A 144,179-nucleotide genomic window follows, 5' to 3' on the forward strand; every position below is an offset into this window, starting at 1 on the left:
TCTTTATGTTGTAATCAGAATGGCCTCAGCTTTATCATCATTCATCTGCAGTTTGTTACATGTCATCTATGATTTCACATCAGTAAAGCACCTCTCTACACCTTGGATGGTAGCATCAACTTCAGTTGGGTGGCTAGATTTGTATATTTGGGTGTCATCAGCATGCAGTTGGTGAGACATTGGATGATGATCTATGACACTTGACAGCGGCTGAGTGTATAGAATGAAGAGAACAGGTCCAAGAACAGACCCCTGTGGAACACCGCAACATAGATCAACTGGGCTGGAGTGTATTCCATTTGCAAACACAACTTGTGTCCTGTTGACCAAGTAGAACTTGAACCACAGTTAGGCTGTATCATGAATGCCAAATACATGCTGGAGGACGGTGAAGTAATATATCATGGTCTATTGTGTCAAATGCTGCAGACATATCAAGGAGGGTGAGGATTGTAATCTTTCCGCTATCCAAAGCAGAGAGAATGTCATTAACCACTTTTAGAAGAGTAGTTTCAGTACTGTGGCAAGGGCGATATGCAGATTGTACATTACTAAAAAGACTATTTGAATTTAGATGAGATACAAGCTGGGATAGAACAACCTTTTCTAAGATTTTTGATATGAATGGGAGATTAGAAACTGGGCAGTAGTTCTTTAAATCGTGTTGGTCTAGTGTTGGTTTCTTCAGGAGAGGCTTTACAATGACAGTTTTGAAAACTGATAGGAATTCCACTGATGAGAGAGAGGTATTAATCACATCAGTTAGTGAAGGCAATACTGGATCTAATAATGCTAATATTATTCAACCTGCTGTATAAAGAAAGTACTATATATATATATATATATATATATATATATATATATATATATATATACTCAAAGGTTGAGTCCATTACTGCTACATACATACATATATATATATATATATATATATATATATATATATATATATATATATATATATATATATATATACTCAAAGGTTGAGTCCATTACTGCTACAACATATACCCTAATTAGCTGTTACATAATGCGCTGGTAGAACTAGGCCTATGTTGTTTGTTCTAAAGATTCCTCCTAACAAACTGCATAGACCAAGATCTGCTGGCACATCAAGCAATAGCACATCTGGGTCCATGGAGTTTGCCATTGGACTGAACATGCACATGTATATATGGTATTATGCAGCTGTTTCGAAGGGGCATGACTGTGTGTGGTGGTGTTTAAACAAATCTGTCTGTGTGATTTTGATTTTTAATGTAGCCTTAACAATTTTGCAGTCATATCGCTACGACGTCTGCAGTGTGGCAGTTTATAGTGATGTCTAGCACTGGGACATCATGACACAGACGTGTAGCATGATGTCCCACCCAGTCACATTATCCTGACACCAGGCCGACTAGTCCTAACACTAAACTCTTAATGCTGAGCACCAAGCGAGGCAGCTGTTAGTACCATTTTTATAAATCTTTGGTATAACTCAGTCAAACCCGTGACCTCCCACATTCAAGGCGGACACTCATGAACAAATCTGAAATGGAGCCAATAAAGGAGAGTAGAACATATTTTTATGTACAGTTTATTGCAGGCATTTACAATGTCTATATAAAGATGACTGCTTTTTTTGCAGGAAATGAAAGGAATAAAATCAAATAATAAAATCCATATATGAAAAGTACCATCTATACAAAATCAAACTTTGTATTCAAACTATCAGGGTATGTGAGAATGGTTTAACAATGAAAGAAGTGGCTGGTAATACATTTCACAAAATATTCCATTATACTTTGTGAAAAATATTCTGTCAATTAATTAATCTTTTTCTCATGTGGGTCAATTTTCAATGATTTGTCTAAATATATTTTTGTATATGTACTTAACTCTTGAATTAGGGGTGGTTACATTTTGAATTAGGAGCAGTATCCTTTTGTTTAATGAGATCGATCAATGCTTATTGACTTCTTATATTCGTGATTTTGTCGGCAACCAGTATAACCAAAAATATTGGTACCGGTATTCCATAAAATACAGTGCATCCACATTATTAGAATAGCAAACATGTCCTGTCTATGCTCACATATATATATATATATATACACACACACACACACTAGAAGATAAAAGTCTAAAATGTTAATTCTTAGTATCGCAGTGTTATAAGATGGTTCGTTCCCATTACATTATGTAATGTTAATACTACATACCATGCATCCCAATATAAGATGACTCATTATAACACAGTTCCATTTATAAGGCAGTAATGGTCATTATCCCATTACATTATGTAATATTAATACTACATATCATGCATCCCAATATAAGATGACTCATTATAACACAGATCCATTTATAATTCAGTGATGGTCATTATCCCATTACATTATGTAACATTAATACTACATATCATGCATCCCAATATAAGATGACTCATTATAACACAGTTCCATTTATAAGGCAGTGATGGTCATTATCTCATTACATTATGTAATATTAATACTACATACCAAGTATCCCAGTATATGGTGACTCATTATAACACAGTTTCATTTATAGGGCAGTGATGGTCATTATCTTATTACATTATGTTGTTGTTGTTGTTGTTGTAGGGTTTAATGCCATTTTTCAGCACAAGATAGGTTATACATGGCAGCCAGTATTAATGGTGGAGGAAGAAATCTGGAAAACCATGGAAATAACCATCAACTCACGAGAAGCTACTGGCAAGCTTTCTCACATACCCACATTAGCCAAATCCGAGACTTGAACCCATGCAGACAGGTGATAATGGCAGTGATCCATAACAGAGAGCGCTTTAGACCACTTGGACACTTGGGGCCCCTCATTACATTATGTAATATTAATACTACATAATAATAATAATAATAATGAGGACTTTGTATAGCGCCTAATCTTTAGAAGCTCTAAGAGCTTTACAACATTAGACAACACTTATAAGATAATAAACATATATAATAACATGATTACAAAATCAAACACCATGAAATTAGAAACCATAAAAAACATGCTGAGAATATTTAAGGTAGGAAACTTTATTAGGTCTTTAAGTTTGTTCTTGCAGTCGAAATAAGTGAGTTTTGAGAGCACTCTTGAATGGGATCACTGTGTCTTTGTGTCTTAGTTCAGTGGGCAATTCATTCCATATTGCTAGGCCCTGGTATGCAAAAGAACGCTGTCCATATGACTTTGTTTTCATAGAGGGAATAATGAGTATACGATTGTCAGAAGAGGAGCATAAGTATCTTGCTGGTGTGTACACATGGGTGAGGTCAGATAGGTATGTTGGACTAGAGTCTGTCAGTGAAACGTAGCACAGAGAGAAAAAATTGTGTTTGATTCTGGATCAAATGGATAGCCAGTGTAGGGTACAGAGAAGCGGGGAGGTGTGCTGATTGTGGTACTCTAAGTATGATGATCCGAGCAGCTGTGTCTTGAACTTTTTGAAGTTTCTGGAGTAGATATTGAGATGAACCAGACAGAATTGAGTTACAATAGTCCAGTCTTGAAAGTACTAACGAACACACAAGTTCATAACATATACATAATATGTATCTGAGTATATGGTGACTCATTAGAATACAGTTCCATTTATAAGGCAGTGATGGTCATTATCTCATTACATTATGTAATATTAATACTACATACCATGTATCCGAGTATATAGTGACTCATTAGAACACAGTTCCATTTATAAGGCAGTGATGGTCATTATCTCATTACATTATGTAATATTAATACTACATACCATGTATCCCAGTATATAGTGACCCATTATAACACAGATCCATTTATAAGTCAGTGATGGTCATTATCTCATTACATTATGTAATACTAATACTACATACCATAGATCCCATGTACTGATAGCAGCAATACTATGTATGATGTACCTCAGTTAAAAGCGATATCAGAAAAAACATGGTACACGTTTATAGCTCTCTTAAGCATGTGTTACAGTAAGGGGCCATTATATGTGTTCCACCATAAGGTGACATCATATATAACACAGTAGACTTTTATAACTCCTGTGAACAATGTTATATTAAGGGGTCAATTAACAATGTACTCCAGTGTAAAACAAACTCGCATATATTGGTTCACTTTTATGGCTCCAGTGTTGTCATTTTTTTTTTTGTTTAACATCATTTCTCAGTGCAGTGGCCAGTATAACGTTTGGAGTAAGAACTTCTCCAGTGTTGTAGTGACGAGTCAATGTATTAATGCACTCCATAATAAAGAGCTGTTACATAACAAGGTACACATTAATGGCTCTTGAGTAACATTATAAAAAGGGAACACTGTATAATGTACTGCAGAATAAGACTATATTATGTACAACAAAGTACACTTTGATGGCTCTCCTTATCAGTGTTACTGTATAATGTACTCCAGTATATGGCAATCTTGCATACAACACAGTACATTGTACACTTCGATGGCTCCACTTATTAGTATTATTGTACAATGTACCCTAGTATATGGCAATCTTGCATACAACACATTACATGGTACACTTCAATGGCTCTCCTTATCAGTGTTACTGTATAATGTACCCCAGTATATGGCAATCTAGCATATAATATGGTACACTTCAATGGCTCTTCTTATCAGTGCTACTGTATAATGTACCCCAATACGTGGAAATCCAGCACACACTATGGTACACTTCAATGGCTCTCCTTATCAGTGTTACTGTATAATGTACCCCAGTATATGGCAATATTGCATACAACACAGTACACTTATACACTAATTCGCTCTCCTTATCAGTGTTACTGTATAATGTACCCCAGTTTATAGCAATCTAGCATATTATTGGTACACTTCAATTGCTGTCCTTATCAGTGTTATGGTATAATGTACCCCAGAATATGGCAATCTAGCATATAATATGGTAGACTTCAATGGCTCTCCTTATCAGTGCTACTGTATAATGTACCCCAATATCTGGCAATCTAGCATATAATATGGTACACTTCAATGGCTCTCCTTATCAGTGTTACTGTATAATGTACTCCAGTATATGACAATTCATACAAAACAGTACACTTCAATGGCTCCCCTTATCAGTGTTACTGTATAATGTACCTCAGTATATGGCAATCTTGCATACAACACAGTACACTTGTACACTTCAATGGCTCTCCTTTGTGTTGCTGTATAAATGTTCCACAGTATTTATAGGTTACTGCATTTGTATAGGAAAATATGAACAAGCTTATGGATGGAATACTGCACAACCTTGGGAGTGCAGTATATCCTTCTGAAAAAACGAGTTCATATTTTCCCATACAAATGCAGTAACCTTTTTATTATATGCTAATTTTTTTATTCTACCTAAGGTTTAATTATATAAACAAAATACACAACAACAAACAACGTAAATGAATGTATGCCACATTCCAAACTAAATACACAAGCGCATATTCATCATTACACAAAACAACATTATTACTGCGGACATAACTCCGCCCAGATAAATTTAAACTTAGTCGCGCACTCAACATAAGTTTTGAAAGAAAATGGTGTGTCTAGTTAAAATTGAAATTTGGAGTCATATTGTGAATGAATGTGCATTGCAACAACTTTTCCATTTGATCTGGAATGAATAGATTTTGGTATTTTTCTCGATTCTTTAGAAAATTTTGTGATTATGGACTGGATTTGTATGTGACATTTCCACATGAAATACATAAGACTGAAGAAGTGTGTTGACATCTGCAAATGTATTTCTGTTTCTGTCATTGAATGTTTGAAATCACGATGTGGGAAAAATATGAAGTCTTTCAATTGCAATTATCAAAAAGACGCTATGGAATTTAATGCTTATTTCATTTTGAGTGCGGTAAGGAGGATGCAGTTGCACTTATCATTGAAATTACAGCACAATTTCGAAATGTGTAATCCAGATTGAAAACCTGTGACATGGCTCATGTAATTCGGATTTGCAGAATTAAGAAAATACATTTTGAGGAAATTCAGGATGTAAAACTGTAATTATATTTTATTTTGCCATTCTTATCACCAGCTAAAAAAGAGTATATGACTTGTCACTTATATGTTATTTGTAAGGACCTTATCTTGCGTCTGTTATATACTGTAGCTAGCCTAAATCGGTAACATTGTATCAACGTGGAATGTGCCAAAGCAGCTGGTATGTGGCAGTTATTGTACAATATATCCCAGTATGTGGCAATCTCGATTACAGCACAGTACACTTCAATGGCTACATTTATCAGTGTTACTATATGATGTACCCCAGTATATGACAACATCCCAAACAACACAGTACACTTTTTGCATTCAACTAAAATGAATTTTAACGTGAGATTAATGTTTCATTTCATGTGAACAGTGGTTGAATTTTACTGTAAGGAGGATATGGAAGTGGTTGAATTTTACTGTAAGGAGGATATGGAAGTGGTTCAAAGTTGTGTGTTCATTAAAAAAAGCAAACTGCAAACAAAGCTTGCAAATGACCTACTGGATCCAAGGAAAATGCTCCATGAAATAATTTGCATAAATTACCTTTTTACTTCAAATGTAAATTATTTCTCCCTTACAAAGATGAAGCCCACTGAATGGATACATGAAAGTTGGGAAAATTTCATAGAATTTAATGGAAAAGCTTCATGTTTTTTAAATAATTAAACTGATTATTTTACACAGGTCAAGCAACTTAAATAGAACTTTGATGCGACTATTCATATGATATGTATCCGACATTCAATCTTTGATATGATGTGTAATCAATTTTAAATCCTTGATGTGGCTGTTCATACGATGTGTAATCAATTTTCAATCTTTGATATGGATGTTCATATGTGTAATTGATTTTCAATCTTTGATGTGGCTGTTCATATGTGTAATTGATTTTCAATCTTTGATATGGCTGTTCATATAATGTGTAATTGATTTTTAATCTTTGATGTGACTGCTCATATGTGTAATCGATTTTCAAATCTTTCATGTGGCTGTTCATGTGATGTGAAATCAATTTTCAATCTTTGAAATGGCTGTTCATATGTGTAATTGATTTTCAATCTTTGATATGGCTAATCATGTGTAATTGATTTTCAATATTTGATATGGCTGTTCATATAATGTGTAATCGATTTTCAATCTTTGATATGGCTGTTCATCTGTGTAATTGATTTTCAATATTTGATATGGCTGTTCATATAATGTGTAATTGATTTTCAATCTTTGATATGGCTGTTCATATGTGTAATTGATTTTCAATCTTTGATATGGCTGTTCATATAATGTGTAATTGATTTTCAATCTTTGATGTGACTGTTCATATGATGTGTAATCGATTTTCAATCTTTGATGTGGCTGTTCATATGTGTAATTGATTTTCAATCTTTGATATATAATTGCTGTTCATATGATGTGTAATTAATTTTCAATATTTGATATGGTTGTTCACGTCTAATTGATTTTCAATCTTTGATATGGCTGTTCATATGTGTAATTGATTTTCAATCTTTGATATGGCTGTTCATATAATCTGTAATTGATTTTCAATCTTTAATGTGACTGTTCATATAATGTGTAATCGATTTTCAATCTTTGATGTGGCTGTTCATATGTGTAATCGATTTTCAATCTTTGATATGGCTGTTCATATGATGTGTAATCGATTTTCAATATTTGATGTGGCTGTTCATATGATGTGTAATTCATTTTCAATCTTTGATATGGCTGTTCATATGATGTGTAATCAATTTTCAATCTTTGATATGGCTGTTCACATGATGTGTAATCGATTTTCAATCTTTGATGTCGCTGTTCATGCGATGTGTAATCGATTTTCAGTCTTTGATGCGGCTGTTCATATGATGTGTAATCGATTTTCAGTCTTTGATATGGCTGTTCATAAGATGTGTAATTGATTTTCATTTTTTTATGTGGCTGTTCATATGATGTGTAATTGATTTTCAGTCTCTGATGTGGCTGTTCATATGATGTGTAACCGACATTCAATATTTGATGTGGCGGTTCATATGATGTGCAATTAATTTTTAATCTTTCATGTGGCTGTTCATGTGATGTGTAATCAATTTTCAAATGTAATGACTTCATTATTAATGCAACCTGTAAAATATCAACTTCAATTCTTACAGTTCAATGCTCATAAAAATAATAATGAATCTCAGTAAGAAGACAGAACAATATTTTAACCACACTTTACAAATGTGAGGTAAATTATCCCTATTCCACCACTCCTAGTGATGTACCTCCAGGGTATATAAACTTCCTCCTATCCCATCACTCCAACCTCTCCCAATGCCACTCCCCCAGGGTATATAAAATTACTCCTATCCCATCATTCCAACCCCTCCCAATGCCATGCCTCCAAAGTACATACAAATTCTAAGACTGTTGTGTAGCACTATATATATAATCCCAAAATCATGTCACAAGGTTTTCTGTGTTTATCCAGAATGGTGTGGAAATGAATGTGCAAAATTACACGTGTATGGCTGTACAAACCAATGAAATAATTCACTAAACATTAATATTTACATCGAGAAGACATGGGAGAGTCAATATAACAATTTTTGGAGAAATAAAAGATAAGAAAGATTACAGACAGAAGAAACATGGACATGACCTGTTTGCTTACATGTAAATATTTTAATCAAACATTTATATTTCCTTCAAGAAGCCATGGAACATTCAGTGTAACAATTCTGGAAGAAATTTTTTAAAATTATTAACAAAAGTATTAGAGACGTGACCTGATTGTTTAAAGAAAATATTTAACTAATTAACATTGGGCTTGAAGAATATTTTACTCAATCATTAAAATGAAAAATTGTCTTTTCATGACTGCAGTAAACAATGGAATAGGCCACTGTTCTAATATTTTCTTTAAGAAACCCAAGGTCAATGTAAAAAATGGTGAGAAATAAAGGAAAAAATATTATACTCAAACGTAATGTATATACTTGCTTATAACTCGTGTCCAACCTCAAACTGCAAAGACCCAGATCTGCTGGTACATTATACATTCAGCAGAATAAACACCCCAATCTGCATGTGCACTGTGTGACAGCAAAACAGGGTCTTTGCTGTTTGCAGATGAATCTGCAAGTACATACAGTAATATGAACATGATCTGCCCATTTATATGTTAACTCAATAAAATAACATTAAGTTGAAAAAATATTTTACATAACTGCAATACTGTACATGCACTAGAACTTTCACATGACAAAAGAAACCAGTAAATATTTATCTAACTTGGCAAATTTTCCATCTGTCATAATGGACAAGAGTCCCATGAAGAACTGATGCTCTAGTAGCCAAAAAGAATTTACAGAAATCCAAAATAAGGGCCATTTCATTTTAACTGCTGAGTGTTCAAACTATCTGATATTCTTGAGCAATATCAATACTTTTAAGACGGCCACCACAGTTCATAATTGATGAAAGATGGTACCATTTTCATTTAGAACCAACTAGGCATCATAAGAAGTCTTATGGTGAAAATGCCATGTTGAGATCACATTCCATACAGGAGTAACAGTACAAAGATTATCAAGATCGTTGTTATGGAGGCAATACTGACTGCTAGACTGACACCATTTTCATTTCAGACCAATTAGATATAATAAGAAGTCTTTTCTTGAAAACCCCATTTTGGTTATGATTGTCATTTCAGAAGGAGGCGGTAAGATAAGATTTTCAAGATGGTCACTGTGGTGGCCAAATAGAATGTCCATGTGACACCATTTCCATTCAGGACCATCTATATGAATGTATATGTCAAGTTTCATGACAATCCTCCAAATAGCTTTTTTAAGTAGCGATAACAAAAGTGTGTTAACGGATGGCAGACGATGGACAACTGACCACCCCATAAACTTTCCTTGTCTGTGACCAGTAATGCTTTACAATGAATATGAATAATGAATAAAAATGGTACAATCCAAACCAAACAAACAAGGATTTGTATGCCCCACCATGACAACGGTAAGACGTGAAGCATTACCAGTGTCCTCAGTGTGTGTGTCTGTCCACCATTCACCTTACATTTTGGTTCATTTCCCCGTTCCATCAATGCATTTCTAATTACATTAGCAAGAGTATTAAAATTTTTTTTTTACTTCATTGAATATTAAATATCACCAGAGCAACTGAAGAAATGGAGAAAAGATATTTTTTATCAAACTGTAAAAGCTTTTAAAAAAAAACTTGATCAAAACCAAGACTGATTGATTAGTGCTTTATATGGCAAATCAACACATGAAAAATAATATTACATCCTCATGGTCACAAGACTGGCATGCTCTTTACTGTGTAACTGTTGCAACTGACAAGAATTAATTTTGTGGAGTTTAGCGACATTTTTCAACAAATGATGTGCTATGCATGACCAGCTGTTTTTGGTGGAGAAGAACCCCATGATGAACCATGACTCATGGGTAGCTATTGGCTAGCTTTCTCATATATCCATGTTAATCGAGCCGAGACCTGAACTCGCATGGACAGTGGAGAGATGTGCAAGTGAAATGTAAAGTCGATCACCTTAGACCACTCTGCCATCCAAGTCTTTATCAACAAGAAACTTAAAAGAGAAAAACAGAGTAATGTAAACAAAAACACGCAAATGGAATGATTGATAATGAAAGCTCTACACAAATATCAATTCCCATAACACCATTTCATGAAACATAGCAATAAGTCTGTATTATGCATATATAAACAGCACAAGAAGGTACTAATAGTACGCAATATTTACCACATATCTTACTAAGTGTCCTTATTTAATTTCATACAGCAAAAACACAGAGTAAGAAAAATACTACCCCACAACACAATCCTAAGATTAGTACGGTGTGACTCAAAGTATTCAAACATTATAAATGCTACGACAATAATGCTGTTAACAAAAATGTCCATTTAATTACACTCTAAACATTGCAAAAAAAGTTGGCATAGTAAATGATGCAACAGTTAATTTAATAATAAACAGCCAAAATATTCTTGCTGTCTATTATACAACAGACCAGCAAACAACTACAAACAACATGAGACATATTTATCTTTTTTTCTTTTCAATATGAGATATTTTTCTTCTTCTGCCTGTCTAGGAGAGAGCTTGTTACTGGAAAGTACTGTCCTAGACACAACTAAAGAAAAAAGGTAAATCTTCAAAAAAAAAAAAAGGTTGGTCAAGAGAAATAGCTGTATACCCTAAAGCATAACATAATTTTAAATAGGGATATATATATATATATATATATATATATATATATATATATATATATATATATATATATTAAATAGGTTATACAAATATGGGAAATGATTATATGGTAACCACAGCTTTTTAAAAGATAAGAAAAATGTAACGATTTTCAAGGAGTGCAACTTGTCCCATATATACTCGCTAGTAAATTTAATCAAACTGAACAGTGCAGAGACCCAGAACTACCACTATGTAATGCACTGGCAGATTAGGGTCTCTCCAGACTGTTAGGTGTAATCAATAGAACAAACAAGATAGACCCTGATCTACAAATGCAATATGCAATGGCTGAGCATGGTCTATGTTGTTTATCAGTTGGACTCCACTTAAGCATGAGTACATATGGCATATTACTATTCACTGAAAACATTCAGAGAAAATTTATGTCACTCTACTTTAATATTACAAGCACAGTATTTACAAACTGATTTTACAACAACTCAAAAAAACATGACGCATTTAACACAAGTGTCTAACAAAAGCCGTATAAGAACATACTGTATTTACAACAAAATGTACCTGCCATTAAACATTACTTGCAATTAAAAGTATTATATATATCTGGGTCTGACAAATTTCAAAATCAGTAATGTTAAAAGAATCAGAAACCCTATAAATTTAAGTAGCCCGGACAAAATACTTGTTAAATATGGATTTGTTAGCTTTGAGACTTCACTTCTTTACAAAAATACTTGACTTCAGTGGTGTATGTATGTATATATATATATATATATATATATATATATATATATATATATTGCTGTTTAATTATGTGTAGATAATGGAAAGTGGGCAGTGGTCTAATAAATTCAACAAATAGCATTCCAGTAGCCATAGGCTCTAAGCACAAAATTTGTCAGACCCTGTATATTAATGTTAATAAGAACTGATGACATCATCAATACTGACAGCATAGATAAATAATCTCATTGAAACTATGGTGATAGATGATTAAAAGAGCATAACTCCTGAATAAGGAGAAAACATTGCCTATATTAAAGAGTAAAAACCCTTCAATGTCCGTGATACCCCATTTTCAGTAACATTTCTCTGAAAGCATTATGGGCAAGGCTTAGAGATGTCTCAATTAAAACAGGACATAGTAACAAATTTATCATCAATTAAAACCATATGTAATTGCAAAGCACATTTTATGGCAGAAACTGATTATTCTTATGCACAAGTTAAGTGTAAAAACAAATAACTCCAAAAATGGCACCCTTAGAGCAAGTCCTCCAGTAGAATATCTGTCCAAACTTCATAGTTTATTTTGTTGCTCATTTTATTAATTAAAACTGTAGAGAAGCTTTCTGCTGAACTATTAATAAGCAAGCCTCTGGTCAACAAAGCTTCTGTGTGAAGCCTCATGCTCCATGAATGAAATCCACAGTGAAGCTTGTCTTAAAAACATCTCTTTTATTTTGCGCTTGAGTCTTGAATATATTTGCTAAAAACATTTTTTCAAACATTAAGCATTTGTATCTCCTTTCAACCAGACCAATTTTCATTATGTAACTTTGCTTAATCCTAGGAGATCATTAATGTTGATTTGACCTATTAAATCATCAGCCAGGTCCTCTGTGACATAGTCTGTTTGGATTCCATATATCGACCCGTCATCAAAATCTGATTCCATTGATTGCTCGTTTTGGCTGTAAAGAAAAAGAGTAAATTAGCTCTTGCTGTAAATTTATTAAATTTCCTGCATATCAGTTTTGCGCTTTGTGAAAGTATCTGTGCGTGATATTTGCATTGGTACTTAAATTTATGGATTTGGGAAAGAGTCCTTACATTTCCACAGAAGGGTCAGTTTATCGGGTCCTCCCACAAAATCCATCCCCACTAAGATGTAGAATTAAGAACTCTTTGTACATGACACACTGAAGGAGAAGTTAGTATGAATGTTTTTTGTGTTAAATACCTGAAAGACAAGTAACGTACATGCATTTCCATGTTCAGCTGTTCCTACTAAAAACTGTATGTGTGTGTGTGTGTGTGTGTAAATTGGGTTTTTAATGTAGCTTTAAAAAATGTTCAGTCATATCACTATAATGTCTGCAGCGTGGCAGTTTATATGATGTATAGCAGTGGGGCATCATGCCGCAGACATGTAGCATGATGTCCCACCCAGTCAGATTATCCTGACACCAGTCTGACCAGTCCTAACACTAATGCTGAGTGCCAAGCGAGGCAGCTGTTAGCACCATTTTAAATATCTTTGGTATGACATGGCTGGGGTTTGAACCGATGACCTTCCCACATCTGAGGCAGACACTCTAACCACTAGGCCACCGGAGCAGTCCTAAAAACTGTACGTAAATGTGCCTTTAGAAGGCATCCAAAATATGGTACAGCTTTATTAATTTCTACATTTTAAAAGCTTTAAAAGCATGTGTAACTTAGCAACTTTTAAATGGCATTTTTATTTGTTCTTGTTGGCTTTAATGGTCTGTTTAACTGGGAGTATCATGCTGAGGAAATGGGAGCTATGTGCCTTTCTGATGGAGACATGGAGGTAGCTGACCTGGACTGGTCTGGGTGGGTAATGGGCCAGCAACCATCAAAGTCTGACACTCAACCACTGCTTCAGTGGCATAGTGGTTAGAGCATCTGCCTCGGATGTGGGAGGTTGTGGATTCAAACCCGGCCAAGTCATACCAAAGATTTATGAAAAAGGTACTAACATCTGCCTCGCTGGATGCTCATCATTATGATATTAGTGTTAGGACTGTTCGGTCTGGTGTCAGAATAATGTGACTGGGTGGGACATCATGCTATATGTGTGCTGCATGATGCCCCAGTGGTAGACATTGCTATAAACTGCCGCAATGCAGACATCGTAGCGATATGACTGAAAAATTATTAAAGCTACTTTAACAATCCAAATCACACACACACACGCATACACAAATATGATGATAACTGTATGACTACATGTACACAAATATAACTGTATGACTACATGTATATAAATATGATAAGTATATGACTACATGTATACAAATATGATAACTGTATGACTACATGTATACAAATGATTACTGTATGACTACATGTATACAAATATGATGATAACTATATGACTACATGTATACAAATATGATGATAACTGTATGACTACATGTATACAAATATGATGATAACTATAGGACTATATAACTATATGACTACATGACTGTATACAAATTACTTCCTTCTTAATAGTATAGCAAATGAGCTAATGACCGATTCTTGGTAGTTCCTTTTTTAATCCCTCGGCCAATTCCTGTTTAGAATAATGAAAATGGCATCTACGTCTCCTGACATAATGCTAATGTGACAAAACGTACTGTACTAATGCTGAATAACACAGACAAAGGATTATCCCAGTGGACAAAGGATTATCCCAGTGGACAAAGGATTATCCCAGTGGACAAAGGATTATCCCAGTGGACAAAGGATTATCCCAGTGGACAAAGGATTATCTAAGCAAGCAGAGGCTCATCTCAGCTTTACTTATGAATACTAAGTTTGTCTTCGTTCTTCACTGAAGTGTCATGTGCTGCTACTATCAATCGCTACAAGGTCTTAATTTTCCACATAGAAAGTATCAAGTGAGATAAAAACAAATGTGACCATTTTTCAGGCAAGTCTAATTCGGAAATTCATTTTTAGAATACATTTTCTACTAAACCTCCTCTGAATTAAATACAGTGTTTTTTTTACTTAATGTTGGTGAAACAAACAGACCAGTTAAAAAAAATCTGCAAGTTTTATCAAACATCAAAAATAATGGTTGTGAAGAGCAAAATGTTTTGCCTTTACAAACATACTGTCTGGCAAGTTACGATATATCATTATTGTACAGTATAAATTTGTGAAGTCTTTAACACAGAATCTGAATATCAGGGTGGCCATACTTGCAGCTTTTTCCATGAATCATAAATTTGCAAATTTTTCTGCAGATTCAGCAATTTTGTAGATTTTTGTAGTTGTTATGGAATCATGAAATTTCTTTACACTTTACAATTTTCCAAATGCATCTGGTCAACAGTTGTGAAAAATTTCAGTTGGTGATTAGATATGAATCACATGTACATTTTTATATTAAAGTACATGTGGTTAATGTTAATTTGCTTGCAGTTTTGATAATAAAATGAACCTAGCCTGAAGTCCCATTTTTTGAAACAAAATGGATGTTACATAAGGCAAGGTTTATGATGTCTTATACTGTGGATTACACATTTTTGGGGATACTTTTTGGAAACATTTTGTGGTTCCCATGTAATGTTGATAACAATACTGTTACTACCAAAGAAATTGACACTCATGTCATGCCATTCTCTATTGTCTTGGCATGACAATGTAAAGAAAGGCTTGTTACAAAGATCAAGAAATTTTTCAAAACTATTATTGCATCCCTCCATGTAATAACAGTTCAGTTCTTGTGAACCCTTGTATCATCCAATTAAGCTTTCTTGACAGCAGAAATCCATGAGATGCATCTATTGCAGCACTGCAGTGACCCAGATCTTCCATCATAAAATGCATCAACAGATCTAGGTTTATGCAGATTATTAGGAGTAATCAGAAGAACAAACAACATGGACCTAATTTGTGAGTGCTTTATTAGATGGCTGATAACAACATGGACCTAATTTGTGAGTGCTTTATTAGATGGCTGATCAATGAACAACACAGACCTATTTTGTGAGTGCTTTATTAGATGGCTGATCAATGAACAACATAGACCTAATTTATGAGTGCTTTATTAGATGGCTGATCAATGAACAACACAGACCTAATTTGTGAGTGCTTTATTAGATGGCTGATCAATGAACAACATGGACCTAATTTATGAGTGCTTTATTAGATGGCTGATCTATGAGCAACATGGACCTAATTTGTGAGTGCTTTATTATATGGCTGATCAATGAACAACATGGACCTAATTTGTGAGTGCTTTATTAGATGGCTGATCAATGAACAACATAGAACTAATTTGTGAGTGCTTTATAAGATGGCTGATCAATGAACAACATGGACCTAATTTAAGAGTGCATCATTAGAATGCTGATCAGGGTATATTTTGTTTGCAGTTGGACCTGACGTGTGTGTGTGTGTTGACTGTGAACTCCAACATATTCCTTCCTTGCCTATCATTAAAAAAATAAAAATCAATATTTCTATTGCATTATAAAATTCATTTTGTTCTGCTTCTCTATCTCTCTCTTCTTCTCTCTCAACAAAAAAGTTGAAAAAGAAATGGACGAGAGGGAGATTCACTTCTTAATTTAACCTACTCTTACGACAGCAATGCGAAATGTATGTGACTTTGGAATCTAATAATCAAGACCTTCGTCCAATACCTGAACTTTTGACTCGGTATAATTTTTGTCCTTTTTTTCTTGTCAGTTTGGGGGCCCAGAGTGGCCGAGTGGTCTGAAGTGCTCTCTGTTACGGATCACTGCCATCTCACCTCTGCATAGGTTTGAGTCTCAGATTCGGCCAATGTGGGTATGTGAGAAAGCTTGCCAGTTTCACCTCTGCATAGGTTTGAGTCTCAGATTCGGCCAATGTGGGTATGTGAGAAAGCTTGCCAGTAGCTTCTCAAGGGTCGGTGGTTCTTTCCGTGGATTTCTTGGGTTCTTCCTCCACCATTAATACTGGCTGTCATGTATAGCCTATCGTGTGCTGAAAAATGGCGTTAAACTCTACAACAACAACAACAAAAATCTTGTCAGTTTGTTTTGTTTCATTTTAACAGAGCTAGTTTCCGAGGTATGCCTATAACATAAAAAGCTTGATCTCTTTTTATTTTCCTCAAATGTTGACAAAGTAGAAGTTATGATATGTTAAGATTGTTGCTGAGAAATTTTGATGGAGTGGATTGCCATGAATGGAAGTGACATGACAGGATGGAATGGATGGGCATTAAGTTATGCAAGATGATGTGATGGAATAGATGGCCATTAGGTGATGTGACATGACATGATGGAATGGTCAGCCATAAAATGAAGTGACATGAAATGATGGAATGGATGGGCATTAAGTGATGCAACATGATGTGATGAAATGGATGGACATTGGCAACATTATGCCACCTCCATAAACATGTCTGGAGGTGTAATAATTCTACATAAAAAATTATCAGAACAACACAATATTTATTTTAAACTTATGCTGTATGATGACAGATGATTTTGAAGTGATAGGTGAACCTGAGGGTTCAAGTAAGGGATGACATATAACTAAATTCAGCCTATTTAATGGGACTAATAATCGTACCTGCATAATATGCCAGGTCAAGACTTAAGAAGTCACTTACCTGTGCAACTGAACAAAGAACTGACACTAGCTATTATTACAAATCCACAGGAAGATCTTATGTTTGACATTAGCTATTTTTATAATCTTCAAGGAAAATCCTAATCTTGACACTAGCTATTATTATAAATCCTTCAAGGGAGATTGCAAGCTTGACATTAGCTATTATTATAATCTTCAAGGGAGATCTTAAGTTTGACACTAGTTATTGTTATAATCTTCAAGGAAAATTGTAAGCTTGACACTAGGTATTATTATAATCTTGAAGGGAAATCATAAGCTTGACACTAGCTATAAATCCTTCAAGGGAAATCTTAAGTTTGAAACAAGCTAATATTATAATCCTTCAAGGGAAATCAAAAGCTTGACTCTAGCTATTAATATAAATCTTCAAGGGAAATCTTAAGTCTGACATGAGCCATTATTATAATCTTCAAGGGAAATCATAAGCTTGACACAAGCTATTATTATAATCTCCAAGGGAGATTGTAGCTTACTTTTGAAAGAAGTCAGCTCATTAAAAGGTTGATTATTGTTAATCTTATATTGTTGAGTCCTGAAGAATAAAAGCCAGTAATTCTTTCTATTCTCTTCAATATGTTCTGTGTAAAATATTTGTTCAAAATATTTAAAAAAAATTCTCATCCAAATTTATAATCAAATGACTTCAGTAGCTGCTAATCATCAATGTTAATCTCAATACAAGAGATTGTTACAATAATGGGGCATACAAGAGGTTGTTACAATAATGGGGCAATAATATTTAAAATTTTAAAAAAACCTCAAAAAACATGAAAGCCACCAACATGTGCACATATTTTAATAGTCTGCATTTCCTAAAAAAATTACCTCATTGGTCATTTACAACTATTCTTGCTTTAGTTGTACAAACAAACAGGGGTCAAAGTGCATATTTACAATTGATAATGGGATACAGAAATTAGAAGCTTGAAGCCCTTTGTGGAATTAAGTCCAGAGTTAAGCAAATGCAATTAGCTTTGAGATTTAGTGTTCACAAGTCAAGCAAACAATGTGCTAGTCTAAAATCTTGTCCTAACATTATTTATTTACCTACCATTTTACAAGAAAACAATAGATTATCTATGCCTGCTCAATCATCTGTCATAAATACTCGATGAAACAAGTTTATGGACTGAATTGTCAGCAGTTTTTGTCACTGACACACACATATAGGACCTTTTGATTTTCTGGCTTCAAATCATTCACATGTACACAGTAGACTGTCCTTCCGATGTCAAAACTGGTTGGAACAAAACCATTTAAGTTATAAGTGTGGAGAGAATGGCTAATATAATCAAACATTCTACATTCTGTTGCTCTGCAGTGAAGCAAAGTCATAATTGTAAAACAAATGTGTCAGTTAATTCTGGGTTCATTTATTTCCCTCTGTACTTTAGAGAATGACTCACTATTTTTTGAAGGAACTTGCTCTGAACCCACACTGTTGAATGGTTTATTCTCAAACTGGTTTCAGTCAGTTTATATGTACATTTCTAGGTCAATACATTTAACCTTTTCAGCTTGAGCACATGTACTATTCATGTACAGGTACTATTAATTCCTAAATGCAAATTTCATTTTAGAAACTCTTTGCTCTGTGTCTGAACTACACATTTTATTGTCAGTATAAAATCAGACCCTTTGGACATGCCTAACAAATATGAATGTTACGAGAAAAATACCGCCACCATTTCATAAATTTGTGTGAATGTATTAGAAAGAAATTAAATGGATTTGAACAGACCTAGCAAATGTTTATTTTAGTATAGAAATATTGTTTCTTTATGTACACTTCTGATGGAATTACTATTATGGATAAAAACAGAATCAAATGGTGAGTACATGTACTCTACTATTTATGCTTATGTTGTATATTTCACATAAATAAAATTAAATATTAAACATGTAATAACTGTGTTAAATATTTAGTTAATATGAAACAAGTCTGACATTTACTATGCATTGATTTAAGATGATAAATGTGACAATAAAGCACTTATTTTTGCACCTGCTTTTGTTACCCACCCCCACCCCTGCCACAGTTTGGGTGCATGCATCATTTTCTTCAGCTAACTGGCTTGGTTGGTTATAGCGCAGTTTGGTATATAACATGCTCCAGTTTTATGGTCCCAAACCATTGGGTTATAGTGGGGTCACACTGAATTTAATTTTTTTTTCTGCTTTGATTGCCCTTATTGCCTGACATCATGACAGGTGTAACACTGCACAAGCTGTTTGCAGTACACAATTCAGCTAACTGGCTTGGTTGGTTATAGCACAGTTTGGTATATAACATGCTCTAGTTTTATGGACCCAAACCATTATATTATATTGGGGTTACACCATATTTCATTATCTTTTTGTCTACCTTGATTACGCTTATTGTCTGACATTTTCACAGGTGTATCACTGCACAAGCTGTTTGCAGTACACAATTCAGCTAACTGGCTTTGTTGGTTATAACACAGTTCAGTACATAACATGGTCTAGTTTTATGGCCCAAACCATTGTGCTATAGCAGGGTCACACTGTATTTCATTATTTTTTGTTTGCAGTACACAATTCAGATGCTGCGTATGAACATTACCATAGTATTCAACAACTGTACTTTGAAAGCTAAAATATGTTTCAACCTAATTTAAAGTTTACACTGAATTTTCAACCTAAACCTACTTTAGATGCTCTATTTTAGGGGAAGAAAAGTTTAAATGGATGTTGTGCCATTTAAAAGTTACAGCAGTATTCATGATAAGCCATCTTTACTTTTGTCCTTATTTTTTTGTTCTGAAACATGAGGAAACAAAACCATAATTATGCTTCAGCATAGGATAGGAAGCTTCCACCATTGGGATAAAAAATTTCACCATACACTCAGCACAGCCTCACGTCAGATGCCAAATTCTGACCCTCATGGAATTTTCCTATCCTACACCAATGTATACGATGCATTCTATTAGTCTAAGTCTAGGAGTGATTAAACATGAACATCTCCCATCTCCCGCTACGACACATGAAGAAAAAAATTATCTTTCACAACAGATACCTTTCTGAGGGCTTCTGGATCACCAGAGTAATGTTCTCTACAACATAACATTCCAACATCATTGCTGATGCTTTAGAAATTATTTAAAATAGCAACAATGACACAAGAATTAGTTTTCGATGCATCTCATTCAGTATGAAGCTGTGCAGCAGAGAAATATTGCGTGATTGCAGCAACATTAAGTTAATGAAGGAAAATAAAGTGAGTATATAATAAGGAGAAATACTGCATGATTCTAACAACGTTAAATTATCTGAGAAAAGAAAAAGTATGTGAAAGGGAATAAAATGAACTATGGAGAAATACTGCACAGTTCCGACAATGGTGAATTAATGGAGAAAAAAAATCAGCAAATAATAAATAATAATAGCGCCTCCTTGTAAACAGAGAAGTAGCAGAACCTCAACACAAAATGAATTCTTACCCTCAAAAGTTACGTGTAAAAATTGATAAAGCATATATAAAAAGATAGCATATACAAGAAATTTGCTTGTTTGCAATGACAGAACATTTTTGACTAATACAGTTGACTGTACATAAATGAAAATATTAAATAATTTGTTCTAATATAAGTAATCATAAGGCAATTAAAAAAAAGAATGTATTTCATAATTATACATATACAGTAGTCCCCCTCTTGAACGGCCCCCCCGACCAGTGGCCACCCGCTCCTTACGGCCAGAATCCGTTGGCACCGACGAGTTTGTGTTCAAAAGTACCCCTCGCGAAAGGCCACCTGCCTAACGCGACCAGCGGCCAGCATATTAGTGCAAAATCATAAAATTTACCCCTCACAAGCGGCCGCATTTTATTTGAATATGTATCCAGAACCAGTATTGTATTCATAACGTGTGTTAAGTAATCCGATTTCTGTTTCCCGATGTCAGGTTTTCGTTACTGAAAGAAGTGTTGAGTAAAGTACATTTACCACTAAAGTTAATATTATATCATTTACGCCTCACGAGAAGCCAAATTTATTCCATAAAAACCGAGAAAGACTCAAATTTTAATCCATACAAAAGGGTATGTACATGTAATCCAATTAGCCTTATTGCTGTGTTATCATAAGATGTCCGGTTTAGTCACTCTGATAATTGTTAAGAATACAGTAGTAACAGCTGAGAAGTGGCAGTATCGATGTACAATACCAAAGTCAGCAGGAAAATGGTTTAATAGCCTTTATGGCTTCCCTTAGTAAGATGTTGAGCTTGTTCACTTTGGTAATCAGTGGCTATTACTACTGACAATAATTGTCAAAATTACGAATCCTAGCGGCCGCGAGGTCAGATCTGCGTGATGTTAATGGTACATATCGAAGCCGTTTTGGCTTCTCACCTAGTTTCAAGAAATGTATAAAAACAATAGGGTACCAGACTGCGACTAACGAATCACGTGACAAGATCACTTCCTTTAAAAACACAGGGCAATTTGTTTAGATGCATACAAAATTGTTTTATCAGTATTGTAGTTGGCAACATGAATAACTTACTGCAAAAAGATCAACATGTCATGGAGGAAAATACAAATTCTCAGTTTAGAGGAGAACATGAAAGTAATTCAACTGACTGGGGGGGTGGGGGGTGGGGTGTGTGTCGTCGAGGATCCTTGCAGAAAACTAACGTCAGGAAGACTCAGATAAACAATATCGTGAAAAATAATGAAACAATTCTGCAGAAGTGGAAAGGTGAAATGGACGGAGAAAGGAAGATTGTTTGAGCCAGGAGACGTTTGTATCCTGATTTGAAAGACAAGAAAAAGCAAAAATTTTGTCAGTTGAACTGGGATATGACGACTTTACCGCGAGTAACGGATGGTTGCACATATTTCAAGTGAGACACAATATCAAGTGTTCTGTCATTAGCGGCGAATCAGCTGATGTTAATAATAAAGTTGTCGAAGATTGGAACAAAAGACTAAACGATATATGCAGGGGATATGACAGCAAGGATATTTTTAATGTGATGAGACTGGTTTGTTTTTTAGACTATTACCAACAAAGTGACGTGATGTGAACTGTAACATAATTATAAAGACAGTTTTAAAACTGTATCATTGGTTATTCATGCATTCTTTTGCAAATGATGACAAAGTTTGTTTTACATTTATTTCACATCATGCATGTGATTTTTTAATTAAAATATTAAATATTTAAAATTAAATGTACTTGTGACTTTTTTCATGTGTTTACTATTCGCATTTGTCATCCCCCTCTAGAAAGGCCACCCGCATTATAAGGCCACTTCCCTGCTGCATTAGGGGTGGCCTTATAAGAGGGGGACTACTGTACTTACAAGAAAATATTGAATTTTTTTCTTCAATAAAAGCATAAGCATAATAATACAGGAGTTTACATGTAGATGTACATACAAGAAAATATTGAATACTTACCCTGGAATATAAAAACACAAACACATCATGAGTACAATAAAAGAGACTTAAGAAAAATGGGATATACAGTCAACTAAAACTTACCTTTAAACTGCCATCCGAGTGAAGTGAGAAAACCAAAGTCAAAAGACAGGTGGTTGGTAAACAGATGCTTGTTTCATCAGTGATTTTGTTCACTGGATTCTAAAGTATTGGTTCTTTGTTTAATCCAGGTGCTTGCATAATACAGGTTCAACTTTAATAAGGACAGTTTCATCTCCGTACAGTTGTCTTAGATTTAGCAAGTTTTCCAATATCTCAGGTTCAAGTACTTATCTAATTTATTTATTTGTCACTACTCCTTTTAGATTTTAATTAACAAAGTTCATTTGCCTTTTGAAGTGTGTATTAAATGACATTCACTCTGACTCCAATTATTTAACTCACTCGCCCCTGAAGATTTTTTTCAACTTTTGCCAGAAATGGGGATAGGAAATGAATTTTTGGAGTTACTTCTGAATGCATCCAAATACATCTACTTCCAACAGATTTTCATTCAGTTGGATGCCTGGGTGCATAAAAGACATCATTTTCAAATGGCTAGTTGTTCATGCATGTGCAGATGGGTAAAAATTGGATTTATTTTTGTTTCTTTTTGCATACTGGATAAATGATTTTTGTGTCCTGGCAACCTTTTACTCCAAATCTCAAACTTATCCAACATTTTTCACCTGTCTGTGTGCAGTACAGACCAGTCTGCCTTCGACATCAGGCCCAAATGACTAAAATACAGACACTAACTGTTGTTCTGAAACTATTTAGGCCTATAAAAAAAATCAGGTCTCTGTAATGTGAATATAAAGTCTTTATTAATTGTTATTGTAGAACTATATTTGTCTATTCTGCTGTAATACCAGCCACTTTGGTGCAATGGTCAATAATGTTTATATTACAGAGCTCAGAAGTAGGGTACAAGTTCGTGATGCATAAACATGGCAAATGGGGTTAATGAGTTCTGATGAGCATAGATAACAACAGCTTGAAAGGGACTGGATAATATATGAATTACAAAGGATAACACCTAAAGGAGCCTAGTTTTCTTTGCACATAAGTAAAACATAATTTAATTTGAATTTAGTTTGCTTCCTTTTCAATGAATGCAAATTTTAAACTGCAAGTGTTTCAGAAAATTATGTACAATATGTGTGACCTTCCTCTTAAAAATACATGGTCTTTCAAGCACTTTTTAGTTAACATGTTAATTTTCAACCACACAAGCTCTTGATTTTGTCATCTTAAACTTCCAGGACTATTGAGGTTTTCATGGACCGGTATGAAATCTGTACAATAGACACATATCCATAATGGCCAATTTAAATTACAATTGAACCTGATATAAAGGTCACCTGTATTAAGCAATCAACTATCTTATTCAACAAAAAAAGCATCAGTTAGCCAACCACCTCCTCATCAGAGGCCACACTTGTCACTTCCCATGGATGTCTATTTAAGACAGGTTGACTAATGTATCATCCCTTTAGTGTCCTGTGTAAAAAGGTTTAACTGTATTTTTATACATACACAGAATCCTGATGAGATAAAAGGCTATTAGTTGGAGATATAGGTCCGGTGTATTGCTGGGGTGTCTGTGGGTTGTCAAAACTCATCAAAGCGGCAATCTGAGGCTGTGGACTGAAAAAAAAGAGACAACTAGCATAGACCAACATCCATGATCATATGATACACTGAAATATCAGGGTTCAAATGTAAACTGAACAGCACAGACCAAGGTCAGACATTACATGATTCACTGAAAGATCATGGTCCTCAGTAGAATGAACAGAATAGACCAAGGTCAGCCATTACATGATTCACTGAAAGATCAGGGTCCTCAGTAGAATGAATAGCATAAATCAATCTCAGCCATAACATGATTCACTGAAAGATCAGGGTTCTCAGTAGAATGAACAGCGTAGACCAAGGTCAGCCATTACATAATACAATGAAAAATCATCAGGGTCCTCAGTGGAAGGACCAACATAGACCAAGGTCAGCCATTACATGATACACTGAAAGATTAGGGTCCTCAGTAGAATGAACAGCATAGACCAAGGTCAGCCATTACATAATACAATGAAAAATCATCAGGGTCCTCAGTGGAAGGAGCAACATAGCCCAAGGTCAGCCATTACATGATACACTGAAAGATCAGGGTTGCAAGTAGAATGAATAACAAAGACCAAGCTCTGCCACAAACTTGAGTTAGAGTCTGCTCAAAACAGTTTTTGTGAATTTAAACTTGAGTATGTATCTGCTCAAAAGAGTTTTGTGACTTTGAACTTGAGTATGAATCTGTTCAAAAGAGTTTTGGACTTTTAAATCTGTTCAAAAGAGTTTTGGACTTTTAACTTGAACCCGTCTGGTCAAAAAAGTTTTGAGAATATTGGGACAGCAGCTTGGTTCAAACAACTTTCTCAGCTATAGTACTTGTCAACTCACAATTCTGCACATCTATAAAGTTTCTATAAATTCGAAATTTAATCAGTGTAACTATTCCAAGCCCCCAAAATTGAGCTTGTTTAAAAACACAGGTTCAATAAAATTATCCTATCAGGGTTTACAAATAACCAGCAAGCAAAATCAAGAGTTCACTAAATGTTGAGATGTTTTATGGAAATGGGACCAACCCCTGTGTAATGGTTACATGTTAAAACTGAAACTTAAAGTAAAAAAAGGAAACTTCTTTAACTTCGATTAAAATGAAGCTACAATCGTAAAATGCATACGATATTCTAAACTTTGGCTCCTCTTCTGGTGCAGTGAGTATCAAATATGTACACATGTTAAAAGTTTGATATCCACTTCTATACTCAAAATGTTTTATGAATATGGACTAACCATATTTCATTCTTTCAGATTGGAAAAAAAAACCTATTACAACCCTTTCACCATACTGATTCTTACATTATTACATTATTTTATATAATAGTGTATATATTTATGTTTATACATTTATTTGTAAATAATACCTTTCAAGTATATTCCACGTGCATAGTTTTCCAATCTATTTAAAGTACCATATATGAAATATAAGTAAACATTCTCAGGTTAAAAAAAGGATTTTTTAAATGCATCCCATCTGAGTTATGGTTACTCAGACACATAATATACATCCTGCTTGCCCAGTTATCCAGTACAGTGTGAGTGTTTTAGATTTTTAATGTAGCTTTAAAAGAGTTTCAGTCATATCGCTTCAATGTCTGCAGTGTGACAGTTTACAGTAATGTCTAGCACTGGGGCATCATGTGACAGACATGTAGCATCATGCCCCACCCAGTCACATTATTCTGACACCAGGCCAATCAGTCCTAACACTAACCTCCTAATGCTGAATGCCAAGCTAGGCAGCTGCTAGTACCAGTTTTACCCAAGTCTTTGGTATGACTTGGCCATGGTTCAAACCTGCAACCTCTAGCATCTGAGGCGGATGCTCTAACCAATTAGGTCACTGGAGCGGTCAAGGTATTTATACTGGACCTGATTTAGCTTCATTTGTATAAATAAGTGGGGATAATGAATTTCACAGAAACTGATATGCATGGGGAAAGACTGATCAGATACAATTTACACAACGACAAGAATGAATCAGATTTTTCACACCACTATGTCATGCTCTTAACTCTTTTGGCAGAAAATCCACAGAACATGAATTTGAGGATAACGGTGAGGGCCTCTTCTAAGAAGGCATGATACAGGTGGTAAATAACTGAACTGGCCAATGATAGAGTGAAATGAAAATGAAGAAAACAGTATTGGACCAACTGTTGGGAGAATTCATGCATTACACATTATGTGTATTAACAGCATTGAGAAAAATAGCCCTCAGGCTACAACACACCAAGACTTAGAATGTGCATTCGTCAAGTGTTTTTTATAAATGTGATAGTTCATAACCAACATGATCGAAAGATGTAGTATCACACCAATAATCATTTCAAACAACAGAAAAAACTGACAGTAGCCATGGTAACAATGCACACTGGAAATTTTGTTTTCATGAAGAATACTGTACCGACAGTGTAAAGGAAGCTGAAAGTTCAAATGACAAAAACAACTTTCTTGGCTGTTCTACATTTGGAAAGAAGAACCCGTTGGTGAAATGAATGGCAAATTGCTAAGTACTGTCAAAACATTTTGAAGCAATAATAAAACTGGAGAATGAAATGAATTTATAAATGTCTATTGGCAAAAAAGTTATACGCGAAATATTTCTGTGTGATACAATGTACATGGGCATCATTATTCTTTGAAAGACAACAGGAAATGGCATGGGACATTAGTAAGTGGTACAGTAAAGTGAACAAAATCCTCAACATCAAACTCATGGCAATAACAAATTTCCTATAACAACCAACACTGATAATACAATCACATAGAAACATATAAAATAAACATGTACTGTCCATATTCTATTTTCCTTGACATTTTCCGACATACCAATATAACTGTTATTAATAATTTTGAAATATAATGAAGACACATTTGAAATATTACAGTATGTCAGAATGAAATTTTTTTACTTTAATACATTTATTCTTTGTCACTGTTCTGGTGATCTAAGCGGTCAGATTGTCCACCTTGGATGAGGGAGGTCGTGGGTTTGAAGCTCAGCCCATGTCATACCAAAGACTTATAAAAAATACTACAAATAGCTGCCTCACTTGGTGCTCAGCATTAAGATGTTAGTGTTAGGACCGGTTGGTCGTGTGTCGGTATAATCTGACTGTGTGGGACATGATGCTGCATGTCTGCGGCATGAGGCCCCAGTGGCAGACATTACTATAAACCACCACATCACAAACATTGTAGCAATATGACAGAAAAATCATTAAAGCTATTTTAACAATCCAAATCACACACACACACACACACACACACACACTCTTTGGTTATTTCAAATTCATGCACACTTCTCACAGCCGTTTAAAAACTGATACATTGTTGCCAAAGAAAAGCATCGGGCAGAATTTGCACTCTTTAATATCAATCAAAAAGATCTTTAATTTTCAACCAATTTTGTCTACAAAGTATTTCACACATCATTCAGGAAGAAAGACCTAGATTAAATTCCAATTCACCTTTAAGCTAATCTTCTGATCACTGATCAAGGTTTCCAATCTATATATCTCGTATATACTCATGAACAAGTCCAACTGCAAACTGCACAGACCAAGGTCTGCCATCGCATAACGTGCAGCCAGATTTGGGTCTACAAAGTTTGTTAGGAGTAATCAGTAGAACAACAGAGACCCTAATCTATCTGTATATAATGTGATGGGACAACAGGGTCTATGGTGATTGCAGTTGGACTTGACTCATAAATGAACATATATACAGTAAATCTTGATGCCAATCACAACATAATACTATAAAGAAATGTATAGAAATGACATAGATATAAAAAGAAAACAGCATTTATAACATCAGTCATCATATCATAAAAATGATTAAAATCCATGCAACAAAATTGATATGCTTCATTGTTGATTGCATGCCATTGCCATCCAATAGTCTTCATTAAAAGTCTAATGGAATCAATACCAGACCTCCATCTAAAATCGGGTTGGTTTACAGGTGTCCTTGGGCAAGAATATAACTCCAGGGAACTCAATAAACTACACCAAATCAAATTTAATATACCTCCAGGGAACTCAATAAACTACACCAAATCAAACAAATTTAATATACCGCCAGGAAACTCAATAAACTACACCAAATCAAACAAATTTAATATACCTCCAGGGAACTCAATAAACTACACCCAATCAAACAAATTTAATATACATCCAGGAAACTCAATAAACTACACCAAATCAAACAAATTGAATACAACTCCAGGGAACCTGACTGGTATCCAACAGTAATTTGTATTTTGAGAAATTTGTATCATTTTATATCTATCCATTACACCTTTATTGGTATCCAACAGTAATTGTATTCTGAGAGTTTTTATTATTATTTTACATCTATCAATTATATCTTATGGCAAAACATATTAGTGCAAAACTAAGGAAAGAATTGGGGGTGGAGTGGTTTACTAATAGTATACAAATCAAACTCCAATTGACCATATCATATACAAGTGATTACCTCTGGCATTATAAATTCATGAACTTTGGTAGATCATAAATCTAACTTTATATAGATGTAACATGGACAACACCACTAACATCATATTCATCAACATCAGTAATATAAACTTACAACACCAACATCAATAATAATAATAATAATAATAATAATAATATGATGATGATGATGATTATTATAAAATTATTTCATGGAATCAAAAGTAGCCCCTCTCCCAATCCTTACAAAATTAGTTTAACAGAAAACAAAACAAAAATTGAATGAAAAAAAGAAAAAAAAGAGAACAGAAATAATAAAGAGAACAATAAACTTATTTACATCAGCTGTAAATGTTAACAAGAACAGAAAGGCGATAGTCTATAAGCATTCTTTACTTTAAATTTAAATAATATAAGTCAAAATTTACAATTACACTCCTACATATCTTTATTACCATAGTAAACTATGAATTTAAAATTTACAATAAAAATACTTAAAAATGGTTCAAGTTTGAATAAACGACATTCTGTCCACAAAAAGTGTTATAGCAACAACAAAAAATTTTACTTGTAGAAAAAATATATAACTTTTTGGTGATTCCTTGTTTGGCTTGCAGCCAAGGTCAATGTCTTGCTGGGATGAGCACAGACTGACTTTAGGCAGCTACCAATCAATGTGAGTCAATTAGCACTATTGAGTTTTTGAGTTAAATCTGTGGTAATATTTTCATATACATTATTAATGAAAAGCTGCATTATAATTAATCTCCAACTACAAAATTTAAAACTGGAAAAAGAGCAAAGGAATTTCAAATAGATCAGTGTTAGGGTATTCAGTCATAATTCACTTGAAATCAAGAACTTACTGGTTGGGTATCACGCTCATTAATGCAGATTTAATGTATCCTGTCTTATTTGGTTGCTCTTCTGAAAAAAGAAATAGAATTTAGGATGTAAAATATTAATAAGTTCAAAAATATGTGCAGTATCCATGCTAATTTTAAAGAGAAAAGTTGCAAAATGTTGTACAATTCATACATTTTGGCAAAGTCAGCAAAAAATTATGGTAATATCATTCCAAAACAGGGAATTTTAATTCATTCCAGTTATAGTTGTGCAAATGTGCATCTAGATAGGATATATTTAAGGCAGTAAAATTTTGACACAACGTATTTTCACAATCGCACTAACTAAAGACTTTTAAAATGCTAAAATATGTCCACTACTACAAATTCTTATAAGTGGGACAGTTTCAACAATATGGTATCCTGGTGTGTTGTCTAATGGAAATATACGTTTTTCCATTATTGCTTTGTTTATCACTACATGAATATGTATAATAAAGATTAAATGAACAAAACAGAACATGTGTCACGAGTCAGTATATCTACCCAGATTTATCCAATTTTATTCATTATGTTTGGAAGATACACACAGAACATTAATTCTGAATTCAGTTGTAAAAGTCTGTATTCCTTAAGGGCTGTTCCATTTAAACATACATGGTACTCAGAGAAGTCAGGATACTTTGATTTCACAGAGTTTATATTAAAATCACAAGAAATTTCTAAATTGTATCTATGGATGAAGTACCCCACTTTAAAAGTGCCTTCCCTGGGTCCCATGTATGTTTTAATGGAAAAGCCCTAAGATAAATTCAAGGAGAGTTGGGAACAATTTTTTAAAGGATTTTTCAAGGATAAAAATAATATTTTCAAAATTCAAGACATTTTCAAGGCAACCTCTTAAATTTAATGGTTCATGCTTTATGTATGTGCCATAGTAGGGCACAAACGTTTCACAGATCAAGTAGCCTGGAGAACAAAATACAACTGCTGGGCAAAACAAATATCAGGTAAGTAGCCCAACTGGAATTTTAAGACCATTTTCCCCAAATCCTCTTTTCTAGCCTATTAGGTCAACACTGGAAGTACTATTGTCTGCCAAGGTTTATCATTGTACATCTATGTAAGAGACACTGTACATTATTTCTCCCTTGTTAAAACCCAGAAGCCTACATAATTTGTCCAAAAATATGGAATTGGTTAATTTTCTGACATGGACATCATAAGTAAATATCTGACAAAAATGTAAAATTGTAAGTGTGTTTGTGCATGTGTGACTTATCATTAAGCATAGCTAAAATTTTATACAATCTGGCCTCAATTTCATTTAAATGAGTCTTAAAGTCAAGTTTATATTTAAGACATATGATTGGTCAATTTCAAGTCAGACTTCAATTTAAGTACAAAATGAAATCCAAACCATAATGGTAAATTTATAACTTAAACTTTCAATCAACACCAACCTAATTAAAAAGGTAGATGTTAGGGACAATGATATGAGGTCATTTTCTGTAAATCTTTCTACCAACTCGTAGCTGCCAACCTTCCAGGCTCACAATTAGTGAAAATAGGGATAAAAAGTTGTGAATCTGGACATGAATTAGTTAAAAATACCATGACAACAACTCCATCCACTCTGACCGTCAATACTACATTATATCAAGATCTCAAAATAGAACTAAAACACTATATATATGCAGAAATATATATGCATTTCTATTTATTACGGTATTCATAAAGTTCATTTGTTCTTGTGCTTATTTATCAAGACATGATACTGTGGCAGACTTGAACTTCCTTAACTGCTTGATCGTAAATTTGTTTTCTAAACAGTTCAGACTTCTTGCCTGCTGGTTGATCTTGGTGACTAAAATTGCTGACAAATTTTCTGCAGCTAAGGAGGCCCTAATGTCTGTCTTATGTTTCCTCACTAGAGAAAATACTCTTTCGCTGTCACTGCAGCTGTGAGGAATGCACAGGTGCTGCAGCACTTTTGGTTCTTCTACAGGAAAATTTGGAAGCAATTTTCGAGTCCAGGAACATTTGTCAGAACAAATGTTTTGCATGGTCTCCAGCTGATAAAGGTGGACTGTGTTCAACAAGAAAACTCACAAATAATGCTTCAGTGTTGGTAGCTTGCAGGACTTCCGCCGATGGCTTAAAATATTCCAGAGCTGAAATCTGCAAATTCTTAATTTTCCCGACTTCTACATGTTTTTTTTGCAACCAATGTGCTTCCTCACATCGTCTCTGCCACCATACCCAATACTACAATTTGTGGCACATTGTGTGCAAAAAGCATGATGTATATCAATGTTTAATGGCAGAAAGCACAGCCTATTTTTGATATATTCCAAATTAAACTTCACTTTTTGAGCAATACATTTCTATTTCCCTGGTGGTGAAGACATTTTCAAGATCTTACAAGCGATGCTGAATGGTAACTCAAATCAGTATTGGTGACGCATGTGCGGAGCAAATTTCCAGTTAGGCTTCAGTTTCTCTCAAAAGCATTTGTAAAACTACTCTTATACATATAGATTAAAATAGGTTAAAATGCTTGCTACTGGGCCAAATATACTAATCGGCTGTAGCTCTACTAATATTGCGACCAGCAGTACCGGACTGTTATGGCAACTGCGAATTGCTGAAAAAGTCGTGAAATTCACGCCAAATTTGTGAGGGTTGGCAGCTATGCCAACTAATCAAATTGGTGATTCTGATACTGCAGAAAGGAAAAAATCTTGCATTAAGATTATATTTTTACAAATGATAACTCTCCCTAACAAGAAATGTGATTCTATATGTTTATCTAGTAGACTACTAAAAATAAATGGATGGGGAATTTCCAAAGATCACCAGAATGTGAACTTGATCCATGCCTGTCAGGTCTCCATTATGTCTGAGATCTTAATCTTAATTTTAATCATACTGGGTCAAAAATTAAGTTCCCCCAGGACAGTGACAAATTCTGGATAAAAGTACATGTTTTAAAAAAATATTGGGATTGCTATATGTACTTGCATGTTGTTCTTGACGGTAAAATTTATCACAATGCAATTATTAATTTTTTATGAAGATGTCATACGGGCATTATATTAAATGAAATCATACTAGCAATAGTCTAAAGAAAGATAATATAAGTTGTTGTTGTTGTTGTTATACGGTTTAATGCCATTTTTCAGCACATGATAGGCTATACATGGCGGCCAGTATAAATGGTGGAGGAAGATTCAGGGAGAACCCCAGAAAGAACCACTGACCCATGAGAAGCTACCAGCATGCTTTCTCATTTACCAACACTGGCCAAGCCTGCAACTTGAACCCACGCTGACAGAGGTGAAATAGCAGTGATCTGTAATGGTGAGCCTTTTAGACCACCCAAGGCCCCTGCAAGGCAAGGTCAGATTGGTGGTAATTTGTTCAGCAGATACAGAACAAACCAGACAATGGACACAGCAAACTCTGTTTCTTTTAGACACAATAACCAACCAGACAATGGACACAGCAAACCTGGTTTCTTTTAGACACAATAAAATGTTACCTACCTTACATTTGACAACAAAATAAATGGAAGGACCATACATATTTTACTGTTGTTATAGGTTTATTCTCTCAAATTTGTTTTTATTATCCTGATTTTATCATACATAGCATAGCAGGAATGACATAGCTAAGTTAATTCAATCTCAATGCCAACAGGCAAGTACCTTTAAACAAAGTACCCTGCCTCAGGTCAGCTAATAAGGTCTTTTGATTGTGGTGAAAATAGCAGATAACAGCTAATGTTACAGTACAGTGAACATGATTTCTCCATTCCCCACACTTAATGCTGGGGGCTGAACAAAGAGCGGAGATGATTAAGAAAAAAAACTCTACCATCTCTATGCACATTATGTAAGAGTTACTGTGCCGTCTTGTGAAGAAAATCTTTGTATTCCACACTTTCTTGTGGAGCTGCATCCAATGACCACTGCGGAGCAAGTGTGTCTTGGTAAAATGGGTTCAGTTTACTGTTTATGACCCATGGAAGCATACACTAATGCATTTTAGATAGGCAATGATTTATATACATTGTAGTCTCTTTCATGAGTAATGTGGTTAATTTTTCTGTCTGAAAAATGCATTCATTTGGTTAATGAAAAACAATTGCTAGTTCTGATGAAGATAATGTATAATACATAATTTAAATCAAACTTTAAATTAACAGCATTAAAATGCCTTGCAAAACTATTAATATTACAGTTGGCGCAATGAATCTGATTATACTTTACTACCATGTTAAAGAATTTACAGATGCATTCACAACCTTATTTTTGTTGCAGTTCATCCAATATCTTTTTGTTAATGATCATATGAAAGTCAGCAATAGTGTACTCCCTGCAGTGAAAAGAACAATAAACAGTGAACATAATTGATAACAGAATGACATTCATACCTGACTGAAGTAAAACAAAATCGTACAAGTTTTGATGGTTACCCCATGCACAAGTTCTCATTAACAAAATGATACCCAATCACATGATTATAGTGGGCTTAATTAAAACTTGTGAAAGCATAGTTCTGGCAGTTGCTTCACGAACATACAAAAAACTAAAATTATTGCAAAAAGCTAACTGACCATGTGCTGTTTGGGAAATATAAAGACAATGACAATGTTAAGTTCATTCTCATGCTGAATTTCTACATATTATGAAGAAAAGATTAATTCCTGCACTTAATAAAAAATCGGTGGTGTGCAAGGACAGGAGTACTACATACATGTATATTAGTCTCAAATATGCATGTTACAGAGAGAGAGAAAAATGTAACCTTACATACCAGTCACTGCTGTATAGTACTTGGAAAATGCCTTGGCCTTGGGGATGTCTGGGTATAAAAACAGCAATGTGTTGAGGTCCTTGATCCGATCTGCCAGACTTCTAATGCTGAAATCCCTACTGGTGAATGGGGCAAGGTTCCACACCTGTCTCTCACCTGTTAGAAGATTATGGTCATAATTATCAACAGAATCATCATCTTCATTTTCACCATCAATAATAATAATAATAATAATAATAATAATAATAATAATACTGCTGATAACAAGAGACCCAAGTTGACCTGAGATCACTCACCTTTCCAACACCTGCCTAATGGCCAAATACAAGACCAGTTAACCGAGAAATCTGGGTCAGTAGTAGGGATGAAAAAATTAATTGATATGTTGATGTATCCATATTTTTTCCACATCAATACAAGAGGTGAAGAATCAATACAAAATGATACCCTATACAAGCCACTTTAATCTTCATCAGTCATGAGCAATTACTAGTCATTTACCTTTTATTTTTTAAATTGAGATGTCACCTGAAACTGCCATTGCAGGCACATGCATTTATTTAGATCAGTAACATAAAAAAAACTTTTGACAATGGCCACTTATCTTCTACAAATTAGCAAACACATGGGGATTAACTTGCATGGTTTGAAATCTCAACCCCCCTACCAATTCCGTGCTGATTTTTTTATCCCCTCAGTATGCTCAGACACTGATAACATATACCAAAGTAAAGAAAACATTATCAGATTTGTTCCCCATGTACGATTTAAATCCTTTACTGATCATTCATATCGCATCCTCTTATAAAGAATCATAGGGCTGTACTGCCAAACTCGTTTGAGCTGTCTGCGGCAGTTGTTTTGCATCTGCAACTGAATGCAGTACAATGTGAAGGATTTGGTTCTTAGTCATCTCAGCTCCCAGACTCAGACTTATTATAGATAATATTTTCCTTACACAAGGAAATTGCTGTTTTTTTTCTGTTTGAAAGACAACACCATAATGCCTTCCAAATTTAGGTGAAGACAGATTGGCAATGAAATATTTCCAAAAATATTCATGCAATAGAAAGCAAAGGGCGTGGTGACCAAGGTGATCTCTGCACCTGGATAATGTACTCTTTCTATCAGTATTAGAAGTGGCAATGACAAAAGAACTGCTCAGCCTGCAAAGAAACTCAACTTCAGTTTTCTTGTGGCTGGATTTATAAGGCTGTTGATGGCTTTCTAATACACATCCAATCTACCCCAAATCAAGAAGTTCCCGAGTTGGACTTCAGATGTATTTGGAATGTGCAGTAGATGGCCTTTAAAACTGCTTTGTTTTGTTCTACCGCTTATAGAATTACACATATATTTGACGAAGTACAGACACTAAAATGGGCAATTTTCCCAAACCTGCAATTAATTTACGCTACATCTTCATTTCATTCGAATGTTATTTCTGCATTTTATTTGAATACATTCCTGTTTGCATTGCAGCTATCATCCCAGCACTCTGTCAATATTAGATCTTTCAAAATAACACAAATTCCTCTTGTAAAATAAGTACAGCGACCTAGATCTCATTTAATTCAGTGGCAGGAAAATTATATGCAATATGTATTTTATTGTAAGGCAGTATATTTTATGGCTTTCATGGACAGCATTATAATGAGGTAGTACTTTATCATGTACTTCATTATAAGTCAGTCTCATTATAAGGCAGTATACTTTATGTCTCTCGTCGACAGTGTTATAATGAGGGAAGATCATGTACTTCATTATAAGTCAGTCTCACTACAAGGCAGCATACTTTATGTCTCTCTTGGACAGTGTTATAATGAGGGAAGATCATGTACTTCATTATAAGTCAGTCTCACTATAAGGCAGTATACTTTATGTCTCTCATGGACAGTGCTATAATGAGGGAGTATTATGTAATTCATTATAAGGCAGTATACTTTATGTCTCTCATCATAGTGCTGTGATGGAGTTCACTTTAAAACTTAAGCTTATCAGATGCTGGTAGAACACCTTGTCTTGATTGAGAGCCAACTTGCAATGTACATAACCAGTATATTAAGTCATTTGAAATCAATGCATGCAATTTGGTCTTATCAGACTTATGACTTAATGAACCAATAATTAGAAAAAGATGAAATCATGGCTTTAATCTTGCCAAATGAATAAACAATGGGAAAACAAAAATGAGCAAGAACAAACAAGACTTTCAAACATTTAGTTGGGTATATTATAATGATTTTTCACCAAAAAGTACTTTATGCTTAGGCTAGCCAATTATGAAATCTCATTATACACTGAATCTCAATGTTGATGCTTAAAAGAATTCTCCCATTGCTAAAGAGATACCTATTTCAGCTTAAAAATTCCTGCATATGTGTGATACAGTTGCCTATGTGAGACATGCCCATGTGAAACAGTCATGTGGAATATATGTATCTCACATAAGTGTACTCACTGACACTGTACATGGAATTATTATTATGATTATTACATCATTAATGTTGGGAATTTTCCAAGTGGTTTTATTCCTGAAAATTCTGTTGAATTTGATTTAGTAAAACTTGCTGTTAATGAATGCCTACCATCTGGATTATCTGCCACCCATGCAATTGTGATCCCACCTAGTTCAGAATCACTGTATCGCAGAAGGAATGTTCCATTTGGTTTTTTCAGCAGCTGATCCTGAGACTGTTGTTTGCCGACAAAACCTAATATCAACCTGGAAAATAACAAATTTTATTTTTGACCTTTTCTCCTTGTGTCAGTCTGCAATGTACACAAATGTCATATATTAAACCTTTCACCAATTACACATTCAAGAGGACCTGCAATCAGGTAGTCAAACCAATCACTCATTACTCAGTCAAGGTGACATCCTGTAATCGTCATTATTTAAACCTTTCACTGGTTACACAATCAAGGTGACATCCTGTAATTATCATTACTTAAACCTTTCACTGGTTACACAATCAAGGTGACATCCTGTAATTACACTGGTCAACAGTGAAATCATTACTGACTTGAAAAGGCCCTAATCTGTAGTATTTTGGTGTGCCGAACACGAATATAACCGTGAAAAATTTGTATTGGCTCTCGTTTTGAAGATATTCATATACCTCATTTTCTATGTTTCACTGTGTAAATTTCTCCAGTAGGACTGCAGCAACATCCGGAATAATGATGTAACATTGCATAATACCATCATGCTCACGTCATCCACAGCTGATTGCATCATTTTCTGATGCAATGCAATACTAATGCCATGCGGCTGCTGAAGTAAGTTGACGTCAGCAGTGTACTATACATGTGTAGGCCTATTATACTAATGCCAGGCGGCTGCTGAAGCTGACGTAAGCAGTGTACTATATAAAGCCCAATCAGATAGGTTCAGCATTTAAAATATTTTAGACGTTGTGTGAGACAGTTCAAGCTACTGTTACATAAAACTTATTATTTTATCCATTTACGTACAATAAAGAACAGTAATGCCTCGAAAGTGTGTTAATACCGCGGACAATTTTTGCTATATTTGTGGGGAAGTGACATTTGCCAACCAGAAGAAAAGTATCAATTCTCAAGTGAAGAAGGCATATCATCTTTACTTCGGATGCAAGGTTGGTGACCAAGACAAGCCTTGGGCTCCGCATATATGCTGTGCTACATGTACAACACAGCTTTCACAGTGGTTGAATTGCAAAAGGTCATCAATGCCGTTTGCAGTCCCAATGGTGTGGAGAGAGCCAAGCAACCACCTAAATGACTGTTACTTCTGCTTGGTTCCTCCTCTTTCCGGCGGAATAACGAAGCGAAAGAAGTCGAGAATAGTCTACCCAAACATTCCGTCTGCATTGAGACCAGTTCCACATGGTGAGGGACTTCCTATTCCAGAACCTCCAGCAGAATATTCTCTTGATTCATCTGACGAAGACAAAGGTGAGTCGACCTGTTCTTCTCCTGGTCCATCAGCATGCAGTGATCCAGATTTTCACTGTGGTGCATCATCAACCCCACACAGAATAACACAGGAAGAACTAAATGACCTGATTCATGATTTGGACTTATCAAAGAACAAGGCAGAATTGCTAGGATCAAGACTCCAACAATGGAATCTTCTAGAAGAAGATGTCACAATTACTGCATATCAAAAGCGCCACCAGCAATTGGAGCCTTTCTTCAGAAAGGAAAGTAATCTGATATTCTGTTCCGATATTGAGGGCCTCATGAATGCTTTAAAAATCACTCATGACCCACAAGAATGGAGACTATTTGTGGACTCTTCGAAACTGAGTCTCAAGGCTGTGCTTTTGCACAATGGAAACATTCTTCCATCTATTCCAGTAGCGTATGCTGTCCACATGAAAGAGACATACGATAACTTAAGGCAGCTACTGAATTCCATTGAGTATAACAAGTACAGCTGGCACCTCTGTGGTGATTTGAAGGTAGTTGCCCTTTTAATGGGACTGCAGCAAGGATATACAAAATACATGTGTTTCTTATGCGAGTGGGATAGCCGAGCAAGGGAAATGCACTACATGAGGAAGGAATGGACTCACAGGCAGAATGTAGCCATTGGAGAGAAGAATATCCAACAGCCAGCTCTGGTTGAGGCTCAGAAAATCTTGCTACCACCCCTTCACATCAAACTAGGTTTGATGAAGAACTTCGTGAAAGCCATTGACCGGACTTTGCCAGCATTCCGATACCTGCATGAAAAATTCCCTCGACTCAGCGAAGCAAAGATTAAAGAGGGAGTTTTTGTGGGTCCTCAGATTCGAGAGCTTTTCAAAGATGACCGGTTCAACAACTTGCTGGAAGGTGACGCGAAACAAGCATGGAATGCTTTTCGCCTAGTTTCTACAAACTTCCTCGGAAATGTTAGGGCAGAAAACTATAAGGAACTAGTAGAAGACATGTTGATGAAGTATAAGAAACTTGGCTGCAATATGTCTCTAAAGATTCACTTCCTTCATTCCCATTTGGATTTCTTTCCTAGCAACTGTGGTATTGTTAGTGATGAACACGGCGAACGTTTTCATCAAGATATCGCAACAATGGAACAAAGATACCAGGGAAAATGGTCCACTACAATGCTGGCTGACTACTGCTGGACACTCCTCAGAGATGCTCCCGAACAGCTGTACAAGAGACAGGCGAAGAAATCTAAGATGTAGTCAATGACTTGATTTTTTATAGCTAGGCTATTACAGTTGACCTTTTACTATTGGAATGCATTTCGTTATGTAAACATTAATTTCTTGCAGATTACAAAAAAACTAGAGCCAATTTTGCAATTTGACTGTCATATTCGTGTTCAGCACATAAAAATTGATAAGAATTGACTAATTTTATTTCAGTAACATGACTTTTGTAAAAATTTGTTGTCCAGTGTTATCATTACTTAAACCTTTCACTGGTTACACAATCAAGGTGACATCCTGTAATTATCATTACTTAAACCTTTCACTGGTTACACAATCAAGATGACATCCTGTAATTATCATTACTTAAACCTTTCAATGGTTACACAATCAAAATGACATCCTGCAATCGTCATTATTTACACCTTTCAATGGTTACACAATCAAGGTGACATCCTGTAATCGTCATTACTTAAACCTTTCAATGGTTACACAATCAAGATGACATCCTGTAATTATCATTACTTAAACCTTTCAATGGTTACACAATCAAGATAACATCCTGTAATCGTCATTATTTAAACCTTTCAATGGTTACACAATCAAGGTGACATCCTGTAATCGTCATTACTTAAACCTTTCAATGGTTACACAATCAAGATGACATCCTGTAATTATCATTACTTAAACCTTTCACTAGTTACACAATCAAGGTGACATCCTGTAATCGTCAATATTTAAACCTTTCAATGGTTACACAATCAAGGTGACATCCTATAATCGTCATTACTTAAACCTTTCAATGGTTACACAATCAAGGTGACATCCTGTACTTGTCATTACTTAAATCTTTCACCGATTACACATTCAAGAGGACATCCTGTAACTATCATTAATTGAACCTTCAGTGACTACTACACAATCAAGACAACACCCTGTAAAATTCATTTAAATTTTTTATTTCATGAGTACTGATTTTTGTGATTTCTGTTATCAATGTTCATTGTGTCTTCAATATTGTGGTTTGTTGTTGTTGTTTTGGGGTTTAATGCCACTTCTCAGCACAAAATAGGCTACATACAGTGGCCAGTATAACCTGTGGAGGAAGAATCTGGAAAAACTCCGGTAACAACCACTGACCCATGGGAAGCTACTGGCAGTTTTCTCACATACCCACATTGGCCAAGTCTGAGATATGAACCAACATGGTCAGAGATGAGATGGCAGTGATTTGTAAAGATGAGCACTTTAGACCATTCTGTTTTTTGGTTTGTAGAAACCATGAAATCTATACTTGTATCAAACAAAATTTAGTATATTCAGAGTCTTATTTTGTGCCAGAATACAGCAGTGCATATAAAATCAAAGTACTGGGAATACCGAGTGCCTGGAGGGTTGATATGATACTAAATCACGTAAGATCAGATGGAAGAACATCACTGAAGACACTGCTTCAAGGTCCTTGTTATTATTATTGTAAACAGACTACTCAAAATAATCTCTATACTACAATTCAAAATGTTCTTTTCTTTGTATGCGACTAGAGAATTTATATTAACATTTCAAACATTATTTGTAAAATTGTTGTGATAATTTTTTTTTTTTAAAACAGTCTCTACTACTGCTGCACTTATTATCATCAGTGGAACATCTCTAACAGGTAACTGCCATAAGGTGTGAGAAAGCTTGCCAGTAGCTTCTCATGGGTCGGTGGTTCTTCATTAATACTGGCCGCCATGCATAGCCTATCATGTGCTGAAAAATGGCGTTAAACCCCCACAGCAACAACAACAACAACTGCCCTAAGGTAAAATCATGTATCTAAAGTTTATTTGCCTCTATTGGCATATAACTGACCTAAATGCTAGTGGATCTATACCTTGTTGCTATTTTTAGTAACATCATATAATCTGTTACTTTAACTAGCAATATACACTCATTTTGATTTTTGCTATTCAAACTGGGGGGGAGGGGGGTCATTCAAGAATTCATCCAACATAACCTTTTGCACCAGTTAGTTGTGCTGTAGCAAAAAAGATGTCCCTTTTACAGGTTTTGTAGATTCAATATACAAGAGTGGCAATGGCCCTGAAAATGTTTTCTTCTTCAAATATGTTCTTTGAACCTTAGGAGAACTACTACTATCTAGTAAATCCAGCTCTTATAGATTAAAACTCCTAAAACTTGTTTTAAGGAAGAAAACTTTAAAAACTATAGTGCAACCCCGCCATAATGTGCCCTGTGATAATGTGAATTCATATATAATGCGGCCATGGTGTGGCTCCCAAAATTGCGTATATTCATATTTATGGTTAAAAGTAGGTAAAATATTGTATACAAAACTTATTATCATTTTGGGAAGAGACTGTGTGTGATTTCGAATATAATACGATCGTGGGGTGGTTCCTGAAATTTTAAATACTTGTACGTGTATTTCTCTCGTACCGCAAAAAAATAAGTTTTTTTTTTAGTACGAGAAATAGTGTGTAAAATGTTTATTATCATTTTGAAGAAGAGTTCACAAATGAATTTTAATATAATACGATCGTGGCATAGCTTCTGAAATTTAATAATTTCATCAGGTTCTTGAAGTGTTATACCAAAATAAACATTATCAAAAATGTTACTTATTACTGATCCATGAGTAAAGCCAGTAAGTCATCTATTTTTGATAACAATATTTTACTGTTATGGAAAAGCAAGTTCACAAACGCAAGTCATTCTCTGCATTTGCACAATGATTAGTATAGTAGATTTCAAACATTTCTTTTGATATTCACAAAATCTGAAGTAAAAGTTATAAGCATGCTGAAAGCATGTGTTGATTGTTAATTATTCTTGCTGTAGTCATTCAAAAGAATAGGCGTACAAACATTAATTATTGGAATTTACAATGGATAAATGTACACGGAAACACATATGAGAACATTTTAGCAGTATGAAATTTGTACAGACACCATTCATAGACGCTGGAACGTAATGAACCATACACATTCTTCGTCTTTCTTAACCTAATTTTGCTGTTAATTTTTCCCACTGAATTAAGACACATAATGATCTGTGGCAAAATTATTGAATAGTTTAAATATGTATGCAATTTTTGCAATGGAATTACATGTATTATGGATTAAGTGCAAGCTCCGACGGTACGATATCAGACGGCAAGTAAATGGTGTTAATACTCTGCTCATGCTATATATTTGATGTTGAATTCAGACACAATGATCTGGGACAAAATTATTGAATATAGCACAATAGTAAATGGTCTTGATACCCTATTCATCATATACATTAGACATAAATACATGTTTATGTGCCAATGAGTTGTTCTCTGAAAAAGTAAGATAGTGTAAAACCCCGCATTAATGCAACCCCGCTATTAACGCAATCCAATTCTCTGGACCACAATTATTGCATTATAGAGGGGTTTCACTGTACTTATAAGACTTTTCTATATAGAGAATGTTACTTGGCGCGAGTGGAAGTAGTAACTGAAGAATTCATGGGATTTAGCTCCAACCAGTTTCAAGGGGAGATCACTCCATCTAACTGCCACCTAGGTGGGGAGATAAATTTTAGATCTTTTAATCTGGTAGGGCTAGATTTTCAAGGTAGCAGTAGTTCTCCCAGGATACTATGATCAGGTAAGTATTATCAAAGAAACATACTTTACTAGAAAAAATTGGTTTCACTGGAAATATACTGAAGGTGGAAGAAGAGACAGAATACACTCAACAAGTTATATTTTCAAGATGTTAAAGACAGCATTTTACTTTAAATTATATGTCACTTAAAACTGTAGAACGCCACCTTAAAAGCCAAAGTTGTTTATAGTGGCTCTTACATAAGTTCTCATTTTATTTATTCTATGCATTGAATAACTTCTTTGATTTTGCCAGATAAAATTAAATTACTTCTGAAAACCTCAATAGATTTAAAAAGTAAAACATAAATTTAAAACTATTAATCAGAAGACAAATTGTCCTGATCAGGTTAAAGGAATTATGAATGAATCTAAATATTTTGATTGTGATTTCAGGAGGAAACCATTGATCTGAAACTATTACATCATGTGGCACCATGATGTGAAATCACACATGCATTATATAAAATACGAAACTGACAAATGAAATGTAATTTATGTGTTGTCAAATAATTAATAATTTATTGCTTCATCTTACCCATCACTCCATTGGTTCCTTAAGTGTTCTTTTGTCAGTTTCATGATTGCATAGAACCACTCCCAAAAGGTGAAGTTTCTGCCTGGCAAGGACTCCTGCATAAACAGAAAACTGGAATATGTTCAATAACCACAAAATCAGCATTCACAGCATGTCATATTTGGTGAGCCAACAAAAAGGCTGGAATAAATCATCATTATAACCTACAGAGAAGGCAAAATTTTCGTTGATTTTCATGACATGTTGCCAATTTGAATGCTGACAATTTTTAACAGATATCATTTAACAAATGTAACAAATTATGGTTCTGAAAGTCACTTATGGTTAAAAAAAATCCAAATCAATTGTCGTAAATTCTAAAACCTCAGATGTTCAATGCACCAATGATGACGTCCTCCAGGGTTCTATTTTGGGACCATTATTATTTTAAAAATGTCATCATTGATACATAATATTCTGATCTTATCTGGGGAAATCTTAAGCTCAGATATTGTAAAGAAACATGAATGGTCCAGGTGCTGGTTACATTGAATCTGGATAAGAAAAAATCAATGCTAAAATTGTGAAAACAGAACCATTACCAACATCCTATATTATATACAGCCAAAACAAACCTAAAATAGATTACTCTGCACAAACATCTGGACAATATCTTAACCAGTGATGAAACATGGCATGCAAATATTAAACATATTTCTTATAAGGACTTGGAGAAATTATACTGTTTAAAAGTACTAAATTCAAGCTGACTGTGTCTGGAAAAAATGCATGAATCTTAAAGTTTCCAATTTTTTTATTATGTTGACCACATTTGAGACAATCATACAATGCAGGAGAACAAAATCCTAGAAAAAAATTAATTTTGAGGAAATAAGAATAATAACTGGCATATCTTGCATAACTGTACTATGAAATTAACTGGGAAAGCCTAAATTCTTGCTGTTACAAGCATAAATTGATTCAGTGATTTAAAATTAATCAAGGATTACTGGTAGCTCCTACATATCTTCAAGATGTGATTCAACATCTATTTATGGAACATGAAATCTACTCCACAGATCAACTATGTCATCTGAATCCCAATGTGTAGAACAACATTACTCAATAATTTGTAATGATAAACTGTGATTCAAATGTGGAATTTCTTACCTTTAAAAGACAAAATCATTACAAAATTTGAAAGCCTAACTGAATTGAGAGAAAGAAATCACTCCTTGCAACAATTCTGTTTGTGAATATCACTGATCATGCATGATAGGCTGAGAACAAATGTAGTAGTTTAAATTAGGATTTATATTTAAATCATGTATCTAACAATAAGACTTTTTTCTGTTGATGGAAAAACACTTTCATTTAGATTGTCCAAACTATTCTGACACTCCTTTTGCTCTCACAACTGAAACTTTATTATCTGGCAACCCTATGCTGTCAACTGAAAATATCACAAATATTCCTGTCTGTGCAAAATTTTGATTAGGATAAATTAAAAGATTTAAGTAGTCGATACCATTCTTTTGCATCTTTCTTAAATTATTTATTCTCTGACCTTTTTAGTAACAGATGCTATTATCTTATCTTTCCTGTTTGTACTTTTCTTTGTAACCACTTCTACCAACATCCAAATTTATATTATATTTTGTATCACTATTGGGGGAGGGAGAGAGCTCTGACTAGCTAACAGTTTCTAATGAATCCCCCAAATCTTGTCTTTGAAAACAACTATTGAGCTATTGATAACTGGTGCAACAAGGAAGCCCCACTAAATACAACTTGTTCCATCAGTCTTTAACAGAGAAACTTGGTTTTGGAAGGAAAAGTTAGGAGAATCTGGGTATGAACGCCCATTAAGTAAAAATCAGGAATGCCTGACATCCAACTTTTTCAATGACTCATTAATACAAGCATATTCCTATGCAAAAAGTGTTGATTGACAAGGGCTATAACTCTGTCCTCAAAATGGTGTAGTCAAAAAAAAACCATAAAAGACACAACATAGATTTATAAAACAGTGTTCACATCAAACAGCAGCAAAATTTATCGACTGGTTCTTGAGCTATGCTGATGGTAAGCAACATTAAGTTTGTAAGCGAAGCCAAGAAATTGCTTGACAAGGGGCAGAATCCTATGTGAAATGGAGTTAGAGAGGAATAAATTCATTAATGGTACATATAAGTCTATGAGACATTGTTAATCCTAAATTGCATCCGAATATCAGAATGGTTCTTGAGCTATGCAGGTTATAAGCATCATTCCATGTAAAGATATGAAGATAACAGTCCATGTATGACCTTGCATCTAAAACTCTTATGATCAGGCAACGTGTCTGAAGAAGAAACATATTGCTATATATATTTAATATATAATGTGTACCTTCCTTTTGTCATGTTGAGGGTTGTGACTAGCCGATTTTTGTCATGTTTTTAAGATATTTACTAAAATTTTAAGGCTTAACCTTGATTATGAACTTTGAATGTTCCAGAAACTAACTTGTTTACAATGTGATGGTATCTTCCATTATTAATGAGCCACATCTAGGTTATTCCAGGGCACTCTACTGCATGATAGGTCAGGTAACGGTCTGTATATAAATAGAGGTTTTGTAAACGTCTTCATTCTTGTTGCAAGATCAGTCCATGGAATCATTTTCAGTTGTATTCAAACTGGAGAGGAATCATTTTAAATAATTCACTGGAATTACAAAGTGCTCACTGACATTTAAGCCTAAATGCACTACTTTGGGATTACTGAGGACTCATTCAAAGACACACTGGATTATATCACTGTGGTACATCAACACATTCAGGGCTATTAATACATCAACATATTCAAGATTATTGGTACCTAAACACAGTCAAGACTACTGGAATCCATTAGGAATGTTTTCTACTTTCTAAGTTGTGATAGGACATTTAGGATTGTTTGGGGTTTAATTCACAATACTGTACGTGGCTTTGAATTTTCATGTTAATATATTGTTGTTGAATTTCGCTTAAATTGTTCATTTTTTTCTGTTACTTAGTTTAAGACCTAGAGCTGTAGGAACATACATATCATTGCCCAGAGAGAAAAGGTAAAACACTCTTTTGAGGACATACTTCCTCTTATCCATTCTTCTGTTATGACACAACAACTGACATACTCCCTCTTATCCATTCATATGTTATGACACAACAACTGACATACTCCCTCTTATCCATTCATCTGTTATGACACATCAACTAACACACTAAAACATTTTCCATACAGTACTTACTCTGGATTCTACATATATTTATTTACATAAATTGTACAGTAATTTTGAACCAGAAATTTAATTTAGTACAAGCCAAACAAGAACAAAAGCGTGTGTTGTGTGTGTGTGTGTGTGTGTGCATGTGTGTAAAGGGGTTCAGATATCTATTTAATAAGACACTGATGCAACTTGTAAATTCTGCAGCAGTTCATTTTCCACTTACTGACACACTTTAAATGTAAATGAAAAAATTAACACCTTAAAAAAAATTAATGGCAATATAAAACTGTATTACTGAAACATCAAACAACAAAAATTTAAATTTGAAAATATTAAAAGAGTGCATTTCGGACATGCTCTAATATCTAAAATAACTGAGTACCTTGTTAAACTGTGACCACAAAATGGTTTTCGATGGGTCATCTGTACCTGAAGAAAATATAATCAAAATCATAATGAAATTACGCCTATAACATGAAAGACTTGAATAGAGGAATACTGTTCTATAGTACAAGTCACATGGGTCACGTAGGCATTCAACACTGACTATTTCAGTAATGGGTGTCATTTTTTAGAATTTGATTCTATTTACCTTTAAGTAGCAAGTATTTACTTCATTTCGATTCGGTTACATCCATATTCCTTTGGAAGGTCATTATTTAGACACCCCGAGAGGTGCAAATGGCAAAATCATTGTTAAAGTAAGTAGACATTTTTGGAAGAAATGAACCTAAATTTGTGATCCAATTCAATCCGGATTGAATGTCACGCTCTGTGATGTCACAATGAAAGCTATGCGTGATAATAAACAAGTTCATACTACACTCAATTGTGATGATTCCACTCAACACGATCTTATTTTATGCCAAGTTTAGCTACTATTGTTAAAGTCCATAGTGATAGATAATCTTCATCTTGAAGTTTCTTGGTGACTGTTAAGGTGCACATCATTCAATAATCAGGACTAAAAAGACTTTGGTTAAAGGAAATTAAGGTTAAAATTTAAAAGAACAATTTATATTTAATTTAAAATGAGCAAATGAGTACATGCGCACACATGACCCATGTGACTTGTACTACAAGCTAACACGTCATAAACAATTCATTTGCTTTTGTAAATTTGAGACAAGTATGAAATATCAAATAGAATTTACAATAATTAATATTTCAAAGCAAAAGCCAAGAGCTAAGAGTGACAACTGACACAGAAGTTTTAATGGTGTGCACATGAATAGAAATAATGAGATGATACATTTAAATGTATATCTGCAACACTTTGGACCCATCAGAGTCAAAACTCTATCTGAAATGTCACACTATAACAACAATGTGGACCCATCAGTAAAACTCTACCTAAAATGTCACACTATAACAACACTTTGGACCCATCAGAGTCAAAATTCTACCTAAAATGTCACACTATAACAATACTTTGGACCCATCAGAGTCAAATTTCTACCTAAAAAGTCACACTATAACAACACTTTGGACCCATCAGTCAAAACTCTACCTAAAATGTCACACTATAACAACACTTTGGACCCATCAGTCAAAATTCTACCTAAAATGTCACACTATAACAACACTTTGGACCCATCAGAGTCTCAACTCTACCTAAAATCTCACACTATAAAAACACTTTGGACCCATCAGAGTCAAAATTCTACCTAAAATGTCACACTATAAAAACACTTTGGACCCATCAGTCAAAACTCCACCTAAAATGTCACACTATAACAACACTTTGGTGCCATCAGAGTCAAAACACAAAACACAATACAGCATAAAGTGATGAAAAGAACTTCAAATGGTTAAACAAAATTGGTAAAACATTCATCTTCCTTTCATTTTATTATTTATTACCAACAAATTTATGTTCCAGATAACTTATACCATAATATTTCGAAAATAGAGTAATCCATTAAATTCATGGAAGTAAAATGAGAAAAAAACAAGTTACATACCATATATACACACTTATAAGTCAAGTCCAACTGCAAAGAATATAGACCCTGATCCACCTTCACATAATGCTCTGGCAGATCTTAGTCTTTGTTGTCTGTTCTATTAATTACTCCCAACAAACTGCACTGACCCAGATTTGCCAACACTTTATGCACTGGTAGATCTGCATATGTGCAGATTGCAGTTGGTCTCAATTTATGAGAAAGTATATATGGGAATTATTAAATCTGGTTGTGAAAACAATGTTTAAATTGTACTTGGATGGAATGAAAGTAATGGTTTTAATTGTAAATAAATAAATAAACAGAAGGTTTATTACTCTTACTGGCCCAAATATGATCAATATGCACATCTTAATGTATAATATACTAACTTTTGAAGAGAAAAAAGTTCTTACCAAACAATTTCTGTGTCAAGTAGCTGATGTTTTCATGGCTTAGAGGTCTTCCAGTCATGGAATTAAACTTTGTGTTCAACATTTCTGCTAAATCTGACCACTGCACTGTATCAGGAACATGGAATGGTGTCCTTCCCTTTAGTAGAAAAAATATATTGAATAATATATACATGTATGGTGAAATTATTTTGATCTTAAGTTTAGCTAACCTAATATTTTGGAACATTTGTACATGTAATGTTCATGATTCTGGCTCACAGTGACACTAACTGTTTAACATTCATGATTCTGGCATACAGTTGCACTAATTATTTAATGTTCTTGATTCTGGCACACAGTGACACTAATTGTTTAATATTCATGATTCCAGCAAACAGTGGCACTAATTATTTAATGTTCACGATTCTGGTACACAGTGACACTAATTGTTTAATGTTCACGATTCTGGTACACAGTGACACTAATTATTTAATGTTCATGATTCCAGCAGACAGTGACACTAATTGTTTAATGTTCATGATTCTGGCACATAGTGACATTAATTGTTTAATGTTCACGATTCTGGTACTCAGTGACACTAATTATTTAATGTTCATGATTCCAGCAGACAGTGACACTAATTGTTTAATGTTCATGATTCTGGCACACAGTAACACTAATTGTTTAATATTCATGATTCTGGTACACAGTGACACTGTTTGATGTTCATGATTCTGGCAAACAAAGACACTAATTGTTTAATGTTCAAGATCCTGGCACACAGTGACACTAATTGTTAATGTTCATGAATCTGGCATACAGTGGCACTAATTGTTTAATGTTTATGATTCTGGCACATAGTAACACTAATTGTTTAATATTCATGATTCTGGTACACAGTGACACTAACTGTTTTGATGTTCATGATTCCAGCATACAGTGACACTAACTGTTTAATGTTCAAGATTCTGGCACACAGTGACAATAATTATTTAATGTTTATGATTCCGGCAGACAGTGACACTAAATATTTAATGTTCATGATTCTGGTACAAAGTGACATTAATTCTTTAATGTTCATGATTCTGGTACACAGTGACAACACTGACTGTTTAATGTTCATGATTCTAGCACACTGTGACACTAATAGTTTAATATTCATGATTCTGGCAAACAATGACACTGATTGTTTAATGTTCATGATTCTGGTATACAGTGACACTAATTGTTTAATGTTCATGATTCTGGCATGTAGTAACACTAATTGTTTAATATTCATGATTCCGGTACACAGTGACACTAACTGTTTGATGTTCATGATTCCGGCATACAGTGGCACTAATTGTTTAATGTTCATGATTCCAGCATACAGTGACACTAATTGTTTAATGTTCATGATTTTGGCACACAGTGCTACTAATTGTTTAATGTTCATGATTCTGGCACACAGTGGCAATAATTGTTTAATGTTCATGATTCTGGCAAACAGTGACACTAATTGTTTAATGTCCATTATTCCAGCATGTAATGACACTAATTGTTTAATGTTCATGATTCTGGCACACAATAACAATAATTGTTTATTGTTCATGATTCTGGCATACAGGAACACTAATTGTTTAATGTTCATGATTCTGGCACACAGTGACACTAACTGTTTAATGTTCATGATTCTAGCACACAGTGACACTAATTGTTTAATGTTCATGATTATGACACACATTAACACTAACTGTTTAATATTCATGATTATGGCACACATTAACACTAATTGTTTAATGTTCATGATTATGGCACACAGTAACACCTATTGTTTAATGTTCATAATTCTGGCATATAATGACACTAACTGTTTAGTGTTCATGATTCTGGCACACAGTGACACTGATCGTTTAATGTTCATCATTATAGCATACAGCAACACTAATTGTTTAATGTTCATGATTCTGGCACACAGTGACGCTAACTGTTTTATTCTAATAAGGTAAATTTTTTATGATGAATGCCTAAAACTATGCTGAAATTTTTCTACATACTAAATGATGAGTACCAGTAGTCATCATTTCGTTCAAGAATTGATACATTTTTTCATCACTCTAACAAATTCCACCTAAAATTTGGTTAGTTCATTCAGTAAAAGTTATGGATTTTGTGCAGTATATGATCACAAATTGTGATCAATAACATAAGAAGGGCAATTTTTTAAAATTTTTTAAATAAGATACAAAATTATAGTTCAACTGGTCATACTGTTTCCAACCAGGAGGCAACCACTCCAGTGGCCTAGTGGTTAATGCGTCCATCTCAGGTGTGGAAGGTCATGGGTTTGAACCCCTGCCGAGTCATAACAAAAGCTTACAAAAATGGTACCAACAGCTGCCTTGGTAGGCGCTCAGCATTAAGAGAAGTTAGAGTTAGGACTGGTCGGCCTGGTGTCAAGATAATGTGATTAGATGGGACATGATACTAAAATGTCTGTGCTATGATGCCCCAGTGCTAGACATCACTATAAACTGCCACACAGCAGACATCGTAGCGATATGACTGAAAAACTGTTAAAGCTATGTTAAAAATCCAAATCACACACACACATACAAACCAGGAGGCAGTTTCTACAGTTTCCTGAGTAAGCCCTACTTCTCATTCTATCTTTTTTCAAGCATATTATACGCGATCAAATTATCACAAATCCTTCTAAACACTGAAAAAAGATTTAGACAGCACATTTCAGCAATCATCAGGGAAAAATGAGAGAATGTGCAAGTGAGAGGGAGAGAGAAAAGAAAAACATTTAAAAATAAGTTATCCACCTTCATATGGTACAGAAATATGCACTACAAAGATGCATCTTCATTAAACTTTACTTTAGAGATTTATGATCGAGAAAAAAAGAGCATCAAATATCTGGTTTAAAATGGCAATATTGTCTCAAGTAGGGAGACAAGGGGTTACATTTAAAAGGGGTGGAATCCCCCATGTACCATTTTAGAGAACTATATTTTCTAAAAGTTCTTGTAAATAATTTTAATTAAAAATAGGGATCTGATGTATTATTTTCTCAATATGGCTTACATAATATAAACATTAAAAATATATGGAGATTACGTTTTTTCTTTCCTATAACTGTCATCATTTGGTTCCATTTATCTCAATATATCTTTGACCATACTGGCCATATGATCAACATTTATTTTATAACATATGGCAAATTCCATAATCTTGATTTTAGCAGGATTTTTGTTCTAGTAATACAAGACATCAAAGTATTACAGGCAGATTATACCTGTGCCAACTTCTGTGAGGATCATGCTTTAAAATATACTTATTCACAGATAATAAAATAATAAATCATAGCAAGAACAAATTTCAGGTACGACAAATAAAAAAGCTTAAAAATAAACCTCAAAAATATTTTTAGATTCACTGGTGGATCATTGTTGAATGTTTTTTTTTAATTCTTGATTTGTAGAAGACACAAAATCTACAAAATTGGTCCTACCCTATGAATGCAACTAAATTTACAGTAATGTAGTTCAAAAACGCAAGGCTTTTTTTTTTAAGCGGTTATACCTGCCATACACACGGCAGATCCAACTTCAAACTACACAGACCCTGATCTACTGTTGCATATTACTCCAGCAGATCAAAGTCTATTGGTTCATCAGGACTAAATCTGTAGAACAAATAACATAGACCTTGGTCTGCCAATGCATTATACAACAGCAGATCTGATACATGTTATCTGCAGTTTGACCCAACTTACAAGTAAGCATGGATGGTATTTAGGTGAAAACACTACCAAGCTTATATGAAGAACTCAACGGCCTGAATTTTTTTAGAAGGCATCAAAGCTTATAAGCACAGGTAATGGATTTTGAACTTGCACTTAAATCCCAATTTTTGTTTTGTAAACCTCAAAAATGCCCAATTCCATTAACTGTTATTATTAGACCAACCATCAAAAATACTAAACTAATTTAAAATTAGCATAGTACTTTCCATAAAAGCAGAGTTTTTTCCCCAATATGACAAAAAAAGATGGGTAATTTTGGTCAAATAGGGATATTTGCTTACATTGACCCATGGGAGATGAGATATATAGTAAAAAAACCATTCTGACAGGACTTATCACACATCAACCATTCAGAATGCATTGCAAGTGCTTTGTAAACCTTGTATGATCCTGTCAATTCTAGCCACTGCCAGCTCCAAATCCAAGTCAAGCAGTCATAACTATGCAACATTCAATGCTTGAGTAAAGTCATTTTTCTAATGTTTTCTTAAACTGATTATAAAAATATAATTTTCCTTGGTTGTTTAGCAAACATTTTTTGTTGTTCTGTTTTTATATGCCTAATAAGTGAGTAGTGGTTAAACTGATTTATCGTCACGAGTGATTCTACCTTATGATGACAACAGTAACTCAAGTCATATCGGATAATCCGTTGCTTGGGGTTCATGATGAAATATATACACTACTCCCTCGATAACTTGCGCCCCGATAACTCCAGATCCCACTTATACTATAATGCAGGGTCAGTTGTGGATCCCAATTTTTTCACTAGAAAGCAGCAAAAAATTTACCCCGTTTTGTTGAAAATGAAGAAAATCCAGATAAAAATTGGTAACTGAAACCCTGATATATTGCTTATTTTATTCACCAAAAATGGTTGATATGACCTGTATATGTGAATCAATGTTATGAAATTACCAACTTTGAAAAAGAAGTAATGTATTTTGTTAAAATTTCTTCAAAGCAATATCTTTGGTACACGTAAATAACAGTATGCAATGAAATTTTGATCATTAAAAATGTCACTAACACCTACTTGAGGCAGCAAGTTTCTAAATAAATCCCAAATAAGTAAGTTTTTTATCAGATGAAATTTGAGTATTAGTTCCATCTTTTAGTTCAGTTTAAGTGTAATCATCTTAAATACAATGTGCCCAGTTGTATTGAAACATGAAATATATCAATCTACTGAAACAGCTATGTCTGCGAGCGTTTCTGACAGAACATTATTAAGTGCCGAAGGTGTTTTGATACCTGATCTGTGCAAGCATTTGTTGTATTGCTGCAACAAATTAAAAGCTGACCTTCTTGCATTACCACGTTAATTACATCTTTTGTATCAAATAAAGGGGGTGTAATAAATGAAAAGTTCAAAGGCATGCATATCCAACCTGTATAAGAGCTAGCAGCCCCGGTAGTGTCAGGTCAACTCATTTCAAGTGATCAATCGAACACTGTTATAATTCTTTTGTGAACATAATATAATCAAACTACCTTCATAGAGCATACTCATTCACAAATGTGATCAAAGAGAGACAGACAATCAAGCAAAAGGAATAACTGATGAAATAAAATTTTGGTTCACATTTACATTTTGTTAATGAGAAGCTAGTTTCAGAGTTTGTAGTTAACTTGTAATTCCCAAACTGGCACTCAGAGATTTCCTCATGGTTGAGAAGTTTCATTATTACTTGCAGTGAAATCATGGCATCAAAATTTGACTAATAGAACAATAAAAAAAGTACTTTTGATGTTGATGGATGTTTCACAAATTAAATTTTCCGTTCGTTTTTTAATAAAAGGAATCTTGTTTGTTTGTGAATTTGAATCAACAGTCTGGTTCCCTGCTTGTGATGATCCTTGTGTTGCATTCATAATAGTAGAGAAAAAAGCAAGGAAAATACAGATCAGGGAACCATACTCAACAACAACATAAAGCAGTGATGTAATACACAAAGTTTTCAAATACAACTGAAGGATTGTTAAAACAGTTGGAATAATGTTAAGTATCTCTCAGTGGTTGGGAATCTTGAAAATAAATGTCATTGTTACATAAAAATGAATAACTTATTCCCAACGTGATTTTAAAACCAGGATTCAGCCAGACCAGTTCAGCCCCCCCCCCAGTTTTCTTGCTGTCCAGCAAGGATGGCATCATTATATATTGTTATGAAAATCCCTTGATAACTCATGTTTTTGCTTATAGTGCGTTCTATATTTTTGGACCCAGCTGTGCACGAATTATCAAGGGAGAGGTGCATTTATTTGTAGAATTTGTGAATTGTATCATAAAATTAATTTATCCTTTAGAGACCAACACTGAATTTGACATAGTGAGGCGAAAGAATTTACCCTTTAGAGACCAACACTGCATTTTACATATTGAGGCGAATGGATTTACCCTTTAGAGACCAACACTGCATCTGACATAGTGAGGTGAAAGAATTTACCCTTTAGAGACCAATACTACATCTGACAATGTGAGGCAATTGAATTTACCCTTTAGAGACCGATACTACATCTGACATAGTGAGGCAATTGAATTTACCCTTTAGAGACCGATACTACATCTGACATAGTGAGGCGATTGAATTTACCCTTTAGAGACCGATACTACATCTGACAATGTGAGGCAATTGAATTTACCCTTTAGAGACCAATACTGCATTTGACATAGTGAGGACACCGAATTTACCCATTAGAGACCAACACTGCACTGGACATAGTGAGGACACTGAATTTACCCATTAGAGACCAACACTGCATTTGACATAGTGAGGCGAAAGAATTTACCTTTTAGAGACCGACACTGCGTTTGACATAGTGAGGCGACTGAATTTACCCTTTAGAGACCAACAATGCATTGGACATAGTGAGGACACTGAATTTACCTTTTAGAGACCAACACTGCATTGGACATAGTGAGGACACTGAATTTACCCATTAGAGACCAACATGCACATGCATCTGACATAGTGAGGAGACTGAATTTACCTAACAAAGAAATGAAAATCTGAACAAGATACAATAAAGTTATGCCATTATTTATCTGTATATGATATATAGTGATAATCAGGAGTCTGAGTAAAACCTGTACAAGGTGTTTGATACTAATGAATAATGGTGAGATTGAGTAACAATTATTATTTTAGAAAAACCACATGTACAGTGCAACCTTGTATAACAGCCACCTTATTTTGTTTTAAAAAATGAAAAAATACCTAAGTTTTGTGTGCCATTTGCATAAAAACGTTTTTAAGATGAAATCCTGCTGCTGGTGAGTGCTTACTTGATGTAACACAGTTGGTGCTATCCTCCAATTAACCTTCATCAAGCGTATTTGTGTCATGTGGGTATGTAAAGTTTATACATGTGGGCATGCAAAGTAATTACATGTGGGTTATGTACAGCAGGTACCTGTGGGTATGTATGGTAGATACACATCGGTATGTACAGTAGGTACAATTCAGTATGTACAGTATATACAAGTTGGTACATGCAGTAGGTACATGTGGGTATGAACAGTTGGTACATGTGGGTATGAGCAGTTGGTACATGTTGGTATGAGCAGTTGGTACATGTGGGTATGTGCAGTTGGTACATGTGGGTATGAGCAGTTGGTACATGTGGGTATGAGCAGTACATGTGGGTATGTGCAGTTGGTACATGTGGGTATGAGCAGTTGGTACTTGTGGGTATGAACAGTAGGTACATGTGGGTATGTGCAGTAGGTACATGCCAGCCCTGTCAGCATGTACAATATATACATGAGGATATTTACAGCAGATACATGCTAACATAGAAATCAAACCAGTAAATGTTCAGTTTAGAGTAGCAGTTAGTTTACATGAGAAATTTAGTCTTCTTACTAAAATGATTACTTTGATAAGCTGTTTAACTACCAGATACCCTGGTACCATGTGAATGCTAGCATGTTAATGTATAGTCACCTCAGGTCATTAAAATGGTAGATGCTGTCAGATTTACTGATAAAATGTAATAAAATTAATAAACGTTTTTAAACAATGATACTTGCATGTTTCAGCAATATATATATATATATATTTCATTCCCCAACATTAAGCATAAAGTGGCTGACTGTCACCTTCACTTTCTTGTTTGAGAAACCTGTCTTCGTCAGAGTTTACTATGACAATGTAAGATAATGAGTAAATCAAACTGTTACATTTTTAAAAGGCAATGTAAACATTTATAGCTTTGTAAACATGACAGTCCTAATGATTTTTATCCCAACAAATCTCATCCTTCTTTTTTTGAAACTTTCTAAGCAATTGTCGATAATTGTGTGCTTTTTTACAAACTCACTGGTTCTGAGAACTGATTATCCCATAAAACTGTTGCCATGGCATTGCACTCCTGGTTTCCATGGACAGTGACCACTACTGGAAGAGACAGAGTCTAAAATGGAAACAAAAAAATAAAACAAATTAAAAACTTAAGAAGACCTTGCCATACCTTTTATGTACTAATATGATTCTTGGCCACCCTTCCTCTTTGTAGATTAAAGAGGAATAATGACCTAGAAATGTCTAATTAGGCCACGCCATAAAATACATTTAGTACTGAGAATGAAAAATGAAAGACATAACAGGCCAAACATAGATAACTCTCACACCTAAACTGTTCCCTTTACCTTGATGTTGATTATATATATATATATATATATATATATATATATATATATATATATATATATATATATATATATATATAGTGTGACCCTGCTATAGCATTACAGCATGCTCTGTTATAACACGAATTCAAATTCAGATATAACACGGTCATGGCGTGGCTCCTGGAATTTCATATACATGTATTTTCTCATACACAAATAAAAAATAATTCTTTCTTAAAAATATGAATAAAATGTAAAAAGTTTATTATCATTTTGGGGAAGAGATCGTGTATGAATAATACAAGATGATCGTGGCGTGGCTCTTGCAATTTTATATCTATTTTTCTCGTACATGAATAAAGCTTTTTTCTTCTTATAAGTACGAAAAATAACATGTAAAGCTTATTCAGGGATCACACAGGGCTTGTCCAATGTCACAAATTACAATTGTTTTTTCTAATTGGCAGCAAAATATACCATCTGGCAATTTTCTTTTTTTGATGACATTGTTGGCTGTTTAAACCTGTATATACAACGATTGGTCTGTAGTGGAGAAATTCAGAGGCCCCATGAAAGGAAGCTGCAAACATGATATAAAATGCACTGAAATTTATCTAAAGTTACATGAACAAATTCTCTGTCCATAGTGACAAGCCATCTAAAATGTGAATTTTTATATCATAATCCGCTTATGCTGACATCTAGCATGAGTACTGTATGTTGTGAGATATCTGCTTCTTTTGTTGTTGACATTTCTGGTAGTGGAGATCAACCGGATGAGGCATTATCTCATAATCTATCTTTTGTCAGATTTTTGGCCACTCACTAGTAATTAGTATATTTACATAGACTGACAGTTGTATATGGATGGTAAGTAAAATTCCTCTTCTTTTTGCCCTGAATTAAATCCTTCAGAACACTCACATTTTCTGTAGTAATCCCTGTCATCAGACAAGAATACCTCCTTCTCTTTTGTCAGTTTACCCTTTCTAAAATTTCTAACGCATGCGTGGAAGGCAGCATCATTTGCTACCACAAATGTAAAAAAAAAAAAAAACCAAAATCTTACTTGTTGGTCTACTCATTAGGCAGGGAGGAACAGTAACTACATTCAACCAAACAACAGCCAATTTCTTTTAAAAAAAATGTATCCAGATAAATTAGTTTGCTGAAATTTCAAAGAAAACTTTACCTTTAAAGCACCGATTCGTATGAAAATGTACTAAGCAAATGGAACAAAAATCAGTCTTAATCATGCAGTACAATTATTTGGTGTCGCCACCAAAATCAGAAACAGGCATTTGTTTGGTTTTTCAATGCTGTCCTTTTAGAGGTGACTTCAATAACACATACATCCTTCAAAGAAAGCCGACTACAATCTTCAATAAAAACAGTAAAGTGAGTACCAAACTTAAATAAAAGCAATGGAATCTGATGGATTGTTTCATTTTCAAACATAAGTGGAACACGTTTATTGTGTCATGAAAGTTTCCTTTTTGCAGTAAAAAAGTTTATGCTTACAAATGCTACCAACGGTGGCTTAAAACACAAACTAACTTTTGCCAACTTGGGATGTAATGAAAAGTAAATTTGCTTCATCATTCATTACGTAATTGTGCTAATTTGTTCCACTAAATTCAGACCTACATGACCTGTGACAAAATTATTGAATATTTCAAATGTGTGTGTGTGCATGTTTTTGATGAAATTAGTTGTATTGTGGGTTCAATGTATGTGATAAGATTCGTGGGTGAGTATATGGTGATTATACTCTATTCGTGCTATACATTAGACATGTATATATAAACAGTATACACATATATGTACCAATAGGTTGGTTCTCTGAATAAAATAAAATATTATATATGTCTTCTGTTTTCACTACAGGTGCATTCCTCATTTAACATGCAATGATTAAAGATGGTAACTGTGCCAATGAAGCACATATTTTTGTGCCTGCATTTTTTACCTACCCCCCATGCACATTTTTTGGGGTATATGCATCATTTTCTTTAGCTAACTGACCTGGCTGCTTACAAAACGGTTCAGTCTTTAACACAGTTGGGTTCTATGGCTCCCAACTACTGTGTTATCTTGGGTCACACTGTATATATATATATATATATATATATATATATATATACACACACACACACACATACTAATCAAAAATTGATATAACTCAAAGACTTTCAAGGCAGCCCCTAAAATTCTTGAATTCTTCAAGTCTGTGCAAACTTTATTTCTAAAAAAAAAACTCACCCACACTTGAAAAACAAGTTCATGACCTCCAACAGTAAAGTCGGACTGGAACAAGATGCAAAATTTTTCCTCTGCCACTGTCTGAAAAAATAATATAAAAAAATCTAATCACCATTTGAAGATGAAACATCAACATTTTCATGCGGAATTGACTGCACGAGTTCCATCAACTCATACAGCTGTGTCTCAAATTAAAAGCAGGTATATATAACTGCCACTCAAACAATCAAAAGCTGGTATACACAACCAATACAGGTTGATATACGACTGTCTCTCAACCAATAAAACGTTGGCATACAAATGTCACTCAACCAATCAAATGTTGGCATACAACTGCTGCTCAACCAATCAAATGTTGGCATGATCTGGTCTTTGAAGTGGAGAAAATTGCAGAATACATTCTTGCAAGTGGCAAAGCAAAGGAAATGACAATTATCCTGACATGAATTATCCATCCCCCATGTTGTTTGATGTATAACACTGAAAAACTATCAAGCTGTAATTACACTGAAGTATTCTGGAGGAAAAGAGTTGAAGTAATTCCTCTGCCAACTAAAATGGCTACATTCTTCTGTGTGGAAAAAATGTTCACATCCTGGCATGACAGCAGAAATATGCCACCATCCCCTCCCAAAAAAGCAGGTCATTTTTTTTGTATATTTATTTCTCCTGTCCAAACAGTGACACCAAAACTTTAGAAATCTTTTTTTTTGACAGCCCCATAAAATAATATGATGAAATGTTAAACATTTTTTGATACAGAAAGAACAAGAAAATCCTACTATTTTCTTAAACCTCCCAGTATTGTATATACCCATTCATGAGTCCAACTACAAACAACACACAATGATCTGCTATTGCATAAAGCGCAGGAAGATGAGAGTCTATGTTGTTTGTTGTAGTGATTATTCCTAACAAACTGCATAGACCCAGATCTGATGGCACATTATGTGATGGCAGCTACAAGTCAATACAGTATGCAGTTGGACGCAACTTATGAGCAAGTATATACAGTAATTTTGTGGATAACAATTCTGTATTTGAGGTTAAAAATGAGTGACACTGGTTCCACCAATATATTGCAGGTAAAATGTATTTGCAACAGTACAAAAAAAAAACTCCCCTATTATCTGCCTGCCTTTTATTTTGCCAGAACTTCAAAAGCTTTCACTCTGAGCTTTAAAAACCTTGATACAGATGTCAATTTAGGGTATGAATGGACATTCAGACATATGATTAAATTGAAGGATGGATATGCATATAAATGCCATCTAAGAGATCACTATGGGAAGCTTCAACAAAGGCAGGCTTAAGACTCAATCTCCAATCTAACAAACATTTGAAAAAATTCTATCAAAATAGAGCAGAAAATGTAACTCTGTTTATCAAAACATGTTGTTGTTGTTTTGGGGTTTATCCCCATTTCTCAGCACAAGATAGGCTATACTTGCCAGCAATTAAAATTTGTGGAGGAAGAACCCAGGAAAACCACAATAAGAACCATACATCCTGTACATATACAGACTGTGGACCTTCACCTCAATATATGTCACCTGTTTTCAACAGTGACCTAACTCTGAAGTGACTGTCTTCTGGAAAATAAAAGTTATAGTTTTGCTGAATCAAGCAATGAAAAATAACATTCATTCTAGCTAGCTTAAATATTTAGCTGTTCTAAGTGACTGTTTTTCAACTTCCAAATTTTGACCACATTACAGGCACTTATCCCTATTTTCTCAACAATGCCTTATTCTGGTGGCAGAGAGAAATCACTTCTCCAAAATGTTTTAGTCCAGTGTGGACCCTGCATTGACATTTATGACAAGAAAAAGCAAAATGTAGTTACCTCTGTTCCTTTTCTGTCAGCCCTTTTGATCTTTTTTAATTGCTGTAAACAAGAAAAAATAAATCGATGAATTTATAAGTACAAAAGTTCTCCACTATAAGGGGTCCCAGTACAATCGTCTTTTTTGTAATAAGGTCCCCACTATATGGGGTCTCGGTTCTCTTTATAAGTTCCCACTATATGGAGCCATAGTAAACCATTTTTTTTTGTTATAAGGTTCCCACTATATGGGGCCTGAGTAAAACAATTATTTTTATAAGTTCTCCACTATAAGGGGTCTCAGTATAATAGTCCTGTTTGTAATAAGGTCCCCACTATATGGGGTTTCAGTTCTCTTTATAAGTTCCCCACTAAATGGTGCCACAGTAAAACATTTATTTTTGTTATAAGGTTCCCACTATATGGGGCCTCAGTAAAACAATTCTTTCTATAAGTTCCCCCACTATATGGGGCCTCTGCATAATTTCTTTTTATAATACAATCCCCACTGTATATCACATTTCTTTATAATAAAAAAAACAAGTTCCCCACTATATGGGATGTCAGTAAAACAAAGTTCTCTTTATAAGTTCCACACAACATGGGGTTTCAATATAACAGTTCTTTTATATGGCAGACATGTTCATGGATTCTACTAAACAATGTAATGGTAATAGTATGTATATAATACCCCAATATCTGGTGAACATTTATAACACTGCACATTTATAACATATTGCTTGAACTTTCAATGGGAAATCAAGGAGTGAAGCCAACATAATTTTTGATTCATCAATATTCAATTGCTTTTTGACTTCTCACTTTAACTTTCACAGGACTGGTATATAAAGATGTGAAGCCAACATGATTTCTGACTGGTCATTATTCAATTGCTTTTTGACTTCTTAATTTTCATTGGTCAATCGAGGTGTGAAGCCAATATGACTTCTGATTCATCAACATTCAATTGCTTTCTGACTTCTTGCTTTAACTTTTACAGGCAAATCAAGATGTGAGACTAACATGATTTCTGACTGATCAATATTCAACTGCTTTTTGACTTCTTACTTTAACTTTCACAGGTGAATCAAGGAGTGAAGCTAACATGATTTCTGACTGGTCAATATTCAATTGCTTGTGTGATACAAGTACTTGGGAACTCTTTCACAAAAGAAAGGTATGTATTACATGTGGTTCCAAGATCTAAATTTATGTTGTGACTCACCTAAATAAGAACCTGTTGGACTGAAAGATCAAAATCAAATAGAAATGGTGTCATAATTTGAGATTAAAAATAAAAATAAATCTGCCAAATTTTGAAATGACTTGCATCTCTGCCAGCATTACCCGTCATACTTTTACATCCATATTTCACCTTCTTGCTTGTAGGCAGACCTGGTGTTATAAGTGGTTGATTAAGTTCAGTAAAGTAAAGGAAAGTCTTGCAGCATCTCAAGTTATAAATAGTTCTTTGAATTGTGTTTGGATTAGTTTGGTTTGGTGTTTAATGGCAAAGCAATACATATAGGTTATTTGTACACAAGCAACTGGAATAAAGTGCTTTGCCCAAGGACACACCATAGTAGCTGACCCTAGCTGGTCCAATTGTAAAATTTGAACCCATACACTCTCAGTCTTGAGTCTGGCATGCTAATGACTGAGCCATCACAACACTTGAATTTGTTTATTAAAATTGTATATCTATTTAAATGAGCACGTTTTCAGCATATTTTGATTCCATCTATAGAGTCAATCTTCTCAGTGCATAACTGCCTAATGATAAAATATGGCTTTCTGCATAATTAGGAAAGGTCATAAGGTCAAATTCAAATACTCTAATGATTACTTCTGTTACTCTTACTCTTTATTACAGTAATGCACTTTACCTCACTCTTTATTACATTAAGCAGCCTAATGCACTCTAACTCTCACTCTTTATTACACTAAGCAAGATCATGCACTTTACCTCACTCTTTATTACATTAAACAACCTAATGCACTTTACCTCTCACTCTTTATTACATTAAGCTACCTAATATACTTTACCTCTCATTCTTCATTACATTAAGCAATCTAATGCACTTTAACTCTCACTTTGTATTATATTTAGCAACCTATTTCACTTTAGCTCATACTCTGTACTACATTAAGCAATCTAATGCACTTTACCTCTCACTTTGTTACATTAAGCAACCTAATGCACTTTAACTCACACTCTTTATTACATTAAGCAACCTAATGCACTTTACCTCTTACTCTTTATTACATTAAGCAACCTAATACACTTTCTCTCACTTTTTATTATATTTGGCAACCTATTTCACTTTAACTCATACTCCATACTACATTAAGCAATCTAATGCACTTTACCTCTCACTTTTTTTTACATTAAGCAACCTAATGCACTTTAACTCAAACTCATTATTACATTAAGCAACCTAATGCACTTTACCTCTCACTCTTTATTACATTAAGCTACCTAATACAATTTACCTCTCACTTTTGTTACATTAAGCAACCTAATGCACTTTAACTCAAACTCATTATTACATTAAGCAACCTAATGCACTTTACCTCTCACTCTTTATTACATTAAGCAATCTAATGCACTTTACCTCACTCTTTATTATATGAAGCAACCTAATGCACTTTACCTCTCACTCTTTATTATATTAAGCAACCTAATACACTTTATCTCTCACTTTTTATTATATTATGCAACCTAATTAACTGTAACTCATACTCATTATTACATTAAGCAGCCTAATGCACTTTACCTCTTTTTGTCCATTAAGCAACATAATGTACTTTCACTCTAACTCTTCATTACATTAAGAAACCTAATGAACTTTAACTCTAACTCTTTATTACAACAAGAACCCTAATGCACCTGAACTCTAAATATTTATTACATTAAGAAACCTCATGCATTTTAATTCTAAATCTTTATTTCATTAAGAAACCTAATGCATTGTAACTCAGACTATCTATTAATTAAGCAAACTCAAGCACTTTACCTCTCACTCTTTACTACATTAAGCAAACTAATGCACTTTAACTCTAGACTATTTAGTAATTAAGCACACTAATGCAATTTATTTCATCATATACTCCCATATCAAATATGCTGCTACTAACTGGGACAAAAATGCATCAGGTCCAGTATTTTTGAAAATGAAGTTATAAATATGTGTCAAATTATTACTAACACAACTAATCTCACTAATAATGCTGCAAAACATTCTTTGAAGTTGTTTTTTATTATGTTTTTGCAGCACAAGAGTGAATCCAGAATTATGGACTGGTCCAGAGAACTATTATGCCTATACTAACCATGTTTCTAAATGTGATACTCAGATGTCCAGATGCCTGGTTATACTCCATGGTGCCTGAGTGATTAATTATTTCACCACTGTTTTCCTCCTTTGCTTTGGATTCATTCTTCAGAAGAGCTCGGGCCTGAGCCTCACTGCAAAGAAACAAAAATAGTCTTAGATATAAAAAAATGACTCGTATGGGCCTGATTAACATTACAGACATCATGGGGTTTCCATTCATGTATGATAGACATAAGGTATGAATGTGGGTCTGATTTACAGTTGTTGTTGTTGTTGTAGGGTTTAATGCCATTTTTCAGCACAAGATAGGCTATACATGGCGGCCAGTATAAATGGTGAAAGTTGAACCCAGGAAAACCCCGGAAAGAACCACTGACCCACGAGAAGCTATTGGCAAACTTTCTCACATACCCACATTGGCTGAACCCGAAACATGAATCCACACAGACAGAAATAAAATGGCAATGATCAGTACGAGTGAGCAATTTAGACCACTCAGCCAATCCGGACCCCTGATTCACAGTATAGTTACCATGGGTTTAACATTTTCCAGGCATATATCACAGAAATGGGGTATGCATGAAAATGATTAGCAGAAAGATCCATGTCCATGCAAATGGAATAAAGACATGCATGTCCATGCAGCACACTTGGCCCAATGATCTATGCTAACATCCCAAGTCTTGGACTGACAAGATATACAATTCATGTATCCCCAATAATCGAAAGTCAGACCTGATGCCCACATTCTTGTAATCATAAAGATGTGCCTATTGAATCTGAACACTGTTTTCATTAGTCAGTGTTAAATGGGGTCATTTTTCTTTTTAAGTACACAACTAAATTAGGTTAATTACAACTTCCTTAACTTTTGGTTAAGACTTTAGAACTTTTTAGATGAAATCTGCAGCATGCATCCTAGGACTAAAAATTATTTTTCTGGTTTTTGTGCTTAAAACAGCTCTGTTGCTCCCTCTCACTAGATCAAGTAAGTTAACAATATGTCAGTGGAATTGTGGTTATAAAATTTTTTCAATGCAATAAATGTTTTGAATTCTCATAGGTTGTGAAAGCCTCTTCAGCAGAATGTGAAAAAGGGTTCAGTGACCAAGATCACAAGATTAAGGCACTAACCATTACTTTTTTCTGGGCAGGATGGGTGTGCCACAGTAATAGCACAAAATATACCATTTTCGTACAAGTGGATTTTAAGTCAGGACAAGTGATTTTTTTAAATGAGAATTGCCCTGAACCAGTGTCTGAAAAATTCTTTAACTTTGAGTACTGAAGCAATAGGACATTGGGTGACATTAGGGCCTTGCTTCACGCGAAATATTTTGAGAGGCAAATAAAAGGGTGATTCAATTTAATATAATTTTGTTGTTCTCTTTTCATATTTAAAGTACAGCATGTCAGTGTCGTGTCGAAATAATAGTAAATATACAAGGCTCTTTTGGGCACATGAAATTGAGGTGCATGAGGTCAGGGATAATTGAATTTTATTCAGGGCTTGTGATTATTTTAAAGTCACTTTCCCTGGGCCTGTGTCTGACATATTTTTCTTTGAGCACTTTTATTGTACAGTTATATTACACAGAAGAACACAATCCCGTGGCTCTATTTTACAATATTTATTTACTCGACTGTATAGAAGATAAAGTAAATGAGTTTTTTTTTGTATTACAAAATACATTGACTTTCTGAGCAAAGAATGTGTACAAGTACAGTATATACTTTATTTAGAGTGAGTTGTTTACAAAAAGCCATTCATATTCACTTGTATTAACCAAAGACCACAGAGGACACCATCAGTTACTTGTTTTCTGTTTTCACAAGAAATTGATGCGTAACATAGTCAAGAATTACCTGATTATGGTTGCCTTGACCTGAGGTGGGGTCATATAGATGTTAAGCTGCCTACCCACTAGGAGTCGCACTGTGGCAGTGAATCGGGAATCTTTCTTCAGGACTTGTGGTGGCTGTGATTCCACGATAAATGTACTGGAAAAGAATTATTAGTAGTATATTATCATATGTACTAACATACGTGTGGAGAATGTACTAATGTACTTGTGGAAAATGTACTAATGTACCTGTGGAAAATGCACTAATGTAATTGTGGAAAAAATACTAATGTACTTGTGGAAAATGTACTAATGTACTTGTGGAAAATGCAATAATGTAACTGTGGAAAATGCACTAATGTACTTTTGGAAAACAGACTAATGTAGTTGTGGAAAATGTACTTGTGGAAAATTAAGTAATGTAACTGTGGAAAATGCACTAATGTACTTGTGGAAAATGTCCTAATATATTTGTGGAAAATGTACTAATGTACTTGTGGAAAATGCAATAATGTAACTGTGGAAAATGTAATAATGTACTTGAGGAAAATGTCCTAATATATTTGTGGAAAATGTAATAATGTACATGAGGAAAATGTCCTAATATATTTGTGGAAAACAGAATAATGTACTTGAGGAAAATGTCCTAATATATTTGTGGAAAACGTAATAATGTACTTGAGGAAAATGCACTAAAGTACATGTGGAAAATATACTAATGCACCTGTGGGAAATATACTAATGCACTAATGCAAGCAGCCATGTCTAATGTCATACTGATCAAATGTTTTTGATAAAGACCCTGAATGAGTTAATATTACCAGTGAAAACTAAAATGGAATGCACAATGAACACAAATGAAATCTTAACTGCATTATGAAGAAAATGGTGCATATAAATGTAAAACACACCAAAGAACAATGTATGTTAAATTAACATTGAATGAAATGTAAACACATTTTATAAATGGATTTTTAAATCATTTTCAAAGTCAAAAGCTCAATCAGATTCTGGAATGAATATTGTTACCTGCTACAGCTGTTTTTAATTAATTAAGTCAGAATAGATACCTTTCTGTAGCAAACAAATTCATGACTCCTTAGCCTTAGCTTCTCGCAAGGCTTTCAACAGAGAAATGAAGTCTACACTGAGTCAGATGATAACCAATATGTTGATCATGTACCCCTTATGTGCACTGGTGGAAGTTCCAAACTGGACCCATGGTTCAACACTGGCTCCACTTCCATGATTTCAATAGCTTCCCTTATTTTTCTCCTTAGGGTATTATTCTCTCCACCAAGTACTCTGATGTTATCCCAATAAACTGTATCCCCCACTTTTCTGGAATGTTCACCAGCTATTGTCAGGGATTCTCTGTTGGTGTATAAGTGTTCTTAACTTTTGTTTCAATTCTGGAAGATTCCCTAATATGGTTTCTTTCATAATTATCACACTGGAATTTACAGATGACCGGTCACTTCTTATTCAAAGGTATTTGACATTTGGGATGTACAAAAATTGAATGATGTTGCTAAAGGATTTGTGGATCACATCAGCTCCATGTTTTCAGAACTTTTATTTGTGTAATCTTTGAGAAGAGTCCACCAATCTATTGTAAAGGGACAGTTAAAACGTTTTCTTTCCTCTTCTTCATATGTACATCCCTTTCCCTTTCCTTTTCAGGACTGTTGGCCCGTAAAGCTTTCTTAATACAGTTGACTTACATCATCCAGTTGTCCTCAACACCAATAAAGCAGATTACCCGATGCAATGGAGTTGACATGGCTGATCTGTTATGTTCAAGATGGTGGTTGAAATTGGAATAAGGGAAGCTATTGAAATCTTCATGGGGGAGCCACTGTTTAACCATGATTCTGGTTTGGAACTTCCAACAAGTGTATATAAGGAGTTTGTCACATGATCAACATATTGGTGACCATGTGATTCCAGTCTCCACTTCATTTCTCTGATGAAGGCCTTGTGATAAGGTTGAAAGCTAAGGAGTCCAGAGGTCATTTCTCTGATGAAGGCCTTGTGATAAGGTTGAAAGCTAAGTAGTCCAGAGGTCAATTCTCTGATGAAGGCCTTGTGATAAGGTTGAAAGCTAAGGATTCCAGAGGTCATTTTTCTGATGAAGGCCTTGTAATAAGGTTGAAAGCTAAGGAGTCCAGAGGTCATTTCTCTGATGAAGGCCTTGTGAAAAGGTTGAAAGCTATAGAGTCATGAATTTTTTGGCTACAGAAAGGTATGCAGTCTACTCATCCGAATGATAATCTAGGAAGCAATTTGTTACACTGATGGAAAAAATTTGATTACAAAAGCTGACAATGTTATTATCAAGGCAGACATTAAAAAATAACTGCCATTAATGTGTTGGTATCATCACTGGTGGTTGTATCTGACAAATTGTTGCCTGAAGGAAATTAAATCATACAATTTGTAGACCACACATATATTTTTACAATTTCTGCTGGTAGTTTTACTCTCTCATAAACTCAAAGCCGTTTTTTTTTCCCTTTGTATGCATTTGCCATTTTAATCAAGCACACTTTTAATAGGATAACTGAAGTTCTCTCCATTCAACTAAACAATGGGTAAACTTTCCTTAATTCATTTCCATTATGTTTTGAATAAATGAATGAAAGCAATAACTGCAAAATCTGAATGCATTTCTCAGACCATAAATGAAGAATAACTAGTAACAGATCAAATGCAAACATGACAGAAATTAAACGGAATGCAAACGAAATATAAAACAAAAATACAACTTTGGTAAAATTACCTGCTTCAGGGCCTGTAAATCCAAATATTATATAACTACACAAGGATTTATTATTATATAATTATTGTATAAATCACATGCAAGTGTTCTATGTCAACATAACAATTCACGATTATATTGTATAGCACACAAGCATGAAAATTAACCTCACAAAGTTATACCTTTAAATAAAATGCATACACAACTTAGTTCCTGAATAAATGTGTTGAATGTGTGTCTGAATAAAAGGCACAATATAATTTTGCCATAAACCTACAGAAAAAAACATCAAACCAATTTATAGACCTGGTCTTGAAAACTTTCCCATATGATTTTCTTTTCTTTCAGGGTCCCCAGTGGTTGAGTGGTCTAAAGCACTCACCATTATGGATCACTTCAATCTCACCTCTGTCTATGTGGGCTTGAGTCTTGGACACGGCCAATGTGGGTACATGAGAAAGCTTGCCTGTAGCTTCTCATAGGACAGTGGTTAATTCTGGGGTTTTCCCTCTACCATTTATACTGGCCATCATGTATAGCCTATATTGTGCTGAAAAATGGCGTCAAACCCTACAATTCTGCTCTTGTTTCCTTTCTATTTTTTATGTTGAACTGATACACATTTAATATGTGAAATGTTAGTGTCTGGCCCAAACATTTATAACCTTTAAAATTGTATTCTCTTTCCAATGATATTCTCTTCTTTAAAACATTTAAAAGATACTGCTGCTTTTCTGAATTAAATTATATATTTGCATTTATCTTTATTTCTCCTCACAAGACCGCTCCAGTGGCCAAGTGGTTAGAGCATCTGCCATGGATACGGGTGGTCACAGGTTCAAACCCCAGCCCAAGTCATACCGACACTTAAAAAAATGATACTAACAGTTGCCTTGCTTGGCATTTCAGCAATAAGGAGGTCAGTATTAGGACTGGTCAACCAGGTTTCAGGATATTGTGACTGGGTGGGACATCATGCTATATGTCTGTGGCAAGACGTTCCAGTGCTATGTTAAAAATCCAAACCACACACACATTATTTCTCTCACATTGTTGCAGTACAAAGGAACCTAACAATTATGGACTGTTGTAAGACAAATCCATATGTAACCAAGATGCTTTGTGACTTCTGATCTTTTTCCTAAAGGTTGCTTTATTCCCAAATGATAGTTTAAACATTAGACAAGGTTACAAACTGATAAAAGTAATTCAGCTTCAGCAGCCTATAAGTTACAGATCATAATTAATATTCTTACACAGCGATGATGAATTTTCATAAAGTATGGGTCTGTCTTAATCAGGACTGTTGTATTAATTGGCAGGAAGTAAAATTATTACTATATATCTGACTGTCATTTTATTTATTTCCTCTCCACACACACACACACACACAAACACACAAATTCATCAAACATTTTTGCTATTGTTGCACTGAAGACTTATAAAAACAGTACTAACAGCTGCCTCACTAAGGGTTCAGCATTAAGAGGTTAATGTTAGGAATGGTTGGCCTAGTGACAGGATAATGTGGCTGGGTGGGTCATCTGTGGCATGATGCCCCAGTGCTAGACATCACTATAAACTGCCACACTGCAGACATCATAGCGATATGACTGAAAAATTGCTAAAGCTATGTCAAAATTCCAAATCACACACACACACACACACACACACACACACTCACACTCACTCACTCACACATTTTGTTGTTCCTATATTCTGGGTCAGTATATAGTAATTATATATATTACAGTCAACAGTTATGGACCCCAACTGTTGTGTTAAAGTGAGATTTCCCAGTCACCTTGATCTGACCTCCTGGTATCAACACTGAACGGTACTCTACTCCTGAAACTGAATCCATCCTTTAAGTATCATGATCCCAGAAACAGAACCAAACAGAAAAACTTGATGCAGACACTTACAGTCAAAGCAACAACAACATTTGTAATAGTGAATTCCACATCTTGTATATGCTTTGCATGACAGACAGGAAATACTGTCAACAATTGATTTTAGTGAAATGAAACTTCAGTCTCTTGTACCTACAAAACATTTAGCTCAGGTAAATGATAGCCAACATGTCTCGGAAAAAAAATTATTACGTAAAATACTAAACAATCAAGTGATTTATCTAAATGTACATTGGACACTAACCAAATCTGCTGATTCAACTAATATTTTTCACATGTCGATACTAATTGCTTTACACTATTTACCTAGTGACAAGGGATGAAAGTAAGCCTGTTATCCTTGGATTTAGTTCATGGTGATAATCCTTTGTCCCCTGTGGTGCTTCAATTGGCAACTGCTGTCTCAGGATATCCTCTTTAAACCACTGTTTACGATTATTCCAGATTATCTCTGCAAGAGATTCACACCATGACTGTATAGTTTCAAGATGTCCAGCATCAGATGGCGCTCCATTTCCTGCCAACTGCTGTCGACGTTTCCAAGTTATCAGTTCACCATCTACTACTTTCTTCTGGAGAACATCAAGCTTGTTGATTGTTTCATTATGCTTGCTGGACAAACTCTAGAAATCACACAAATAGAAGATAAGTGATCTAAACAAAAAACTAAATGGGACAGATGCTGCTTAATTAATTTCACTCAAAGTTAGCTCAGCTAGTACTATTAGAGATGAATGTATCACAAAGGGTTCTGCTCCCTACAATTTACTTGGCAGGACCCAAAAATAAATTCTGCTATGGAAAATCAAAGTGAGGACAAATGTATCAATTTAAAAAATTTCCTTTATTATAAAATGGAATAAAAATCATTAAAGGTCTCATCGATGTATTAGTATGTTATACACCTTGTTGAAACCTACATTCCTCTGTAAAGTTATGCTTCAAAAACTAGGTTAAGTAAGGAGAACAATCAGGAACAATAACTCTACTAAATAAATGATAATGTGGTATCCTGGAAATCCAGCTCGTTCAAGGTCTCATTAATATAAAGGTGTATTATCATTCATCAGTAAAGTTATGCTGCAAAAAGTAAAGTAATGGGAACAATCAGGGGCCATAACTCATGATACCATGGAATGATATAAATCAAATTAATTCAAGGTCTTTATGCTGCATGATATACAAAGAATTCTTTGCAAAGTTATGATGTGGAAAGGAAAATTTGGACCACAGGAAATAAGGGACCAAAACTGTCCTTTAAATTCTGTTGTGGAATGCTGCAAATCAAAATCATTGTAGGATTAGTAAAAATAAAGCCACTTAACAACTTTAGTTAAAACCCAATTGGAAGTCTGAAAATCAGAATGCATAACTTCTGTAGATGTCACCATCAAATACTGAAAATCCAGCTCATTCAAGATCTCAGCAATATAAAGTCATGCGAAATCCAACAGACCATATTAAAGTTACATCACAGAAACTACAGTCAATAGGCTGGGCAATCAGTGGGTCTAACTCAAAGACGTTGTGGAAAGCTTGAAATTCAATTTATTGACGGTTTCATCAATAGAAAGTCACATGCTAAATTTGTTTGCATCTAATAAACCACAATAATGTTATGATGCTGATAAGAGGAAAGTCAATCAGCAGGCATAACTCCTGAAAATGATGTCATGGAGATTGTACACATCTTATTAATATAATGCTGCACGACAAAATTTATTTGAAATTCAACAACCCTTGGTAAAAGTAATATGTGGACATGAGAATTAGGAGGACAGGAGCCATAATTCCTTGACATAATAACACAAAAGGTTGGAAACAACTCTCCTGAGGTCTCGATAAAATAAAAATGCAAACCAGATTTGGTTAAAATCCAATAATTCCCAGTAAAGAAGCCCGATGTTGAGGATAGAAAAACTGAAGGATGGGCAACATGATTACTACAGGGTTCTGCTGACTTCTTCAAGATTAATATGGGCTTTTGTATCATTATAGTGTAGACTATTTTTTAATGTCTCTAACGACTTATAATGACACAGCCTTGTTGAAACTTGCCTAAGTATAGGACTTCCTTATTTATAAAATGGGCCACTTTTATAATAGCTAACAACAGCACTACACTGAGGGTGCATTATACATTACAACAGTTTTTAGAACTTGTACATTTAACAAACAATAGAATCTGAATTTAAGTATGTAACATACGAGTCTAAGTGTTAGCAACTCTTGAGCACTAGCCAGCAGTTGTTTTTCCAGTTCATCTTTTTGCTGTTTCAACTTTCTCTCTAGCTCTGCCTGGTTTCTTGCAGTTGGCTGCAACAACTGATCTGTGAAAAGTTTCAAGACATGGTATGAGAATAGGAATGGTGTCAGAAGTGGGATAAGATTAAGCAAAGAGCTAGCATTTGTTTACAAGTGAGGTTTGTCACTTTTCTGTTTCAGACTGTGACCTTCCACAACAAAGGATAGCATGAATACATATCTTGGTTACATTTTATATTTATTCCTTTCATATATATCATATTGGTCCTTTCATTTATCATATATATTGGTTATGCACACATTTTGTTGCCCTCTAAGAAGGATGATGTGGTTGCTTTATGTAATCCTATAACAGTATGTTTCATATGGAGTACACACTGAATTGATGATCCTTTTAGCAGTATTAATCAAGTCATCAGTTAAAGGTCTAGTGGAGATGGGTGTGGATGCATGAGCTTCCATTTCTATGACTCCACAAAACTTTTATAGCAGTGTCCACTCTGCACTGAAATGTTTGGGCAAAGTGACTTTTCTCACCCCAACAGTATAGGTGGGAAAATAGGGAGAAGTTAGTGTAGTCAAAATTTTAGAATGTTCAAAATAGTCATGTAAAATCTCTATTTTATAAAACTTTGAGCGACAAAATATAAAAAGTAGATAATCGTTGAATTTTATAAAAATTAAAAACTTATCTTTGTTAGATTTAGCAAATTTATTTCAAGATTTTAATTTTGCAAAAGATATAAATCTCAAAAACTGGTAAATATCAAAAGTAGGACATTGCAAAATAGGCTACTACATGTACTAAAAATGTGACATCTCAAAAATAGGTTACTACCAAAAATGTGACATCGCAAAAACTGGTTATTATTGAAAATGCCATATAAAACTAGGTTCCTATTGAAAATGTGACATCTCAAAAACTGGTTACTATCGAAAATGTCATATAAAACTAGGTTTCTATTGAAAATGTGACATCTCAAAAACTAGTTATTATTGAAAATGTGACATCTCAAAAAAAGGTTACTACCAAAAATGTGACATCTCAAAAATTGGTTACTATCGAAAATGTCATATAAAACTAGGTTCCTATTGAAAATGTGACATCTCAAAAATTGGTTAATATCGAAAAGGTGGCAACTCAAAAATAGGTTACTACTGAAAATGTGACATCTCAAAAATTAGCTATCAAAAATGTGTTATCTCAAAAATAGGTTACTAATGAAAATGTGACATCTCAAAAATGGGTTACTATCAAAAGAGTGGCATCTAAAGAATTGGTTACTATAAAAAATCTGACATCTAAAAAATGGTTATTATCAAAAATGTGACATAAAAACTAGGTTACTATTGAAAATGTGACATCTCAAAAATAGGTTACTAGTGAAAAAGTAACATATCAAAGTATAACCCCATTTTTGCTACTTTTGCATGATGCTTTATGCACAGACCCTGATTTACTGCTTAGTTACCATTATTAGTAATCAGACCATAAACATGCACAGAGTGACAATTTGCCTGGGAGTGGGTTATAAATGCATGGAATCCCATGCACTTTTTCAAGCTTCACTTATGAATTTTTCTTCGGCAGGAATCTTGTATCCTTTAACATAAATAATAAATAATAAATTGACATAAAATTTGACCAAAGAGCATAAATAATAACCATTACACTGACATAAAAGTTGACCAAAAGCAAACAAATCTTACCATATAATAAGACCAGAGGGCCAGCATAACAAAATTTGTCATAAAGGAGTGAGTGGACTTATTTACAGAACACACTAGCTTGCAAGTTAAGTCCAACTGCAAACTGCATAGACCTTTATTTGCCATCACATAATCTACCAGCAGATCTTGATCTATGTTACTTGCTCTACTGATTACTGTTAATTGCATAGACCCAGATCTGCTAGTGCATTAAGCAATGGCAGATCTAGGTCTATACAATATGCAGCTTAACTCAACTTACAAGCGAGAATATAAAGTAGAAAAAAAAAATATTGTGTTTTATATCTTCTCATGGTCAACTATGCAGAATTAAAAGTCAAATAATACCATAAATTTTCAATAAGTGCTTTTGCATTGAGATGAGTGAATTTTGTTCACTTTTCCTAAGACAAATGGTACTTTTAGAGATATGCTGACCCCTGTCAGAAATTATACTGTCCAAAACAGACCCTAAGAAAAGATAATTTGACTAAATCTGAGTTTCATTTTCAACTGTTGATGCATTTCGAATTCATTTCATTTGAGTTACATTTGAATTTCATTTCAATGTGCATTTTAGCTATCATCTCATAAATTTTCTTTCGAAATTCAGAACCAGCTGAAACTAACTGATTTTCAAATACATTCATGAAATGCACTCATGTTTTGTTTCATTTCAGTTTATCATTTATTAGTATGTGTTTTGCATTTTGTATTTGATTTCTCCAATTTTGTTTACAAAATGCATTCATCATTTCCTTTGTATTCATTCCGCATTCTGACTGCATTCCATTTTTGCTTCACAAGTACAATAACCCATTCCAGGATCTGCATGTATAAAATATATTTTATGATCTGCAGGTGAGGCAACAATTTGAAATTTTTGCAATGATAATGAGTTCAGAATTTAATTTTTTTTGTTGAAATTAACATTATACAATGGTAGGTAAGGGTCACCATCATTTGCTGTTGGACTCGATTTGTATGTGAGTATATACAGTAAGGCTTGTTAATAATCCAAATTAAGACTTACCTTTTCATTTCAAAACAGATTTATCAAATTAATTCTTGAACCTTCTCAAAATCCAAATTGAACATAAAAGTTTAAACAGGTAATATAAAAGGTAATTTAAGAAATTATTTCACTAACTACTACAAGCAAATTATGAATTAGGAATCTCCAAATAAAGTAATCTGAATGCAAAGTAACTTATTAATGCCGCATGATAAAAACACAGACAAACTTGCAGCCAAGGTTGATGTCTGTGTTCTTAATGGTACACTACAAGTCAGCACTGATTGGCCATTATTCTGTTTGCCTAATAACAGCAACGCCTTTTACATGGGCTTTGCTGAGAAATACAACATAGCAATTCCAAATAAAGACAGTTATATTTCTTGGATTTTTGGTCTGAAGGCATGATTAGGCTTTGACATTCTCCCATGAAGCAACCAATGCTGCTTGAACAGTGGACCCTGATTAAAATCAGATCTGACAGCAACCATTTAGGGGTCATGTTCTGGTGACCTAAGTTATTACCATAATCACTCATTTTATTAGCCAATCAGATGAAATCTTATATCTTCGCATTTGGGAGACTGAGCAGTGTGTCTGAAGAACATCAATATGTGTCGAATGGTTGGATTCACTTTCAGATTTTTGAAAGCTATATTTCTAGTGGCTAATTCAAAGGTCACCAGAAGATGACCCCTAAGCGGTCGCTGTCAGATCTTCACGAAGGACAGTGGAAATCTGATTTTAATCAGATTGGCTTCAACAGAGGACTCTTACATGCAAAGAGGTGATCATGCAAGTGGTTCTGGTCAATAAATTCAGACTTATAAACTCACGCTGTCTCAATGTAGTTTTCTCTGTGTTGGGAAACAACAGTATTTAGAATGACAAATACAGTAAATCTGCACCCAACTCAAACATCAAACACTCAGATGCTTATTTAGCTTAGGAATACTCCATCCATCATTCACGTCTGTAACCTTGGAAAACTAATTTTTGAAATAAAATATGTTTATTCATTTATACTTTTCTGATCATTAGGATAAAATCTATTTCAAATCAAGCATTCCTGCATCAAAAACAGAAACTGTTGTCTTCTGACTTATTTTAGCATCAAATGTGCTAAATCAGTGTTTGCTTAGCAAGAAAGAAGTCATACAAGAGTGATCTCCCTTGGGTAAAGGGGCTGGCACCAAATCCAGTTATAAATCGGTTACTACTGGAGTGGCAGTACATTCCCTTCCATGTCTAACTGTAGGTAGGCTTGGAAGAAAGTGCCTGTATTATGATCAGTTAAATACTACTGAAAAAATATATGTTACTTCCAACTAGAAATGACTAAGGAAAGCAAATTGTTTAGTAATTTATGTTTTTCTGATAATACTTTCTCCTGATCACAACATTATGATAACCCTCTTTGCTAACTCCAAATCATGCCCTCTTTGAATGTCAAAAAAAGTCTTTCTGTCTAAATATTATATAGAAAAAAGGAAGAAACTCTTACAGGTTAACTTTCTACCTGCTAGGTGGCTGCCGTTAAACCTGGTTTAAACCAGTCATTTTACTTGAGTGACACCTTCAAGGATGATTGCATTTTGGGGAAGTGTGGGAGGGATTATTTGTAATGTGATCCGATAAATATTTTCGGAGAAACCTAACTTACTAATTTTGCTTCATGCATCAAATACATTACCTGATTGCATTATATCAGGAGAATAGGCAAGAGAAGGAGAAAATGATGAGCATCCTACCGCTATCTGTGTCACCCAGTAGAAGCATGATTGCTGTACTAAAAGGATGCACTTTTCCTAATGTTTAGTTTAGCATAACAAGAGATAATTTGCTTATACACATGCGCTGAAGATCCCTGTAGGACTCTGCAGTTGATTATTGTTTCACCATCAAAAGTTTTCCATATGAATCCAATGAAAAGTGGCAAATTCATGTCTGAGTCAAAGTTTGTGCTTTCATGAATGGGAAGTGGTCACTGTCTATTCAATTAACACTAACCTAACAAGGTTCAGTTCTCTCCTTAGCAAGGCTATGTCATGCAAATGGCATACTGGGTCTTTCTGTCAGATGACTCCACAATGTTCCAGTTTAAAACATTATGAGGAAGGCCAGGCTCATGGAAGTTACTCGCATTTCATGAGCTGAAATCTCCATCAGTGTACCTAATCCCATGAGTGTCCAGAGCAAGCCGTTCTTTGGAAGGAACAAGGTTGTGTCATTAGAATGAGTGAACAACGATAATAGAACTGCATGTAGTTCAGAGCTATTGATATCATATAAAGCTCACTCACTATTCATGTTGTAGTTAGCATCATCATAAATTTGCAAGTCATGTAAATTGATGTGTGTGTCTATGTTCGGTGGAAGGTGGGGGAGATGGTGGCTCAAATTTAGATGATTTTGCTAAGGTCAGGCCTGAGGAGACATTCCACTGCAATTAACAAGAGTGAGTATGGTACGAATATTTACCAGAATTGGACCACATGATTATATTGTTGCAGCGAAAATCATCTCTTACATGAACGAGATCATGGTATAGGATCCCTTGACTGTGATTGGGGCTAACTTCTCTTCTTCAAAGAAAAAGAAAAAGCAGCTTGCCATTGGAGAATGTGAACTGTATGATTTTGTTGATGTGACACCAGTCACTAACACATGATTTCCTCTTTTATGTCTTCAAAATAGAGGAGCTTCAAGTATTGCAATTCTCTCCAGGATTGAAGCTCCAAACTGCTTTTCAATCTGGACATCTCTGAAAGGAGCCAGGAGTGAAGTCCTCCTTGTTTGTCTGGACATTGATGCATTAGTGGCAATCTCAACTGCTTGAGCAGAATGGAGGTGGTTCCAACCCTTACAAAGTTATGTTACCATAAGTGAATTTTCTGACAGTTTGGAAGGCCCTGAGAACGGCTTTCTTTCCCAAGAGGTCTTGCCACTGGCCTACTCAGTGCATGGGTGAACCTGTTGCAATTCCAGATTCAGTAGTAAACTGGAATTGCAACAGGTTCACCCATGCAATGAGTAGGCCAGGAAGCTGTAAGAAACTTCCTCACCTAAATACCATCTTGTTTGATGCTTTCAATATACGAGCTATGCTTTTGATATGTTTAGAAGAAAGATGTCAAGTTTACATGTATTAAGTGTTCCATATCCAGATGGACAAAATGTTGGGTAAGGACTCAGTAGGGAAAGGACTCAGTAGGGTAAGGATTCAGTCTTCTCTACTTTGATTATTCCCCTTCAACTGCAGATGAAGAAGTATGGTTATTCATTTCATCAACCAAAAACCACACCTGCCAAATAGTTTTGTTGTGTGTTGTTCAGGAATGCTGCCTTCTCTGTGGAGGACATCCTGAACTGGGATATGACTTAGCGTAATGTCTTATCGAGGATCCAACTACAGCAACTTGGTTGTTGTATTCTCTGATGCACAAACCATTAACAATGCATTTGGCAGAAAGATGTCAACTGATATGTCTCAAGGGTTCCATACCTAGATGGACCAAAATGTTTGGAAAGGGACAAGGTCTTGCTTCTCTTCACTGATATCCATCACACAATGTGGGAAGAAAGGTTGCTGAACCAAAAACCAAACCAACTGAATGTTTATGTGGAGTATAGTGCAAGAATATTGCCATCTCTGCAGTGGATGTCCTGAAGTCTTTGTGAATGCCCAAGGGTTAAAATTGGGGCCAAATGAATTGGTATAATGAAGTATGCATCGGACATGCCAAGACTGATCATGTCCTCATCACATCTCTATTGCAGGTCTCATCTGCTATTAGGCTTCATTACCAGAAACGTTTTGGAGTAAAAGCCATGTTTGTGCAGTTTTCCTACTGTCTACACTGACCTAAACAACACGAAAAACAGGATTTTCTTGCATAAAAATAAAACTCTTCATGGGATCACCTGAGAGTTCCTTCATGATGGCAGGACAGTGAAAGTGGAGGGGTTTGAATAACCCTCTCACACAAGGTTTGGATCACCCATCATTTCCGAGAATAGCTGGGTTCAAATCAGGTGGGTTGCCAGAGGAAGTGTGACAGGGTATCACTTCTTTTACCTATTCTCCTAATGTATCATGATCATACAGTGGATCTACATTTGCTGGGGAGGGCTGCATTTCAGGTAGTGGAATTTCTGCTAAATATTATGACCAGGTAATGTAACTACTGAAAAACACAAAACCAAACTTTAAGTTAGACTGTACTTCAACTTTCTGAATTTTTACTTTCTTCAAGTGTCAACACAAATTACAGCAAATCCTACTCCAGAAACTGAAATAGGAGTAGATCAACACTGAGTCTTCCATCAGGTCTCCTGGGACTTATTTTTTGGTCCCTACAAATTTTGGAACTCAAATGGCTCATGGCTAACTAAGAGCTGAGTTCTCTCAGTAGAATAATGAGAACAGTTATTTTAAATTAAAATTCTAATAACAATGTTACTTGCACGAAATTTTATGATTTTCTTTATCTAGACGTTTTTTTTTTTAGATTCCCATACCTGCTTTACGAATTTGCTACTAAATACCGTTTGTCCAAAAAGCAAACATCATAGACCCATATCTACCATAATTGTATAAAGCAAACATCACAGACCCATATCTACCATTACATAAAGCAAACATCACAGACCCATATCTACCATTATATAAAGCAAACATCACAGACCCATATCTACCATTCTATAAAGCAAACATCACAGACCCATATCTACTATTATATAAAGCAAACATCATAGACACATATCTACCATTATATAAAGCAAACATCATAGACACATATCTACCATTATATAAAGCAAACATCATAAACAAATATCTACCATTATATAAAGCAAACATCAAAGACCCATATCTACCATAATTGTATAAAGCAAACATCACAGACCCATATCTACCATTACATAAAGCAAACATCACAGACCCATATCTACCATTATATAAAGCAAACATCACAGACCCATATCTACCATTCTATAAAGCAAACATCACAGACCCATATCTACCATTATATAAAGCAAACATCATAGACACATATCTACCATTATATAAAGCAAACATCATAGACACATATCTACCATTATATAAAGCAAACATCATAAACAAATATCTACCATTATATAATGCAAACATCATAGACCCATATCTACCATTATATAAAGCAAACATCATAGAACCATATCTACCATTATATAAAGTAAACATCACAGACCCATATCTACCATTATATAAAGCAAACATCATAGACACATATCCACCATTATATAAAGCAAACATCACAGACCCATATCTACCATTATATAAAGCAAACATCACAGATCCATATCTACCATTATATAAAGCAAACATCATAGACACATATCTACCATTATATAAAGCAAACACTATAGACACATATCTACCATTATATAAAGCAAACATCATAGACCCATATCTACCATTATATAAAGCAAACATCATAGACCCATATCTACCATTATATAAAGCAAACATCATAGACCCATATCTACCATTATATAAAGCAAACATCATAGACCCATATCTACCATTATATAAAGTAAACATCACAGACCCATATCTACCATTATATAAAGCAAACATCATAGACCCATATCTACCATTATATAAAGCAAACATCATAGACCCATATCTACCATTATATAAAGCAAACATCATAGACACATATCTACCATTCTATAAAGCAAACATTATAGACCCATATCTACCATTATATAAAGCAAACATCACAGACCCATATCTACCGTTATATAAAGCAAACATCATAGACCCATATCTACCATTATATAAAGCAAACATCATAGACCCATATCTACCATTATATAAAGCAAACATCATAGACCCATATCTACCATTATATAAAGCAAACATCACAGACAAATATCTACCATTATATAAAGCAAACATCATAGACCCATATCTACCATTATATAAAGCAAACATCATAGACAAATATCTACCATTATATAAAGCAAACATCATAGACCCATATCTACCGTTATATAAAGCAAACATCATAGACCCATATCTACCATTATATAAAGCAAACATCATAGACCAATATCTACCATTATATAAAGCAAACATCATAGAACCATATCTACCATTATATAAAGTAAACATCACAGACCCATATCTACCATTATATAAAGCAAACATCATAGAACCATATCTACCATTATATAAAGCAAACATCACAGACCCATATCTACCATTATATAAAGCAAACATCATAGACCCATATCTACCATTATATAAAGCAAACATCATCGACACATATCTACCATTATATAAAGCAAACATCATAGACCCATATCTACCATTATATAAAGCAAACATCATAGACCCATATCTACCATTATATAAAGCAAACATCATAGACCCATATCTACCATTATATAAAGCAAACATCATAGACCCATATCTACCATTATATAAAGCAAACATCATAGACCCATATCTACCATTATATAAAGCAAACATCACGGACCCATATCTACCATTATATAAAGCAAACATCATAGACCCATATCTACCAATATATAAAGCAAACATCATAGACCCATATCTACCATTATATAAAGCAAACATCACAGACCCATATCTACCATTATATAAAGCAAACATCACAGACCCATATCTACCATTATATAAAGCAAACATCATAGACACATATCTACCATTATATAAAGCAAACATCACAGACCCATATCTACCATTATATAAAGCAAACATCATAGATCCATATCTACCATTACATAAAGCAAACATCATAGAACCATATCTACCATTATATAAAGCAAACATCATAGACCCATATCTACCATTATATAAAGCAAACATCATAGACAAATATCTACCATTACATAAAGCAAACATTATAGACCCATATCTACCATTATATAAAGCAAACATCATAGACCTTTATCTACCATTATATAAAGCAAACATCATAGACCCATATCTACCATTATATAAAGCAAACATCACGGACCCATATCTACCATTACATAAAGCAAACATCATAGAACCATATCTACCATTATATAAAGCAAACATCATAGACCCATATCTACCATTATATAAAGCAAACATCATAGACAAATATCTACCATTACATAAAGCAAACATTATAGACCCATATCTACCATTATATAAAGCAAACATCATAGACCCTTATCTACCATTATATAAAGCAAACATCATAGACCCATATCTACCATTATATAAAGCAAACATCACGGACCCATATCTACCATTACATAAAGCAAACATTATAGTCCCATATCTACCATTATATAAAACAAACATCATAGACACATATCTACCATTACATAAAGCAAACATCATAGACCCATATCTACCATTATATAAAGCAAACATCATAGACAAATATCTACCATTACATAAAGCAAACATCATAGACCCATATCTACCATTATATAAAGCAAACATCACAGACCCATATCTACCGTTATATAAAGCAAACATCATAGACCCATATCTACCATTATATAAAGCAAACATCATAGACCCATATCTACCATTATATAAAGCAAACATCATAGACCCATATCTACCATTATATAAAGCAAACATCATAGACAAATATCTACCATTACATAAAGCAAACATCATAGACCCATATCTACCATTATATAAAGCAAACATCACAGACCCATATCTACCGTTATATAAAGCAAACATCATAGACCCATATCTACCATTATATAAAGCAAACATCACGGACCCATATCTACCATTATATAAAGCAAACATCATAGACCCATATCTACCATTATATAAAGCAAACATCACAGACCCATATCTACCATTATATAAAGCAAACATCATAGACCCATATCTACCATTATATAAAGCAAACATCACGGACCCATATCTACCATTACATAAAGCAAACATCACAGACCCATATCTACCATTATATAAAGCAAACATCATAGACACATATCTACCATTATATAAAGCAAACATCATAGACACATATCTACCATTATATAAAGCAAACATCACAGATCCATATCTACCATTACATAAAGCAAACATCATAGAACCATATCTACCATTATATAAAGCAAACATCATAGAACATATCTACCATTATATAAAGCAAACATCATAGACCCATATCTACCATTATATAAAGCAAACATCACAGACCCATATCTACCATTATATAAAGCAAACATCATAGACAAATATCTACCATTATATAAAGCAAACATCACGGACCCATATCTACCATTACATAAAGCAAACATCACAGACCCATATCTACCATTATATAAAGCAAACATCACAGACCCATATCTACCATTATATAAAGCAAACATTATAGACCCATATCTACCATTATATAAAGCAAACATCATAGACCCATATCTACCATTACATAAAGCAAACATCATAGAACCATATCTATCATTATATAATGCACTTGTTAGGATCTACATTCTTTATTATTCTTATGACTGAAATCACTTGTTTGGTGATTTATAGTAAAGCAACACTTTTAAATTATACCATAAATAGGGTAAAAAGCCTTGCCCAAGGACACACCACAGCGAGTAGGGTAAAAAGCCTTGCCCAAGGACATACCAAGGCAGGTAGGGTAAAAAGCCTTGCCCAAGGACACACCATGACAGCTGATGTGGGCTGACCTGTTGGTACGAATCAAACCCACACCCTTCTCATCATAAATCCAGTGCCTTAACCACAAAGGAACCATAACTCTTTGATTGAAATGAACAGATCCTAATTTTGGGTGTATTATGGAAGTCTGGGTCTGTGCTAGTCTCAACTGGGTGGACATTATGTGCCAAAAGTTACAACATGAAGTGTTTGTTCTTACTATTTATCTGTAGGGACCTTTGGTAAAGTATTATGAACTGCTCTTGTTTATGTTGCATTTGTCTCACTTCTTCCTCTGTTACCTGAAAAAGAAACAAAAATAATAATTATTTACTGGTCTACCTATCTACCCAATTATTAATCCATACAACAAAACACCCTCTTTTTTAATGAACATGCTGCCATAAAATGTATGTCTGTGTCTGCTGGTAAAGATCTCAGGCTTTTGCCTGGCTCTTTCCATTACTATACAGTCTGACCTATCATACACAGTTTGCCTGTAAACCATAAAATTATATACTGTATACACGACTTTTGCAAGACATACAACTAAGAACCACTTACTGGTCTATCTACCTACCTACCAGTCTATATATCCATCTATCCCTCTATCTATACAAAAATACATCCTCTTTTTTCAATGAACATGTCACCGTAAGCAGATTGTTTGTCTGTGTATAATGGTCTTGAGCTATGTCTCTGTCCATCTCCCTCTCCATAACCACACAGCTTGACCTAGCAAACATTATTTGTATGTAAACTATGAAATTATATATGGTATAAATTACTTTTACAACACATTCATACACAGTATAAATTCTGTTCATTCTGCTCCTCCCATCCATGGCAATGCCACAGTTGCTACAAGAAAGAGATATCAGTGCATCACATGTGAGATTGGAGATATCAGTGTATCACATGTGAGACAAAGAAACTGATGGGCATGGATTAAAGGTGAAATACTGAGAAAATCATCAATAATTGTTCTTGCTTTCTGATGAGAATTATACGTAAAATAAAAATAAAAAATCTGATTCTGCAGTAAAATGTACTCCCCATGAATTTCCATAATTTAGAACTGAAAGTAGTAATTAGGTTTCCGAAATTGCTGACTACATTACTTCCCTTACTGCAGGCTGAGTTTGCAGTTATGGGTGATATCACTGAGTTACTAAGTGTACTGATGGAATGGTCAAATTAAATGAATGGCTTTCCTTTTCAACAATTAGTACAATAAGAAAGGCACAAAATTATGAAGAAACAATTCAACTGTCCAAACAGGAAGTTTCGGGAGAATTGCTTATTCTCAATTTTCATCCAAGCATATTACAAGTAATCAAATCCTCACAAATTCCTAAAATTACTTATAAAGGATTTTAAACAACAAATTCCTAAAAATTACTTAAAAGCATTTTAAACAACAAATTCCTCAAATTACTTAAAAGAAATTTAAACAACAAATTCCTCTAATTACTTAAAAATAATTTTAAACAGTCAAAAAATTACCTCTTACTTTGAGATATCTGGTAGAAAACAGAGACTCTGTGTGTGTGTGTGTGTGTGGTTTAACAGAATGTTGACACAATAGTGTATATAGGGTACCCACTGAAAGTTAAATTCTAAAACAAAAAATAATTGCCAAAAATAAACTTTCCAAGTAAATACAAAGTAATATTTCAAGATAAAATATACCAGGCATAAATTTTAAAATTCTGTAAAAGGTTTACAAGATATGAACTGAGAAAGAGCTAATGAACTGTAAGATCTCATTCACAGGAAATTATAATTCAGAAGACTGCATTACCAGGACATTAGACATGTTTACCAGGGCATCTGGTCTTTTAGCTCCCGTTTTACCAGGACATTTGGTCATTTAGCTCCTGTTTTACCAGGGCATCTGGTCATTTAGCTCCTGCTTTACCAGGGCATCTGGTCATTTAGCTTGTTTTACCAGGGCATTTGGTCATTTAGCTCCTGTTTTACCAGGACATTTGGTCATTTAGCACCTGCTTTACCAAGACATTTGGTCATTTAGTGCATGCTTTACCAAGACATTTGGTCCTCTAGCACCTGCTTTACCAGGGCATCTGGTCCTTTATCACCTACTTTACTAGGACATTTGGTCATTTTAGCACCTGCTTTACCAGAACATTTGGTCATTTAGTACCTGCTTTTTCAGGACATTGGTCATTTTAGCTCCTGCTTTACCAGGACATTTGGTCATTTAGCACATGCTTTACCAGGACATTGGTCCTTTTAGCTCCAGCTTTACCTATGGACAATTGGTCACTTAGCACCTGCTTTACCAGGACATTTAGTCATTTAGCACCTGCTATACAAGACATTGGTCATTTTAGCACATGCTTTACCTGGGCATTTGGTGGTTACAATCATAGCATACAATCAGTGTGCATCAGCAATTGTGTGTGTGATTTGGATTTTTAATGTAGCTTTAAAATGTTTTCAGTCAAATCACTACAATGCTACAATGTCTGTCATGTGGTGGTTTATAGTGATGTCTGGCACTGGGGCATCGTGCTGCAAAAATGTAGCATAACGACCCATCCAATCACATTATCCTGACACCAGGCTGACCAGTACTAATACTAATCTCTTAATGTTGAGTGCAAAGCGGGACAGCTGCTAGTGTAATTTTTTTTATAAGTCTTTGGTATGATTTGGCTGGGGTTCGAACCCACAACTTTACTCCATTAAATAATCTTCATGCACTGGTGTGCCATAAAAAACTCAGTGAATGAGATTCAGACCAAACAGAAGTGCTCTGAACTGGTACAAAGTTAATGAAACTGCACAAATTTCCAGGATTACTTGCTAATGAATATATGCTTCCTGGAGGTCTAGATTCACTATGAAACCTTCCATCTAAAGTACAACCAGGATTGATCTTGGAGGTCTAGATTCACTAAGAAACATTCCTACTAAAGTAAACTCAGGACTGATCCTGGAGGTCTAGATTCACTATGAAATCTTCCTACTAAAGTACACTCAGGACTGATCTTGGAGGTCTAGATTCACTATGAAACCTTTCTACTAATTTAAGTACACTCAGAACTGATCATGGAGATCTAGATTCACAATGAAACCTTCCTACTAAAGTACACTCAGGACTGATCTTGGAGGTCTAGGTTCACTGTGAAACTTTCCTACTAAAGTACACTCAGGACTGATCTTGGAGGTCTAGATTCACTATGAAACCTTCCTACTAAAGTACACTCAGGACTGATCCTGGAGGTCTAGAGTCACTATGAAAGCTTCCTACTAAAGTACACTCAGGACTGATCTTGGAGGTCTAGATTCACTATGAAACATTCCTACTAAAGTACACTCAGGACTGCTCCTGGAGGTCTATTTTCACTATGAAACCATCCTACTAAAGTGCACTCAGGACTGATCTTGGAGGTTTAGATTCACTATGAAAGCTTCCTACTAAAGTACACTCAGGAGTGATCATGGAGGTCAAAATTCATTACGAAAGCTTCCAACTAAAGTACACTCAGGACTGATTCTGAAAGTCTAGATTCACTACAAAAGCTTCCTATTAAAGTACACTCAGGACTGATCATGGAAGTCTAGATTCACTATGAAACCCTCCTACTAAAGTACACTCAGGAATGATCTTGGAGGTCGAGATTCACTATGAAACCTTCCTATTAAAGTACATTCAAGACTGATCCTGGAGGTCTAGATTCACTATAAAACCTTTCTACTAAATTACACTCAGGACTGATCTTGGAGGTCTAGGTTCACTGTGACACCTTCCTACTAATGTACACTCAGGCCTGATCCTGGAGGTCTAGATTCACTATGAAACCTTCTTATTAAAGTACACTCAGGACTGATCTTGGAGGTCTAGATTCACTACGAAACCTTCCCACAAAAGTACACTCAGGCCTGATCCTGGAGGTCTAGATTCACTATGAAACCTTCCTATTAAAGTACACTCAGGACTGATCTTGGAGGTCTAGATTCACTACGAAACCTTCCCACAAAAGTACACTCAGGACTGATTTTGGAGGTATAGATTCACTAAGAAACCCTTCTACTGAAGTACACTCAGTACTGATCTTGGAGGTCTATATTCACTATGAAACCTTCCTACAAAAGTACACTCAGGACTGATCTTGGAGGTCTAGATTTACTATGAAACCTTTCTACTAAAGTATACTCAGGACTGATCTTGGAGGTCTAGATTCACTATGAAACCTTCCTATTAAAGTACATTCAGGACTGATCTTGGAGATCTAGATTCACTATGAAACCTTCCTACTGAAGTACACTCAGGACTGATCATGGAGGTCTAGATTCACTATGAAACCTTCCTACTGAAGTACACTCAGGACTGATCATGGAGGTCTAGATTCACTATGAAACCTTCCTACAAAAGTACACTCAGTACTGGTCTTGAAGGTCTATATTCACTACAAAACCTTACTACAAAAGTACACTCAGGACTGATCTTGGAGGTCTAGATTCACTATGAAACCTTTCTACTAAAGTACACTCAGTACTGATCTTGGAGGTCTAGATTCACTACGAACCTTCCTACAAAAGTACACACAGGACTGATCATGGAGGTCTAGATTCACTATGAAACCTTCCTACTAAAGTACACTCAAGACTGATCATGGAGGTCTAGATTCACTACAAAACCTTCCTACTAAATTACACTCAGGACTGATCATGGAGGTCTAGAGTCACTATGAAACCTTCCTACTAAATTACACTCAGGGATGAACATGGAGGTCTAAGCTGATTACATCTGTTGCCTAAACAACACTAAGGACCAATCTTGCAGTCTTGATTCTCAACATGGGTGTCTGAATGTTTTAGTTAAGAGAGTCATGTCAATAACCATTGGCTTTGGAAACTAGGAAAAGACTGGAGTAAAATCCCTTTCAGTTTGTGTTGTAAATGACACTTTTCAAAAAGAGTGTCTATTTCGTGCTGTACAATGTCTGCCTTGCACTGATCTATGGTAACGTCTCTACTGAACAGAAACCTCTTGACTGAAGGGCACTGTCAAGGAACGCAATCTGGAGACCCTGCAAAATGATTTGTAGAGCCCATAGGTCCTTGGGACACAGTTCTCTCCTGCTAAGTAGTAAAATTTTTGAAGTCTCACAACACTAGGACATCATGAAAGGTTAGGGTTATTTTCTGTGGAAGGAAGACTGATGGTCAGAGAAACTGGGCCAAAATCAGTCATTCTCTCCTCATATCTTGTCACTTCCTCTGGAAAAATAGGCCCTCACTGAGGAGTAAGGTTCTGAGGAGGATTTCTCATCTGGCATACATTAAGGGATTATTCAGTACTTGTCTTGTTCCTCTTGGATACTGGGTCACTGGGTCGGCAAAGTCTCCCTCCTGCTCAGTTCGTTTCCTGACCTCCTCTGTGTGACTGCCAAATAGAGGTTTGGAGGCTTAAGTCTGAGATCTGACAATGCTGGAAGTTGATGAAAGAATGGTCTTAAGACAAGATGGTGCTGGAGCTGGATTCAACAAGTACATAAATGACTGTCATCTGATGCAGTGGGACAGTACCTGCTACTGTAGAAAGACCATGATACCAATAATGGGGTCTAGATGTGGTGATTACTTGTCCAGGACTAGGCCACATGGGCCACCACAGTGTGGCCATCTGGTCTAGATTTTCTGTTCAGCGCTGGCATAGCAGTAAGAGAAAGAGATGTGACAAACTAGGAATTGATCTTACTATATTCATACGAGACGGCCCACAATGACAAAGAATGTCGTGCATATTTATGTTCATTCCCACAATGACAAAGAATGTTGTGCATATTTATGTTCATTCCCACAATGACAAAGAATGTTGTGCATATTTATGTTCATTCCCACAATGACAAAGTATGTTGTGCATATTTATGTTCATTCCCACAATGACAAAGAATGTTGTGCATATTTATGTTCATTGACTCCTCTGCCTCAAATAACTGACATTAGGAAGTTTGCAATGGAAGTAGTGTCCAAATCCTTGAAGAGTGCGCAGTCTCTCATGCAAACCAGGGACAACCCTTGGCAGAAACCATGGCCCAACTGTCTTCTATCAACTAAGTGCTGTTTTCACATGTAGGGTCCGAGGGTACCCTATACAAGTTATGCTGGTGTGATGTGAGTATCCTCAACCACTTCAATCTGTTACATACACAACATTTAATTTTGCCCATTCTCACCTATAATTAAGAGAAAAAAAAAACATATTTGCAAAATCAGTTGTTCATCATGCCAGGCTTAAAAAGAAGTGGAACCCAAACAAATGAAATAAATAGCAGAGAAAGTTACAGACATTATAAAATAACTGCCAGGAATGAAATGCAATTAGGAGATGTATATTAGGTACTAACTGACTAATGAGTAGTTAAATTCAAATGGCACCATTTAGCACATCATACAAAGAAATAGACAAATAAATATTGCTTTACAATGAGCACTGAGCAAACTTTGATAAGAAAATAGATGAAGTCCACTTCCTGTAATGAGAAAACTCTTAAAGATCACAGAGACTGGGAAAAGTCATAAAACCGAATGACAAGGCATTTCTTACAGCATGCTGGTCATAAAACTGAATGGCAAGGCCTCTCACACAGTATGCTGGCCATAAAACTGAATGGCAGGCCTCTCACAGCATGCTGGCCATAAAACTGAATGGCAGGCCTCTCACAGCATGCTGGCCATAAAACTGAATGGCAGGCTTCTCACAGCATGCTGGCCATAAAACTGAATGGCAGGCCTCTCACAGTATGCTGGCCATAAAACTGAATGGCAGGCTTCTCAAAGCATGCTGGCCATAAAACTGAATGGCAGGCCTCTCACAGCATGCTGGCCTTAAAACTGAATGGCAAGACCTCTTTTACAGCATACTGGCCATACAAATGAATGGCAAGGCCTATCTTATAACATGTTAATCATAAACTTGAATGGCAAGACCTCTCTTTAGCATGCTGGCCATAAAAGTGAATGCCAAGGTTTCTCTTACAACATGCTGGCCAGGAATAAGCACAAGTAGTAACAGAGGGATGACAACCTGGTACCAATCCCTTTACCCACGAGTCCACTTTGATTATATTTCTGTCTCATCAAGATGTTTTAGCACTTTTCTTGCTAGAAGAAACCAAAATGAATGGTTATGTCATTTGTTAAAATGGGTGGGGGGCTGGATTTGAAAGGTAGTGGACTACTAAAGTATTATAATAGGTAATTTATGTTTAGAAAAAAAGTAAACATGGCAAAAGCTTATTTTCTTTATGTGCTGAAGTTGGATTTATCACTGTTAAAATCTCAAATGCAGTTTATTCTTAAGAGATACTGCTGATTTTCTGTCACTAACATTAGGCATCTAATATACTTATTAACTCTTTACCTTCTGCAAGTACTTGCTGCCCTGGCTACTAAGCCTGATTAGCAGCCTGCCTTATAGCAGCTGTTTGTAGGCTGAACCCCAGAGCATCATAATAGCTGCCTGAGTGAGAACTTCTTGAGTTATTTACATGCTGTCTACATTTTCTGTATCAATTTTGTCCCATGCAAACTATGTAATTTAATGAAAAATAAAATTTTAAACACTTACCAATGTTTTGTGCCACTCAATTCCACCAAGTACATGTAATCCACAGGAATCAATGTTTATATTCACATATTTATATAAAACAAATATATCACAATACATCTGTGTTTAAAATGTATATTAGATTACTTTTCTCACCACTATTTTGCACACCAATGTGTCCACTATTTTATTGCAGATTTGGTAATTTTTTATGATACTGCCTGATGCACGTAAAAAGAAATTATCTCCCTTGCATTTTCTTCTAAAATAAATGCTGGCCCTGCTTAAAGGCGTCCACATTTATCGGTCTCACGTGTTCCGACCAGATTTGATTGTTTCACGTTTCATCCTTGGATTCAGATAAATCTTAAATGTCAGGTGTCGAAACAGGACTATACTAATGTCCAATCCTTCATCTTGAATCTGGTTAAAATCAATATCATCACTTTCAAATCCTTCAAAACTTCCACCAAAATTGTCGTCAGAATACATGAATGTTGACATTTTGATTTACTGTCACCACTGACCTCGTTTTCAATAGAATTTCCCGCTTATATGCTGTAAAACTACTAACAGAATATGTTCATCATTTTATGTAAGGACTATTTTCATTGGCTAAATTTTATAAACGAAAACGGATGTTTGTAATTTTATCCAATACAAAGCTTTAATATGAAACGTGTATATGCATATCTGGGGTTTCCCAAGGTTACAGGGCTATTTTTAAGTCGCGCATATGCGTTAGCAGAAGGTAAAGAGTTAACTCTTTGTGACTTTAACTGTATCCAGGTACGTCCCAACTATCAATGTCCTTACATTTTCTGAAAATATTTTTGTCACCAACATCAACATTGATACCTTTTTTCCTGCACCTAGGTGAATGACTATCAACCTAACAGTGAATACCCACAAACTTAACAGTGAATGCTAGTTCCCTAAATTTAAGCATTTGGTTTGAGTGTCTATATTCAAATCGACACATTTGGTTTGAGTGTCTATATTCAAATCGACACATTTGGTTTGAGTGTCTATATTCAAATCGACACATTTGGTTTGAGTGTCTATATTCAAATCGACACGTAAGCAAGTGGTGGAATGTGTAGGTGCTCTTGTTAAAAACCAATATTTCAGTCTCTCATTGAGATTCATCCTAATTTTCCCAGTTTAATCTGCTTCTGTTACTTTTTACTTGTAAAATTTACACCAAGTTAAGGAAGGTAAAAATCTGGAACAAATCTCCAATTCTGGCACCAATGACTTTTTTAAAAATTCGGAAAACAAATTTTGGCTTTTTCTGCTGTAACTCTGTAAAGTGTACTTTACAGTACTTGGTATTCTGTTTGACACTGAGTGTTTACTTTTTCTTTTGATAGCATAGAAGTAGGTCCACCATAAACTGTGGTAACATCACAGCAGCTAGAATAAAAGTGGTCCAAGTATTACAGAAAGGGTAAAGCAAATATCACTGAAATGGTAAAGCAAATATCACTGAAAGGGTAAAGCAAATATCACTGAAAGGGTAAAGCAAATATCACTGAAAGGGCAAACCAAATATCACTGAAAGGTAAGCAACTATCACTGAAAGGGCAAACCAATATCCGTGAAAGGGCAAACCAAAGATCACTGAAAGGGCAAACCAAACATCACTGACATGGCAAACCAAATATCACTGAAAGGGCAAACCAAATATCAATGAAAAGGCACATCAAATATCAATGAAAGGGCACAACAAATATCACCAAAAGGGCAAACCAATATCACTGAAAGGGAAAACCAAATATCACTGAAAGGGCAAACCAATATCACTGAAATGGCAAAACAAATATCACTGAAAGGGAAAACCAAATATCATGGAAAGTGCACACCAACTATCACTGAAAGGGAAAACCAAATATCAATGAAACGTTAAAACAAATATCACCGAAAGGACACACCAAATATCACTAAAAGGGCAAAACAAATATTACTAAAATGGCAAACCAAATATCACTGAAAAGGCAATTTGTTTATTAAGTTTAAAAGCCTATGAAGATTATGCATTGTTATTAGAGTATCTCATTTCCTTGATCTGAATTAGGAATGTGAAGGCTGAGAAGAAAAATACATCTTATATTTGGATTGGGAGTAAGACTTGTATTCCTCCCCAAAAATGACCCAATACAGTCTCTGCAAGAGAATTCCTATAGCAGGATTGATATTTTGAACTTGTAAATTGTTTTCCTTACATCTGTCATCTTTTTCAGATCCTGTATTTCCTTGTTAATTATATCTTTGGTCAAGCTGCTTTGCTTAGCATCTGCTGTTTGTGTGGGCTGCAAAAACAAAGCACAAACAATTAATAACTAGATGACAGAGTGATGTGATTCTCATTTGTCACAAAAAACTGCAGTGCTCCATAACTGTGTCAAACAAATTAAAAGCAACAAAAGATACAATTTCAAGTACGAACAAACATTTCATCTAATTTCAAATGTAAACAATTGAAGGGTACAGTCGATTATGTTCAACATGAAACTTTGTATTACACGGGTGAACATTTAGCACAAAAGCAAACATTAACGACAGTTTGTCTTCGAGTAACTGCACAAAAATATCTGATTACAAAACTGGTTACACCAAGAGCTTATTTTGTTGATTATGTTCAAATTATAAAAACTCAAATTTCTATATTTCACACATTACCAACCCAATAGCATATCCAAATGATAATGATGTGGAGATGTTTAGAATGTGTCCATCCATTTAATTCATGCCAGTGAAGTCAATATACATCCAATATGATCACCATAAATGTTATGTGTGGGTTACACAAACATTTTAATTCAAAGCACATCAAACATTACCATCAAAACCTATTTTCTATGCTTTCATTTTAACTCATTTTAAAAGTTGTCAAAAAAGACCATCATATCTCATTTACATGAAACAAGTTTGATTACATGTAAGGTATACAGATTAGATAGTTAGATATTTCACTAGACAGACCAGCTGACAGATCTAAACAAGTTTTCAATGCACCAGTTCAGCCAATCCTAATTCCTCCTTACAAAAATATTACGTAAACAATTATTTCATGCAGTCAACTGCATTCTTGATTTGAATACTATAAAATATTGAGACTGTTAAGAGGAGGAAAAAAACCATTGTTTCAACAAAAAATAATTATTTTCTTGGTTATGAGGATAGTTTGGATGATTAAACTTTGTTAGATATTAATATGACTTTCGTAACAGTAAAATAACCTTTTAATATCATATTGTCCATTATAATTGATAAACACCAGGCATGGCTTGAAAGTGAGAGATATACACATAAATATATCACACCTGTTTACTACAGGTTGTTTAACACCAATAATATGAGACTTAAAAAGATTTATTATACCTAATGGTTTTTGTATAATACAATAATAGCTTTAAATAAATAAATAAATAAACAGAATGACCATCTCTATCAAAATATTTTTAGTAATCTATTACTTTTATTTAAGACATACGATAAATAGTTTAAGATAACCATGACTTTCAAATCAATGTGTAGTTTTGACATAAATATCGGCTGAGACTTAATCAGAATGAGGCATTTTATGTGTGTGTGTGTGTGTGATTTGGATTTTTAACGTAGCTTTAACAATTTTTTAGTCATATCGCTACAATGTCTGCAGTGTGGCAGTTTATAGTGTTGTCTAGCACTGTGGCATCATACCGCAGACATGTGGCATGATATCTCACCCAGTCACATTATCCTGACACCGGGCCAACCAGTCCTAACACTAACCTCTTAATGCCGAGTGCCAAGCGAGACAGCTGTAAGTACCATTTTTGTAAGTCTTTGGTATGACTCGGCCGGGTATCGAACCCACGACCTCCCGCATCCGAAGCGGATGCTCTAACCACCAGGCCACCGGAGCGGTTGGTATTTTATGAATTTGTTTTACTAAATTTTTCATTTTGAAAATAAGACAATTCATTTGGACATATTTACTAGGCAAAATTAAGAAAATATTATGATCAGCATCTCGGTAACTCAATATTTAATATATACAGTATATATCTGCTTATCAGTCAAGTTCAACAACAAACCATAGATTCTTATCCACCATCACATAATGTGACAGCATATCAGGGTCAATGTTGCTCTACTAATTATTCCTAACAAACTGCAAAGACTCAGATTTGCTGGCACATTATGTGACGCCAGGTCTGGGTCTGTGCCAACTGCAGGTGGACTCAAGCAAGTATACATTTTACTTCAAATCAAGTTTTGCACATAAAAGGTTGATGTAAAATTAATTTAAAACAATAAACTGATTTTGATATTTCAGAAGCCAATGGGACCTGGGAGGTCAAGTGATCTAAAGTGCACGCCTTTACCGATCACAGCCATCATGCCTTGATCCACGTGGGTTCGAGTCTCAGGCTTGGCCAATATGGGTATATGAGCTCGCCATCAGCTTCCCTTGAGTCACTGGTTCTTACTAGATTTTTCCCAGGTTCATCCTCCATAAGTTATACTGGCTGCTGTGAATAGCTTATCTTGTGCTGAGAAATAATGTTAACTCCATAACAACAACAAAATTCAAAATGTTTCTGCAATGTAAAAATCTGGATATAAAAAAATAGCTGAGACATGGTAAAACGTCTCATGATCATCCAGCATAAAATTCCATTGCATCATATTTCAAGTTTGAACAGAGGCTGATATTACCCATTATAATAAAACTAAATCACCTGTTTCTTCCTCTGAAATACTTACTGTGGACCAGTCTTCAATTTATTTCAACATGAACAATTTCTGAATGAAAAATAATTGAATAGTCTTCTACCTAAATGACATTTTAGCGTGGGTAAGTGAAATACAGGTGGATCTGTTTCCAAGTTTCCTGTGTCCAAGGGAACAGGTAATTTGAAAATTGATGCAGTTTTGATTCAAAGACATGATGTGCTATGCAGGAAAGCGCACAGATTCATTATGGTCACTTACATTCTCTGCCATTTGTATGAGCATTTCTTCTTTTCCCAGGCATGCCTTTACCACACGTACAAGGTTCATAGGGTTGCTGCTGTAAAAATCCTGAAAGAACACAGTCCATCGTAAACAACATCTATGCAGGCAGCAACAAGAGGAAAAACTGAATTCATGAAATTTGTTTGCAAGATGTGTATGATAATTATTATGACACTCATAGTTATTTTAGAAGCAATACAATTATTTCTGGATTTTGATTTAGAAAAATATTGGTGATGCGATTTCCTAACTGCGGGTAATATGGAATATTGTACAGTAATACCATCAATATTCATTAAACGAGAAATTGCTAGCGAGAAAGATGAAGCCAAGATATTGATCTGGCCTTGTCTTTGTACTCCACATTGATTTATATATTGGTGAAGGTTGGAAATGTACAAAATTAGCAAATTCGACTTATATGCTACATCAACTTATAGGCTGGCAAATACATATATATAATATTTATTCATATTTATAAAAATAATTCTGCAAGTATTATCAAGTGTCTTCTTTTCGAATCCTGGGATAGCACTTTCCGTTTAAAGCTATAATTTTTTTAGAAAACTTCTATCAGGTACCCATTGAATGCTAGCAATCGGTTACCTGGTACCCAATTGAAGGGAAATTAAATTAAATGTGTACAAACTCGAATTTAAGTCAGCATTTTTCTTCTTCAGAGTATCCTATAAATGTCACTATCTAATGTCATCTGATACAAAGTCCAAGAATTTGTCCTCATTTTCTGATAAAGTTCTGTAATCCTCCAATGTCATCTAGTAACTCAACATGGTTTTGTCATCATTTGGTCTGATTTGGTTTGTATGGCACATTATGTTTAATTCACTTCATGATTCCTTCCCCATTGTGAAACTGACATTTCCAACATAGGCATCATCCTTACATGTGACAAGTCTGGTCCCCAGTCTATACATGAACAGTTTAATAAGCGTTTCCATCAATTGGAATGAACCCCAAAAAATGCTGTCATAGAAACAAATAAGAAAAATTTTGATGGATGTAAAATGACTATATATGCAGATATAAGTATGGCTTTATTAATGTAAAATATTTTCAGCGTAAGACAAAAGTGAAGGCCCTATATCAGTGGGGTTTTTTTCCAGCCAGGCCAATATGTTGCGAGGTAGTTTAAAGTGTGAGGTAGTTTAAAGAACCTTAAATAGTAAATTTCAATCACTGCCCTAAGCTTGAATCACATGATGACTGTCGATGGTTCTGACAGAGAGAGAGCTGCATATTCTACCGAAAGTAAGCATGCAATCTTTCATAAATCTGTTCAATTTGTCATAGCTGCAGACTTTGCCTTTTCTTCCATTCTACTGTGGTTCCAATGATTTCTTTTCTTAATGTCTAAGACAACCAAATTATTATGACTTGGCAACCTAAAATTTCAAATCGGCACAGTGGTTTTCATGTAGATCAGCCTGATGGCTACCATGTTTGATGTTTAGGTATATGTGTAGAAATAAACTATTTTCTGTCATCATTTATCTGCCAAACTGCCCTGCATACCTATGTTTTGGTTAATAGGTAGATGATGATAAGAAATATATATATATATATATATATATATATATATATATATATATATATATATATATATATATATATAAAACTTCAAAGTGGAATTATAATGAGTGAAATAATGCATTCTTACTGGACATATTGTGTGTTTGACCTTTCAGAATAAATTTTCAATCATCAACTAAACTTCTGACCGAAAGTCAAAGATTTTTGGTAGGCATCTAAGCTTTTTTGTAAGAAAAACAGCAAAAATATCAAGAAATTTCACAAAGTTACATTAGGCATAAGTCTCCTGGCCAGGAGACTCAAGAGTGAATTTCCAGCAAGTTCCGAAAAGATCTGAGAAAAAAAAATCACATTGGGATTTACCCTATATGTCATTCAAGTAATGCAGAATATTGGTGCAGTTGTATCCGATTTTTGAGTTACCAAACTTTCACTATATCTGAATTATGATAAATGTATTAAAAAAATATAATTGTTGTAAGTGTCTTGTAATGTTAATCTAAAATTTGGAAACGTACATTGAATTTTGACGAAAACTCAGTAAATTTGAATCTACTGATAAAGTCCGTTTTGTCGTCAGCAGCCTTCTCATCAAGCAACTGCACCAGATTTTCCAGGAGTTGAACAGCATAGGATTCATGGGTTGGATTGCTCTCGTCTATGTCCTTCCTATTAATAGAAATTCATATTCCAAAGGTATGGCACAGAAATGCATAATAATATAAACTGTAATGAGAAAATGACATGACATGAATTGTGACTCTCTCAATGACAAATGCTGAAAATATTTTTAAAAGTAAATAATAGTCAAGAATACTAATGGGGAAATCCAAGCAGGGTCCTAAAATGTAGGGCAAACAATTTTAGCATTGAAAAAAGGTACGAAGGTTTCTAGTGTAATACTGGTCTATCATGTGTTCATATCACAATGTCAACAAACAGGAAATGAGGTCATCATGGAACATGCAAATATACACAAATAAGATATAATTAACTCTAGTGGTGGGGTACGGCAAAACATAGACATCAGTGTTCTCACTGCCTTATGTCTCTGTAAGATGATTTGCAGTCAGCCTGACATAAAACCTGGTCTACCAAATATATTCACTTATAAGTTGAGTATAAATTGCACAGATCAGAATCTTTGGTCTCATAATGCGCTATCTGATCTTGGAATATGTATTTCATTAGGAGTAATCAGTAAAACAAACAGCACAGATCCTAACCTGCTGGCACATTATAGGAAGGCAGGTCAGGGTTTATGTTGTCTGCAATTGAACATGACTTAAAGGCGAGTAAAGATGGTACCTATTGCAGTGTTGTTGTTAGACCACTTGGGGCCCCACCTATTGCAGTGTACTAAACCCAATTAAATATTGAAACAATCAACTGAATATGGCATGTTTTCAATTTTGAGAATGCAAATCTAGCTTTGAAAACTTCCACATCACAGTGTTAATATTTACTATCTGCAGCCACAACACACGGGTTTTGATGAAAATTAAATGAGCCAAACTGTAGTACGATCTAGGTGAATTCTGGTGGCAAGACCATCATGTTACATTGTTAGGCATTCCAAAGATCACCTCATAATATTGGTTAAGCACATGTACTGCAAACAGCTTATATCTATCTCTTAACCTTATAACCTTTAAATATGAGCATGGGAATTTACTAATGTATAAGTTGTAAACCTGGTTATGTGAGCATGTGTGTGTGTGTGTGTGTGTGTGTGTGTGTGTGATTTATACTTTTAAAGAAACTTTAAAATTGTTTTAGTTGTATTTCAACAATGTCTGCAGTGTGGCTATTTATAGTGATGTATAGCACTGTGGCATCATGCTGCAGACATGTAGCATCATGTCCCACCAAGTCACATTATCCTGACACCAGGATGATCAGTCCTAGCACTGACTTCGCAATACTGAGTGCACTGAGTGGTGCAGTTGCTAATACCATTTTTATAAGTCATTGGTATGACTCGGCCAGGGTTTGAACCCATGACCTCCAGCATCAGATATGGATGCTCTAGCCACTTAGGTCACCGAAGTGGTTGTAAACCTGGTTAAACTTCCACCAAAATATCTACAGGGGTTCAAATGTGACAGCCTAAATAAGGAGATAATCAACTCAAAATATTAGATACCATAAGTATACTGCAAACCAGTTCATGATGTGTCTGTCTGAAAACCTATTCCACACTAATGACCTTGACCCTTGAGCTAGGGACTAGACTACTGTGTTGACCTGGATAAGTTTCATCAAAATATATGTAGGAGTCAAAAATAGATGTGGATCACAAGCAGACAACAGATGTATGTTATTCACTGTTGTGACTTTGACCTTGAAGGCAGAGGACATTAGTTCAATAATATGAGAAAATGTCAAGTCAAGATATACAACAGGCTGAAGTTTCAATGAAATATCTCAGTAGGTTCAAAATGTATTGCATACATGGACAGAGGTCACTAATTTATATCATCACTTGTCTTGATCTTGACCTTGAGACAGGGTGTGTGGTTACTGACACTCTCCAGTCATGATATATAACTAGATAAAGTTTCATTAAAATATCTAAAGTACCTCTAAGTTTATATACGGATACGAGTTGCATTTTCTCTTGATGTGACCTTCACCTTGATTAAGGTGGCATGGGTATGGTATGCTATACACTCTACAAACAGTAGATAACTGGCTAAAGTGTGAATAAAGTATCTTCAGTGCATCAAAAGTTATACACTGGACAAGGATACATGAAACAGAATTACATTTTCCATGTCACCTTGAACATGAGGTAGAGGTTATTGTTATGGTACATGACACTGTCATTACGGTACATGACACTGTCTTAGAGGTCATGTTAGAGGTTATTGTTATGGTACACGACACACTGTCTTATCGTGATACAGAACTGGGTAAGTTTCATGAAAACATATATAGTAATTCAAACTTTATTCTCCAGACAAGGATATATGTCATGTATTTAAACTTTCCTTTGTAAATGTTATAGTGGCATGACTATTGAATACAATAAGCTGTCCAATCACGATACATTATTGTGCAACATTTCATTAAAATATCTTCAGCAAACCTTATACTTCAGATAAGGCTACATTTTCCTTCCCATCATCTTGGCCATGGCTTTTGTTTGGTATAGAACATATTGTCTGATCATGTGAGCAAAATTTCCTGAAAAATCTCACCGACTGTCAAAAAGATAAGGATCCGACAAGCGGGTGTTAACATATGGACAGACATACATTTGGACACTGGGATACTATGCAGCATAGGAATGTATGACATGTCCTATGCACTTTTATTCTTTTAGGTTGTTTGCAAATGGATATTTCCAGTTTAGTACATGTAATAGGTGCAACCACTGGTATGTTGTAATTACATCATAAAAATGTTAAATTTCTGCCAAACAATTTCCAGCATTACAGTACCTAGATTAGGTAAGGTCATAATGTTGATAGAATAATGGACTGATCACGAATTATCACTTGCAAAACATACTTAACACTAAATAATGTGACATAATTCCTGGGAACATACCATGGCTGCTGCTCAATCCAAGTGGCAAAATGGTGCCGTACTTCAAGCGGGAAGTTATTCAGGCTGTATGTGCTCTGAACTTGTTGCAAGGCATCCTGGCCAAGAAGCTGTGTCTTTGCCCAGATAGACATGGTGCTGTATGGCTGGTTCTGATAAAAAGAAAAACTGGTCTCTAATCAAGGACAGAACTTTGTACTAATACTGTATTAAGTAGCATTTTAGAGTAACTCCATTCCATGGATTGATAATGATAATCTACAATCACTTAGTCCATTTGGTATCAATTCAATGGATTAAAGTTTGATTGTGGGTTGCTATTTTGCACGACTAAACCCCCCCCCCCCCATGGTATAGAAGATTGTTATTAATTACCTGAAAAAGAAGCTTTGATGTACATGTATGTACCCACCCCTCTTCCTGCCATTCCTCATCTTTAACCAAAGTTGTAAACTGATGATGATGAGCTGTCACCCCATCATGCATGAAATTTTGCTACAACTTCCAAACTGGGATAAGGTACATAGCTTTACTGTTAATGCCTATTAGCTGAAGGATTGTTCTAATTTATTTCTTCTTTCCATCTCCATATATCCTCTATCAAATTTTCTTCTATTTCATTCTTTTTCATGGTTTATTTCCACTTTATTTCTTTTTCTCTTATATTTCGTTACCTGCATGTTGTATGAAGTGACTAATAGAAACGGGAACTGTGGTTATATGGTGGGCTAAAGACTGAAACAACGTGAGTTTGAATCATGCCATCGGGAAATAAGCGCATTGTGATCATTTTACTGTCCACCAAGTTATATAACAACCGGGAATAACGAAGTTGTGTGCTCAATGTTGTATAATCTTTAACCAGTGATTGATGAATCATCACTGTTAGGAATTATCATTATAATCATTAAGCTATTTGTTTCTATTTGTAAGCTCAATTATTTTGATCAGTCAGCTTGGTTCATATTTTTAGTAGTGTCAACAAATAAGAAAACGCTAGGAAAAAATTCTGAAGCAGACTGACATGACTGTATTATATCTTAACTCATGTTACAACAAAGTATGCTGTAGTGTGCTTCCCTGTATATACTTCATGTTATAACAGAGCATGCTGTAGTGTGCTTCCCTGCATATACTTCAGGTTATTACAGCGTGCTATAATGTGCTTCCTTGTATATGCTTCAGGTTATAACAGAGCATGCTATAATGTGCTTCCCTGTATTTTTTATGATTTTTTAAAAATGTGGTACACTTGGCTGAAAATATGTGTTGTGACAAGATAACTCTTACCCCTGTCTAGTTCCAGCAGAGTTATCTCTTAAATGCAATGGAGTACCTGGTTCTGTCCTTGTCAAATTGACAATCTAGCAATGTTCTCTATGACAGTGTGTGACAGGCATGCTGAGGTAGGATAAAAAGTATATTCATTTCACAAAACATTAGCATTGAGGTCCATGGAAAAACAATTGGTATTGTGATACCATTTAGGACCAAACACATACCCAAAGAAGACTTTTAATGAGAACTCTATGTTGCTAGGACTGTCCATTCAGGAGAAGTAACAATAATGACATTCAAGATGGCCAATGTGGCTCATTCATTCAGAAAATCTTACAGGTGAAACTACATGCCAAGTTTCATAACTTTCCTCCTTGTAATTTATCAGGCGCAAGAATAAGAACCAACTGCTAAGCAACAGATGGATTCAGATCCATTACTTAAGCTCTTCTGGTCATGGAATACTTAGTTAAATAAACCTACTGTCAATCAACCCCAGCCAATCCCAATCCACCATCAATACCACGTCACATGTCAACTGTGATTGCTGAAAAAAATGAATTAACTACACAAGCATCTAACACACTTACAACTGACCTTGATTTAGGTGAAGTATGGAGCAACAATGAACCTCAATATCTAAACAAGAAGACGAGGATAGACAGTATAGTTCATGATCTTGACCCCAAGGTCAATAGGCTAAGCAAGAATGTCACAGGATGAAAAATCAGATTCATAACGATTTTCAATCACAGAATGAGAAGAATTAATCAAAGACTTTATGAAATATAACACAATGAAAACACTTCAATCAAAACTGTACAATATTTTCTAATAATGTGACCCTGGTCATGAGGTTTAGGAAATAAATGCAAATGAATAACTAAACAAAACCTCAACAGACTACAGATACTACTGCCAGATATGGCTTTTCACGACAACATTGCCTTGATGAAAACATCATGAGCCAAATTTTTTAAATTTATAGGTTAAACTTGATTTCATAAATACTATCATTAAGTAATTTTTGTAAAGTCGATGAATTTTTGCATGAGGGTTTTTGCATTTTTAACGTAGCTTTAACATTCTGAGTAATATCACTATGATGTCTGCCACTGGGTCATCATGTCTCAGACATGTGGCATCATGTCACACTCAGTCACATTATCCTGACACGAGGATGACCAGTCCTAACACTAACCTCTTAATGATTAAGTGAGGCAGCTGCTAGCACCATTTTTATGTCTTTGGTATGATTTGGCCAGGGTTCAAACTTGTGACCTCTTGCATCAGAGGCAGATGCTCTAACCATTTAGGCTACTGGGGAGATTCTTTTAACTTTGTCCTACACCTGTCAGTGAGGCCACAAAAGTTCGCAAGGAAATATATGACCCTGAAGTAAAATAACTAAGCAGACATGGAAAATAACCATGTTATATTTGCCCTCAAAGGGCATTTGAAGAAAAATGCCTGAAAGTGTAATGAAAACTGACCTTGACCTTCAAGATAAAATCTAATTGTGATGCATGGTATACACTGTATCATCAATCTGAGAAGCATAAGTATATCATGGTCCATGCTTGAACCTCAGCTTTATAACACAAAAAAAAAAAAAAAAACACAAAATAGTCATCTTTACCTTGACCTTCAAGATAAAATCTAACTGTGATGCATGATATACACTGTATCATCAATCTGAGAAGCATAAGTATATCATGGTCCATGCTTGAACCTCAGCTTTATGATATAACACAAAAACAAAAAAAACCTCAAAATAATGACCTTTACCTTGACCTTGTGGACATATATATATATATATATATATATATATATATATATATATATATATATATATACCATACAGCACATCATCAAGTGACAACATACAACTACACCAAGCTTCATCCACATTTTAAAATGCTGTGAAGTCTGAAAGCTGAGGGGTAAATATGGCTGAAACATTAAAAACATACACTTGACCTTATTAGATCTCCAAGGTGGCATGTGACACACCTTTTTGTGATGATGCAATGTTAGACTAAGTTTTGTCACATCATCATTACTGGTTCTATAATTATAAATTGGAAGGGAAAGTATAATAGAAAATTTTGGGATATAATAATATGACACTGACCTTGAAGATAAAATTCCCAATGTGGTACACAGCATGCCTTTTCAGTGAAGATGTACAATAAACCATGTTTCATCCCTTAATCACAAAATGAAAAAGCAGAATGGAGATTGGAACTTAGTGTAAAATACTAAGCCAAATCTTGAATCATAAAGATAACAAACCCAATGTGGTATGCAAGACACTTTGTAGTGATGATGTATTTAATCTATAATGGTTTTAAAGTTAATGAGTGAAAGCAAACGTGTAACAAGACAGACGGATCGAAGCAAGAATACTATATCCCCAACATTTCTTTTAAAAGTTGATGACAAAGAAAATGAATATGATAATGAAGTAGAGGTTAGGTTTTCTGTGGTAGGGTCAACTGCTTAATTACTGTTTTGAATTGAACTTCATGACAATTGCCATTGGGTAGGATGTGTTAACAGGTATATGATTAGATCAATTATCCCCCTAACATGTTGAATCAACAACCTGCATGGGCACTGAACTGGAAACCATTTTAAATTCACCAGCATATAAGGCTGCCTATCAAGTATGGCACTGTTGCTTGTATAATACAGTGTAGTGACAAAACCTGAAGGCCATAATCCTTTTTTCAATCATCATAGAAGATAGTTTACTCTTATGTTAGTGTGTTGTGGGAAAAAAATTATTTTAGGTTTTAAATACTTTTTTTGTGTAACTAAACTTCAAAGTCCTGTTGAAAGGGTAAATCTTCAACTGCTTGATATGCAAGTAAATTTGCCACCACATTTACCTACAGGTTTTAAATACATATATCTTATATTGCAACAAAACAGAAAACATTTCCCTTGGGCAAAAAATTGGTATTTTGAGATTTTATATTATTAATAAAATAAAAATCCTCCCCAAATGCAATTTATTTCACACAAATATCATAAACATTAACAGAGATACATCATGCAACAATAGTTAAGTAAATTTAATTTATATTGTGTGCTTGACCTTTGTCCATGATTGAGGGTAGAATAGTTGTTAACAGATATTTGAGTTCAAGGTCTAGCCTTAATATAAAATCAGAATCCTTTTGAAGCAAAAATCTGATCCACATCCTAGTCATTTTAATGTGTCTTATGTTTTTATTTTATCTAATGCTGAAATGAAAAAGATTATTTCATTCCTCCTTTAAGTTAAGACATAATTTGAGAGGAATTATTTATTTAAATTATTCAATGAAATTATAAAGTCCTCATTGACATTTTGGAGAAAATAAACCTACTTTGGGAGTACTGTGAATTTGTTCAGAGACATTTTGGATTATATCATTGTAATACTACAAATCTATTGGTGCATCATCTCAAGACTATACATCAAAACATTTAAAATAATTTGCAGAACCTGTGATATAAAATTTAGGATTATATGGGATTTCACAATACTGTAAGTTTCTCCTAAACTGTAAGCATGTAACTTGGAGTTACAAATTTATCTGACGATTTTATTAAATTTGTTGGTTTTGCTTCTTTATGTTACTTAGTTTAAGACACAGAGTCATAACACAATATTACAAATTGAGAAACTCCATAATACGAGGCTTGAAGTCAGTTTGCAAGCCCATAAGGCCAGCACATTTTTTTGTTGTAGTTTTCACAATTTCAGTAGTATGATGTCTCATAAAGTTTCATTTGCTGCCAATCAGCAAAGGACTAGTTAAGGACATAAGGACTGTGAAGGACTAGTTAAGGACATAAGGACTGTGTGAAGGACTAGTTAAGGACATCAGGATTGTGTGAAGGGCTAGTTAAGATTCAGCATGACTAGTAAATTTATCAATCTACTAGTCCTTATGGCTACAAAGAAATTTATGTTAAAATCTAGTCTTGTCATGTAAGATCAGTTTAATTCAATGATTATCACACTGTCTAAAGGGGCTCATTTTCTTGCATCACAGCTGATACATACACGTGTGTGTCTGTGTGTACGTGTTCAGCTCCACACTCAAATAGTGTATGCTATTTCCATGTTTATAATGCAATCTCATGTGTATATTTCAAGTTCACATCAGAGACCCTGACATATTACGGCAAATAGGAATCTATATTCTTTGGACTGCTTGACCTGTTCTAAATGAGTAAGTAATTACAATACCTTTTCAAGTGGTACTCTTCTGCATTATATTTATCAAGTCTAAACAGGCTTGGCTAGTCCATTGTACTACAGGATATATACGTGTACTTGACACGATCAATGACTACAGTGTTATCTTTATCATCTGTAAATAAGATAGCAGGTATTATATACAAACATTTTCTCATCTTGTTCACTTTACATACAATTTATTCTTTTCATGAATAGAAGATCAATAAAGTTAATGAAACAGGACACACTGTATGTCACCACCACTTCCAAAATGAAATGTTAGTTTCCTTAAACTTAAAGAGATGCCCATTCAGATGGGTGGGTGTGCACAGGGGGTTGGGTGTGATGAGGGCAGAGAGACAGAACAGGGTTTTCCTTATCAGTCAGGAGCTGGGTGATTGACCTGGCTACTTTTACAGTACACCCCAATACTTTAAAAAAAAAAAATCTATCCCCATTGGATGTTATCCTACAATGCCCTACCTAGTCTGGGAAATAAACCTCCAACTTTACATCTGATAAAAGGGACCCTGAGTGGCCAAGTGGTCAAAAGCACTCTCCATTACGGTTCACTGCAATCTCACCTGTCTGCGTGGGTTGGGTCTCGGATTCGGCCAAAGTAGGTATGTGAGAAAGCTTGCCACTAGTTTCTTGTGGGTCGGTGGTTCTTTCCAGGGTTTTCCCGGGTTTTTCCTCCACCATTAATACTGGCCGCCATGTACAGCCTATCAAGTGCTGAAAAATGGCGTTAAACCCTACAACAACAACAACATCTGATGGAATGCCCTGGATGGAGCAAGGCACTGTCCACTTAAAGTACATTTTCTTCAATGAAACTGGTATTGTCACCAATAGATTGTCAATTTCCCTCACATAAGGCCCATCATGCTGCAGGCTACAATCAAGGAAGAGGCCAGAACATTCTGCATTAGTGCACATGTAAGGATCTGATGTGTCTCAGTGGTTAACTTATTGGGATTTGTGACCAAAAGGGTAAAAGTTTAAATCCTCCCACTGCATCAGCCTAGTTGGCTACCATAGCAAATACTTGGACAAGGCACTCTACTCCAATTATATTGGTAATAAATAACCCACTTACGTTACTGTGTTGTAAAAAACCAAACCAAGATGAAGTACCCCCATACCTCCACACCCCTGTTCCTCGCCATCATCTCAATGATTGCAGAAGAGTCATCTCATATACCGAGACTCACATTATTGAATAAATTATTGATACAAATGGAAAAAATAAAGATGTAATAAAATAATTGGACATTATTTAGTAAAAAATGGTAAGATTTTATTGTTTCACTGGGAATTTAAGTCCACCAGCTGAAATAAAACACAAGGGCTCATAATGTTGCTTACAATTAACCTGTCTTACATGTACTGTTTAATAACGACATGTATGACAGGTCAGTTGTAAGCAACGATATGAGCCATTGTGAAATAAAAGGATAGAAACTGGTCATAGGAAGTATCCACCTTTGCATACATGTCCTTTTGTCACTATTACAGTGTAGTGAAAACAGAAGGCATATATTTACTTTATTCAGAGAACAACACATTGGTATAGATATGTGTATACTGTTTATATATACAGGTCTAATGTACTGCATGTAGACATTACTAAAAACTGCCACACTGCAGACATCGTAATGATATGACTAAAAAATCGTTAAAGCTATGTTAAAAATCCAAATCACACACACACACACTAATGTAGCCAGCTTTCTTTGATGAAGGGTGGATGCATTATAGAAGTCACCACTAAAGGACAGCTTTTTAAGCAGCAAACAAATGGCCATTTCCTACTGTGGCAACATCAAATAATTGTAGTGCATGATTGAGATAGATTTTTTTCCATTTGCTAAGTATGCTTTTATAACAACAGGTGCTTTAAAGGTAATCAGTTTTCTTTGAAATTTCCATAAACTATTTTATCTGGGTACATTTTTAAAAAAGGAATTGGCCTTCATTTTGGTTGATTGTAGTTACTGTTCCTCCCTGCCTATTGAATAGACCAAGAAGTTTATTTTTTTTTTACATTTGTGGTAGCAGAGTGATACTGCCTTCCACACGTGTCAGAAATTTTTTAAAAAGGGTCATCGGGTCATAGAGATGCAAGTGTTCTGTTCTGATGACAGGGATTACTATAGAAAATGTGAGTGTTCTGAAGGATTTAATTTGAAGTGAAAAGAAGAGAATTTTACTTATAATCCACATACAACCATTCCACTGGCCTGGTGGTTAGAGCATCCAACTCGGATATGGGAGGTCGTGGGTTTTAACCCTGGCCAAGTCATACAAAAAAAGACTTATAAAAATGGTACTAACAGCTGCCTCGTTTGGTGCTCAGCATTAAGAAGTTAGTGTCTGGCTGGCCTGGTGTCAGGATAATGTGACTGAGTGGGACATCATGCTACATGTCTGCGGCATGATGCCCCATCACTATAAACTGCCACACTGCAGACATCGTAATGATATGACTGAAATTTTTTAAAGCTACTTTAAAAATCCAAATCACACACACACCATCCACATACAAATGTCAGTTTATGTAAATATATTAATAACTAGTGAGTGGCCGAAAATCCGATGAAAGATAGATCTGATCTCCTCTACCGGAAATGTCCACAAAAAAGCGGGATATCTCACAACATGTATGCCAGATGTCAACATATGCAGATTATGATATAACAATGCATTGTCAAGATAGTTTGTCAACATGGACAAAGAATTTGTTTATGTAACAATAGATTTTATATCAAGTTTGTGGCTTCTTTTTGTCAGGCCTTGAATTTTTCAGCTCAAACCAATGGTTGCATACAGAAGTTTAAACAGCCAACAATGTCGCAACAAAAAAATTTGCCAAATGGTATATCTTGCCATCAATAAGGAATTTTTTTCCCTGCAATTTGCGACATTGGTGAAGCCTTGCATGATCAATGAATACATTTTTTACACATTATTTTTTGTACTTTCAAAAAGAAAAAACTACTTTTCCATGTACAAGAATAATACATATAAAATTTCAGGAGCCAAGCCAAAATCGTCTTATATTATTCATACGCAATCTCTTCCCCATGATAATAAACTTTTTAAGTATTTTCTTCTTTGTACTTTTAAGAAAGAAATGTTTTTATTGTATAAGAGAAAAATACATGTATATTAAATTTCAGGAGCCACACCACAATTGTGTTAAATCCGAATTTGTGTTATAATGGAGTGCGCTATAGCGAGGTCACTCTGTACTTCTATCCATAATCACGTACACCTAGCTACTGAAGCTGTGTTTATAATTTCTACATATGGTCCTTTTACACAAAATTGATCATTCCCAGATTGTTTAGGGTGCATGGGAATGTTTGTAAAATTTGTTATCTCCCAGTCAGAATACCAGTTCTCTATCTGTGATTATTAAAGACAATTTACCTAATGTTATGATTCCTTTTAAAAGTAATCAAATTTTAATTTTCTGTGTAAGAAGGCTTGTAAATTTCTGTTGACCTTAGGTATTTCATTTTCTTTCATCTCAAGACAATTAATTTGATTAAAACTATAATATGGTGTTATTTTGTCCTAATAACATAATGGAAATAATATGGTGTTATTTTGTCCTAATAATATAATGGATATAATATGGTGTTATTTTGCTATAAATCAGAGCACGATATTTTTTCCAGCTATTGACCGACTGAATTTAAAAAAAAAAACAAGTGTCAGACTCTTGCTGCAGAACATTGCTGATTATTATTATAATTTAAGTATACTGTGGTACATAACACGGTATGTTAAGTATGGGGGGGGGGTAACTAGCTCTAATTTTTAAACACAGATTAATGAGGGCCTCAAGGTAGATTAGTTCTTAGCTAATTGTGTTACCCTCTTTAAATAAGGTCATTATTATTATTTTATTATTATTATTATTATTTATAATCAGGAATTTTTCTTTAATTCCAGTGCACTTAATATATGTGACATCATTAATGCCATAAAGCAATCTTTGACTGTGATCTGTTTTTGCTGCACGTATAACAAACACCTGCTTGCTCCAGCGTGTAGCACTGCGATTATGCACCTCGTGTCAATGATTAAAGAGCAGAGGATAAAGTCGTAACCATTCATTTGTATTCTGCTGAAGGGCATGTCTCTTAGTCAAGAAAAGTGGCAGAATCTGCTGATTTCATTATGTCACTAATATTTTACGAAGAACAAGCTAAGTATAAGTGACAGCTCTGGTGGCCTATGTGGTTGGTGCATCCACCTCGGATGCGGAATTTCACATTTTTTAACCTCGACTGAGCCATACCAAAGACTTATAAAAATGGTACAAGCAGCTGCCTCACATGGCACTCATCATTAAGAGGTTAGTGTTAGGACTAGTCAGCCTGGTGTCATATATTGTGACTGGGTGGGACATGATGCTACATGTCTATGGCATGATGTCTCAGTACTAGACATCACTATAAACTGCCACACTGCAGACATTGTAGTGATATGACTGGAATATTGTTAAAACTATATTAAAATTCCAAATTACACACACACACACACAGAGTTTAAGTCATACTAATTTCAGAAACTTTGTCAAATGCAAGTAGAAACCAGGATTTGTGGAATTCAGTAGATAGTGTGAGATTATTAGAGCAATGTCTCCCAAAGACAAACAAAAATAGATAACACCATAATCTGGAAACAGTAAAAGTGCACAAGTCATTACAAAGAAAAAGTACAAATAAGAAATACAATGTAAACAAATATAAGTATATATGGAAAAGTTTTGATAACATCTGTTACTGAAGAAGAAAAACAACAACAACCAAATAATAAAACTAAACGAAGATAATGCAAATTATTACGAGCCGTGTCAACCAGTCTAATAAAAATCTGCATAGACAAGAATATGTGTCATTCTGTATAAAAACATTGGGCTGCCAAAAAATATATTTTCATTTGTGAGAGCAAGAGTGTGCACAAGACATGGTCTGTCGGACTGACATATTTTGGACTGTCTAGATGAAAGTTTTATGTCATCTCTAGTCCACCATAGGAACAATACTTAACACCGAGCCCTGAAAATGTGTTTATTTCCTATTGGTTTTAACATCAGTAATGTACTAAGTGCTTCAAAGCATAGGGGAAAACCTGCTGAATTAAATATACAAATACATTTTTGGAACATTTTTTGTGTGCTAGGGTCAGCAATGAGAAACAGGGACAGTATGCCAACTGGAAACACACACATTTCTTTCTGGCCTTATTGCTTGATACAAGAATAAAAAATAAATCATAACTAAATGACTACACTGTGTTCTAAGTATAACATGTGTGATATTCAATAAGCAACATAATAGCAGCATGGAGAGATTTTTTTATCTTGATTCCAGCAGGCTTTTTAAAATATATGTAACAGTGTGAATGTTGCAGATGTCACTTTTTACACATAATAATTTTAATGTGATTTGCATGGAATTAAATCTGTGGAATGATCCTCAATTTCTTGCTGGAACGTATTTCATGTTAACTTCATGAACAATGAACAAACTGGAATGGTATTTTTCAAAATGTGTTTAAAAAAACATAAAATACAAAAAAAAAAATTAAAAAATAGGAGTCAAAGGTAAGGGAAATATGATTGCCAAGATTATAAATTATGTAATATTGATTAATGTCCTCAAAGCAAGTTGATATTAAGTGCAATTATTACTAGTTAAGACAGGCAGTGAATATTGTGCCTTGTGTATCTATGTATTTCATGTACTATCTCTTGACCCTTGTGTATTTTGCTTTTCTGCATGTATTTGAAGAGAAGAATTTATCAGTATCATGATAACTAGATACATGTACTGTGAACAGTTAAATGTTACTTTAATTATTGTAGTTAATAGATAGGTCAATGTTTCTTGTTTTGTATTATGGAAATACCATATGTGCTTGCTTACAAGTCAAGGCAAACTGCCAACAACAAAGATCCTGATCTGCCATAGCATAATATGCCTGCAGATTGGGGTCTATGCAGTTTGTTCTACTGATTACTCCTAACAAACTGCACAGACCCATATCTGCCAGTGCATTATGTGATGGTGGATCAGGGTCTGTGCAGTTTGCAGTTGGACTCATCTTATAAGCAAGTATATGGTACATCTAGAAACACAAATTATATACTGCCTTGTCTATAGTACCCTATACCATTGTCTAGCCATCAATCAATAATATGGCATTGAGTTTAGGAGTTAAGCATGTGGTATGACAACACCAAGGCTATTTCAAAGTGTACAATGAGACATGGTATTGTACACCAACCAGATCCCAGACCACAGCATATCTACAAATCTACTCAAAGCATCCAGGACGACTAACTACAGAGCCACAAACAACTAAGATAAATAAATATGACTCACAAATATTAATCACTTTAATTACACTGAGGTGACTGTACAGTTTTCCTCTCCTACTGATATAACTAATTAATGTGCAGATAAAACAAATACTAAAAATATATTTCAAAATAAAATCAAGACATTTTTTTCTTATTTTATATTAAAATATGTGGGTCTCCGAGTGGCCGAGAGATCTAAAGCGCTCTTCATTATGGATCACTGCCATCTCACCTCTGTCTGCGTAGGTTCGAGTCTCGGATTTGGCCAATGTGGGTATGTGAGAAAACTTGCCAGTAGCTTCTCGAGGGTCGGTGGTTCTTTCCGGGGATTTCCTGGGTTCTTCCTCCACCAATAATACTGGCCGCCATGTATAGTCTATCATGTGCTGAAAAATGGCGTTAAACCCTACAACAACAACAACAACATTAAAATATGAAATCTATGATAGGAATACCAAGATAAATAATAATTTAACAATTAATAATTTAATTAATAGTTAAATAATTAATAAACTGCCACTTGAACAAATTGACTCAGTTTATCTTGTAAATGTTATTGCCCTTTTTTCAACACATTAGGTTATCTATGGCAGCCGGTATATCTGGTGGGGAATGTGTGTGTGTGTGATTTAGATTTTTTTACGTAGCTTTAACAATTTTCAGTCATATCACTAAGATGTCTGCAGTGTGGCAGTTTATAGTGATGTCTGTCACTGGAGCATCATGCCGCAGACATTTAGCATCTTGTCCCATCCAGTCACATTACACTGACACCAGGCCGACCAGTCCTAACTATAACCTCCTAATGCTGAGCGTCAAGCGAGGCAGCTGCTAGTAAAAGTTTTACAAGTCTTTGGTATGACTTGGCCGGAGTTTGAACCTGCGACCACCCTTATCCAAGGCAGGCTCTCTAATCACTAGGCCACCGGGCTGGTTTATCTGGTGGGGAAAAAAAACAGGAAAGACTCCAGGAAGAAGTGCTTAGACATGGCAATCTTTACCACATACTCATATCTACTGAGCTGAGACTCAAAAACACAAGGACAGAGGGGGACAATGAGTAATATGTAAATCAAAGTGCCTCGCCAGCTAGGCCAATTGAACCTCCCCTTTGCTTCTTAATCTTCTCTAAAGTATGACATAGTTCAAAAACATTTCAAAGTTATCTTAAAACAATCCCAATACCCCAATTCAAGAGTGAACAGCAATTGATATCTTCACACCACTACATATTCAAACCATAGTAATCATACCTACAACATGTAACCTAACTGATATTTGGATAAAGAAGGTAGGACTGCTAATATTACATGAAGTACAGTAGGTCAGTGGTGTTACAGTTGAGTAACCTCAACTTTAAAATTGAAGTGTTTAAGGGATTTGTTTACAAATTAATGTAAACATTTTGGAACTTGTGAGTTTTTGCTTAAGTTTTTGTCACTAAACCAAAAACAAAAACACTGTTTATTCTATAGCAGCTGATTGTATTTTCACTTATGTGTAAATATAGTAATGAAATCTAGGTACCACTATATATATATATATATATATATATATATATATATATATATATATATATATATATATATATATATCTCTGTGTGTGTGTGTCTTTGCTTTTAAGTATATATAATATTAATGATTACATATCTATCTACATTTTTTTAGATAGTAACATATATTTTATTTTACCTAATGTGTAAACTTTAGCTGTCATATTTTGTGGCAACCTCAACTCTTCCATGGGCAAGTTTGATTTCCAGTCAGCTTACCTAAGGCAAGCTAACTTTTCTAAAAGTTTAAAAGCCTTATCATGTACTAGCACTTACGACAAATATGCTAAACTGTCGATCTTCACTGAAGTAGTGGCACTAATTATTGAAGTAGTGGTTCTAATTAGTTTGGTATAGACTAGAATAAAACTGAAGCTTATCTGTTAATTATATGAGGACTTCACTAACCCAACTAGATGGGTCAACCGAAGCTTAGTAACAGAGGACTTCACTAACCCAACTAGCTGGGACAGCTGAAGCATATTATCAGAGGACTTCATTAACCCAACTTGATGGGACAACTGAAGCTTATTATCAGAGGACTTCCCCAACCGAACTATCCCAGATCACTAATAACCATGGCCGGGCAAGTAACATTTTGTGTATAATTTAATATACCGTTTCCTATGAGACTGTTCCTGGTAATTGTTATGGCACACAGGTGACAATGAAATTAATTATTCATACCAGAAGTCAATAATTAGTTTATTGTGTGTATTACTCTCTTAACTGCTGTAATCCACCTTAGCTTAGATAAATGTTTGTGTACTACTGTATAAATGCCATCTCTGGACCTTAAAAGGATACAGTGTCAGGCCTCAACATTCTTTAGGTTGGAAAAATTCATTCTCTAAATGGCTAGGAAAAAATGAAAAATTGCTCTGTGTCTGAATGCCCAAGGCAAACTGAAAATTGCTGATCAAGTGCACTTCATCCAGAGGATTCCTGACCAGACAAGCCTTTTATCTCATCTACTGAAATATGGGATTTTATGGAGTTCCTCGATTTCAGCACAGAATATGTCATTAACAGACATAATGCTGCATGGCAAGTCGATAGCACATATTCAAACAGTGCTGCATGGCAAGTCCATAGCACATATTCAAATAGTGCTGCATGGCAAGTCCATAGCACATATTCAAACAGTGTTGCATGGCAAGTCCATAGCACATATTCAAATAGTGCTTCATGGCAAGTCCATAGCACATATTCAAATAGTGCTTCATGGCAAGTCCACAGTACATATTTAAATAGTGCTTCATGGCAAGTCCATAGCACATATTCAAATTATGCTGCATGGCAAGTCCATAGCACATATTCAAACAGTGTTGCATGGCAAGTCCATAGCACATATTCAAATAGTGCTTCATGTCAAGTCCATAGCACATATTCAAATAGTGCTTCATGGCAAGTCCATAGCACATATTCAAATAGTGCTTCATGGCAAGTCCATAGCACATATTCAAATAGTGCTGCATGGCAAGTCCATAGCACATATTCAAATTATGCTTCATGGCGAGTCCATATCACATATTCAAATAATGCTGTATGGTGAGTCCACAGCACATATTCAAATAATGCTGCATGGTGAGTCCATTGAAAATATTCAAGAATTTCTATAGTGAGATTTTCCCTACTGGGTCTTTGAGAAACCCAGAAAAAGGGACATAGCCAGGCAATTTTCTGATGCATGCAATTTAGGCAGCTGGAGGCAGAATCATCTTCGTGAACTATTTATTCCTATGTCTACAAAACATTGTATTTTATTTTTCTGCATTAGGCACATAACCCTAGCTGTGCCACTATTTATATGAAATGTATTTTCCGAATGATACATTACTGACAGAATCAGTTCTCTTGCAATTAAAATTCAAGCATTATTTTAATTAGCAGCATGCATAAAGCTGATCCATGTAAATGCTAATCAACTATAAAACATGAATGAAAGTAAGGATCATGTGAACAAAGCTAAATCTGCTACAAAAGAAAATAATCAGATTGGCATGATCAACTGTACACATGTCAAAATTACCAGTGTATTGAATAGTACACAATACTAACTAAAATGTCAACTTAATACAAAATTTCAATTGCAAGTAATAACAACAGAAGTGTGCCGTGCAAGCAAGGGTCATACCCATTTGAACACAGTTACGTATTCTTCTCTCCTCCCCTATCTGGCCTATAAAAACTATCACAAAACCTGCAACACTGATGATACTGACACCATTGACAACAGAAAAGTGAGAAACCTATGTACCACCACGTTTACACAGGCGAGACAAATAAAATCAGATTAATATCCATTATAGGCAACAAAGAATAATCACCTCAGACTTGGGTGCTACAAAGCCTGGATCTGGGCATCGATTTCTTGGGCTACCATTATTCTGCTGATGGATATTGGCCCCAACCGGTCCACTCTGGGAAGCAATATCCATGGTTGCTGGTTTGATCTGCATCTGACAAGAGCTACTAGATACATCTGCAAAGTCCATGTAAGGATTTGAACTTTGCATGGTCAGGCTTGTCTGTCTTGAAACCGAATTACTTGGTGGTGCATTTTGTTGCATCTTACAAGAGCCACTAGATACATCTGCAAAGTCCATGTAAGGACTTGAATTTTGCATGGTCAGACTTGTCTGTCTTGAAACTGAATTACTAGCTGGTGTCACCGTTTGTACTGTTACTGAAGTCTGATTTGAGTATGGACCCAATACACCTGACTTCACTGTCTGCTGAGAATGAAATCCGATAAATGATGTGTTTCCTTCAGAAAAATGTCTAGTAATATGTGGGTATGAGCAGTTATCCATACTGATATCGTTCGAGGAATCTAATGATTTTGTCGACTGAACTGGTATCTCACATGGACTACCAGGTCCTGATATTGGGGAGAAAGGAAACACTAAATCTGCACCACCTGCTCGTCTGGTTGACTGAAGGTTGTCACTTAAACTAGTCTGCATGTTTCCTGACTTCAAGGATTGAGACTGAGCCATAATGATGTTGCCTAAGTTATCAGTTTTGAACAGGAAATAAATGTTAATTAAGATGGAACTCACACCCAAATGGCTATTGACCCAAGATTATAAGCTGATTATTTATACATTCATAGAATTTCATAATTTCCATCAGTATTCACCACACATGGCAAATTCAAGATGTCACTCTCAGTGTGCATGTCAGTAATCAAAGAAAAATCCTGGCTTCCATTGAATTCAACAAAACTCCTTCCACCACTATCCCGCTGAAAGGCTGACACAATACTAGGTCAGTGAGTGGTTTGCACAGAATAATGGAGGTACATGATGGGAACACATGGTTCATTAATATAAAATGTGACTTTCAGTGTCACTAAATGTCAACTGTATTTGTCAAAATAAGATGTGAACAAGAATGCACATTTAACATGACTAGTGAATCATGTTGAATGTTATGCTGGCAGCTTTCATCAGGAGGACATTTCATGCAGTTCCCCTAGTGTCACCACGACTATTTATCTTCTAGCTGGAAAAGAGGGGTCAAAATTTCGAGGAAATATGACATAATCTGCAATCAAGTTCGAAATCAACGCCACCAGTTTGTAAATCTACTTGGACAGAAAGCTCTACTTGTCTGACCTTTATTTATAGCACGTGTTTGACATAATGAAGTTCAATCACCAATCTATTGTAAATTAGCCATGTAATTTATGGATTTTATTCGTCAGCAGTATCTGGGAACATTTCGCCCACAGCAAGGGGCGCTTACAACATCCTCAACAAAGACTATAGGATGTCAAGTTCAGGGCCATATGTGACTGTGTCACGAATGGGGGGGGGGCTGATTTAAAGTTATCAATTCCTTATTAATTTCTGCATCTGAATTAGTGCAAACTAATTACCTGAATGATCATGATTAACCTCACCTTTATCTTTTCTTCCTTGCTTGATTACAGTCAAATTTCTGGTTTAAATCCTTGGCTTTTTCATTTTTACGTCAACAACCGTTCGTAGAAAACTGAAAGTCTGGGTTTCTTAGAAGAGAAATAAAAATAGACAGGGACTCTATTATTCTATAAATTTGATTGGCTATTAAGTAGGCCGGAAGTAGAAATCTCCATATGGCCATTCCCCGCGAATTTCGAGTGCTTTAAAGCTTTAGATTCGTACAGTTGATAGTAGAGGATGCATAAAAAAAACAAGTTTTTAAATCATCAATCTGAACAAGTCAATAAAAACAGAAGCAAAGTCCGATTTAAATCAGCACAAGTATCGACAGGTCCTCTATTCTGGAGCCACTTTCATATTGACGCAAAGATATAATATACCATTTCTACAGAGAATGCCTTTCCCCATATTGTCATGACGACACTACTACATAACACAATCATGTACCATCGCCGCTAAGCTGGCATTTGAAAAGCACCGGAACTTTTGAAGATCGCATTGCTTAACAGTTTTTTGATTGATTACTTGGATTTACGTCGCGTGCGCCCAAAAGGGCATGTGCGACGGGTAAATCAATCAATAAAATAAACTGTTGAACAATGACAAATTTACGGCTGCACTGGAGGTCTAAACTGGAACCTCCATAAATCAAGACGGGCGCTTTATCATTTCAGCTCTTCGAGCCATCAAGATGTGTACAGTTATTCATATGGGCAAACGATTGTCGAAAATTGTCATTATCGTTTTGAATTGAAACAAAGATTGCATGCTGTGAAGAAATAAAAACCCATTGCACCGTTATTGTCTAATCCATAATCTTTAGATAAGAATCAGATGTAAACTTATTATTTTTTTTATATCGTGAAATGGTAAAGACTGTAATGTAACATCTGTAAATAAGTCACCCCAACCCCAAGACTCCTTCCATTATGGGGCCATCCATAAATGACGTCACGCGATTTTGGCCGATTTTTTACCCCTACCCCCTCACCCTCGTCACACATTTTTTAAACAAATTACTTCCCCTCGTCACACATCGTCACAAATGTGTGACCCCCTCCCCCCCAGGTGCGTGACGTCATTTATGGACGGTCCCTATGACGTAATATCTATGTTACTATTTGTTTCACTGTTCTCTACATCATTTGACCTACTATTGACTTAGCACGCTTTTAGTCATAAACTTGTGCTTTTCTTTAGATTTAATCTTAATTAAAAATATAACTTATGACCTCAATTACCTGGGCTTTCATTTATTTTTTCTCTTGTGTTATTATAGTAGTATTAAAAGGCTGTTTGTGTCCCCCCCCCCCCCTTTGGTCCATATGTGACCGGTTGCCTGTTGATCACTTTTAATTTTGTGCACATACACGCGTACTCCCATACATGTGACGTAACCCTGATGTCAGTGCCCCCAAAGGGTTCCGAAAAAAGGACAAAATACCAGGATTTCATACTAGACTGGGTTTGTAGAAACAAACCCCGAAGAATGTAAGTATTCAGGCAAGTCTATGGTAGTGATCAAGACACACACTGAATGAATCTACTGTATAAAGAGAGGTTTGTATTATTATATCAACCAGAAGTTATGTATTCATTTTTCTCCGCAGCAATAACCATAAAGTGCGGTATAGTCTCTATAGCAATGATTTTGTACTTATAAAGAGAGAGACTCGGGTTGTGAATATTTCTGTGTTAAAGAAATGCTAGCAGAGCTTTATATACAAATGTGTAGCAATAGCCAGGTCATTCTTTCCCAAAGTATACTGACGGAATGACTTGAGGCTACAAACGTTGGCGTAAATCTGCCAAATGATTTGAATGTTAAAAATTTTACAGATAAACTTGGATTGCTGTATCGTTTGAATACATCGTAAGTAGTGAATAGGGCCACTTTAGAGACAAGGGGAATTAGCATTAAAAACCACCCTGGGCCACTTTAGCGACAATGGGAAATTTAACATTACTAAAACCCCTGGGCCACTTTAGCGACAAGGGAAATTAACATGGGGAATAAATCGTGGGTCTGTTTAGCGACAAGGGAAATTGAACATGGGGAATAAATCGTGGGTCTGTTTAGCGACAAGGGAAATTAACATGGGGAATAAATCGTGGGCCTGTGTAGCGTCAAGGGGAAATGGAACAGGGTCGGGACTCTATTTTAATATGGTCCCGCCTTATGGGTCTATGGAAATGGAACATGGGAAAATTTAAACAGGGAGGGTCTCTATTTTTTTTTATTTTAAAAAAGAATAAAAAGGGGTAGGCAATGAAAGTCAAGGTCTTTTCGAGACCTATGAAGGCGCCCTGAAAAGGGCCTTTGGGTTTCTTCTTCTTCTTCTTCTTCTTCTTCTTCTTCTAACTCCTCCACTTCTTCAACCATCTTCTCACTTTTGCCATTATTCCTGTCTTCTTTTTCTCCTTTTCTGGCATCCAGTCATGATGGCCTAGAACTCTGAACTTTTCCTGAACTTTTATCCAATTCTGATTCAGCCTCTCAAACTCTTCCTTTTTCTTTAAATTTTCCTTATTCTTTCTTTCTTTACTCCATTTCTCCTTTATCTTCTTTACTTCTTCCACCATCACTTTTCTGATTAGTTCTTCAGCTTTCTTCAGCTTTTCCAGACCTCTTTTGACAAAGGGCCAATCTGACCATTTCAACATTCCTTCCAAAAGACACCTTACTTCTACAACATTATCCAAGGCCTCTTTTAACATTCCAATTTTGTCATAGGGAGGATTAATAAACCCTCTCAACTTCTTCACTTCTTCTTCTATTAACTCCTCTATCTTCTCCCTGGCTACTTTTAGTTTGTAAGCAAAGTCCCGACTGTTTCTTATCCTCCATTCTCTTTCAATTCTTTCCACTACATATTCACTGTCTATCATCCAGTAGTATGTCTCCTTTAAGTTGTTGAACAGGTCAGATACAGCTACCATTTTCTTTTCGCTTATTCTTTGTAGAATGGCGCGAACGACGAACGTTGTGGGTTCTTATACGAAAAGCGCGGACGTGAAGGAAAACATCCCCCTAAGACCCAAAACTTATATTACCTAGATCATCACTTAAAACGCGCAGACGTGAAGGAAAACATCCCCTACTTTTCTCTTCTCATATTATATACTATCCACACAAACCTACTTTAGCACTTACAAAACCCAAACTATACTATCCACACACAAGCTAAGCATGAAAATCAAACCCAATAATCTACTATTCACACAAACCTACGTGAGCACTTACAAACACACAATCATATACATAAACACATACAATCTTAACAGGAAAAGAGTGAGTGTTTATAAATACACTACTTCACATAGACACATTGGCAAATCGATTACTATTTCTTTTCTAAAGGTTTGGGTAGCCCTCAAAAGGGCTGTTTGTTTTGAACTCCAGGGCACCTGGTTAATGATGGCACCTTCCAGGCCTAGCACCACACACACATCTTCTACTCCAATCTTTCCAGTTGACTCTTTTGACTGGGAGCGCAGAGGGAGGATGATTGGCTTCATCACCCCAATCCTCTGTCTCTGGAATATTGTACGACATCCTCTCTCCTATTTTCTTTTCCTCCTCTTCTTTTTTCCTTTTTGCTCCTCTTCCTCTTTTATTCTCCCTTCTTCAACAATGGCCTCCGCAGCCAGCTCATTCAATATACGCCTGGCATATTCCAGGTGCATCTGGAGTTCTAGAATTTACAATCCTTGTATTCATTGTCTTGCTGTTAACAGGTCAACGATGGGTAGCGCAACTGCCGACCAGTTTTGTATTTATACGAAAAGCGCGGACGTGAAGGAAAACATCCCTCATAAAACCCAAAACTTATATTACCTACATTATAGTCTAAAACGCGCGGACCTAAAAGAAACACTCACTCACTTTTTTATACTATCCATCACTATTCTAAAAATTTGTACAAGCCATTTAAATAAATATTATACTATTCACATACGCAAAGCAGTCAAATTAAACCCAATATCTACTATCCACCCACTTCAAACAACAAAAAAAAACATTATCATAACCTACTATCCACATAAACGTACGTGAGAGCTTACAATCACACACACACACACACACACACACACACACACACACACACTTATACAATTACACCAGAAAAGAGTGAGTGTTTATATTCACACTACTCTACATTTACACACTGGTAAATTCATAATTATTTCTTTTCTAGAGAATGGGGTAGCCCTGAAAAGGGCTGTTTTTTGTTTGCTATGGCAATCTTTCTTTAGGTTCTAAGACTGCGGCCTCCTTTGACGATAGGCTTTCTCCCAGGATAAGGTCTGCTTCTTCGGAAAGAGAAGAAGAACTCTTTGGTATCGATACGACAGTCGACAAAGCCTCTGCCAGGTTCAGGATGCTGCTGCTGCTGCTGTTGCTGCTCTCTCTACTGTTTCTGAAGTCTGTACTTCTCTGTCCATTCTTCTTTCTCCCTGTTAATTTCTTCTCTGAAGAGCTCTTCTATCAGGTCTTCAGTGACTTTTAACAATCTCACATTCTCTATCTCTTCTGGTTTCGGAGACTGTGTCTGACCCTATGCAAATTCACGTAGGCTTCGTTTAGCTTAGCTAGTCTGGAGCACATCTTCGTAGGAGGATGAGTCGACAATGGATGGAGACTGCCCCGGTTTTAAAGTCAAAGCGCGGACGTGAAGGAAAACATCCCCACACGGTTTTCGAGCCGGAAAGTTCAATGAGTGTCATGAGAGGGATAGAAAGAAGTCAAAGAGCATGAATATATAACCTATAGTTAAACAAACCACAAAGGCATTTTTTTCTTCAAAACACAACATTTTTATTCAAAATTACTTAACATTAACAAGTAACTATAACATTTTAACAATAAACAAACAATATGACATCAAACATTTTTGTCAAATTACAAACATTTTTTTCCAACTAACACATTATTTTGGACAGGGCTGACAACGTTGTGAATGAAATTGTGATTTCCACTGTTGGAAGCCATTAGGCCATTGATGGACACTACGTTTCCTAGCTTGAGACAAAAGATAAGCATAATGGTCACAAAACCATCGATCTACTTTCACATCGTTTCTAGAAGAAGAACAAGGATCAAAATGAGTCACCAAATGTTCTAAGGAATAGCCCAGGCTGCGATGGTGCAGAAAATACACACAATATTGTCCACACACCAAAGAATCTGTGCCTTGTAATTTCACATTATTGAATCGGGTGGTCTGAGCATTTCTTCTCATAAAGTCAATGATATCGTCTTCCAAAGGGAGTAATCCATACGAATCGGAAATATTCCACACATCCTTTTTGAGGAAAGTAGACAGCTACCCAGTGGGTTCCTGGGAGATGACTGTCGTCCGTGTTGATCACATAAGCTTGATGGTCTTGAGGTGTGCGATGAGGGAGTTCATCTTTAGCACAGACGACAGGATTCCAAGAAGCCGTGTACGAACTGTGGTTCAAAAGGTAAAAAAGTTCCCAGGTATCCATGTTTTTTCTTCTTCACAGGTAATAATAAGTGATCAATTCGATCCTGACTTTTTGATTGAAAATGTCTGACAAATAACCGTTTCTTGGCTTCGTCTCCCCACTCTGATTCAGGAGAGCTTCGATACGATGGGTCACTTGAGTGGTTAATGGTGGACAAGAATGTTCACGCAAGTCTTTATACCACTGACATCATTTTTTTCTCTTTCTCAATAATCGAAAACGTCTGTCTCGAACGGTTCTTCTTTTCTTTGTCTTTCTTGCTTTAGACGTGTGAAGTCTGGTGAAAGGGTGTTTTCTTCGTCGTCTCTTTCTGCCTTGTCCTTGCTGTGGCTTCAAGGAAGTAGGAATGCTTCACACGGTAGCGTGCAGGGCATTTATAGGTGTTTCTCGTCGGCTCAAAAGGTCTTTACCCGTTTGCAGCAAGACATTTTTGCCTGCACTCAAGAAGGCTTCTTTGGGGTTTTGTTTGTCGATGATGACATTTTGGAGAAATCCTTTGCCGTGTGTCAATGCCGCATCTTTCAAGGCGTGCAATTCGCGTGTCACCATCGGTTTCAACACCGGAGCCACCGAACGAAAAGCCGATTTTAACAGATCTCCTAAACCGTGTCCTCGCTGTCGAGCAACGCCTCGGTACACTGGATACATGACTTACGAGTCGTGAGAGAACCGTTTTCGAAAATGGAGTTTCACCGTGACTTTCCCTTTCGTGAATGGAATATTTTGTCCCAGATCTCCTTTTATAGCAATGTTGACCGTGTCCAAATAAGACTTGCTGACAGGCAAATAATGAGGATGTACAAATTCGCGGTGTACGTGATAAGTGTTTCCACCTTCCTCGTCAGCATTCGTGGCAGAATTTACTTTGAAAGGAATGACACGCAGTAACGGTACGGAGGCGTGTCCCACCACGTTGTACTCCACCACATCCGAGTACACAAAGATCAAATTCAGTCCTTGGTTCAGTTCTAACGGGGAACGAAATAACTTGGTAAAAGAATCGTTGTCGTAAATGACTGGTAATTCCCTTTTCTTCATCATGGCCATTCTCATCTCCATGTCTCCGCCCAACATGTCAAACAATTCAGGACAAAATAAAAAAGACATGATTTTACTCTCTTCAGGAAATTTCATCAGGAAGCGACAAGCTACTTTATAGTACTCCAGGGTGACACTTTTTTTGACACTCTCCAAAGCTTTGAGAAACACGACATCAAACCTGGAGGCTATGGTGTTGACCACTAAAATAATAGCCTGGGGGAATGAACAAGTGATAGGTGGTCCACTTTTGATTTTTTGTGCCAGGGGTTTTCTTGTCATATTTGACATGGATATCCAAGTACTGTTGCAACTGGTCGTCATGAACTTCCACCTCAAAAAAAATTTGATTGGGAAGGACATTGAAGACTTGGGTCGGGTGAATAATTTCTACCAAAGCCAGTTACCAATGGGCTTCGTGATCTAATTGGATGGCCTGAGGTAATTTGGCCGTGTAACAGCACAACGTGTTCTTGGGAAACACCTCCATAGAACTGTCACTGGGTAAGGTTAAGTAAAATTGGTTGTTAGTGTGACTCATAATTCCAGAGTTCTGTGGCTGTCCAAGGGGTTACTGGACGTCAGAGGAGTGTCTCCACCCAAAATGGGGTTGTTATTGTTGTTATTGTTGTTGGAGTGGTGACTGGCACTGGCACTGGACACAAGGTTCCCGTTGTTCCCGTTAGAAGAGAATTTCAGGGAGGGATTGGGAAGCAGGTAACCGATGCAACTGCTCAATAAAATGGTCCACAATTGTTTGTCTCCTTGTTGCAAACTCAGATTGGCGATGGCTGCACCGATGACACAATACACCACGAAGATTTGGCAGAAAAAGACGATTTGCGTTTTAGGCACACGTTCTCCACACCACACCCACAAGGGTTGTTTTTGTAAATCTTGCAGAGAACTGGGTGAAAGAGTGGTAGCAGTAGTAGCTGCGTCTGTGTGAAAGGGCATGATGGTCACTTCTTTTTATAGTCGATGACTTGCGAAGCGTCGATCCAAGAATCAAAACTGGGTGGATATCCTTTCCAACGTACTTTGACTTCTTTGACACGTCGTTTACCTACTTTACGGGTTCTGCGTTCGAGAATGCTTTCGATGTCGTTCACGTCGTCTTCTTTTTTGGTGACACGTTGTAACTCGGGCAAATAAAACGTTCCTTTGAGCACTTCTCCGTTCATGTCTTCCAATTTATAGACGGCAGGATCACGGCCATGCACTCGTCCAGTGACACGAAACAATTCGGTCGTCCAGTTAGATAAGTAACCTTTGTTGAAAGTGCGTTTGGTTTTGCCAATGAGTAGCCAATCTCCTACGTCCAACACTCCACTTTTCTTGGGGACAGCCCTCGTCGGGGACGTACCAAACAGGCGATCAGACAACAGCACTTCGTTCTCGGGAGTCACCTCTTGCGGGGCAATGTCCAATGCTTCGATGGTAACATTGGTTGTACGCTTGCACCAGGTGCGGTAAGATGTCGATGTACTTCAGAGTGTGATGATGCGTAAAATATTTCCACATGCGTTCTTTCAAAGTGCGTTGAAAACGTTCCACGATGCTGGCTTTGGTTTCAGGATTCTCGGTGGTAAAAAAATGAATGTCACGTTTCTTTAATTCTTTTTGGAAAGCTTGGTTCAGAAATTCGGTACCTTTGTCCGTTTGCCATCGAAGAGGGTGATGACCGCTTTGTTTCAACACTCGTTGAAGGGCTCGCACTAACTCACTGCTCGATTTGGAAGTCAAGGGTACGAACCTGGCAAATTTGGAAAAGAAGTCGATGACACAAAACAAATATTTGTAGCCACGATTGTAGCTGGGCAAATGAGAGACATCGGCTAAATCGGCTTGCCATTGATGATCGATGCCTTCCACTCGGGTGCGACTTCTGGAAAACTTACGTAGAATAGGTTTGTGTAAAGTGTAGGTAGCTTGTTCTTGTAACCATCGTTGCACTTGAGGTAAACGGAGACTTTTCAGTCGAGTTTTGGCAGCACGATACAATTTTTGAACTCCTGCGTAACCTGCAGGATGGGAGGGATCGTAGTAAATGCTGGCTAACACTTTTTCCATTTTTTGTTTCTTTGTTAATAAGACACCCACTCTTGGAGGATGCTACACTTTTTCTCTTGGGGTATTTTCTTGGATTGCAATGCTTTGCGTGTGCGACCGGCGATAGGTGTCGAAGAGGAGGATGTCTGAGCGGGGGATATCGGTTCTTGTTTCACTTCTGTCTTAACCTTCTTTTTCTCTTCTGATGAAGAAGGGGTGGTCATCATCTTTTTAATCCATCCAATTCTGGAGGTACGTGGTGTTGTTAACTTGCGTACTTTTTCTGGTGGAGTTTGAAACCCTTCTTCGTCTTCTCCTTTTTCTGTCTTGGTCACTGGTAGTGGTTGTGGTGGTAGTGATGATGGTACTGGACTTTTCATCAAGGTCTTAAAATCTTTCAGAGTGGGAAGAGCTGTTTCGTCTGAGGCTTCTGGTGAAAGAGTTGCAATCGTTGCAAAAGTTGATCGTACTTTTGCGATTTTTCTGTTTCGGACAAATCTTGGCGATCCATCAAGGACTGCAATTCGTGTTGTAACTGGGATATCTCAGTCAAATTATGATTGGGAGGTAAATGCGGGGGTGCGTTGTTCTTGCCAACGATGGTATTCCATCCATCGTTTGTAAGGCACTAAAGCTAGTTTTCGTCCTTCCATGGGATGTCAGGAGTCGATTCTGAGATCTTGGGACTCCAGAGGGCCTTTTTACCTTGCTCCCACCAGTCCTTCCAACACGGTTCCCAAGACTCCTTTCAGTAATGGGCCTAGCAAGAGGGGTAAAATTCCTCCACGTTGGACCAACATCTTCTTTGTTTCACGAATGGGAATTTTCTTTTGAACCATTTGGCGAAGAACGTGACGATGTTTGCGTAAACATTGTTTCTGGTGTTTGGACAAAGGGATCGTGCCTTTCAAGACGCTCAAACAACATTCGCACACGGTATCGATGACCTCTTTGGAGGCCGATTGAATAAGTTTTTTTCGTAGGGGTGGAGAAGCTTTGGACAGGACAGATAACATGTCCCCATGTTTGACTAAACGTGGTGGCAGTCCTTTCCTTTTCTTTCCTTGGGGTTTAGAAGAGGAATGTTTTCTGGAGGGTGACAACTTTGCTTGTGGGTTCCGGGACATTCACCAAACATACACTAACGTCGATGACTTAACACACACCCTTTTATCTTTTTTTTGTGACTATCGCTTTGTCATAAAGATGACAATGTTTTTTCCAAAATCGCCAAGGAATCCTCACCTTTGTTGACGCCTCTTTTTCTTTGAGCGACTGTATCTTTTCTTAGGGTAACGTCGATGCTTGGCTAAGCGCTTTGTCGGATGACGAATCTGCCTTTGTCTCTTTCTTTTTTGACGATAGTGACGGTGTGGACTTCTTGAAGGTGACATCTTTTGGAAGTTCACTGATACCCCTACTTGGTCGTAGGTGTTTTTTATACTGGAACGCGTCGCCATTGATTGTCTTTACGGCGTATCAACTTGAGGACAGGCATGGCACGTCGTGCAGGGGTACGTAACGGACTAAATCGAGCCAGTTCTTGCTTGGATAAATCCAGTAAACTTTGTAACATGCCCGACCTCTCTTGGACTTTGATTTTGGGAGAAGGTACTTTGTGAGCAGCGGCCACTGCCGCTAAATTGGAGAGTCCTGCCACTGGGGAAGTTCTTGGGGTCATCAACGGAGAAGTTCTTGGTGTGATCAACGTCTCCAAGTACTTTTCAGTTCTTGGTGTCATCAACGGAGAAGTGAATGAACCTGAGGCTACCGGAGACGCGGTCACCGCCGTTGCAGGTCGTGGTTTGCGAGTGTAAGGTTGCGTCCTGGCCGAAGTGCCTCTCTTGCGACTAGTTTTTTGAGGGCTTTTCTTTTTCTGGGGACTTTTTCTCTGTTTCTTTTTCTGGCGACTTTTCTTTTTCCGGGGTGGTGACTGGTAAAAGGAGGGTCCCGCCACTGGAGAAGTTCTTGGAGACACGGGTCTCCTTTGGGACCTGGTCTTGACAACGTGGCTCTTTTTCTTCTTCTTATAGCTTCGTTTGGCTTTTTTCTTGGGGAGAAGTTTGGGAGCATTAGGATCCCATCTTAAGAGAGAGCGAATGATGACCCCTCCTAGAGTACCGCTCCCTCCAGGTTTCAAAATGATTTGTTTTTTGGTTTGAGTGTCGATGCGGGGATCGGACAGTTGGGTCAAAGCGACTTTGTTTCGATCAAGAAAGCGTTTGGTTTGATGAGGAATCTGAATGATCCCTTGGAGTAATTGACGTGCTGTCACCGTGAACCATCGTAAGACTTCTTTGAGACTAGCTTCTAAGACACGAGCCCGTATTTGTGGACTTTTTTCTCGAATGATGCCATACAAGGCACGAATCAATTTGACGGGAAGATGCGACTGAAGGGACGTCATGTTCAAACTGTGTGAGACAGACGAAAAGTGTCTGAGGTTTTTATAGATTGTTTTTGGAGTGCAATTAAGTCGAGGACGGAGACGTGTACAGGACAGGCCCTCCGTCTTGACACCAGTGGTGAAACAATTGCGTACCAAATCGCAAATCATCGGGGGTCGTAGGTTTCAAATCGACGAGTAAATAAGCGTGTGGAGTTTGAGTGGCATCGTCGTACGCCTGAGTCAGGCAAGGCGTTCCTAACTGTTTGGCTAAGACTTGCACTTGCGATTTATCTCGAGGGCTTTTAAACAAGACCACGTAATGCGCATTGAGACTGATGGTGCGATGGGTTTTACTTTGCTGAAACAAATTTTGAGTGATGTAAACGACACTGGCATTACGATGATGCCCTTTGCGCGTGAACCAAAGTTTTATTTCTTCTTCGTCTTCTCCAAACATGTCGTCGAAAATGACCAAATGGGTTTGACGAGAGTCAGAGACGAGTCCGTCGTCTTCTTTAGGAATGACTTCCACAAACACGATGGAATCGCCTTGACTTTCTCGCAAGAGGCTGTACGCCGATTGCCACTCTTTGTAACACCACATGATGCGTTGCGGTGGTCGATCGATCAAATGATGTTTAAGTTCAATCAAACGTTTGACAAATTCGGTTTTGCCTGAACCGATAGGTCCAGCAATGAGCATGCTAAAGGGATGGCGATGATAAAAAGCATCCCAACTGGCACAATCTAAGTGTTCGTCGATGACTTTGACAGTGAAGGAGAGGGAGCAGAAACAGCAGAGGTAGCCATAGTGTTAGGAATGTCACTTGTGACACGAAAACAAACAAGACAAGAGTTTATATACTTTTTTCAGGACAGGTTTATTGAATGTTTTAAACATGAACAGGAAAGACAAAAATACATAAAAGCCAAAGGCTTAAGTACAACGATAAAAGGCACATGAAAACCATCAACGTGGATTAGAAACAAGTGTCTGTACAACATGTTTTGGGTAATGTTCTGACCAGTTCTATAGGGGGTAAGGTCACACAAGTGTCCTCCCGAAAGGGTCTTTCAGGCATGTCCACGACAGTCCTGTCCTGGGTGACCGGTTCTTCCTCTGGTACTGTCACTAACACAGGTTGAAAAGTAACTTTTTTCCTTGAACAACTCTCTTGCATACTGGGCCACTTCTTGGGTCCAAGCCTCAAATCCCCATTTTTTCCAGGCACGAACATCTGTGCAACGGGGGTGTAAGTCACAAGCTACACACACATCGTCATACACGTCTTCGGTAGCTAAAAGTTGACGAATCTTTTTTTCCTGTTGAGGTCGAGAAGTATCCAGATGAAAACGCAAGGCTTCGAGCAAAAGGAATCTTTCGTGACCATTTAAGGCCATTTAGGTGGTAAGTACTGTTCGTGAAAAGTCCACAAGGAATCGGCTGGTAAACGAAATCCCAGAAAACAAGTTACTAAGACACACACTATGCGTCGTCCCAAATTGATTGGATACAGTTCTTGTAATAATTGATGGTAATGATCCACGGTTTGAATATGGTCATTGAGTTCCTTCCACGGAATCTGTTCAATCACATGTGATAAAAGTCGTGGCATGGATTCCTGTTTTTATAGTCTCTTTGTTTCGGAAGCAATACACGTACTTTCCAGCCAGAGATCTTCGTTGTTCTCCAGTTGGGAATCTAAATCTTGCATACTGTAACCTACAGTTCAAACTTCGTTTAGAAGTTTCCTCTTGCGCTAAGCAGATTCCACGTAATAGACCTTTGTAATCCTTTAATTCGTCTTCCTCAATGCGTTGCTCTAGATGAATCTCGAAGGAACCAGAATGATGAATATTTCGTTCATTCACTAACTCAAAGTGTTCAACAAGGTCTGACCACTGAAACAATTTCTGACGAATCTGTTCTTTTATACCATTCAGGTACCAGTGGTTAAACATCTGGTGACGTAACGGATGCAATTGTTCTTTACGTTTGACTTGTATTTTGACCAGCTCTCGGTAAATGCGTTCTCTCAACTCCACAGGCAAAGCACGAATGTTCTCTTGTAAAGTATCCATGAATAGGTCATACTAAATCCTCTTTTGTTTGACACAAGAAATGTATCGTTTGCACAGACATGGTTTTAATTCATTGTCGAATCTAAATCGTTTAATCACTAATTTACACATTACAATTCGTTCAGAAGTTTCCTCTTTCACTAAGTTGACATTGTGCAAAAGATAATGGTAATTCGTTAACTCTTCCTCTGGAATTCGATGCAGTAAGTTTACAATGTAGTAGATAGAATCATCAATAGCAAACCAATCCTTTTTAAAACCAGGGGGTCGTTGATCAATGTCTATCCAATGGAACACTTTCAACTGAATCAGTCCTTGTATAGCATTCAGGTACCAGTGGTTCAAACACCGGTGACGTAACGGATGCAACTGTTCTTTACGTTTGACTTGTAATTTGACTAGTTCTCGGTAAATGCGTTCTCTCAACTCCACAGGCAAAGCACGAATGTTCTCTTGTAAAGTATCCATGAATAGGACAGTCAGTACAATTCACAATCTTCTCCTAGAACAAAAGTAATCCACATAGTGAGTAATTTCTGACCACTGCCACTCAGGGTAACGTCCAAGAATCTCATTGAACTCTTTTGATGTAAACGGTCTAGAGTGATATAATAGGATGAATGCACACTTGGCCCAGAGAAATCTAACACACTGATTGACTTTTTTCACTTTCCTCTTGTGAATTTCTCGACACAAAAGTTCTACAGTTACCCATTGAGATTTCACTCTTGCAAGTCCCTGCCAAACTTCCTTGTAAATCTTCTTTTGCATTTCTTTAGGTAATGATTCAATATCATTTTTGAAATGAAGTTTAAATACTGGTCTCGGTGATGTCCAACATTTGACTCCTAACCAATCTGGTTTCTTCTTCAACGACATGGTAAGTTACTTCATTGTCTCGGTCCCACTAAGGGTAAGTAATGACAATTCGGTGACCATCGAGCATGTTCTAGGTAGACCGAATCTTGTGGTTCCCAGTGGTGAAGTGACACACCGCAACTGAAGCACTTGACTTTATCCCCTTCGCCCAAGTAGAAAAATCCGGTTCTGGCTAATTCTTCGGGGGTCGGTCCTCCAAGATACTTAGGCCATTTTCCTTTGAACGATTGAAGACAATTTTCAAAGTCGCAGTACTCCGACAAACGCACAGGGAACGAATATTCCTCTTTCACAGGTTCGTTTCGATGAGGGTAGGGTGACATGGACAGGAGTTTGCTCAGGGCTGGATGACATCCGTGGGGGGGGGGATAGACGTGAAGGTGGACATCCACCTTTAAAACGAAACCCAGTAAAGTATCCAAGAGGACGAGGGCATCGATTTCGCATCCCTCAGGTTTGACACGTACAGCATTACCTTCCATGATAGGGGTAGTGACACTAAAGTTCCCATGATGCTTTACGGCATCGCTAAGGTCACAGCGTACAGCATCGTTCCCATCGCAAGGCTCACAATCGCATTCCACTTCAGAAGCCCCAAACTTAAATTGTGCCTGTCTCAACTTGTTTTGTGTTTCTCTGAAAGTATTCATCTTGTTCGCTTGGTCTTGGTTGTCACAATGAACAATCGATCTTGACCGTAGCCCCATTTTATATACAGACCAATACCAACATGTCCATACGGTAAGGTGAAATGATTGGGAAGTCGCACTCGCTTCTGGTACACGATTTGATAGACCTTTTCCAAGGGTCGACTGACGATGTGGTGAGTGGGTAAACGTACAATCTTGTTGGGCTGATAGGTGGTCACTTTAAAGTGTTCATCTTCTCTAGACTGCAAGGCTTCTTTCAGTACGCCAAAGTTCACCACTCGACTGGTACGATAATTCAGAGTCAATCCTTTCACTTTACACTTCGTGCACACTTCTCCTTGTTTGTCCCGGTATTCGTAGCCGTAATTTTTAGGACCGCCACTTGCGAGACTTAGAATCTTGTCGTCAGGGTGCTCGTCTGTCCAGGCTCCTAAACGGTCTCCTTCGATGTCAGGGTGATGTTGACTCGGGTGATCGATGTAAATGCAACTGTCCGTGTCAAAGTACAGGACGCGTTCCCCTAACAGTTCTAAAGATTCGTACAATTTTAAGCGAGCATGAGCTGTCACGTAAGCCGCAATGATGACATTTCCAAAGGGGTCGGCTTCTACAAAGTCCAGATCTTCTTCGTAATTGACCAAGATCAAATCTTCGCGAACGACGTCCACGTGTTTCATGAATTTGGTTCTGTCGTGAATCATCTTAAAGTAGCGGGAAGGTTCTGTCAAATATTCCGTCTTGGGTAAACACGGTCGTTGTGCCATTTTTCCCCACAAGCAATTTAACATCACTTTGGCAAACGATCGCCTGCCTTCGTTTTTCTCGATGTGATCTAAAGTGATGCCTTCTTGTGCCCAGTATTTCTCTTTGAATGTCTTTTGGTCTTCGGGAGTGTGACACCAGGAAGGATAGCCACTGGCTTCTTGCTTTAGTTTCAAAAAGGCATTCACGTAGTCTGCGAAAATGCCTTTCTGCGTGGGGTCACCCTTGTGGTATTGTTGTGTCTTGGGAAAGTGGCAAATTTCGTACACTTCTAACAGTTGGTATCCCATGTCCAGAGCTTTGAACAATTCTACGCTGACCCAGGTTCCCGTTAAGGCCCGTTCTTCCTGGGTGTGATGACAAGGTTGATCTTGGTTGCACGTTTCAGCACAAGTACGGCACAAAGGAAACATCAGTTTGCCTTGACAATGGTGAGGTAACACGGAATGATACAAAACCATGGGAGGCAAAACATTGCACTTGATCAAGCCTTCGTAGCAGGAAAGCGACAATATTTGCACACGTAGGGATACAGGGAACACACGTCCAAGTATTTGATTTCTTCTCCTTTCTCTTCGTCAGCTTGGTATAGCAAACAGGTGGCATTGGTCCTTCCTCCGTACAAACTATCCCTCGGGTTCAGGGGGTCCATGAACTGGTAACTTTCCACGATGCGTTTAAACTCGGGATCGGTTTTCAACCGGTGATCGTATTCGTGTTCCCACATTTCCACCACTTGGTATCCTTCCTGTTCTAACTTTAGACGTCGCTGACAAGTGGCCTGGTACAAGTCTTCCATGGTTCGTTGTAAAAACTGATTTTTAGTGTCACGATCAGGGTAACAGACGGGGCATCCGTGAAATAAGCAACCGTTAAACTCGTACACGATCTTGGGGTTTTCTAAGTCCCACCCATCGACCGAATGCGTTCCGATGGTCTTTTCGCCTCCTCTGTTGCGAACATGCTGAATCCATTTGTCTTCCTTGTCGCACAAGTAATGTAACCAGCGTAGGGCTTTTGACAGAGTATTGACGTTTGACATAGTTGGTCGTTTGAGGACTGATGATAGCCACGGTGTTTTCAGGCATGAATCGTTGTCGGTACACTAAGGAACACGCTTTGGCAATGGAGCAAGCTTCTTTCAAAGGATCCACCCCTCCGTGTTCCATGAACAGTTCTCGAAATTTTCCACAGCAACGCCGTAAAATGTCCATGTCGGAACGACAATACTTTAGCATTTCTTCCTGAAAGTCGAAAGGGTCCGAGGCGTGAGCCTGGTACCAAGCGTAGAAAGCTTCTCGTTGTTTGGTACGCATGTTGTCGGGGTCGTAATAGTGAGCCTCAGGCAAATTGGGTAGAAAGCCGTGTTGATTGGCTTCCGTATTGAAAAAGTGTGGAAAGTACCCTTTAGCCATTTCTGTCATTCCAAACGTTTTAGGCATTCGACTCAAAGCATGGCCAAATAGCTCATCGAATCTTTAAACTGTACTTGTCCTACTTGCATGAAAATGATTTTGGCTCCGTTCAAAGTGACTTTAGGACGTTCGGTGCCATGTTCCGTATAGTATCTCAAAAGAAACTGTCCATCGTATCCGGAGAAATTGTGAGCCATCACCGTGGCATGGCGATGACAATCTCCGTAAGGTTCGATGTCCTCTTGGCTCCACGTCTTGTCGATGGGGTCTAAGACCCATCGAGCAAAATCGGCTAGCGTGTTCGGTCCTCGAAAGATTTTTTCACGTCCTCCGGGAATCTTGCTGCAGTGAGGGCATTGACTGAAGATAGGTTCTTGAATGCTCTTTTCGCACGCTCGATGAGCCACGCAGAAATTAGGAATGTGAATGCCGGTCTCTTGCATGCATTCGAAATCGAAAAAGATGAAATTGCCTTTCTTCTTGTGACCGTCCTCTTTCTCTGGTTGGGGTTGATATTTTTGCACGTAGCATTGGTGTTCCAAGTCCACGATGTGGTGAGAAATGTGACATTTTTTCTTTCCTCGACATACGTGTGCCTTGGCAGTATTGGTACATAGGCCTTGTCCACACGTACGGCACAATCTCAGGAGTTGACAAGCACATTTCTGCTGTGAACCTTGCGTCTTCAAATGTTGTTGTAACAGGCAGGGCTGACAAACGTGCGCAGACAAGTTGAACAATGCACTCGTTCTTGTCCTTCGCTCAGACAGGGTGGAGAGGCCAAACATCCTGAGCATTTGGATCCACAATGCTTGTGTTGCTCTCGATTGTTATAGCCATAGTCACATTTCTCACAGTAATATCTGTATCCCAGGAATCCGGTGATACTGATAATGGTATCGAAATGTTCATCGTGATGATAGACATGAATATATTTTCCATCCTTAAAGTCTTTCCCTCGAAACAACAGAGGCCCACGCATTTCTTGAGTGTGCACTTTCAAGGTGTAGCGTGGAGCTAGGACATCTTGCAATTTTTGCATTTCAGGAATGCCACAGGGTGTGTCTTTGGACAGGCCGGCTTGTTGCAACAGGAGTTCTGCTTCACTTCGTTGTTTGGCTCGGTCCGACTTTTGAATAGCTTTCTAGGCTCTTTTCCATTCTACCGTGTCGTTCTTGTTGGCATAGGTTCGTCCCACCAGAATGGCCCTGGCTAAACACATCTGGTCTTGAGGGTTCTTAATTCGGACGAGACTCTTTTTGGTGCTGCGAAGGTCGTTCACCAATAAGACCTTTTTGCGACCAGTCCCTTGAGGAGGAGAGACGTGGGTCATGTCCAGTGTGGCTTTTCCATCGGTGATGTCAAACTGGTCATTGGATTGTTGCACGTGTTGAATCTTGTCCATGACTTTGGAAGCGGTCAATTCTGCAGGGCTGCTAAACTCGATCCAAACAGGGATTTCAAGCCGTCGTGTTGTATGAAAAGTCCCAAGCGATCGTCTTCTTTGGCTTGACATTGTCGCTTGAGTGTGGTGAGCAAAGAATCCCACATCTCGGTGATGAACCCTTCTGCTTTCTCTAACGGTACTTCGGACTTGAAATCTTTAAACTTCACCGTGTATTTGTAAGCCGTGGTTCTAAATTTTCTAGAGGGACGCTTTTCCGTCTCTCGAATGGAATAGTACTTTTCAGGGTTGACTAAGGGTGGTGAACTTTGTTTAGAGGAAAACACTCTGGGTTTGGATTCTAGTTCACTCATGTCCTCTTCAAAATCGCTGGCATGAATTTGTGCCAAAACGTCAGCCCTGCTACGAGTCGATATATCGCGTTTCTGCCTCTTACTTTATTCTTCTTTCTTCTCAAATGAATTGGATCGTTTCATCTTGATAGCAAAACGTCAAATGACTAAAATTTAAACACCATGGGCTACTTTATAGTCATGGCAGACCAACGTATATAAGGGTATGTGTCTTGACCTTTCACTATTCATTTCAATCTCAAACCGAGCACAACGATGGAAGAGACTACGCAAATCGAATGTTTCATCAGAGCGTTGCGAGGGGTCATTAGAAAATTCTCTTCAGACCAGTCGAGGGACTACTCTCCTTCCTTTCGAGATAAAAGTCAAGATACTTGCTATATCTGTCAGAAGAAATGGCATTGGTCTTCAGAGTGTCCAGGCCGTCAAAAAAGCAAAACAGGGGTTAAAAGAGAATTGTGAATTTGGACGAGGCTACGCTTAATGCTGCGAGGGCTGTTCACCAATAAGACCTTTTTGCGTTGTCCAGTCCCTTGAGAAGGAGAGACGTGGGTCATGGATAGTGTCGCTTTTCCATCGGTGATGTCAAATTGGTCATTGGATTATTGTACGTGTTGAATCTTGTCCATGACTTTGGAAGCGGTCAATTCTGCAGGGCTGCTAAACTCGATCCAAACAGGGGATTTCAAACCGTCGTGTTCTATGGAAAGTCTCAAGCGATCGTCTTATTTGGCTTGACATTGTCGTTTGAGTTTGGTGAGCAAAGAATCCCACATCTCGGTGATGAAGCCCTCTGCTTTCTCTAACGGTACTTCGGACTTGAAATCTTGAAACTTCACCCTGTAAGTGTAAGCCGTAGTTCTAAATTTTCTAGAGAAGCGCTTTTCCGTCTCTCGCATGTGATAGCACTTTTCAGGGTTGACTAAGGGTGGTGAACTTTGACTAGGTTCAGACTCTCTGGGTTTGGATTCTAGTTCACTCATGTCCTCTTCAAAATCACTGGCATGAATCTGTGCCAAGACTTCAGCGATGGTACGAGGCGATAGATCACGTTTCTGCCTCTTACTTTCTTCTTTCTTCCCGAATTGATTGGATCGTTTCATCTTGACTGCACAAAGTCAAATGACTAAAGTTTAAACACCATGGGTCACTTTATATCCATGACAGACCAGCGTATATAAAGGGTGTGTGTCTTGTCCTTCCACTATTCATTTCACTCTCAAACCAAGCAGAACAATGGACGAGACTACACAGATCGAACTTTTCATCAGAGCTTTGAGAGGGGTCATCAGAAAATTTTCTTCAGACCAACCGACAGACTACTCACCCTCCTTTCGAGATAAAAGTCAAGATACTTGCTGTAAGAATAAAGGACATTGGTCTTCAGAGTGTACAGACCGTCAAAACAACAAAACAGGGGATAGAAGAGACAAAAGTCAAGATACCTGTTATTATTGTCAAGAAAAAGGACATTGGTCTCCAGATTGCCCTAAGAAACAAGAGGAGTCAGAAGATGAGAGGGATTCTTCAGAGGAAGAAGAGGAAGAAGAAGAGGAAGGAAGCAGACAGGTGAAGAAAAAGAAACAGGAAAAGAAAAGAAGAAGGGAAGAAAGTGAGGATGAAGAGGAGGAAAAGACTGTGACGGTGAAGAAATTCAAAACAAAAAAAAAACAGAGAGAGTTAACAATGAGACAGAAGAAGTCTATGAACTTTTTAAAGTGCTCTGTTGTGAATTGTGAATTGGATTGTTAATATTTATAAAATAATAAATTAGCTATAAAAGGTAAGTGTCTCTGGGTTTTGATTTTAAAATAAGAACCTACACTCACTCATACGCAGACACGTACTATAGGGGTAAAATGGGTTCTTTTTTTTGAGTTATTGGCAATTGAAAGTCTATCTCTTTTCGAGACCTATGAGTGGCCCTGAAAAGTGCCTTTGGGGGTAGGAGTGAGTTTAAACAATCAACTTTATCTGCCTTAAGCCTTTGCCACGGCCAAGGCCTACTTCTGGACTGCGTAATGTTGATGATGATTTGGTTGAAATCACTAAGGGTGGTACGGTAGGCTTAGTCACAGAGTTGGAGTGTTTAGCTCGGGAAGGTCGTATTCTCTTCGGTCGTAATAAAGAAGTCTGATACATTTGTTTCAGACTTCTTAACACTGCTAAAATGTCTAACAGTACCGTGACCGTTTGACTTTCACACCCTTGTTTCTTTGCTGCTGCTTCTTCTTGTTTTTTTTTTCTTACCTCTTGTTCTTCTTGCTGCTGTTGTTGTAGGAGAAAAGCTTGTTCTGCTTCTTTTTGCTGTTGTATAAATTTCTCCAATTCTTCTTTCTGTCTCTGTCTACAATTTTCGACGTGCGGTAATGAAGGAAAAGGTGGCGAAGGTTCCGGAACAAATTCTTGCGAGGTAAGAAAATCGACAAAATCCCAATTCACCTGTTCTGAAAGTAAGTCCGGGTTCCCTTAGGTAGTCTCCACGGCTGGTGCACCCCAATTTATCGTTTTCTGAGTTTCCGTCATGTTGAAGAACTGTCACATGGATTGCCTGCACACAGGCGGTAGCAAATTATAGGTCATGTGACGTCACGGACTACTCTCTTCGGAGCTGATGTGGGGTGACTGAATTTTGTAACGCGTGTTTGGATTGGTGAACCAACTCAATCCGTTTCAATCCTTTTTCTGCCTATAAATAAGCTCAGTTCACTGCATTCCTTCACCTGTTCTCGGCACCCACAACACGTGGACCGACGTGCAGTCATCAACACTTGTATCTTCCATGATGTTCCGGACGGACATACCGATGTATGTCCGATCCAAGTGGACAGTTGTCCACAGGACAGACACCAGCCCGTGGATACGAAGAATATATGTGGAGAGGCAAGGATGCCTCAAGAGAGTTCTCATTTACGGACCTGAAATCAGGCGCAGCTTGAGAAGAAGAGGATCTCACAGATGCCCTCTATGTTAATATTAAGGGTATATTAACATAATACCAAAGGCCCTTTTCAGGGCCACTCATAGGTCTCGAAAAGACCTTGACTTTCATTGCCTACCCCCCTTTTTAAAAAAATGTATGTTGTCTATAGTGTGTGTGTGTGTGTGTGTGTGTGTGTTCTATCCCTCTCCTCTGTTCCATTTCCACAGACCCATTAGGTCGGGACCGTATTAAAATAGGGTCCCGACCCTGTTCCATTTCCCCTTGACGCTAAACAGGCCCACGATTTATTCCCCATGTTAATTTCCCTTGTCGCTAAACAGACCCACGATTTATTCCCCATGTTAATTTCCCTTGTTGCTAAAGTGGCCCAGGGGTTTTCGTAATGTTAAATTTCCCATTGTCGCTAAAGTGGCCCAGGGTGGTTTTTAATGCTAATTCCCCTTGTCGCTAAAGTTGCCCTATTCACTACTATCGTACACGTTATCAAAGAAGCATAAAAGATGCGGTACGCATTTTCCGAAACAAACCAAAGCACATTAGTAAATTGGTTAATCTGGGAGTGATCTTAAAAATCAAACGAAATAAACTTGGGCAGATTTTTGAGGCAAGTATAACTAAAAAGAATCTGCCGTATATTGGCAATGAAAGAGTAACCCTCAAAAGAAGCATAACTTGCCCACCGTGTCCGAAGCGAGTGACGTTTCTTATGAGGTCAGTGACGCCGAGATTCAAGAGCAGGCTTATAGATGTGTACGAATGTTTTGTGTGTGTGTGTGTGTGTGTGTGTGTGTGTGTGTGTGTGTGTGTGTGTGAATGTTTTGGGTCCATAGGCATAATAATGGTATCCGAATTCACTTCTCTTCAGTGGATTTGTGAGAGGTATTAAGAGGACGCATAAGAGAAGAGACGCAAGCATCGACAACTTCTAGAAGCTATTGCCAAAAGCAACGAATCAACATCAATTGAGGAAATTTACCAGCGCTCCAGGAAATTTGATATTATTTGATTCCAACGCACAATGTCTGGTCGTGTTCGAAATGGCACAGCATTCACTGACTGGGTTTTTGAGCTCCGTGATGGGTCATTTGAGCCTTTGAGGTCAATTGGACAGGTAAGAATTGGAATTTAACTTACTTGCGTTTGCAAAGGACTTTGATGATATCAATGATAAAAAGTTATTTATCTGAGAAAGCCTGATCTAAAATTTCGAGTTACAAGAAAGTCGCACAATGGACTCTTTAATATGCTCGCGATCCGCCTAGCCTTTAAATACTTGTATTACCTTATGTGGAGGAAAAAATAAAATAGTGGCGACGGATCAACTGAAATGTAGCAGTATTTCTGACAATTAGATAAAACGCTTGCGCATTCATACAGGAAGTATCTTGGCATTGGGACGCATCAAAATGCAACGTTGTCTGCCATGGAAAATACGAACTCTGGCAGAACATGCCATTATGAGTACTGCAAAACATATGCGAATATTACATGATGGCCTAGGGGCACGACCTTGCCATAAATGTGACATCGGAGTCAAATCACGTAATCAGCTTTGCCAGCCTTGTGAATCTATTAGTGAGTACTATAAACTGCTCAGAAATATATCAAAACAGCAAACACCGACGGCTGCCCAAGCACAAACAAATACAATAACAACAACAAAAACAATAAAATGGACATAAATAAAATGATGACTCGGACTGAAGCGATCGCATTTTCTGATCCTGATAAAATACGAAAAAATTAAATAAAACAAACCGTTGAAAGAATTTCCGAATTAGAAAGACGCTTCATCCTCCCTTTAGTATGAACATGCCTACTGTGCCAAAGCTAAAACAGATCGCACGGCAGCATGGAATATACATGCAAAGTCGTA

The 144,179-nt window shown here is 36.1% G+C and overlaps 1 protein-coding gene across 2 annotated transcripts; it reads right to left on the bottom strand.

Annotated features, from left to right (window-relative positions):
- Positions 1–1,563: 1,563 nt before the first annotated feature.
- On the bottom strand, positions 1,564–120,969 carry LOC149771597 (signal transducer and activator of transcription 5B-like). Of its 2 annotated transcripts, none has more exons than XM_089948287.1 (21): positions 120,820–120,969; positions 103,463–103,611; positions 100,426–100,576; positions 98,333–98,422; positions 95,575–95,661; positions 85,985–86,066; positions 74,294–74,415; positions 72,392–72,708; positions 67,434–67,568; positions 65,563–65,698; positions 62,251–62,292; positions 60,405–60,485; positions 57,833–57,925; positions 49,735–49,870; positions 47,755–47,801; positions 44,141–44,235; positions 37,401–37,537; positions 34,813–34,968; positions 30,013–30,073; positions 24,600–24,710; positions 1,564–12,933 (listed from the first exon to the last, which is right to left on the bottom strand). In XM_089948287.1, exons 2-21 carry the CDS (start codon positions 103,591–103,593, stop codon positions 12,789–12,791), a joined length of 2,355 nt encoding a protein of 784 aa, XP_089804413.1. In that variant the 5' UTR covers positions 103,594–103,611; positions 120,820–120,969; the 3' UTR covers positions 1,564–12,788. The 2 variants fall into 2 exon arrangements, with proteins under 2 accessions (XP_089804413.1, XP_089804412.1); XM_089948286.1 differs by lacking the exon at positions 120,820–120,969 and adding an exon at positions 119,240–120,588.
- Positions 120,970–144,179: the final 23,210 nt, after the last annotated feature.

Source organism: Sinohyriopsis cumingii, unplaced genomic scaffold, assembly GCF_028554795.1.
Source record: "Sinohyriopsis cumingii isolate HCF-2022 unplaced genomic scaffold, ASM2855479v2 utg001752l, whole genome shotgun sequence".
Lineage (NCBI taxonomy): Eukaryota > Metazoa > Mollusca > Bivalvia > Unionida > Unionidae > Sinohyriopsis > Sinohyriopsis cumingii.

Excerpts from the sequence above, each read along its gene's own strand:
- LOC149771597 (XM_089948286.1), bottom strand. The coding sequence starts at position 119,911 with ATGGCTCAGTCTCAATCCTTGAAGTCAGGAAACATGCAGACTAGTTTA. Across the intron at positions 49,871-57,832 it reads ATAATCAGTTCTCAGAACCA|GGAAGGACACCATTCCATGT; the intron begins GTGAGTTTGTAA and ends TTTCTACTAAAG. Across the intron at positions 44,236-47,754 it reads TGTGGTCACAGTTTAACAAG|GAGTCCTTGCCAGGCAGAAA; the intron begins GTACTCAGTTAT and ends CTGTTTATGCAG.